Here is a 142,709-nt window from a genome sequence, read left to right as displayed (position 1 = left end):
ACGGATAGAAAACCAACAGATTACTTAAGAAAATAGAATTATGGAATCTGAGCCAAGTTTTTTTTCCCAAAAACTATTAAAAATGTCAGGAACAGTCTAGTTATATAAAGTATTCCATACTGCCCTTGTCATCTGTAGTCATACTTTTCATAGATGATATTTCTAATAATTAAACGTCATTTGTGAGGTCTGTTGAAAATAATTTATTATTAATACTACTAAACCATGGAAATGACTTACCTTGGCACTTAGAAGAGACTCAAGGTGGTGGTCTCTTCCTTTCTCCTTCCATTGCATGCTGCTACTCTTCTCTGCATGGGAGAAAGTGATAGAGTTACCAAGTCTGTAGGTCTAGAGAGAACTTGTTACACATACAGATGTCATGTGTATAATGCACATTATTCATGAACACATCATGTGCATGACAGACACAAGCTCAGAAACACAAATATTGAAGATTTACCGTAACATCAATGGAACTAAATTAATCTAAAAATTCATTGTGGTAAAGTTGATTCTGTAGTTTAATACCCTTATCTCCTGTCTTAGGATATATAGATTCCCATAATATATATAATGAGGAGATGCCCCATTATAGAAAACAACAAATTAAAGCCAATCAATAACAAGGGTAGAAAAGGTCCAGTGACCTTCCTAAATCCCTCCCTCTTACTCTGCAAAGTTGACATAATTCTATTTAGAAAGATTCTATAAGGATGACTAAGGGTTAAAGACAAACCTGGCTCATAAATAGGAAATTTCAGAATTACTTTTTGCTCAGATTTGAAAACCATTTTTCCCAAATAGCATATATATTAATAAAAATGAATATATTACTGCTTCACTTTAAAGATACCACTGGATATTGAATTGATGAGTGATATAACATTTGAGGAAAAACAAAGCATTGCATCTGGAATCTCCCTCACAGGCTATGTCTCTGGCTGGGTGGCACTATCTTGGGAAATTTTAAAAGGCAGAAAACTAGTGTTGGAGTAAACAGGCCATTGTAGAGCATCCTTTTGAAGGTGACACAGGACTCTTAGCCCCTTCCTTGCTCTCCACTTCCTGTCTGCCATGAGATGAACCTCATGCTTCTACTGCCCTGATATCCTCCCTCACCAAGGGCACAGAATCAGGGAACTAAAATCTCTGAAACCATGAGCTTAAAATAAACATTTCCTCCTTATGTTGCTTCTCCCAGGTATTTTGGTCACAACTACAAGAAGGCCAATGACACGTCATCATCAAATGAGTAAGTTGACATGCTACAATATATTCCTTAAGTGTTTGCTGTCTGTGTTATGTTGCTAGCATGTAAGCTCACAAGAATAAGGACTCTGTGTTCTGCTCACCACCTTGTGCTGAGGGCGTGGAACAGGGATTTCATGAACAGTTGCTGAATAAGTGAAAACACAATGGATGATTATAACTAGGATAATAAAAATGTCCTTAGAGGGATGTGTTTTAAATCTGCCCATAGACTAGATCAAATGGAGGAGTTGCAATGGTAATTAAACATTTATTATATGTCAGACATTATTACATGGTGGAAATTTAGTCAAATACTTTATGCACATTTTTTTCTCTATAAATTTATAACACCTCAGTATTGGCATTGGGGCCTATACTGAGTAACCTAGAGAACACTAGACTTCTAGTTGGCTGGTGGGTGGGTCCTTTGACTTCAACATAGACTCCTATGCTATGCCTGCTCAGAGTTTAAAACAACCAGACTGGCCAAACTCCCTGGCTAATGGTGAGGTTGGTATTGTAATGATTCCATTGTGATTATGGCTTCATATTTAAGTTTTTGGTACATTTAATTTGATAACTAATTAGCTTTCTGAATTTCTAAAGAGTTTAGGTACAACATGGTAAAAATCTCAATTTAAGTAATGCTTCTGGTTAAACAAGATTGTGAGTTACCAGTCACCAGCCACCTTCTGGCTCACATGTGGCCTTGCAAGAGCCCCTTCCAAAAGCTTCAGTGAGTACACACCACTTTGAATGTATGACTGTTAAAGAAGGTTGGTTTGTCTTACTTGTGAATCATGTACTCTATTGTGCAATGGCATTTTTAAGGTTAAACATTCTTGCTAGGAAGGTGGAATAATATTAATTAGTACTCCGAATTTATAAGTAAATCATATGCTCTATAATCAGATGTAATCAAGCCAGAATTTTTAAAAATCATATAGTTGAAGCCAAAGAGTACCTTCAGAATCTCATACAGAAAAGGAGCAAATCATCTTACCTCTTTTGTGAAAATGAGAACCTCTGAAAGGGCCTGATAAGCCTGGGTCTAGAAGCCAGCTTGTTTATTTTCATCAAGAATAGGAAGAAGGAGAGAATTGGGGAAGGTAGGGAAAGGAAAAAGAAAAAGAGCCCTGTATACTTTCCTGGTATGTACTATAGACGATTTGTTTAGAGAGAAGGAAGGAAACAACTTTTGGTCCTGCAATGATTGGTATTGAAAGGAGCTGTTAGAGCAGTTGTCTTCAAATGTCTTTGCATACAGGTAGAAGGTTACGCCTTGGAAGGGCTAAGTGGGGTTATGCCTATTTGCTCAGGCTGAGGGTGTGTGTAAACTTAAGGAGATACTTCCAAATTTATTCATTATAAATTAATAAATACATATATTGCATATGTATAATAGTGAAACTACTTATTTTATTCACATAAAGGTATAATGGCACATCAATTATTTGTCAGACACTGGGAATGCAGAGATATGAGATGAATTGTATATTTTTGCAGCTCAAAATTTATTGCTGCAATTAGATAGATAAAATAGAATGCATCTTTGTTATAAAAATATTCTTTTCCTTCACAATTTGTAGAATCCTCCTCAGAAAGCCATTGTATAATTCATACAAAGAACCATAAGAGAAGTCATGTTTTGGGAGCCAAATTCTATTCCTAAGATTTTTTTCATTAAGCAAACAACTAATAAAAGAAAAACTTTGATTTATGCTTAGTTATAAGAGCAAAAACCTAGTTGACTAAGTTATGACAATTCAGTAATATACAACTAAGTTACCAGAAATGACTTAGCAAATGTGTAAAATATTACGAGAACAACTTTAACCAAATGGCAATGTACAGTTATACAAAACTTGACTATAAATCTGTGTAAAGAAAAGCGTGTTAGGAAAAAAGCTGGAAAGAAATGTGGAAAAATAAAAACAGTGGTGTGCACGTGGTAGGGTTTTATCCCTGATAATTTTTCAAGTTTTCTTTGAATGCTATTATGTATCTCCAGAAAATACACATTAATGTGTATTTTAAATTTGTATCTGAGAATACAGAAGACACATGATAAACTCAGTGGCATATTACTCATTGGACCCCACCTCTTATCTGTTAGCATGGTCTAGAAATCCAATCCTTATTCCATATGATAGAATAAAAGAGGAATCAAAACTTGTCCTCCCAGAATCCTTGACTGTTCAGAGAGAGAGACTCGGGTATAACCTTGAATTAGCCTACAGCACAGCAATTACTGGAACACTGGTTGCATTTCAAGCTCTAAATAAGTGAACAAGAGGAAAGTCCTTCTCTGCCTGAGAAACTGAGGGAGAAGACAAGAGAGGGATGAAGAAAGGAGGGGTGAGGGGTGTGCTGTCCATAGCAGCCAGGCTTTGAGTGTCAGTTGCCAGCAGGGGTGGAGTTCACTTGTAAAACAGGGAGGTGAGATGGAGGGATATGACAGGCAGTGTGTGTGTGTGTGTGTGTGTGTGTGTGTGTGTGTGTGTGTGTGTGTGTGTGTGTGTGTGTGTGTGTGTGTGTGTGTGTGTGTGTGTGTGTGAGAGAGAGAGAGAGAGAGAGAGAGAGAGAGAGAGAGAGAGAGAGAGAGAGAGAGAGAGAGAGAGAGCAAGAGAGCAAGAGAGCAAGAGAGAGAGAAATTCCTAGTTTGTGGGGATTATGGGCTTAGCAGATGTCAAAAAAATTCTGTTCCCAATAAACTATGTTCATGGCTCATTGGAGCAGCACAGGAAATGGAGTAGAAAAGGAAGGTAGAGACTTGTCTTTCAGAGGGCCCTTCTCACCCACAGTTCTGGTGGCCAACCCAGGAAGACAGAGATCAGGAGCCATTTGCTGGGTGAGCTCAGGCCAAAGATGAAAAGTCAGGAGAACAAGTTCTAGGCCAAGCTTCAGATCCAATGAGGCTCCAGGACCCAGAGCTGGAATATGGTCAGCCATACAATGAAGGAAAGAGGTGGGCAGAATGGCAGGGGCAGGTCTAGAACAGCCCCAGTAACAGCAAGGGCTTCTGAGGGCTTGCAGGGCTTATTTAACGAACCCAGAGGGGGTGGGCTGGACAACGTCATGGGAGCTTTGTGTGCTGGGCCACAGCATCCGACACTAGTGATCTGTGATGGGAAACCACTGGAGCGTTTCTTTTCCAACAATGGCATGGCTGAGTCTGTATTTACAGGAAGGCTGCTCTGGATGGAATGTGCCAAATAGATGAGAAGGTAGCAGGATGAAGGGGTGGGCTGGTAGGAGGCTTGGTCAGTGGGCTAGCAGTGATGTTATCTTACATCATGGATTGTGAGAGACAAGCATGTCAGTGAAAAAGTATTTTGTCTGATAAAATCCCTGCCTGTAATACAGCAATCAACAAGGTAAGCTGTTGAGGTTGGGTATTAACTGTGCTGCTAGCTGCCTGTTGAGAATCCCATTAGAGCACATTCCACTTGGCCAATCATTTTAGTGAGTCAATTCACTAAATTATAGACCGATTTCAGTGGATGCGTCAGCCGTTTCTGGAAGTTGATAATTTGCCCTTTAGCTTTGTTCAAAAGTCTCAATTTTCCCCTCTAGAGTTTTGTCTATAACATAAGATCATTTTAGCTGCTGCGAAGGCTCTAACATGCCTTTAGAGCTATTTCCTGGATGTCTGTGTCCCTCTCAAATTCCAGTGCTAAGATTCCTGACCCTCATAATGTGCGGTATAAAAGGTATGAGACTGTTTCTCCTCTTCCACCACGTGAGGGTACACCAAAAAGGTGCCATCTATGAATCAGAGACTAGTTCTTGATCTTGAATCAGAGTCTACTTCCCAGACTCTAGAATTGTGAGAAGTGAAAATTTTCTGCTTTTAGAAGCCCAGTTTACAGCCAGACCAGATCAGAACCAACCTGGAAGATCTTGCCTCAGGTAGTAAGAAAGTACTCAGACAGCGATGAGGCATGGAGGATACCTACTTGTCAGAGCTCCCTGTGGTCTAATATTACTCAGTTTCAGTCTAGTGAACAATAGGAACTCATGAGTCTGATGTTATAAACAAAGAATGGGCAAAGGAGAAAGTTCTTTCTATCACTAGAAAGCCAGCAAATAAATACATGTGGAAAAAGCCAAACATCACATGTGTTTGTTCTTGTGTGTAATCCATTATTGTAAATAAGTATAATTATGTTATCAAATAATAAATTATCATCCTTTCATTCACTGATGAAACTAGTTGATAAAGGGTATGATCTCTTAAATGTGTTGTTGAATTCAGTTTGCAATTGTTTTATGGAAAAACTTTGCATCTATGTTCATCATAGAAATCAGTGTATAATTTTCTTCTTTTTAAAATTTTTGTCCTGTTTTTATCACGTTTCATTATCAAGGTAATACTGGCTTCATAGAATGAGCTTGATTGTATTTCTTCCATATTTTACTGTTTAGTTGTAGAGCTTTAGTGTTCTTTAAAGTTTAGAAGAATTTGGTTGTGAATCTGTCTTGGGCTTTTCAATGTTGTTTCTGTGGTGTTTGATTCCCTTAATGCTCATTTGTTTATTTGCTCTTTTAGTGAGATCTTTTGCTGTTTCCTTTCTTTCTTTTCCTTTTTTAATGGATGTGTTATCTTTCTCTCTTCTCTGTGTAGGACGCCTTTATGTATCTTCTGCAATTCTGAGTGGTCAGGAGCTCCCCTAGTTTTAATTATGAGAGGCTTTTTCTTTTACTTTCAATTATGAAGGAGCTTTTCTGTATACAGTAATCTAGGTTGGCAATTCTTTAGGGCCTCCAGTACATCATTCCATGGTTTCCTTTTTCTTTCAGAGTTTCTGTGAGAAATCTACTGTTATTCTGAGGAGTTTGTTTTTATATGTGACTTGGCACTTATTTCTTACAGATTTGAGTATTCTTTTTTTTTTCCTATAAACTTAATGTTGAACTGTGATATATCACAGAGAGACTTATTTCTGATTCTGTTTGTGTCATAAAAGTCTCCTCTATCTGGATGGTCATGTCTTTCTAAAGTTTTGAACTCTGGGCCTAGGCACTATTCCTCAGCTCTTCAGCTCAAAGCTAGCACTCTATCACTTGAGCCTCAGCGCCACTTCCGGTTTTTCGAGTGGTTTATTGGAGATAAAAGTCTCACGGACTTTCCTGCCTGGCCTAACCTTGAACTGTGACCCTCAGATCTCAGCCTCCTGAATAGCTAGGATTATAAGCGTGAGCCACTGGCGCCTGGGTTGAGTTTGGACATTTTTATACTGTCATTTTATTGACTATATTTCCTATTCCTTTAGTTCACATCTTTTCTTCTTCTATACAATAATTCATAGCTTTGCCCTGCTGGCAACTGACACTAGATTGGAATGTAGTTGTGGCTTTATTACCTAGTGGACCAGTCTGCCCTGGGAGGTAGAGGACCATCCTCTCCAGGCAAACCAGCTGTAAGAGTCTTGGCAACCGAGAACTGTCTAATGCTGTGTTCCTAGCAGCTGGGACGATTTCTGCTGTCTGAGTAGGCAGTATCCAGACACTGAGCCACAGTGTCTGCCCCATCCACAGATACTATGACCTAGGTGTTAGGCTCCACTAGTGCCAAAGAGTTAGGGTGAAAGTGTATTTTTCAAGGTGCAGGCAGGTTCCAGAAGACAGAAAAAGGGACTGTGTAGCAGGCTTGTGGGCCAGAGTCATGCATCATGCCTTCTTATGACCTTGAGGGAAGAATGGTGACAATAGTCCTTCAGTTTGGAGGAGTCTCCAACTCCTATATCCAGCCTGAGGAGTGGGAACATTTGTTCTTCCTTTGCTAAAATAAACCCTTGCTAACACTTTCAAAACAGAAATATGTTTCAGTATGAAGTCTAGAGAAGGTAGAGGACTTGCAGCTGTCAGTCATCTAGGGTGAGAGAGCAGCAAGGGCGGTGGGAGAAAGCAGGGTCAGAGGATGAGAGCACGAGGTCAAAGGGTACAGTTTCTATGGGGAAAGGCAGGGCAGAAATCTATGAAATTCACACTGTGAACAGAAAATACATTTGCTAGTCATGCCGAAAACAGTTTGATTCTAGCCTTCTGACTTAATCACTCTGTAATGCCTACAATTATATTTCATGTTTCTGCTCAAAGTTTTTTAAAAAAAGGTTTTAAAACTGAATCTGAAAAGGTGATCATTTAAAAATTTTCTGACATTGAATGTTTAATTACTTGGAAACTCTGTGTCTATAAAGAGAATGTATTTTAATTGGTGAGTGGTTGGTTGGAGACAGAGGGGATTACATTTAGAATGATTAGGAAGGAGAAAATCATGAAACAGAAAAACAGAGTACTCATAACCACTTATTGGTGGTGTATATTTGTTTAGCAGATCTAAGCCTATTCAGAGATTGAAAGCTAAAGGAGAGGTATCAAGAAGCTCTGTAGATAAATTATATATTATGAGTGTAATAATCACCCTGTTTGATATTAGATTATAACTTTTATGCTTATCATATGTCTTGCCATATAATAATAACCCCAATAATCTATCTCTGACTTTCTATGATTTCAAGCATGGGATTAAGTGCTTTTGCCACCACCTCATTTAATCCATACAAATAAGCAGAGTAAGTTTTAATATCCTCATTTGATAAACAAACTAACCTTTAGAAAGGTTAAATAACTTACTCAAGACCATACAGCTGCCAGGCATCGGTGGCTCACGCCTGTAATCCTAGCTCCTCGGAAGGCTGAGATTTGAGGATCACGGTTCAAAGCCAGCCCAGGCAGGAAAGTCCGTGAGACTATCTCCAACCAGTAGAAAACTGAAAGAGGTGCTGTGGCTCAAGTGGTAGAATGCTTGCCTTGAGCTGAAGAGTGCAGGGACAGCCCCATGACCGACAAAAAAAAAAGACCATACAGCTACAGTGCCTGTTTCTCTTATATATATGTTATATTGTTATTATTATTACTATTATATCATCCAAGAGATAATTGTGTACTTAACTGAAATTTCCCACTGCTCTGCACAAATATATTTTCCTGACAGAAGGTGTCCTGGAGAGGCTTGCCAGGACTACTGTCTTGTCACAAAAACATCACCTGTATCTCAAATGTACCAATAATTCCTGCTATCAGTGGACTCTTACACTTGTTTAGATTCTGGTCAGTTATACATGAATCATCCCTAGTAAATTGTTTCCTTCCAATTTGTCTCAAATTATTAGGGAAAAAAAGGTTTCATAAAATAAAACTGAAAATTTTATTTAGTCATTATTTATGTTTTACGACTATAGCACCAATCTTCCTGTGGGTAAGAGGGCATACTTTTGTATGCCTACCAAGCTTATGACCCTAACTAAAATTTGCAGTAGAAATCCCATTTCACTCACTTTTGGTTCTCTATACCCAGCTGTTCTAATACAAACCACAGAGAGCAGATTAGCAAATATTTTTCCATCTCACAAATTATCACTGCAGGAGAAGCATTGACCTAGAAGTACAGCCAGGTCCTGATGTTCAAAAGTATTTACTTATTTTCCTCTTTTAGAACCCAGGATCTGTGTTTTTTTAAATTAAAAATGCTAATTTGCAGCTTGCAGCTGTTTCGGTGAAAAAAAATACAAGCAACAGCAGCAAAAAAGATGAAGCAGGCACTTTTGAGTAGTATAATTACACGTATGGTTTGCTTTTTATTATAGTCTTTCAGGTTTAATCATGTTCCTGATTTTATGAAGTGTCATGGAACCATAGGGCTGAGAAGGTCTCAGAAGGTCTTAGTCTCTCAGGAGACAGGAGTGTAAATTTTTGCAAATATTTGCTTACCCATTGGTTTTCTTTCAAAATACCCAAGCAAGGAAGGACACGATAATTGTAAATCAAATAATATTTTATTTAAGTCTATTTCTTAATGACGTAACTTCCTGATATGTTTATTTTCTTCTTGCCACTTTTGGAGGTTTTCCCTCTGTCCTCTCTCTTTCTTTTCTTAAAAAAAACTTTAAATTTCTCACATGTCTACTCCACAGAGTAATTCAGTACTCCATTCTTGTTTCTTGAACAGGTACCTGCAAGATGTGGGTGATTCTCCAACTTGACCCTTCTAGACTTTTATTCCAGGATTGACTCAATGCTTTCCCTGACAGAGATTTTGGTGAACGAGATTGTTCTTCATCTTCTTGCCTTTTCCTATACTCATATAAATGATCCCATTCCTTTTCTATCTTCTTTCACCATATTGCTTACCTTCCAGAAACATAATGCAAGCCTTGTTTTCTCTACTTTTGGTCTTCTCTTCAGGTCAACACCTATCATCTAGGTTTAGAGCCAGAGCTGATTACAGGGTTCTAAAAAAAGCCAGACCACTCCAGATTGTAGCATTTGCAGATTGTTGGAAACCCCGGTGACTCAGTTCCTGGAGTTTGCCAAATATCCTTTGCTGTGCAAGTTACATTGTATGATTGTTCTGGTCATTGTCACTGATATGGTTTTTAAAGCTTTGTCTTCCTTTCAACAACTTTCCAGTTTTTTCATTGTCCTTGCTCTGTTTCACTTGTCCTATGATTACTTCTCTAGTAATCTGCAAGGCAAAAGGATTGCACAGGTTAAAATATTTTATATGATATTCTTATCACTGATTCTCTTTGCCCAAATTGAGGTAGGGATTTTGCCAAGTCTGATTTATTTGGTATGAGTTTCCTGACAAGCTGCTTTGAGCAAGACTTTGATAAGTTTGGTAATGAAGAATCATGCAGGGTGCTCAGCCAGGAGTGTGGAATGTAATCTTTAAAGAACATGCAATAAGGAAGGATTCCCAAAGGAGGGAAGCCCCATAAGGCATCCTAAAGCCAGAGTAAGAGAAGGCCAGGAAGTGCAGAGAGAGGGGGTCCAGGGAAAATAGGAGAGCACTGAAGGTAGGGAAGAACATGACCATGTTCAGGCAAACTTGAGGCTTGTTATGACTCACAAGGCTGGTTGAAGTGAAGGAGGAAGATGATGCAGGGTAAAAACTCATCATGTGGGGCCAACATTTCCTTATGAAAGGGAATGACATTATTAGTAATATTTTAGGAGGCTAACTGTGGCCTGAGAAACTAGAGGCAGTAGGACTCTGGAGGCTGGGGAAAAAGAATCCAACAAAGGAAATGGTGGTCAGGACTAAAGAAGAGAAAAGTTATATGTGTGCTGAGATGGAGCAACTTGCCTTGTCTGTGGTCACACCATTGTGATGCTCTATCTTAGTAGCAGTCAGCTTTATCTGTCTCTCAGATCTTTACCTTTCTCCAGTCAGGACACTTTACATTGGATGTAGAGTTCACATGGATAATATAGAATACCTATTCATGGAAAGATTCTAACTTTAAATGTACACACACACTCTCTCTCTCTCCTAAGTAAGGTAACAGACACAGGTTTCAGGGATTAACATGTAAATCTACCTTTGGAAGACCAGTTGTCAGCACACCATAAAATTTGGAGAAATAAGGATGGTGGCATCCAGCAGTAGCTCCTTATATTATTATGCATCCTACATCATCGAATTATACATCCTAGTTGTCTCCTTTCTTTTTTCTTCTACCTCCTGCTACTTCATGAGTTTATTCAGATACTCCGGGATACTGAATTAGACATGAAATCAGGATATATCCTGATATAGGAGAACGCTGTGATATGAGGCCGGGTAGGGAGGAAAAGTGGTGGGGGACTGGAGTATATTAAAGACTGTATCTGATCTCAGCAGCAGTCACTAGATGATGTACAAAATGGGTAAACTGAGGCATAAATACATCATCACATTATTTAGAGAAGTAAGACTGGATTCTAGAATACCTAAACATGTGGCCATACTTAGCTGACAGATGTAGTAGAAGCATTATTTTAAATACTTTAATATTAGTGGATTTAATTTCTAAGGAAAAGTATGGATTTTTTTATAATACACATACTGTTCACTTAAAAAAACAATGGTACATACTTGGTCAGTAGGATGACAGGAAAATGATTTATCTGCCCAACTGGAAAAGCCCACTCCAGCTTCAGTTTTTTTTTTTCCTCTTTCCCTTTCCTCCCTAAAATCCAAGAGTTTCTTTTGCCCCAGGGAAATGGACATATCAGTTGAAAGACAGAGACTGCAATCATTTATTCTTGGTGTTGGGCTTCACAGGTTTCAGGTGTTAGCAATCTGAGAACTATTCAAAAGCATATTTCAATTGAACTTGATTTTGACCCCCTAATCTTAAATCATTTTATAAGCCACTGGAACAAAAGATAACCAGTCTCCACACACATAAAACATCCACTTCTTTTAGATTGTTGAAACTTACCTAGGTCTCTTTTTTGGCAAACCACAGAATTTAATAGCTGTGGGAGCATTATTATTTTTCTTCTGAGAGGCCATTCTCTGCCTGTTGCAAAGGCCTGTGTATATATAAGTGGAGAATAAACCCTAGCAATGATTTTGCTGACAGACACTGTGTATAACGAAGGGGTGCAGAGAGGCCTAACCTTCCATTAACAAAGGATCAAGGCAAATAAACATGCAGACAGGCTTTCTTCAGGTTTTTGGACTGCATCTTTACCATATTATATTGGCAGCATTTGAATACTCACTTAAAGGTATATTTTAAAATGGAAACATGGTTATTACACCAAACTTTCTGTCTCTCTCATCTCTAGGTCTTCTGGTCAAAGTTAAATTTTAGGCACTTAACCTCTATTGAATTGTAATTCCCAATTCTTTAAAAAAATTATTTTTCTGTAAGTAGAGTCCTTCACAACATATTTTAGTTGTCTTATTTTACTCTTATTTTTTATTTTTACTTATATTTTTCTTTCCAAGGTAAGTACTTAAAATCTTAGAAATCATTATCTTGGGCTGAGGATATAGGAATTCCACCTGACTGATATAATTTTTTTTTTTTTTTGGTCCGGTCGTGGGGCCTGAACTCTGGGCCTGGGCGCTGTCCCTCAGCTCTTCAGCTCAAGGCTAGCGCTCTACCACTTGAGCCACAGCACCACTTCCGGCTTTTTTTTTTCTTTTTGCTTATGTGGTGCTGAGGAATTGAACCCAGGGCCTCAGGCATGCAAGGCTCTACCACTGAGCCAACTTCCCAGCCCCAGTGACTGATATAATTTTCTATTCTTTGTGCTTTTCTGTATTTTATGGTTAGGAAGAAAGTTATCTAAAAACATAGTTACTTACTTTCAGTTACCTGGAAATATGAGCAGTGGGGAAAGTTGCATAGGGTCAGGATCACTATACAAGTTCCCTGAATCTGGTTCCATTGTAGGCATACAGATAACCTTCGCCTCCCAAGCCAGGGATGGTCACAAACAACACATGGGAACTGTTGCCCAGTAGCAAAGTTCTTTGGAGGCTCAAGGCCAGTTTGGCGTCAGGCCCTATATCCCTTCCCTGCCTGGCACATGCCCAAGTCCCAGGATCCTAGGAGGAAAGCGAGAGTCCCACATAAACCACGTTGTCTATAGGAACTGCTTAGGCACAGTCATTCTTATCAGTTGCTTGATGGCAGAATCATTCTGAAATCCAGGTTACCAGATATCAACCAAAGGCTTACTCTGTCATTAGGACATGGTCTAAGGACAATGTTAGGCCTGCTGTGTTAACTCATTTTGGCATGGGGCTCTTTAGGCATTTGTTGGAAAGGGATTTAGTCTTGCAGGCAGATGAATGGCCTCTGAGACTTGTTTTATGTTTTCTGGGCAATTCTAGCAACTCTACAACCCCCTCCTTCCTATTAACACCAGGAATAATTATACAGGGAGAATCAACACAAGGATTGTTTTTTTTTTTTTTTTTTTTTTTTTTTGTCAGTCGTGGGGCTTGAACTCTAGGCCTGGGCGCTGTCCCTCAGCTCTTCAGCTCAAGGCTAGCGCTCTACCACTTGAGCTACAGCGCCACTTCCGGTTTTCTGGTGGTTTATTGGAGATAGGAGTCTCACGGTCTCTCCTGCCCGGGCTGGCTTTGAACCGCGATCCTCAGATCTCAGCCTCCTGAGTAGCTAGGATTACAGGCGTGAGCCACCAGCGCCCGGCTCACAAGGATTGTTTTTATCCTTCCAATAGGGTCAAGTAAGGGGAGGCTTTTCCACATGGCCACCACAAACTTGACCCAAAGTAAATAGGCATAAAGGAGGGCCCTCACCACAACCCAGCCTCTGCCTTAAGTATGTGTTGGGGCAGGAAAATATACACGTGCAGGAGCCCCAGTAAGCACTTAGCGGCATCCCACTGCTTTCCGACAGGGGCTAAATGCTGACTTCAGGTTTAATACACAGTCATCACATTAAACAATGTTTACTTGCCAGGATCCAATTGTATCTGTCTGTTACAGCCCCTTGATGTTTTCCCCTCCTCATCTGAATGCCAGATTTAGCCTCTCAGCCCTTTGAGATGCTGTTTTGATGGTACTGGGTCCTCCTCTGTGACTCTGAAGGTTCTGTCACTCAAGTATCAAGAGAGGTGCCACAGCTTCCTTGCTCTAGTAGGAAGAGTGTTCTGGGTAAGATGTGACTCCACTGGGGACCCAGTAAAGAAATGGAATGGAGGAAGAAAGGTGGGGACTTTTCTGCCCCGGCTGGCTTTGAACTGCAGTCCTTAGATCTTAGCCTTCTGAGTAGCTAGGATTACAGGCATGAGCCACTGGCTCCTGGATATGCTTTTTTTTTTGAAGAAAAGTTAGGTGATAGAATCTTACTCTTCAGTAACTCTCTACTCCATGTGGACACTGTGTAGTGGACACTACACCCAGTGTTCTGGGCTTTCTTTGCCTTCTCATTCCTTCATTCAGAACTCAAGGAATAAAAACAGAGGAAATGATTAATGGTACCCCTTCTTGGGAATAATCAGCTGGAGCTGTGTGACAAACAGGCAGTTCTCATTCTCCTGACCTGCTCAATAGTCCTGTCAGGAGTCCTGAGAAAGACGCTGTCTGTCCTGACTGTTGTTTCAAACAATTTCCCTTTCCTAGTAGTTTGTCACATTGATTTGAGGTTCTGTATTGGTGAATCTTCACAGTTAAGATGGGTGTTGGTATTTTCTGGGAAAGATATTTCATAACTGGCCTTCATCATTCATTCTGACATTCTAAGCCTTCACACCAGCCAAGGGAGTTGCCCCTTTTCTTCAGGGACTGTAAAAGCTCCAGTAGTTTCTAAAGTGTGGTCCCCAGACCAGAAGCATAAGCACAGCCTGGTGTCCTTGGATTTCCATCGCTGAGACAGATACCTTAGAAAATCAATTTAGGAAGAGGGAAGATTGATTTTGGTTTATGGTTTCAGAATTTCAGTCTGTGGTGGTCTGGATCCATTGCTTCTGGATTCATGGAAAAGCAATAGATCGAGGGAGGATCTTGTGGCAGAGAATCAAGTATTCAAATCAACCCTAGATTATGTGCATAGTCTAGTTCTGTGCAAATAACATGCCAATATTTTCAGTCATTCTTATTTCTGCGAAATGATGTCATCTCAGGTCAAGTGAGTGAAGAGCTGAGCTATAGGTGGCCTCTTGGATGACCAAAGTCTGAAGGAATGTCTTCATGGATAGACCATAGGTGTGATGGGCCCATCGTTGCCTAGGTTTTGAGCAGTTGGTATTGTTAGAGTTGCCTAATGGAGAGTGTGAGGTGTTCCTTCTTTTATATTTACACACATTGAGAAAACAAACCACAGTAATCATGAAATCAGAGTTTTTGGTAAAGTGTGTTGCAGAAGAACCAGGAAGCACATTGCAATGGAGCTTACTGGCTGCAACTGTAAGTTTGATGGTGAACAGGAGATGAAGAAAATGTGTGGAAGAAGTTCTTGCTTTTCTGATTGTATTGGTGAGTGCCAGGTGGAACCCCGTGTTCATGATTCAGTTGTCAATAGGAGCCAGGATTTGTATGCTAACATTTACCATGTGGTTTGGGGTGGAAGTAATCTCTTATGACAATGAGTAAAATAATAGAACATAACTACAGCATGCTGTAAGTATTCACTAATAAGTGGTCACATATTATTGATCATTGTAGAATTGGCTTAGAAGGGTCTGTGGAAAGCAGGAAGTTTGCCTAATTTGAATGAAAGACTAAAGTAGAAAAAACATTTTTTAAAGAAACATATCCTTTAATGTGAAGTTGTTTAGATTGGTTCATTTTTTTATTTCCTAAATCAAGTTCCCCTATTCAGAATAAGAAAACGTGTCATAGATGTTTGTGATGTTCATGGAAGTAGCATGCAAGGCCAAAACTCTGCTGTAGGAGGCATGGCAGACTTCTGCTTGTAGTTTGCTGTAGGAGGCATGGCAGATGTCTGTGTCGTAGTAAGTCAGTTTCTTCTCACTATGGCAGGACCGAAGCCGCCTCATTTTCTAAATTCTATATTATTGAAACAAACGTATGGTATGGCTTTAAATATAAAACTACAAAGTGAAATCACAGCTGGCACTGTTGACATGAATCATTTTCTGTTCTTTTGAGTGTGCTAATGTGTTTAAAGCTGGGATGTTAAGACTAGTTTCCCATCCCCTGTGACTTGCCAAGATATGCTCACGCTCTGGTTGCAGCATCCATCAGAAGTTTGCAGAATTCTAGTAAGTCATGCAGGGTACAGTAGGGAGCCCAGTGACCCACAGCATGAAGAATGGACGTCCCATAGAAAGAACAATACCACGCCCACAAGATGAATTGTAGAAACAACGCTGTACAACGTTCAATCTATTAATTAACGATCGGGGCTTAGTTTTCAATTTCTGCATGTTTCTCTCTGGGTCACCACATGGGCAGTCTGTTTCAGTCCCATGTTGCTATACAATGACCACTCTCTAGTTTATTTTTCTAACCTCAGGCTTTTCTTAGTAGAGAAAACATTTATTTATGTCCCTATGGGGCATTTCGATTTCCTATTTTGAATTTTCTCCTCCTAATCTTTATTACCCTAGTGAATGGACACTCCATTCTTTCATTTGTTCAGGAAAAATTAGCTAAGTTACAACTAATTTCTCTCTACCACAACACACGGCTGATCCATTCAACAATCTATAAAGAAGGAATGGTTAAATGTTTGAGAACAATGTTGAGAGGGCAGGAGTAACATTTCTTTCCCCAAGTGTTAAATACCCTGCATGTATGCAGGTTCTTGCCCTTCTTTGTGGGAAATAACTTACTTGATCGGTGAATTCACAGCATGTATAGGGATGAGAAATGCATTTTATTGGGTCTCTCAAACCTCAAAGAGACAGACAAAATGGAATGCTAATGATTTGTTTAATAAATATCTTAATATTTAGTTTTAAGACACATCCTATTTTCTTAGATCCACAAAGCATAAAGTGGGCTTAAAACATAGTCAGACTTTTTTCTTTGTTGGGCATGGGGCTTGAACTCAGGACCTGGAAGATGTCCCTGAGCTCTTTCATTCAAGGCACTCTACCACTTTGAGTCCCAGCTTCACTTCCAATATTCTGGTGATTCTTATAGACTTTCCTGACTGGGATGGCTTTGAACCATGATCCTCAGATCTCAGTCTCCTGAGTTGGTAGGGTTACAGGTGTGAGCCACCAGCGTCTGGACCAGAAATTTTGTTTACACTTAATAACTTCTGGTTAAAAGAACCAGGTAGCTCAAAATGGTTGTCAAATTTTTACCAATAGATGTTTAGAAGTAGGACTAACAGCTCCATATTAAACAGTGATTCTATTTTCCTTGGAGGCAGAGTTCAGATTAAAAGAATTCTTGAGGTTTATTTTAGCTATATGAATTTATTGAGAGCTATAAATTTGTTTCAACAGATGAACAATACTGAAAATAAGAAAGCTTAATTTTTTATGACATAATATCCTTATGCCTCCGGAATGTGCTTTTTCCTCGATTCCAAAGTCAAATGATGAATTTAATGGTTCTTTGCACTTGAACCAGGAATTGGTTCTCATCACTCGGGTGATGTTTCTTGACTTTATGTCATATTCAAATTGCTTTGATCCCCGAAAGAAATAGAAGAATTCTGGAGATGGAGAAGCATGATTAATCATCTTCTATGACTGTGTAATGGGGCCATATATTTTTATGAAAAGAGAATAAAAATGACACTATGAAGGGCAAAGACACTTGTAGAATTACATAGACACATTGTATACTTGGTAACTGTATGATCTAGTTATCTTAGAAAATATAGTAGTTAGACTGTGTGTGATAAATTGCCTGAGGTTCTCCTGGGTTCCATCTACAATCCTATTTCCTTGATACTTGAAATTTGTAGTTTTCACATGTGAACACCAAGCTACGTACATTAAAGTTTGGTAACTCTTTATATATATATATATATATATATATATATATATATATATATATATATATAATATATCTACAATTGATAAATATACATACATATATAGATAAATTTGAGCATCATTGCTATTGCTGTATTAATCTACTAAGATTACACTGAAATAAAGATGTTGAAGATTGTGTGCCACCTTCTTGTACAGTCAGTACAATCTCCCAAGCACCCTCAAAGTGCAGACACCAGCGCTTACCTTTATGCTGGAAAGCAGCATCCACGCGGAGACTGATTCCTGGAAAGTGTCTCACCACTCTCTGTGGGTACCCCCTGTCCATTCTTTGGGTCATCTCATCATATCTGCATGCATGAATGTGAAAGGTTTCCAGTGAATTTCTGTTCTGAGGAGCTTCATTCTTTTACTTCCCAACTTAGAATCAAGTAGGGACATGGGGAGGAGGATAACACTGGCAAAGGGAATTGATTAGGATCAGTAACAAAACTATGAGGAAGATTATGTTCAGTTGAGTCACTTAGAGTATGTTAACAACAACAACGACAAGTAGTCAGGGGAAAAGACCCTGTTGTTTGTCAGGCTGGAACTATTCTGACAAATTGTTAAACGAGCTGTGGAACTAGCTTTCCTAGATTCTCATCGTTGTCAGTTTGTCTGGCACTAGATTTATTATTTTTATTTATTATTTCATCTCATATCTTTATCTTTTATTCCAAAGAAAGATGATTGGGCTGACTGAAACATCTTTCAGTTTAGTAAATGTCACTCTCCAGAGATTGCCTTCAACACAGTTCACCTTGAAGAAAACCACAGGGTTGTTTTACTTTGTTCTGTGTGGCAGAGGTACTCTTGTGGATACTTCACCACGATTAAATAAAGGGGTCAGTTGTCTGCTAACGTACCTCCAGCACCAGATGCCCACAAAGAAGTAGGTTTTCTTTGTGTTCTGGTCACAGACAGCTGCATCGATTTTCTTCACGTGTCTTGGAAAACCAAGGCTGTAGATAGATTTGGGATAATCTGGCAGGACAGCATACTCACTGATCATCCAGAAGTTTTCATCTGGAAAGAAGCAAAAGTGATTATCTTCTGATCAATATGTCCTAGGGAGAGGAAAACCAACCCTGCAAGGAGTTTAAAGATAGCTAGATGCCTAGTTCCTCTCAGCCTCGGTGTTTAGTCATTCTGGGCCTCCATTTGTCCTTCCCCTTTTCTCCAGCTGCCTCTATGAGCACTGTTACACAAAGAAACATAACAGTAGTGACTCATAAGCATACTCTCTTCAACCAGCTTCACTTTCGTGATCACTTTTAATTGGCTGTCAAAATAATTAAGTATGTTTGGACACTTTCTAAATTTCAGGCTCGTATATTCTCAAAGGCTCATAATCTAATGAAATCCAAATAAAAGTAAGGCTGCTGAAATAAAGGAAGCAGTTATATTTGAATTTCATGCAAACAATGAAATAACTTGTTATAAGCCTATCTAAAACATTATAAAGGGCACACATAAAAATTATTTGTTGTTTGAAATTCATAACAGCTCTTATTTTTATTTTTAAACGTTATATAACCCCCCTTTTTTGTTAGTCATGGGATAGGTAACAAGAAAATTCTGTTCAAAGTTCTGGACCAAGTCAATTTGTCAGATTTTACCATGTCTATTAAACACTATACTAACAGTTCTAATGAAAATATTTATCAATAAAATGGCTTTCAAAGTATATTAAAACAATTAAATTTAGTTGTATTTAAAAAATTATATAACCCTATAAAAGAGAGGGAGATTATCATTACTGGGTAAAAAAGAGGAGTTTTTGAAGTTTTTATTATACAGGTTTCTCTTATGATCACAGCCACAGAGAACCCCATGATAGTTGCTTTTTTTGTTGTTGTTCTTTTTTGTTCCAATCCTAGGCTTGATCTTGGCCCAGGTGCTGTCTCTGGCTCTTTTGCTCAAAGCTAAAGCTCTACCACTTGAGCTACATCACCACTTTTGACTTTTTCCTGAGTCAGTTATTGGAGGTAAAAGACTCACAGACTTTCCTGCCCAGGCTGACTTTGAACTGCTGTCTTCAGATCTTAGCCTCCTCAGTAGCTAGGATTATAGGCTTGGGCCAACACCGGCATCTGGATTAGTAGTTATCTGGATTAATAGTTCTTTTTGACAAAAATCTAAGATGTGGGCAGAAGCCCTGTCCATTTGGCTCATACATGAAAATTATATTCCTTACCCCAAAAGACCAGGCCTCTATGTACAGGGGGAGAGTCCTGATAGGCAAATTTACCTTTAAAAACCAGAATCTTATCATTGGGGTTCTCATATGCTGCTTGCAGATCAGCTGGCAGAAATGGCCAAAATGATGCAATTGGTTCAAATTCAACATCAGCAATATCATAATAGATCCTCCACAAGTGCCTGTGTTCAACAAACGAAACCTATGTTACGTATGTAGTCAGAACATCTACATCACAGACCTACGTTACATATGCAGTCTGTATGTCTGCATCACGGACCTACGTTATATACACATTCTGTACGTCTGCATCACAGACCTATGTTATATATGCAGTCTGTGTATCTACACAGAGAAGGTTACAACTGCAGGCTTGTTTTTCCTGCAGTCAGTTGGTAGTGTCTTCAAATACTTTAGAGATTCAGCTTTCTCCTCAGAGTTTAGATGGTTGCGAATTCAGTTTTATCCTTTGGACTACCAAGGTCAGGAGGACGTGTCTTTGTGTGCACCCTGTGGCATGCTTAGAGTGGCAAACTATCCATGGAAATCTTTTTTTTTTTTTGGGTCCGGTTGTGGGGCCTGAACTCTGGGCCTGGGCACTGTCCCTCAGCTCTTCAGCTCAAGGCTAGCGCTCTACCACTTGAGCCACAGCGCCACTTCTGGCTTCTTTCTTTTTGCTTATGTGTTGCTGAGGAATAGAACCCAGGGCCTCAGGCATGCAAGGCAAGCACTCTACCACTGAGCCACCTTCCCAGCCCCTATCCATGGAAATCTTATAAAAATAGGTCTTGAGTGCTCAATGATCTCATCTGTGTAGCGACATCCAACATGCTAAGCCAATACCAAGCAACCTAGGAGGAATGTTTGATGCTGATGTTTCCTGGAATGAAGAAATGTTGTCATTGGCATGCCAAAATAGTTGCTCAGAATTTCCTTCTGCCTATAAAACTGTGAATCTGTAAGTGATAGCTGAGAAGACTCTGTCTTCCATTTCCATTTCCAAGTAAGCCTGTGTGATAACCTGTACAGTGGTGGACAGTCCTGCTGAAAGGAGTCCCATTTCACATATTCTCCCTGCCTGCCCCCTCCCCCAGATCCTAGTCAAATGATGTATGTCCTGACATTTGTCTCTGAAAATGGTCATGGGACTCTGAAAACAGTTATGAACATAATTGATATACAATGTAGATGGCAATTAAACCCAATAAGTTATAAATAGTGAATGAAGTGAGCGAATATGGTAAACTTCCTGTTACAGTTACTATTTCACTGATGAAACATTAAGAAATGGCAGGTGGTGTGCTATGCTGGTCTAGATTTAGGCTCTGAGGAAAGAGGACTTGCTTTTAGTTATTTCTGATTTTCATGGAAAAACTACTGCAATGTCAAGATGTCATTATGATCTGAACTTGTTAACAAAATTCATGAAAAGAATCTCGATAAGCTTCTGATATCAAGCATAGGGTGGTTTAAGCAACACTACAGAGAACAGCACTTTATGTTGCCAAAAAGTCACTGAAAATATACTTCACATTCTTATGATCATTCAAAAAGTTACTCTAAAACATTTCAAAACAAAAATTTCAAACAGGGTCTAAGATATATGCAGGTGGCAAAACAACAGCATACGCAGTCGTAACATGTTAAGTAAGGGGCATGTGCATGGGCAGTTCCCAAATTCCTTGGATAGAAAACTCTCCATAGGTGGTTGAGTGTTAAGGGAATAGGTTTACCTGCCTTTAAAGAACATGACTTCTCTGCGCAAGGTAGTAATAGCATCAAAGGTCAGGTCAGGGTCGCAGGCATGGGGTATGGTGGGTGCCCTTGGCTTGGAGGTTGCCTGGGGTAGACCTCCTTTGATGTGAAAAGAAAATACCACAGCACATTAAGAAGGCATGAGGAAATATGTCTACATACAGATTTCACCTAAGCAAATAATTGCCTCATGATAATAATTTCACGGAGCAACTTTCTCAATATCCTTTCTCAAAAGCTTCCTATTTAGTTGTCATACCTTCAGGCTTATCACTTTCCTCACCGTAGATGGATTGGATTCCATTGATATCATCCTGAGAAAGTGGATATCTGTTAGGGTCCAGGGAGACATAGTTCGGGAACATCAAAGCTGTTTGATCATTGGAGTGAGAGAGTCCCAGTGAATGACCAAATTCATGAGCAGCCACAAGGAACAAGTTGAAACCTTAATTTTTTTAAAAAAAAGAAAACATGAGGAATGAGTTGATCAAAAGGAGAATGGCTGTTGGGAATGTTTCTCAATGGTAGAGTGCTTGCTATTTGTCTAGAATGGTCAAGGCCCTGGGCTTACTCATCATCAGAGAGGGAGGGAGAGAAAAGAGAGAGAGACAGAGAGACAGAAGACACACACATACACGCATGCGCACACACACACACACACACACACACACACACACACACACAGAGAGAGAGAGAGAGAGAGAGAGAGAGAGAGAGAGAGAGAGAGAGAGAGAGAGAGAGAGAGAATGTGACCATGCAAGAGAGAATGGTTTCCTGTAAGACAGAAAGTAGCTGAGGGAAATGAAAGTCTTTGTACAAAAGTTGATTGTAATAACATATATGTGCCATCATTTATCTGGGAAATATTTCAGGTCTAATAACTAATAATTAGTAATAGTCATATTATGGAGAAATTTAACCCACCATAGGTAAATGACTTGTAAGCACTGACTCAGAAATAAATAGTATTGTTAAAAAATTATGAAATCCCGTGCCAGTGGCTCACGCCTGTTATCCTAGCTACTCAGGAGGCTGAGGTCTGAGGATCCCAGTTCAAAGTCAGCCCAGGCAGGAACATCTGTGAGACTCTTATCTCCAGTTAACCGCCAGAAAACCAGAAGTGGCACTGTGGCTCAAGTGATAGAGTACTTGCCTTGAGCTGAAGAGCTCAGGGACAGTGCCCAGGCCCAGAGTTCAAGCCCCACAACTGACAAAAAAAAAAGCAATATGTGAATATTTTATACATGCTGATATTCTTCAGAGGTTCTCCATAGTCTGTAGATTCCCATAGCCACCAGGATCTGATCCTTGTCTTTCCCCAGCCTTATATTTTATTTTTCTATTGCTACAGAGTTTTATTGCATTACTACACTTCTTATGTTCTTTCTTCCATTCCTTCTGCCAGTGTATTCCTTCTCTGGCTTCCTTCTACTCAGAGGAAATGTAACAAAGTGGTCAAAAGGTGACTCAGAACTGCTGTTTGGGCTGCTACCCAGAACTTGGTTGAGGGTTGTATTTGTTCCCTGTCCTTCAGGCAAGCCCTGCCAACTTGGGTCCAGAAACGCTTATTAATAATTTATCTCATACATCCCCTTTGGCAGGACTTAGAGCAATATGGGTCATATTCATTTTATAAGATGGAAAGATAGTGCCATCTTTGATCTCTGCCTCTCTAATCCTGATTTTGGCAAGTTCTACACTATATCCTTGTAACTGTCTGAGCACAGCCATTAAGAAGTGCCTTATGTCTAAGCAGAAGATGCACAGCAGATGTGGTTTAATCTCCCTTTGTTGTCTTGTCTGCTTGTGATGCTAACTCATGAGGTGATGGCAGGGACCAATCCCATACTGCCTTGCTCCTCATAGCTTGGCTAGTCAGGATCTCTCTGTCAGCCTCACTATACATGGAAGAACAGATTTTTGTGTGCCATTAACTTGTGTTGTACAGTCATTTGGTCAAGACTGTTTAATGAAGCCTCCCTGCCCACCAGACACCTACAACTTGTACTTTCCTGGGATAAGGGAAGACAGGCCCTAGTGATAGGCACAAAGTGGGCCCTCAAGTATTGTGGACCTATGAGTAAGCACATGAATAGATGAAAAAAGCTGATGTCACACCAGGACTAGCAAATTTGTGAGGACATTGTACAGATATTGTGTGGACCATGCAGTTGTTCAAGTAGCTATTCGACACTTCTAGTAATGCCATCTTGGAATATAGAAAACTTGGAGAAATTAAGAAATTTGGAGGTAAAAGGCAATTAGCTACAAAGCTACCTGTGGCAGTTATTCTGTGGAATAATACAAATTTCTTATGAAGACTCTTAGACTCACCTGCCTCATCTGTGGTTGTCCACTTCTCATCCTCATCAAAGTGAGTGTCACCACCCAGCCCCAGACCAGGAGGAAAGGCGTGGCCAAGCACTCCCAGGGGGCCATCGAAGTACCGAGGGCACCAGCCATGGACTGAGACACAATTCACGAGGACAAAGATCAGCCTCCTCCAAAAACCTCCTGAGATGAAAATTAGCACATGTTTCTCTGTTGGAAGCCCTACCTCGGGTCCTAAAGGCAACCATGATGTCTGCAATGCCCCTGGAGACCTTGGTGAATGTCAGTGGAGTGACTTTGCTCCACACTGCTAAAGCTTTGTGGATGGCTTCATCCACGTCGGCACGTGCCATGTCTGGAGTGTAGTTCATTATTCTGAAAAAGAGAATGAGGAGGGGCTGGGAAGGTGACTCTGTGGTAGAGTGCTTGCCTAGCTTGCATGAAGCCCTGGGTTTGATTCCTCAGTACCTCATAAATAGAAAAGGCTGAAAGTGGCACTGTGGCTCAAGTGATAGAGTGCTAGTCTTGAGCAAAAGAAGCTCAGGGACAGTGCTCAGGCCCTAAGTTCAAGCCCCAGGAGAAAAAAAAAAGAAAATGAGAATGTAGATGGCAATGGCTGGTAATCTATATATGTGTGCACATACCTGCTAAAAGCAATAATTTGTACCTTACCAATCATGGACTCCAATAACATTTGGTATTGCATCATTATCTCACATTTGCAGATCACCTCACTGAAGCAATTTTCATATAACATGACATTGGCACAGCACTTCATTTGCTATCACTTTATTATGTGGTATGCAAGTCAAGTCTTTTGTCTTCCCGGTGAATCAGGCAGTGTTACTGCTCTTACAAAGCAGATTCAAAGCAGTTGAAGAATTTTCTTAAGAACACATCCTGACTGTATGTAAATATATTACATGTCTTTTTAAACAGCTGAGCTTTAGTTTCTCAAGTGGCTGTGTACTCAAAGGTGTGCATGTATCCTGAGTTGAGTCATAAGAGCTACAAAGAATTTACGGATTTTTTTTCTCTTGCTTGTGTTTCCTTCCTAGATAAGTCCCATCCATTTTGATCTCAAGTCCTAAGTCTCAGGGAAAAAAGTCTCCACAGTGGTGGTAAACATTCCTGCTTCTTGTTTTCCAGGCAGGTGTCATAGGTCATCTACGTTCTAGCAGAAACTTAACCTCCCCTTCCTCAAGACACCCAACCCCATCTTCCATACTTGGACCTACCAAAGATGGGACAGTTCTAACCTGAGCTGCCTGCATTCCAGTGCTTTCCTAGTCCCACTGCACATCTTCATCCTGCCTTCAGGCTTGTCCTGCTCGCTGGTGGTGCTCCTGAGCCTGAGCTTCCACAGGGAATAGCAGAGCCTAGTGACTGAAGTCAGTCTCCCATGTAACCGTGGCTATGGGAAATCACCTTTTGATTTTGTTTCTCTGCACATAAGGGGGGGAGTTCCATCAGAGCATGCTTCACAGGTGTGTAGTGAGGATAGAATGTAGGAAATCTATGAAATCACACACGCACAATTGCACATGCATACACGGGGACTGTCAGTGGCATAAACTCTCATGTCCTGGAGGTGATACTCTGTTCCTTTGGTAGAAGCGTTACCTGTATGTGAGGTGATGCTTTTGCCACCCAGGCAGAGTGTAGCCATACTGCCCCACGTCGGGCACCCCGCACCTGGGTGCCTTCATGATTTCAAGAGTGTTTGAGTCCAGTTTCCCCGTCACTGTCAATCCGAAAAATGCTTGCATTTCCTGAATTTTGCCATCTAGGAGGCTTCTATTCTTGCTTTGAATGAGATGACTCCCTTCTATTTCAAGAGAGTAGAACTGGTTGAGATATGCCTGACCAAAAAGACAAAAAGAAACACAGACTCTAGGAGAGCGAATCTCCATCTCAGGATAAAATAAGATAGCTTGATATATATGTAAATATAAGTCCATATTCATATATACACATATATACATATTTTGGCAATAGGGAGGGAAAGAAGGAAATGAATAGTGAGGGGAAAGAAGAAAGGAAAAACAGAAAGAGGAAAGAAAGGAGTCATCCTGATCTTACCGGTTCAAGAATCAGTTGATTTGTGAGTGACCAGAATTAGCCAAATCACACAGCCTTTAAAACTCCGAACTTCCACAGAACAGAATGAAACATCTACCTATTTAATGTCAACACATCTGACATACTTTTGCTATTTCTTACACTTAGAATTTTTAGGGCAAATTCTGGAAGAGATAGCTTATTATCTGTTTTTCATATTTATTTTATTTAACAAATACTACCAATTAACTGCACTGACTTTTAAGAGGAATTTCCAAAGCAGTGTGCAAACACACACACACACACACACACACACACACACACACACACACACACACACACACACACACACACAAACACGCTGTCCATATTGTACATTGGATCCTTCTGGATGTCTTCAATTATGATTACAGAGATCTCTACTCTTTGTAGGTCTGACCCTTCCTCCACTCACTAAATACTGTTACACTTGTGACCATTAAAAAAAAAGTTTTAGTAGATTCTGTTCCCTGTTTTTCTTGCATCCCCGCTTTCCCACAGTCTCTGATGTCTTTAGACAAACAGAAAGTGATTCCTTCTCACAAGAAAGTCTGGGACTCTTGCTGGAATTTGCCATCTTTCTAGGATCTGAGAAAGGTAATACAATGAAAATCATTATTTGCTAACAAGATTTATTAAGACAGTACCTGAGCCAGCTGCTTGTCTCCCTCATTCTCAACCTCCAAGTCTGCAGGAAACGCAGAAGAAAATGTTATAAGAACCAAAAACAAAGGCCAATGGCTCTTCATTCCTCTTTCAGTTGAAGCCTGTTTCTGTGTGTACAGAATTTAGAAAATAGTGAGACGTGGCATGAATCAGTTTGCATTAACATTTAATTAATAACAGAAAAGGAAACTCACCATGAAGTGTGTCACAAGTTGATTTTTTTCCTTAGATAGACTTGATTTCACAATCATAATCTGTCATTGTTGACTAACCACATTGTTTATTATTGAATTGAACATTCTAGGAAACGTGTCTCCAAGTTAGTTTTCTCTTGCAATGTTGTTAGATTTTCCTATTCATAAATTCTTGTAAGTGTATGAAATAATTTTCTTCTGAAGAAAACCATAAAGTTTTCAGACATTCATCAGTTGTGGTGAATGCAGTCTGGTTGGTGAATTCAGGCTTATACCAACACACTGCCAGGTGGTGTGTTGCTGTGGCAAAATACAAGAGAGCAACTTCAGGGAGGAAGGATTTCTTTGGGCTCATGGTTTTAAAGGGTAAGGTCCATCATGTTGGCTTCATTGCTTGAGGCCATGGTAAAAGAAAAGAGGTAGTAGAGAAAAGTTGCTCACCCTACAGCAGCTAGGAAGTAGGAAGAGAGGGGGAAGTGGCAGGCAGAGGCAGACAGAGAGGCTGCACAAGGGGACCTCCTCCCCACCCCACATTTGTTCTATCTGTATCCTCAGACTATTGAATGGGGCCATCTACCCATCTCTTTGAGCAGAAGGAAGCAGGAAACTGCAGAAATGAGCTGTAGGAAATCTGTTCTGATGAGGGCAAACGTAGCCATAGAGGATGGAACAGTGGGTTTCATGAGGAAGACAGTTGACTAGCAAGATGAAGAACTCATAAAGGACACAGATTACAAAGGCGGAGGGGGCCAGAATTAATATTAGAAATAAAGGTATGGTTAGAGACAGTCTTTTGGATTGATTTCAGTATTCTTTTCTTTATGTGGGCCACTTTCTGACCAAGCAACACAACTTGTGGTGTTCTCACCCTTTTCTCTACTGTGTGTTAAAATTTCCTTCTTTTTCTTCCCAAATATTAGCAACTCATGCATAAACCTTTCCAAATTTCTTCCTTGAACTGTATCCTGAATAAAACATCTGTACTATAGCTTAAGAATCTACTACAGACCCTAAGTAAACATATAATTCCTGGCCTTTAGGGCTTATTTTGAAGGAGGCAGGAGAGGAAATGGGATCTCTTCTTTTTGCTGCTGTCCTGGAAGATACCCAGGAATCCTTAGCAAGGCTTTATTTCAGCACTGATGGTTCCTCCTCTTAGTGTACAAAGTAGCACATTTGGTGGCATAAAACAATACACATTTATTCTCTCACAGTCATGAAGAACAGAAGACCAAACTCAGAAGTGCCTATGCCTATAGCCTGGAGGCTATAGGAAAAGTTCCTTCCTAGCCTTTTCCCAATCTTGGGGTGGTTGTTGGCAGTCCTGGGATTCCTTGGCTTGTAGATGCATCATTCCAATCTTAGGCTCTGTCTTCAGTCTTCTTCCTTGTGTGGTCGCCAAGTCATTCTCTCATGTTGTTTTTTTCCTGAGAAGTATTAGGGGTTGTACCCAGGACCTCATGCATACTAGGAAAATGTTCTGGCACTGAGATACATTCCGTAGCCTTTTCCTCTTCTTATAATAACAAAAACCATATAGATTAAGGGCCCACCTTGAAACCATGTTAACTCAATTGATTACAGCTGTGAACACTCTGGTTCTAAGTCAGTTCATAATCAACAGTACCATGGCTATGACCTCAATATTCTTTTTGAAAGGGACACAATTCAAACCACAACTTAAATTCTCTTTATTTCTTTCCAAGAGCAAAAAAATAACACCACAATTTCTGTAAGAGCCTCATGTATATTCTCTATGTAGTTTATAACCCTTACCTCTAACCCAAATTCATTGCTAAACTTTATGCAGCATATTTAATGTAAGAGATGTTTAGAGTCTTGAGAATATTCAAAGTGAGAGAAGAAAGCAATGAGATAGTGAGTTACAGAAGTCAGATCAACAAGTAATGAATTCATGAGCACTGTGGGGACAAGAGGGGCGCACTTCCGTCCCTGTGAGATGGCACCCCTACACTGAGATGGAATATCAAAGAACAAAATAAGCCTGGGCCAACAATGGAATCTTCTAAGTGTCTTCTTGCTGAGAACAGGCCCAGAGAATGTGGCGGTGGAGAGAACCTTATTTGTTATCCGGTAGTGAGAGAAGCATCCACAGGACAGTGTGTGCATATGTAAGGTCCATAATAAGGACATAGACAGAAGTATTTCCAATCTTGCTTCTTTATCTACAATTTAGCCATAAATTGCTTCTTGCAACTCTGGTAACTCTACGAGCAAGAAGATTAAATGCATAATATCTTGGCCCACTGAAGAAAAGGAAGAAATCTATTAAAAAAGAGAGATAATGTATTGAATTAGCATATAGAAGATCTCAAACATCTTCAACTATAAACATAGCCCCTGCCCAAATATAACATCCAAAGGAAAACATGTCATTTTCAAACTTTAAACAGATTTGATCATAGTTTTCTTCCTACTTACAATCCTGCAGGAAAACAGCATCAATTCTACTTTCTAATCCTGGAAAGACACGGGACACCTCTTGAGGATAACCTGGCTCCATGGATTGCCTTTGGTTATCATATCTGTTGAGGACAAACCATTACAGGATTTAAAATCAACACAAGTTTTATTTTTATTGCATGTCATAAAGTACACTCTCATCCACTCTTCCAGTGTCCTATTTGCTGAGATTAGGAATGGCTTGTTTCTAAGGCTACATATTTACTTATAAAATATATGAGTGCCATTAACTATAAGAACAAGTTCTGTTATTTCCCAAAGCAAGAGCTTGCATCTACTCCAGATTGTATTTTGTTGATACTTAGCACATTTGCATATATATGTATGTGTGTGTATAATTGTGAATGCTAAGTTTATCCTACACATTAATATGTGCAGGTGTTCTGGACGAAGTTTATTGGGCATATTGGAATTTAACTCCAAGTCATAGTCTGGTCTGCCCCTGTCTCTCTTTTGTCCTGCCCTGGTGCTGAGTGAGGATGTATATAGCTTTATGATATAGAATCCTCAATACTTTTATCCAGGCATTATGATTTTATAAAAATGGAAATTTCAGAAGCCATGTTCCACTCCAACCATTTTGTGTAAAAAGGATTATTATTCCCACTAAAGCTATCAAAGACCATCTAGATTTTTTTTAACCTTAAGATGCCTGATTGCTGCTGGCTTGTAAACAGGGCAGAGAAACACAGATTCCAACTTCCACTTGGAAAAAAAAACCCCAAAGCAGATTACCTTACCTCCAGAACTGGTCATTCACAAAGAAGTATGTCTTTCCTGCATAGGAAACAGCGGCATCGATCGCCTGGATGGTGTGTGGGAAGCCGTAGTTTGAGATGTCCCTGGGGTAACCTGGCTGGATGTCATAGCCACTCAAAGCCCAGTATTGCCTGCCTGCCAAAAGCTCAGGTTACACATGAAATGAGAGAAGTTCACAGGGGCTGTTCAGCCCCATCATTCATCCATGTTCACACTTCTTAACTGACATTCAGGGATCCACAGCTGATGTCTTATCACCTGTGGCTTTTCCACCAAAGCTAAGTTATCACCTTGAGGAATCTTAGAGAATTACACCTCATGTGAGGATGGAGAATACAGATGACCCAGTGCCATCTTCTCATTTCATGGATGAGGCCCTGAGTCCTGGAGAGCATGCAGCCTGCTCAAATTCACATGGTAGTTAGTGACCACAAAGGACCCAGCCTGCCTCTTCAGGGAGGACTAGAATAAGAAGAAAACCTCAGGAAGTTACCTTTAAACAGGAACACTAGGTCTCTATCAAGATCCTCGTAAGCAGCCTGAATGCCACTTGGGAGGGCTGGCCAGAACAGAGAAATGAAATTGAGCTCGACTTGCCGCAGCTGAGGGTGTCGTCTCCAGAAATACCTGATGATGGGACATAAGGAGGCACTCACACACTCGTGAATGTACTTGTGCACTCACAAGCACACCCACAAACTCACAAGCACATTTGCATGCCCAGGAACACACTCTGCAGTCACTTCCTGTGGCCCTGAGCAAGTGAAGGCTCTGTGGCAGCTCTGGGAGTAGGAGCAATACAGGACACACAGTAGCCAGCTCAGTGAACAGCACAGATTTGTGGGGACATTGGGGACATTCACTAGCTGAGCTAGTGAAGTGATGTGTCCACTAATTTGACTGATTTGAACAGACCAGGAGGATGTTTTAGGGTTAAACTTATTACTGATTTCTGAAGCAGTCAAGCTTCATCTGTGATGATGTCAACAGGTCTATTGACATCATCATAGATATCTTGTAAATATTTTAGTTTTTTTATTTCCTTCCCTGGGTGTTTTGAGTTATGCAGCGTATACTGATGCCCATGTGTTGGGCGGTAATAGTGACGTCTGTAGTATATGGTTTTAAGGCATGCCAGTGCAAGAAGTTGAGGGAAGGCACAGTCCAGTTCCATACTTGTCTATAAAGAAGAGTATTTCTCCACGGAGTGTGGTGGCAGCACTAAAGGTCAGCCGGGGGTCGCAGGCTCTGGGTGTGCTGGGTCCTGTAGGTTGGATGGGGTCGTGTGAAGGACCTAGGAGGGAGTGGAAACATGATCTAAGTCCACTTCAGACAGTCCTTTAGGACTCAAGGCCTTCATGTGGAGAGGAAGCAAGGCACTGATCACTGCTTAAACATTCAGTTTGTCTAATAAGAGTAGTGATAGTGTCTGAGGACATGGCTCAGATGGTACAGCACCCACCTACCATGTGCAAAGGACCTGAGTTCAGACCAGAAAAAAAAAAAGAGTAACAGTGGTTCTGTATGAGTTACATTGGAAAGTATAGAAATTTGAATTTCATGTTCTTTCCTTTTTAAACTCTAATATTCTCCCCTTTCTCAGTTCCTCTTTCTACTTTTGTGGCCATTGATTATCTATTTCCTCCTCCCCCTCAGTAGTCATGCACTAGCAAGTATCTGATATCACTTCTGTACACTTCAGTACAGAGCTATAGTTGTAGGTCAGCATCTTTTCTGTAAGAATTTGTATCACTGTGGAATGAAGGGCTATATTAATAGCTAAGAGAACTTAAAACACTGGTAAGCAAAGAAAGGATAGGTGTGTGTGTGTGTGTGTGTGTGTGTGTGTGTGTGTGTGTGTGTGTGTGTGTGTGTGTGTGTGTGTGTGTGTGTGTGTGTGTGTGTGTGTGTATGTGTGTGTGTGTGTGTGTGTGTGTGTGTGTGTGTATCGAGGAACAGAGAGTTAGTGTAGGGCTAATCACTCCTGGAAGTTCTGCTGTCACAAACAATAGTCCCAGGTCTCGGGACTGTTCTTTCTCATTCTCCCGAACACTAAGATTACAATAATACATCACCACACTTAGCCACCAACATTTTTTTTAAGGCAGTTAACATCAGAATGGAACCAAGATGCAACGTAAGCATATTCTGCACTGTTCTTCAGGCGGCCTTACCATAGATGGCCTGAATGCCGTTGATGTCATCTTGAGGGAGGGAGTAGGTGCTGGGCTCCCTGAAAGCGTAGTTGGGATACATCAAGGCACCAGGATCAGAGGAATGCGAGAGCCCCAAGGAGTGGCCGAATTCATGAGCAGCAACAAGAAATAAGTTGTAATCTAAAATGCAAGGACATGTGGGATCATCTAGGAAGAAGATGGACAGGCTGTCCACCATCTTTAGAGGGGGTGGCCCTTGTCATAGAAGGACAAATGTCAGATGTGTCTGAAGTAGGCTTGGAGGTAAAGAAGGATGTTTCAGGAAGAAGCAAGTGAGCAAGCGTAGAAGAGTTGGAAGGCAGCATGTCCCCTAAAAATAGTCAATTCACAGCATAGCTGGAGAATGTCAACCATTAAGGCAGGCAAGAAGGAAGAGAGTAGAAGAACCACTCAGGGCCTTCAATGAGAAGGCAAAGAATTGGACATAATTTGGTACAGATTCTGTAAACACTGATACTTTTAAACAGGCGGCAATACGACGCAGAAAGCCTTTCCAAAGACAACCCTTGCTTTGTCTTGGAAAAATAATTAGAGAGCAGAGACTAGACAGGGGAGAAAGCATATAAGTGTATCAGTAAGTAAGGCAAGAGGAAATGGCCACCCGAGCTAGTGCCTAGGGCTATGGGAACACAGAGTCGCGGGAAATTATTATTTATCTTTGGGCATATTGGGTATATCTCCTAGGTCAGGGACAGACACAACATTGATGATGAGAAAATGGTGTGAGAAAGTAGAAGGCTTCTTTCCTTTTATTATTAAAAAAATGGCTTTCTGGCATATTATCCTCACCATGTGGCCAGTCCTAGCTCTTGTTTCCTCCAGACAGCCCAGACATTCTTATCACCAGGCTTGTCCTGGAAGGAGCAGATTGCTATCTACCCCTGGAAAAGAGCTCCTGGGAAACAAAGTAACTGTAAAGTGAACGTGCAACTCTTTCCGAACTAGGACCCTTTGCCAGATAATCCTGATTATTTATGATCAATTGGCCTTTTCAAACCCCATTCAATTTCGGAATGTTTTTAAAGAGACCTGACTAAAAGCAGTGGCAAAGCACTTCACATTTTGTGAGCCCTATAACTTCCGTGCAGCTACTCAGCTCTGCCATGTGGAGTGGAAGGGCCCCGGATGCTGTATAAACACGATCCACAACCTGCACTTAAATAAGCAGAGCCTTGGCAGGTGTGGACCATGATTCACGGCTTTTGGATCCCTGCCTCTTATGGTTTGAACGTCTCTCTCAGAAATCCATGTGTTAGGGCTGGGAAGGTGGCTCAGTGGTAGAGTGTTTGCCTCACATGCATGAGACCCTGAGTTCAATTCCACAATACCACATAAGCAGAAAAAGTTGGAAGTGGTGCTGTGGCTCAAGTGGTAGAGTGTTAGCCTTGAGCTGAAGAGCTCAGGGACAGCACCCAGGCCCAGAGTTCAGGCCCCACGACTGACAAAAAAAAAAAAAGAAAAAAAAAGAAATCCATGTGTTAGAAAGTTAGTCTTTCCAGCAATAGCGTTCCTGTTTGGGAAGTGCTTAGAGTAGTGCTATTGTAAAAGGGCTCGAGGTTTCCAGTTTGTTCTCATTTGTCCTCTTTTATCTTCCAGTATATGAGAATAAAACACAAGGGACCTCACCAGAAGCCAGCACCTTGAACTTTGCAGGCTCTAAAACGATGGGGGAATTGTTTCTTGGTTAATGTCAGAGGTTTAGGTTTTTGGTCATAGCAGCAGGAATGGGCTGACTGCCTAAGGAACCAGACCATTAAAAAAACCCTACATTGATTTAAAACTGGCAAAAAGTTTAAATGATCTATTTAAGTATTTGCAGTATTGCAATATAGGGAGTGGGAATGTGTATGTGCGCACGAATGTGCGGTGGGGAAGGTTAATGCTGAAGCGGAATGTGGACATAACCTTGGACAGCTTACTGCTGGAGCTCTGTGTCCAGGTTTCATCTGCATCAAAATGAGCATCTCCTCCAATTCCTGGTCCAGGCTGAAAGGCATGAGCAAGGATCCCATTGGGCCCATCAAATGGAGAATTGTCACCATGATCTGAAACAAGACAACCTGTGGTGAGCTCCCAGGTTTCAGGTGAGCCAGGGAAAGCAGAACTGTGTGTCTGCAGTGGGCCTACCTCTGCGAGCAAACGCGATCATGATATCGGCTTCCCCCTGGAGGACCCTGGTGAATGTGAGGGGTGATGCCTTGCTCCACACTCGGAAGGCATCCTCAACAGCTCTTTCCACCTGCGCCTTTGACAGCTGTACGGTATTCAGAATCCTTCCAAACGAGAAGGGGCATGGAGGGTTACTCATTTGCAAAGACTCTCCCTCCTCACACTGGAGCAAGTAGAGAACAAGCCAGGAATGCATGGTCCAGCTTGAGACAGACAAGGGTATAGATAAGTTGCTACACGTCTTTCAACATCAGGTCCTCACTCAGGAACTGAGGGCAAGAGAAGAGCCCTCCTATCAAGTCATGTAAAGCATTTTGTTTGCTGCTGGGTGAGTGATGTTCTGCATAGAGTGCCCATTGTTATTATTAATAATAAAACCTAAAGAGAGGTGGGCGACAATCCTAGCATGGGTGGGGAGTGAGGGAGGTAGAGAAAAGAGAAGGGAGGGGAAGAGGGAGAAGAGAAGAGAAGACAGAAGAGAGGAGAAGACAGAAGAGAAGAGAAGAGAAGAAGAGAAGAGAAGAGAGGGAGAAAATATCTCCTATTGCCAAATCCTATTTAGTTTAGGAGACTTGGGGAAGAAGTTGAGGAAGAAAGAAATGGCAAATTTGAGTTAAGAGAACCTATGGAAATCTCTGTCCTTCGTTCACACACATGTTCATCTTTCATTGACCACTCATTCATTATTTATACTCTGCTGAGTAAGGGTTTTTATCTGTCTGTCCTGGGAGTATCCCCCGGCCTGGCGTATCGGTCACTCCTGGCCAGGTGTATGCGGTCTGGAACTCTGGGAATATCACCTGTATGTCAGATCTGTGCGCTTCCACTTGGGGTTTCCTGGGGTTAGCATAAAATTGCCACTATCTGGCACTCCACAGCGAGGCTTCTCCATCATCTCCAGAGTTTCCTTGTTTGGCTTCCCTGTCACATTCAACCCAAAAAACCTCTGCATTTCTTTAAGCTTTTCAGCAATCATACTGGTGCTGTTTTTCCTTGCAGACTGATATTGGAGACTTGGTAATTGGTAGAACTTTTCTAGATAATTCTGGAAAAAAGAAAGCACATGAGAATTCTTGCTGTGGAATGTTTTTCTATTTTTTGACATTTTTACAATTTTTCTTCCAAGTTATGCAAGAATTAACCAAGAGTTCATATCAGGACTAATAACAGACAGACAAAGAGTACAGTCCTTCTATTCAGAGCTCTAGCAATTTATTCACGAAGTAGATGCCTCAGAGAGGATGAAGATGGAGTCACACATACAAAATGTGTATGGAGACTTCCTCCTCCTTTTCTGCATCTTCTTTTTATTTTATTAAGGGGGATATTGAGCATTGAACTATTAGTTTTGCTTCTGAGAGCTTATAAAGTCAATCTGGTGATGGAAAATCAGGTAATACAATGTACTCATTTTTAGTTAACTATAATCCTCCATCCTCATGCTCTCTTCTACACTTTTGACTACAAAGCAATGTTAATACCAGAGCATAAGTAGTAACTTCTATTTAGTAATGTATCATAACTGCTATCTTACTTAAAAAATTGGTGCTGGGAATCAAACCCAAGGCCCGTGCATCTTTGGTAGCTGCTCTACCACTGAGCTACACTTCCCCCCATTAGTAACTGGATTGCAGGTATATTGGAGGGAAAGTTGTAGGAAAGAAAGAAACTCATTTAGTTTATAGAAATAAAACCATTCCTCCTTAGAGGATTCCTAGCTAGTTTGAATTGGGCAGCTGGTGTTCATGTCTAGATTTTTTTTTTTTTTTTGGGTCCGGTCGTGGGGCCTGAACTCTGGGCCTGGGCGCTGTCCCTCAGCTCTTCAGCTCAAGGCTAGTGCTCTACCACTGAGCCACAGCGCCACTTCTGGCTTTTTTCTTTTTGCTTATGTGGTGCTGAAGAATCGAACCCAGGGCCTCAGGCATGCAAGGCAAGCACTCTACCACTGAGCCACCTTCCCAGCCCCTCATGTCTAGATTTTTTAAGACTCCACCTTGTCAACTTTAATATTCTCCAAGTCTCTGAAAGAAGTTAACCTCATAAATTTCATCCAGATAATTTCTTCCACGCTGTTTAGACTAAATCAAAAATTCTGCCCTTACAATATTCTAATAATGAGCAAATCAATCACCCATCCAATTCAAAGTTTACCTGAACAGTTTTTGCATTTCTTTCCGTGAGGTGCTCAGAAGGTACTGGAAAGGCCTTGGAAAGTTGCATGTAGAGAAAGAACACGAGTATAAGTGTCTTCAGATTGAATATGGCCATCTCTTCAAATACAGGCTCTGCTGGCCTTCCTCCTTGCATCCTCTGGTAGAGCCCTTCTGCTGCTGGGACCTTGGAGTTCACACATCCTGGGCTGTGTAAACTGCTCTGTTTTGGTCCCTTATGAAGACACTGGAGAGTTGTGGGCAGTTGCGGCATCAGGCGTATGAGGCAACCCGGGCTAACCACCCTCCGGTGGTCTTGCAGTTTTCAAATGTGATTTAAGGAGAAAAAGTGTGATTTTCTATATTTTGCTTTTCATAGTTAGATCTGCTTTTACAAAATTGTCTGGTCAAGGAGAGGGAAAAAAGAGATGATCCCAAAGTACTAGGTTTACATTTTTTGGTGATATTTTAGTTTATGCAGGGAAATGTTATTAGATGACTGGTAGGGGTCTGGGGATGGAGGGGTCCAACTGCAAAATCTGTCCAGGAGGAGAGAATGTGTATGCCATCACTAAGCAGGCTGTGCGTGTGAATATGTAAGTGTGAGAGTGGGAGTGCATGTGCGTGTGAGTGTGTGTGTGTGTGTGTGTCCAGGAGGAGAGAATGTGTATGCCATCACTAAGCAGGCTGTGCGTGTGAATATGTAAGTGTGAGAGTGGGAGTGCATGTGCGTGTGAGTGTGTGTGTGTGTGTGTGTGTGTGTGTGTGTGTGTGTGTCCATGTCTTGAGCGAGTGGAGGGATGTTTCCAGAGGATGTGGCTTTGCATTGTATTAAAAAACATCCCCAGGGGCTGGAGGCATGGCTCGGATGGGCCAACAGTCTTTAGCATTATTTGAACTTGAATGATTTTCTTATTGTCTTTTTTTCTTAATTTCAACTTCTCATCCCTGTTGGCCAGTGGCTGCTGAGGAGCTCAGTTTTCTCAGGTGTAAGGTGATAGTGATATAGACACTATGTCACCGGTGTGTTGTGACCGTGAAGTGAGAATATGCACAGGGTGCCCAGCACACACCCAGGCACTAAGCACAAAATACCAGGTGAAAAGTACAGAGGTCTGGCAACAGGACAAACAAACACATGCTAGGATCCCACCGGCTGTGATGAGGGAAGGAGTAAAAACAAGTATGTTAACTATGAGGTGTCAACCAAATTCCTTTCATTTCTTTGATGCTAAGTTTTTTCTTTATTCGATTTTCCCCCTTGAGACCAAGTTTCACTGTAGTACAGGCTGGCCTCAACTTGTGATCTTTCTGCCTCTGTCTCCTGAGTGCTGCGATTATAGGTCTGCATCACTCTCTTAGCATTCTTTCAAAGTCCTTTACTCCAAGGAATCCTTTAATACAACGTAAATATGCTAATTTATCAAAAATTAAAATTTCAAATAGAAATATGAAGAGTAAACATGAAATTTCCTAATCCTTCTTCCCACCAATTTGCTTGCCTCCTCTAAAATGTCCAGTGTGAACATTTTAATGCCTCTGTTAAGAAACAATCTGTGTCCTGAGCCCAGAATCTAAAGATTGTCAGGATTACAGTGTGTGCCTAGAGTAATATTTTGGATGATCCAGAGTGGGCTGGCATGGAGGAGAGGCAAATCCTAGGGTGGAGTCATGTCCATGTCATGTCCAGGGAATACCAGTAGAGGGCACCCCCAGTGCATCCAGGTATTGTCAGTGAGTTTTATAGGTTTCCTGCATGTTCTCTGCTGCTTGTTTTTTTGTTTTTTTGTTTTTTGATGTCCCTCATTTTATGAAGCTCTTTAATTTTGACTTACTCAAGTCTACTGGCTTCCTCTAGGATCATATATTTTTAGTGTTATTTCACGTCTACTCAGCTGTCATTAAGATCCTCCCCACCTCTTCCCTCCCCTTTCCTTCCCATCCCTTCCCACCAGTACTAACTAGGATTTGAACTCAGGGCCTTATGCTTGCTTGACTGGTGCTTTATCATTTGAGCCATAATTCCAACATAGCCTTTTGCTGATTACTTTTTGAGAGGGAGTCTTTTGGACTTTTCTGCTTAGCCTGGTTTCAAAGTACAATCCTCTGGATCTTAGCTTCTTAAGTAGTTAAGTTATAGGCCTGAACCCCCAGTGTCAATTATTACTAAGGTTTTTTATTATATAATTGTATATTTTTATCTGATAATTTTTCTCTTGGAAGAGAAAATTGCCTACCCTTTCCTTGACTGTACTAAACATCTCCCCATTTCTCAAACATAACATGTAGTATTTAGTACCTCTGAGTCATAGCTCATGTAATCACTTAGAATTTTCTTGCTTTCCAGTCTATGACCAGACAACTCCTACTCAGCCTTTATTCTGTCAAATATTACATCTTCCCTAGACTTATTTTTCTGTTCATTCAGCAATCATTTGTTGAGCATCTACTTTATGCTGAGTATTTTGTCATTAAGAGTAGCCAATAACTCAAGGAAGTTGTAGTTTAGAGAGAGGTACATTTAGAAGCAATAGTTATGATAAAATATGATATGCATCCTGGGAAAAAGTGTTTGAGCAGGATATTGAACAGAGTGAGGACAAGGCAGCTCTGAGAAGTTAGCCTTTGAGCAGAGTCCTGAAGTCTAGGAAGAAGTCAGTAAGCCAGAGAGGCACTAGAGTTCACTGTAATAACCTCTGTGTTAACTACATATGATGAAGACCCCACTGAAAGCAAGGGGCAGGCCAAAACTGAAGATTTTAAGTATAAATATTTTATTAACTTATAAATAATAAAACACCCATGGATAGAACACCCGCTCACTCACTGCACATAAGAAGTTCCTCATTTTGTGTGATGTAATGCAAGAACAAGTAGAGCTGGTCAGACAAGACTCCATGACACGTAAAGATGTCTGCCAGCTGCTCTGGCCACAGTATATGCAGGAATAATCAACCATCTTGACTCACAATAAATTAGATTTGTTGAAAATATCCATGTTTGTCTTCTCCTTATCTCAACAGAGTAACCAGCTGTTACTCTTCAGTATATGTGTCACCCTCCCGGCATTAGTGTCAAACTCAAACTGTGATGATCCATTGAAGAAATAGAAAAACCCTGTAAACAGAAATGAAAAAAAAAAAGTCATCCTCCAAATAAATCAGTCGTGTGAATTATATAGCTTAGAATAGGAACAAACAAATCATGGACTGCGTGATAATATTAAGTATTCTCTGAGATAGGCACTGTGTTCAAAGTGTTACATTGATGCATAAAAAGGTGTGAGATATTATTAATGAGGACAAGCTGAAAATTAGGAAGGTTTTATGGTTTTCCAAGATAACATTTCTAAAGAAAAATGGATAGAATATTCCATTTCATCTGTTTCACTCCAAAGCCAATGCTCCAAAGCAGTAGACATTTCCTGTAAGTAGATGGAGTTGAGTGGTATATTAATATCTTAGTTATCCCTCAGCCCATGTTCTTTCCAACCTCTCCTCCTCCAGCTACATCCTAAAGCACTTCTTGGGAGGTAATTCCATCCAGGGACATGGGAAGAAGTTCCTTCCCTGCTTTGTGTACTTGATGATCAAATTGTTTTATTACCAAGGTCATTGGCCTTATTAGCATTATAATTGTGAAGCCCTCCAGAATCCCCTCAGAGTAAGCAAAGAATAAGTTTTGTTTTCCCAGATACCCAATACCAGGAATCAGATTTGGCTATTTTGAGCTTGTGAGAAGGCTGCTATTTATCTACAACTGACTATTGTAAACAACTGTGGGCTAAAGAAACCCACACAAGGTTTCTCGGGAGGGATAGGAGGAAAGGGAAAACTGGATGGGCTTGAGAATAAAATCCAGCCACCAGTAAACCTGACACACACTTGATTGTACTTTTATACAGACATCTGACCTGAAAGGTACTGGCTTCTATGTGAGGATGGACCTTTGATTTTGTGTGCAGGTTTGAAACAAACTTGAACAATAGTCAAATAAAGTCTAAACCCAGTGTTCATATATTAGAAAGTTAAATTTTTCAGGGACATAAGACTGAATGATTTGAAAACTTTTGATTCTTCATTTTTCTGACATTTAAGTGACTTTGTGGAGGTACATTTGCATAGCATAAACGCTGCCAATTTTAAGTGTATGGCTTGATCATTTTTACTAAATATCATCCAAAGATTTGTATACAGATATTTATAGCAGCATTTTCAACAGTAGGCAAGAAGCTGAAGCAGTCCAAAAGAGACCATACTTCATTTTGATAGCATGAAATACTTGAAGTGCATGTGCTGTCAATTAATGACATGCTCACCCTCTTACCAAATGCCTGTAATACAGCATTGACCTTGGGCCCAACTCCCGGAAAGCCATCAGCTATTCGTCTGGGGAAGCCTCGCTCCATGGATTGACTCTTTTCATCAAATCTGCACAGTGAAAGAGATGTAGTTCAACACTTCTGGCAGTGGGATGAGCAGTAGATGCCCTGAGAACAGCAGTTGGCCTCTTGATCTCTCTTGGTCTCTGATTCACATAACCCACTGGTCCACATTCTAAAACCCTTTACATTTGAAAAGCTGAATAACTAAGTTATCTTCCTCATAATTAGAAGGTTCAAAGTCAAAGAAACTTAGAGGGGGTGGACAAAGCCATTCCTCTTGTATCTCACCTCCAGTATTCATCTTTTACAAAGAAGTATGTTTTTTCCTTTTCTTTATCAGAAACCGCTGCATCAATTTTCTTTATGGTTGGAGGAAATCCCAGGGTGTGGATGTCTTTTGGGTAACCTGCTTGTATATCAGTTCCTCTCACTGCCCAGAACTTATTTCCTATTAAAAACAAGAAAATATGACTGAAAGCACAATGGTAACTTATACATGGTAATTGTGCATTGTTGAATTAAAAAGAAGATCTTGGTTTTAGTTCCAATCCCAATATTTAGTTTTTGGCTGGTATTTAATAAATATTTCCTGAGTACATGAATGAAAGAATATTCATTCATTCAAATACAAAATTATTATGTAACTATGGTTCATTGCCTTCCTGTATATTATTTATAAATGACAGTGACTGGTTCTTGATTTAAATTTCTAACCTTGACTTCCCTTCTGAGCTGATCTACATGAGTGAATTAATCACTTTATGGACATTTCATCTGAGATACCTCACAACCACCATGTGCAATCTATGCTTCTGAACACTACAGCATCCACTTAAGTTCAAATGAATCTGTTGGTCTCTCTGCCTTTGATATGCTCACCAATCTGAATTATTCCCCTGCTATCTATCTGTCTTGCTTCATCTGATCTGAATGCCTTCTGCCTCTTCCAGCAGCTCTATGTGTCCCGCTTTTGCAAAACCCTTCTGTGTTTAAGACTTCTAAATTTACAGCTCATCTAAACACAAAGGTTCACACAGCAAAGCTCCCTCCTTCAAGTCTTAACACCATGTCTTCCAAGGCTCTTGTCAGAGAGTTAGTTCTGTAATTCATGTGGGAGGGCAAAGACCAAGAAATAGCCAGAGTATTCCTGAAAAATAGAATGATGAGAAGATCACCTCTGTGTTAGGAAGCTTTACTATGTGAGATAGTGCAGTACCAGTGCAAGGGCAGACAAATTGACGAATGGAACTATCCAGGCCCAGTAGCTCCTCAGATTTCTAAATTACTCTTTCAGTTTGTCTATTGATAAAATGTTATTTGAATTTCTATTGTTTCTTGAGTCACTTTGATTCACCCAGTTTTTGCAGGAATTTGATGATTTTGTCTAAAATCAATTGGTACCAAGCTTTCAGATCCTTATTTTGTCTAGTTATTGATATCTCATTTTCTTTGCTAATATTGAATCATTTCACCTTTCTTTTTCTTCATCAGCTTTATAAAATATTCAATAATTTTTCTAGTCTTCTCAGAGAGCTGACTTTTGGCCTTGTTGATCATCTCTACTTTGTTTATTGAGTACTGGGATAAAAACCAGGATTTTATTCCATAAAAAAATATTTTGTCCTTTGAGCAATGTCACATCCATAGATAAATTGACATTTTTAACTGTAAAATTTTTATCCATGAAAATAGGATTTCATCTATTTTTTCAGGGCACTCATTGAATGTTTAAAAATATAAGTATAATGTTCTTTATATATGTTATTAAAGTATTAACATCAAGTCTTGCAGTAAAAAATGATCTAAAATTTAATATAATAGGGAAAAATTCATGCTTATGAAATTTTTACAATAAGATTTTGCAGTAAGATTTTTGGCATATATGAATTGTGCAAAGGGAGTTTCATTGTAGGTTTTACTTTAATAAGTAAAAATTCTCATATAGTACTTACCTTTATTTATTTTTTGTCAGTTGTGGGGCTTGAACTCAAGGCATGGGCTCTGTTCCTGAGTTCTTTTATGCTCAAGGCTAGCATACTACCACTTTGAGCCAAACTGCCACTTCCAACTACTTACCTTTAAAAATAAAAACAGTATCCTTGCTGATAACTTCATAGGCTGCATCCAACTCTGATGGAAGAGAGGGCCAAAATGCAGAAATCAAGTGAAGCTGAGGTTGGAGACTCCAGCGGGATCTGCGCCAAAAGTATCTGTAACACATAGAAATCATTTGCCAATGTCTTTCCTCTTTAATTATATGTAGACATAGTTATATGAGAAAAGGAGCGTAGCCTCCTTTTAGCCAATGTCAGTGCACCCTGGCAGGTCTGCCTCACATGTCATTCTGTGGCAGAATTATTGACTACTTTCAGTATCATAATTACATTAAAATATTATGTACTTCTTGTGTTGGTGTGTGACTAACACTTCTGGGCAGAGACAAAGGAAATGGGTAGTAGCAGTGACATGGCAAAGGGAAAGGGAATTGATAGATCAGATACAGGATTTTTCTTTCAGCTCTATATCTCTTTGTACTATTGGAATATTGTACATAAGCACATATGTCACTTTTTCTAAAAATAAATTATTTAGTGAAAATAAAGATCCTACTCTGCTTCTATAGGTTTGTAAGTATTCATTTTGAGAGTCAGCAAAGATTCATTTGACAAAGCAGGGCTGAGTGGGAGACATGGAAAGGAAATGGAAGGAAATGGAAAGGAGCAGCTCCTGCAGGACAGGTAGAACAAGGCAGCAAGAGGCTTAGAGGGACAGAAGGTGTGTTGGATGGGCCTGTGCCTTCGGAGCTGTGGGATTCCAGCCTAAACCCTTACAGAACCCTGTGACCATGTCACCTAGCAACCCTGAATCCAACTTTTAGGTTTTCTAGTCCTACCTGTCTTTAAAGAACAGGAGTTCTCCTCTTAGGGTGCTGACAGCATCGAAGGACAGAGCAGGATCGCACTTGGCTGGTGTTCTGTGTCCTGGAGGCATGTATTCTGTAGGTACCACAGGGGCTGTTGGGGAGGGAGGAGGAGGAGGCCCTGGAGGGTTCAGATGGGGAGAGGCACAAATCAGGAGGAATGTCAATTTCCACACTTTCCAAACATTCTCAAGGTTTTGGGGGTGAGGAGCATCATACAGCATTGAAAAAGAAAGAACACGGGAAAAGAATAGGCTTTGGTTTTGTCCTCACTCACCATAGAGAGACTGGATGCCAGCAATATCATCTTGAGAAAGGTGGAACTGGGCCAGGTCCTTGAAGGACTGGTAGATAGGGAACATCAAAGCTTCACGGTTTGCTGAGTGGAAGAGGCCCAGGGAATGGCCAAGTTCATGAGCAGCAACCAGGAATAAGTTCGTCCCTATTTGGAAACCATAAATGCTCAGAGTCTAATAGCTGTTTGTGCTGTAAAATGCATACAGAACACATGCCAGCTCTACAGGATAGCCTCAGTGTCTTTCTCTTATCTGTGAGTTCATAGATTATCATGTACAAGAACTCATGTGCTTAGCCGGGCGCCAGTGGCTCATGCCTGTCATCCTAGCTACTCAGGAGGCTGAGATCTGAGGATCGCAATTCAAAGCCAGCTCTGGCAGGAAACTCCGTGAAACTCTTATCTCCAATAAACCACCAGAAAACCGGAAGTGGCACTGTAGATCAAGGGCTAGAGCACTAGCCTTGAGCTGAAGAGCTGAGGGACAGTGCCCAGGCCCAGAGTTCAAGGCCCACGACCGACAAAAAAAAAAAAAAAGAAAAAGAAAAAAGAATTCATGTGCTTTCCAAGGTTGACTTGTACTCAATTCATCAGACACTTTTCCACTTTATACTTCCCTAGTTGTCTCCTTGACCAAGAAAACTGGGTTATTTGTTCCTATGTGGACAATGATAAGCTTTGCTTCTTGAAGGTATTTCTTTGGCAGGACCAAGAATAATACTCTGTCAGTAAATAGTACTCTTTACGGTCCCAAAATGAAAAGAAAGTCATTGTTCAAGTTTAGTAATATATACCAGTTTCAATTTCAGCATTAATGAATCACAGAGTATGTATGCATTCTTTAAACTCTTAAGCAACAAAATGAAGGTTATTTCCCACAGGGAGATTTTTCTTCCTCTTTGTCATTTGTAACTTACATTGTCAAAACTTCCCAGTAATAAATGTCATTTGGTTTGTACAATCTTCAGTTGAAAGCAATTTAATAACAGTCTTCTACAGCACAAACACAGCTGGAAATCAGCTGTTCTCTATATTATAAGATCCTTATTAGCAGTAGAAATTATTGAACCAAGAAATTATGAGAAAAGAATAGCTGTTGAAACAAAACTAGATCATTTCATGCACCAAAAACTCGCGGTCAGTACATTCAGTAAAGGTGCTCACCCCATTTGTACTATGGATCCCAATCAACCTCAGAAACCACAATTGCCAAATAGTCTATTTCCATACTTCAGAAGCCAGTTGATAGCTTGCAGTTAACATCAGCCATTGTGTTTAGACTCAGCAGTCTTTTGGAACCAATTTAGAAAACATAACAACTGAGGCTGGGAATGTGGCTCAGTGGTAGAGCGCTTGCCTTGCATGCCTGAGGCCCTGGGTTCGATTCCTCAGCACCACATAAGCAAAAAGAAAAAAAGCCAGAAGTGTCGCTGTGGCTCAAGTGGTAGAGCGCTAGCCTTGAGCTGAAGAGCTGAGGGACAAAGCCCAGGCCCAGAGTTCAGGCCCCACGACTGGACCAAACACAGACACAGACAGACAGACAGACAGACAGACAGACAGACAGACAGACACACACACACACACACACACACACACACACACACACACACACACACACACACACACACACACACACACACACACACACACACAAACAACAACTAAGCTCCCTGGCTAGCCACAGTGCTATGCTTATTTAAGCAGATGTCTTAGAATTTTTTTACGTTCTTGATGTTTTCTCTTGATCTTTACTTTTAAGAACAAAGGAGGCAAATGAGAAGGAAGTGAAAATACCAAGGGCATAGTTTGGGGTCTAAAGTTATCCTGTGGAATTCATTTTATACCCATCACTTATTATTTAAGTGATGAAAAGGATTATTCATTACAGAAGGTCTAAAACCTCCACAAGATCCTAAGTTGTGGAAATAAGATTGCATACTCCTTACTGCATTATATTTGGTAAGGAGAGGAGGAAGAAGAAAATAGACTTGTGAAAAAGTTCTTCAGTAATGATTAGTACTTCTGGTTACCACATAATTAATCAGAAATTTCAGTTGTTAGGATATGCCATTTATGGCCCATTCTGGATAACCAAATAATTCTTGGAGCATTAGACATGATTTCTAAACTTGTTGTCAAGGTCTGTGACTCACCTGATGCATTCTCTGTCCATTTTTCATCATCGTCAAAGTGAATGTCTCCATAAAACCCAGGCCCAGGTGGATAGGCATGAGCCAAACTATTTCCTGGTCCATCAAAAGGGTAAAAATCTCCATGCTCTAGTAGAAGAATGAAATAAGGGATATCTTCTTAGTTATTTCAGTTGGAGAGTAGCAAATACACTAATCTGAAAGTTGGTGGCTCTTCCAGTTCCACATGTTGAAGCTTAACCTCTAATGCAATGGAATTAAAAGATGGAGTCTTTAGGAGTAGCCCAAATACAAATAGTATCCATGAGGGCTTCGTGATGGCATTAGTGAGTCATGAGAGAGTCTGGAGAAAGCCACCTTGCTGTTTGTGCCATTGAAGCCACAGCAAATGCCACCTGTGAAGAAGACTCATTCACCAGACACCAGATCTGCTGCAGCTTGATTTTGGATTTCTCAGCCAAAGGAATTCTGAGCAATGCATTTCTGTTCTTCTGAATTCCTCAATCTAAGGAATTTTGCTTAGGAGCTCAAACTGTCCAAACCACCAGATAAATGGTTACCTCTAACGGCGAAGGATATCATGATGTCAGCCTCTCCCTCATACGTCCTGGAGAATGTGAGTGGAGTCACCTCCGCCCAGACTCTCAGAGCTTTCTCAATGGCAGAATCCACCACTTGTCTTGGCAAATCTGGCGTGTAATTCACAATCCTGGATGAGAAAAATCGAGAAAGGTGGCATTGGTTCCTGTGACACAGATGATGAAGTTAGTCTTCTGTGAAAACCTTGGACCCATTACCTGTAGGTGAGGTGATTTTTCTGCCACTTTGGTGTGCCAGGAAAGGTGGTGAAGTGACCAACGTCAGGAACGCCACACCTGGGCCTGCCCATCATCCTCATCGTGTCGGAGTCCAGCTTCCCTGTCACCTCCAGCCCCAGGAACTTCTGCATTTCTTGGATTTTTTTAACAACAGGACTACTGTCCTTTCTTCTAAGAATTTGTTTTTCTTCTTTTCCAAGATTGTAGTAGCTTTCTAGATAGTGCTAATGGAATAATAATTAAAAGTTATTATTATCCATTTCCCCAAATTTCCAAAACTATTTTAATTATTACACAGTTTATTGAAATGAAAGTAGATATAACAATCTGATCTGTCACTAAGATGTTTTATTTTACAATTTCATTGCAATTAACTTATTAGTTAATTAAATAAATTGATAATATGTAAATTCTTTTTTGGATAAATATAATCTAACTTTTTCCATTACTAATATAGATCTGCTTCAAGACTGCAGTGAGATTAATTTGTTTGTCCCCACATAGCAAATAATAATATAAATAGCATTTACTGATTTTTTTTTGAGGATCAAAACTAGTATATTTTTTTGTCATCAATTTAGAGCTATCAAAGTAGATCTGACATGGGAGGCTTCATCTGTTTTGTTTTTGTTCTTTTCACTTATCCTCAAGGCCGCCGTCATTGTTTTATTCTAACCCTGAGAGATGGCCTCCACTTCCTATGCCTTTCTTTCTCTGTTAAATGAAGGGCATTTCCACCTCTAGCACTTTAGCAATCTCTACTGCTAAATGAACAATTCCAACACAATAACTCCCAACCAAGTGATTCTGTTTTGTGTTGGAGAACCAAGTATACACACTTAGTCCTTCTCATGGACCATCCATATGGCTACAGTGGATGCTACCATTAAATACCTGAACAAGATCCATGGTCTTCTGCTCCTCTTCTTTCACTGCCCCATGCAGGGGGTGTGCTGTGCAGAGGGGGAGACCCAGCAGCATGAGGATGGCTAGGTACTTCATTCTGAAGCACTCTGCATTCTTCATTCTGACTGCTTTTGCCTTAAGAAAATCCTTTTTCTATCTACTGGCTTCTTTCTCTACCTTCTAGTGGCCACCCTTTTATAGAGAAACAATGTTTAGATCACCAACAGCATGATTCACAGATATGTTGTTTTATTTTAAATCAGAATGACGACAAGCATATTCACAAAAATTCAATATGAAGATGATATAGCCTGCATCAGTAATTCCCCTCAACCTACTAAACTTGACTCAACAACTAATCTCCAGGAAGTGGTTTCTGTGTTTGCAAAGAGGAAAAAGAACTGGTTGGATGCTTCATATTTGTTTATTTACTAGGAGATCATCAAAATGCCTGGAGAAACACCAAATGTCTAAACATTTTTAAAGCAGTGCAGTTTTCTTTAAAAACACTGCATTGTGAATCAAATATGAAAAGGTCAGGAGTTAATAGATGAACGGATACAATTTCCAAATATAACCATGGTCTAATGTGGGGGTTGCTATCAAGGAAGTGTCTGTCTCCTTGCTCAGACTTCATTTTGTGGGTCTTCATTTACAACATGTATTTCTGATTTTCAGCCCTGGAGCAGGAATATTTTGAGAGGGAGAAGGCATGAACAGCACCAGGAAGATTCAAGGAAAGATTCAAAAGAGAGAACTGTGGTGTTTACACATCCTGTACTTTAGAATGGCTGACATGGTCATAGTGCTCCCTTAAAACTTAAGTTAAAATAAATGACATCTGAACTAAGATGGCCCTTCTATCTTCATATTCTTCTCTGTTTTTCAAAGCTAGTTTCATCCTTTCTTTTTCCTCACATAGTACAAAGGAAGAGTTAAACTGTGATACATAGTGAGGAATGACTTCCATTTCTTCTTTTCCTTCCTTCACCCTTTCCTTTCTTCAGCCAAAAACAGGGCTGAAGGGTAGAGTTCACACTGTAACACATCAAGTGTGATAACTGTTCTGTCAGATTAGACTATTGACATAAATGACCCTGAAATTCTGGCAGAAGAGACATACACTTTTCTTCCAATAAAGATGAATAAGTTGTTTTTCAAATCATATATAAAGCATTGCCAAGTATGGGAAATTAATGAATGCTTAGATGATCCTTCTAGTGCCATCCATCACTTGAGTAGAGGTAGAATGGACAGGTAGGATGTCCAGAAACCAGGAGGCTCTGAAACTTACAAGCCAGAGTTGGGGTTCTTCCTGGGCCAGCAAGTCAACTGTAGTTTAATGTACTGAGGAGTTTTCTCCATGGCATGGTAGAATGGCCTGGCTGTCTGCTTGAAAATCAGAGGGGAGGGGCCTTGGAGCATAGGAAGTGTGTGTGTGTGTGTGTGTGTGTGTGTGTGTGTGTGTGTGTGTGTGTGTGTGTATGTGTGTGTGTATACGTACGTGTATTTTTCCATCCTTGAGAATTTGATAAGCATTGTTGTAAATGCTTATGCTGGGAAGCCTCTTGCCTTTCATTAGGCTCCAAATTCTTTATCAGCAAGATGAATAAGTCCATAATAGTGCCCTTAGGCATTGACTAGACACGTTCTGAGATGTTTCGTATTCATCTGAATCATACCTTTATTGGTGTTGGCACATCCTGTTAATGGAATGTATTCTGTAGTAATGAGAGCTATGTTTATTACTGCAATTGGCTAAACATCAAACCACACGCCTCACAGGAGTGATACACTGTGTGAGCTTGTCCTCATGAAACCATTAGACCTGGGAGAAATTAATCACTGGGGTCTTGGTTGTGTTTAAATAAATGCTTATTAAATTTACTATAGTAAATTGGGCAAGCTGACCTGTATAATTCAATTTTAAGGAAAGGAGAGGCCCATATGTAAAGATCTGCTGTTGTATGCCATAGATCTCTTGTATGGCATGTTCTAAATGTATGCTATTTCTAATATATAAGACAACTCAAAGAGGTTGAGATTAGACACAGAAAAACCCCAAGGTTTGCTCATTAACCAGTGGTAGAAGATCGCTCAGAAGTGCTAGCGAAATCTCCTGGCTTTGACCATGGCTCTTGCCCAACATTTTTCTTTTACGTTCTAACATTATTTGTATTTCTCTCATTTTTACACACTGAACTTACCTTTAATAAATTGTTGCTTTTTTGTTGCTGTTCTGTCCTTCTATCTGATCCTCTTGCTAATCTATCTGATTCTTTTGGGTTCTGTCTAGCCATGTTGGCACCTGCCACTCTTCTTGTCTTGTGCTGCACAGATGAGGTCCAAACAGGAATTCGCAGTCTGTTTACAGTGTGGTCCATACAATCTGTATCTAGACTTAGGGCTATGTAGCAGGCTGAACCAGTTCTTGGATACTCATCTTTAACACCCTGTGGCCTCTGACTTAAAGTCAGTCCATATGCACACAAGGACCCATGTCAACATGACATGGACAAGTATTTTGCAACTTCTCCTTTCACTGGAAATGCTGATTTTATTCCAGATCAGGGTTATTTTTCTATACCACAAACTCAGATTAAAGTGAGAAGTTTACCCCTTACATACTTTTTTTTCATTTCCTGGAGTTTGTTTCAATAAATAATATTTTTAATGTTCTTCCCCTAAGGTTATCTTCCTTTAGTCTGACTGTGTGTGAATGCCTAGAGCCCTGTATATTTATCACATTCAAATATATATATATATATATTTAGAGAGAGAGAGAGAGAGAGAGAGAGAGAGAGAGAGAGAGAGAGAGAGAGAGAGAGAGAGAGAGAAAGAGAGCCTCCACATATGAGAGAAGACATATTTTTAATACTAATTTACTAATTCATGCTATGGAAAAACTATCAGCTGAAGTGCACTTGTGGACTCAGATAATAAAGGAAATCTCTAAATACTCTTCTAATATCACTCTGTATGAAGTTCCTTAAGAAAAGCATATCTGTTATAGTAGTTTCCCATTTAGTTAAGTTTTTTTTTTTTTTGGGTCCGGTCATGGGGCCTGAACTCTGGGCCTGGGCGCTGTCCCTCAGCTCTTCAGCTCAAGGCTAGCACTCTACCACTTGAGCCACAGCGCCACTTCTGGCTTTTTTTCTTTTTGCTTATGTGGTGCTGAGGAATCAAACCCAGGGCCTCAGGTGTCCAAGGCAAGCGCTCTACCACTGAGCCACCTTCCCAGCCCATTTAGCTAAGTTTACAGAGGTCTATAATCTGTTTTGTATTTATTTATTTATTTATTTATTTATTTATTTTGGGTCCGGTCATGGGGCCTGAACTCTGGGCCTGGGCACTGTCCCTCAGCTCTTCAGCTCAAGGCTAGCGCTCTACCACTTGAGCCACAGTGCCACTTCCGGCTTTTTTTCTTTTTGCTTATGTGGTGCTGGGGAATCGAACCCAGGGCCTCATGCATGCAAGGCAAGCGCTCTACCACTGAGCCACCTTCCCAGCCCCCTGTTTTGTATTTATAACTGTTTCAAGGATTAATTGAAAAGATTATCATAGGATTTCCCCCTCCCTTTTGCTTTGAAGTCTTCAGTAGCACAGCCATCTGTGCAGTCCTCTCAGGATACAGGGGCTTTGCTGCTTCTATCTAAAATACGGGAAAAGAACCTTCAAGGGCTTTTCCTTGGTCCTCCCTGTATGAAATAGGGAACAAATGGGATTTGTTTAAATCTGATCAAGGGAATAAGCACAGGATGTCACTGTTAGAGGATTGTGAGTCAGAGCCCTATTTATCACCTATCTTTTTAAGCTTCTCAGAGTGTAAAATCATAATGTCATTCAAGATCACTCATATCAGTGACAATTTAGATCTAGTAAAAGGCGAAAGATTTAAATGATCTGAAGAGAAACCAGAGTATACAGCTTAGATCTAGTAGCCATTTTGTCCTTGCAAAATATGAGTACTCCTCTTTTCTCAGTTCCATAACACACAAACACACCTCCCCAATCCCTTCCCTTCCCTTCTTTCTCCTCCTGCCAGAAGAAGTTAGATGCCCACTGTCTGCCAGTCTCCTCTTTCTGTACTGTGGAAGCACTGGACTTTAGGGAAATGTTCCCACCTGCTCAGCAGAGAACATGAATCCATATAGGAAGCTCTATCGTATTGTTCCTAAAAACAAGTTTGGACTCTTTTTGAAACAAGAATAATAGATTTCTCTCTTCCTTTTTTTTTTGGTCAGTTGTGGGACTTGAACTCTGGGCCTGGGTACTGTCTCTGAGTTCTTCAGTTCAAGGCGAGCCCTCAACCACTTAAGCCACAGCACCACTTCTGGTTTTCTGGTGGTTAATTGGAGACAGAGTCTCATGGACTTTCCCACCTGGGCTGGTTTTGAACCGCAATCCTCAGATCTCAGCCTCCTGAGTATCCTCCTTCTTTATAACACATGATCCATGGAAATTGAAAAATTTTGTATATACTAATTTCCAATATAAACATTTTTCGTATTGTTCCAAACTTGAGAATTAATCTGTTAAGTTTCACTTTATCATCAGACCACCACAATATGATAAATGTAACAGCAATAATGCAGCAAAGACAAGGATGGATTTATTCCAAATATCAAATGCTTTATTTTGAATAAGAAGAATCATCCCTTGGATAGTTGTTTGTGTGTTCTGGAGATATTTCCCCTTTGGTGTAGGTTTATGTCTCTTGACTCTCTTTTGAGATATTCATCAATGAAGCTCAACTCCAGGATCAGACTCATCCTGTGGATGATCCTCTTTACCACACTGGCTCGGGTGGGCCTGTCAACCAGGAATCTGACCTTTATTTGGCCATTGATTGTGAAACTAAATTATATCATAATATAAAACACTGTACTGTAAATTATAAAAATGCAGAATAAAGTATAAATAGCAGGGCAAAGCATAAATAGTTCTGTGCATCTGTGCTTCTAGAAGTTAAATAAAATACTGAAAACAAATATATGGCTCTTGAGAAATACATCTTCCTTGGGCTCACAAAGCATCTTTCCCATGAACTCTGATGCAGCTTTTCATTTTTTTCTGCAGTTGAACCAGCTATTAGCTTTCTGGAGAGACAGAATTCGCTTTGTTTTAGCATCAAATTTGTATTGCCTTGTTCCATGAAAGAAATAAAAAAAACCTATAAGAAAAAAAAGAAATTTGCTATATTATACAAGTAGTTTCTAGGATTAACTTGAACTTGTGAGCACCACATGTCGCTACCACATATTTTAGACATCTGTTCTTCCAAATAGCAATACTAATGCAGTTACTATGACAACAAAGTGGAGGAAATCATTTGTATTCACTTACCATCTTTCTTGAAAACAGCATCAACTTTGTGGCCAATTCCAGGAAAGTCATGTGCTATCATTTTGGGATAACCTGCATCCATGGACCGTTTATATTCATCATACCTGGTCAAAAAGGAATTTGGAACATCAGAACTGTGCTAAATACACACAGTCTAAAAATCATTTCAGGAAAAGTACCACAGCATGAATTTAATGAGAGATTTTCATCCTAGAGATTGGAGGAGGAGAACTAAAACATTTAGAATACCCCTCTAAAATCCAACATCTAATTTTAATCATCCAGTATGTTCTATACTATGTAAGGTTCAGTGCTGGGAAAGCCAAGTTCCTTTTGGCCAGTGTAACTCCATAAAAACAAATGCCTCCATTTTGATACTTTTTTAAAGACTCAATACTACACACTTCCCTGTAGTCCTTGCTCAGACCTGTATGATCACTAGTTTCTAGGCCATGGACTAAATGGGTATAAATGGGTGCAGTCACTCACAGAAAAGGCAACTGGCCAAGGCAATCTTAAACTCATCTCAGATTCTAAATAGAAAGACTTGGCATCCCAATTGTGTGTGTGTGTGTTTGTGTGTGTGTGTGTGTGTGTGTGTGTGTGTGTGTGTGTGTGTGTGTGTGTGCGTGCGTGCGTGTGCGTGTGTGTGTGTGTGTGTGTGTGTGTGTGTGTGAGTGTGACTTAGTCTTTACCTCCAGTACTTGTTAGCAACGAAGAAGTATGTTTTCCCAGTGTCTTCCTCCGAAACGGCAGCATCGATATGTTTCACAGTCCTGGGGAAGCTGAAAGAGCTGTAGATGTCCTTGGGGTATCCCCGGAGCACGTCCTGTCCCTGCACAGCCCAGTACTTACTCCCTGCCAATCAAACAAGAGATAGCCATGACAGCCTCCGGCTCCTACAGACAGTGAGCCACATCCCCAGCCGTTCTGAAGTCCCTCAGTACTGGGCAAGTATGCTAGCTGCAGATTGCAAACTCTCTAGGAAGAGAGTTTTTTCTTTAAATACTGATGCTAGGATCTTACCCGTCTCAAACCAATTTGTATTTTTTAACATGTTGTAGGTGAGGCAAATCTACAACAAACTTTGGAGGGGACAGAACATCTGGTGGCTAGAGTTCACTGTGGTGCCTCAATGATAGCGTGTTTCAAGTGGAATCTTGAAGGGGCAGAGCAGTGGAGGGACTCATGGTGTAGAATAACTTGTGGTCCTGAATTCACATCCTGCCATCAGGTACAGTTTCAGATATGTGAATATATGCTGTCTACAGTCTATACATTTACAGCCATTAAAGCCCCACCTTTTATAAACCAATGCTTAGGTCCTGAAGCCACAACTATTCAGGTACATCAAAATGCTTGCTCAGTAGCATGGGCTACTGCAGAAAAGAGCATACTAATAGTAAGTACAAACACGCTCATCATCAAAGAGATTTGAATAATGGAAAGAGTCCTGGATTGTAGTCCAGTAACAGCTCTGCTACCTGTGGACTCTGTATCCTCGAAGGAGAAAAGGAAACCATGTAAAGAAAATCTTTCATCCTCTATAAAATTAGACCATCTTTCAGTTTTATTTCTGAGTACCCCCTAGCATATGGAAGGATTTTATACCTAATTTATACATAAAACCCACTTGAAAGTCCAAATTCATAAACAGACCCTGAGCAGTTCTATCTATCTACAGTCTTTTACTTTTTACTCATTCTCAATTCATGAGGTAATTAGCACCTCTGATAAGGCTGTTAGGTTTTTCAAAGCCCCATGGAGCCAATGTAGCTGATATGCTCATTATCCCACCTCAACTCAAAAAACGAATTCATAGACATGGTGACAATCTTCTTAAGCATTACCTTTGAAAAACCGGATTTCATCCCTCTCAGCAAGTTCATAAGCAGCTTCAATTCCACTTGGCAGACTTGGCCAGAAAACAGAAATGAAGTTGAGTTCGACTTCTGGGTAAACAGAATTGGCACGCATGTAGAACCTGATTTGAGAAGAGGAGAAAATGAGTTTTTTTTTTGTCTTATCCTTAGAAATCTCTGATTGACATCCAGCTCCTTCTTGGCAATGGCAGCCATGGTATACTTGGAAATAGTTAATATCTGCTTCTTCAAAGAAGGTGATAGAACATAGAAAGATCTGGCTATTTTCCTATGGAGAAACTCCTACCATGGCCAATTCCAAAAGTCACACTAGGGCACAATCATTTGATTTTACAACAGTTTGAATGCATTAAGCATAAATAACCTCAAAAACACAAATCACACAATAAGTATAAGGTAATATTCTTTTTATTTTTATTCAACTATAACTTAATTCCTTCATATAATGTACTTTTAATAATGTCTCTAGTTCACAAACTACTTGGAAAGTTCATCACAAGTTAGGTTGGCTTTGGTTAGCTACTGGGAGAAAGGCACGGTACATTACCATGGGAATGTATCATATCTGGTGGGTGATAATCTCAAGACTGCTTGTTGATACCAAAACTTGTGGGCACTCAAGTTTTAAATCTAAAACCCATTTTAAATCTAAAATGGTATATAATTTCATCACATAATCCATACATATCTTTGCCTTCTTTAAATCATTTTGTGATACCTTAATACCTAATACAGTGTAAATGCCAGAAGCAACTATTATATTTCATTAATGTTCTCATGACAAGAAAATAGTCTGTACATGTTTTATACAGCTCCAATTTTAAAAGCTTGTTCATTGAATGCACAGAGGTACAGCTCCCTGGTGCAGAAGGCTGGCTGACTTACTGCTCAGCCTTTCCCTCCATCCATCATGCCTCATTACGAAAGTCCACATGAGGACTTGCTCTATGTCAACGTTTGAGAGGAGGGTATCTGTGGCCACACGGTTAGTTACTGGCAAAGGTTAGTTTTATTCTTGGCTTATGCATCCACTCCCTTCTAGTCCTTGGATTAGAACACAATGCTGATTCCGCAATTCATCAGGGGCTATGAACTTGGCCAGGCAGAAGACACTGTCATTGGGCTGAGAGGAAAGATTTCTGGACTCCAGACCACATAGGAGAGTGGCCTGGGTATCAGAACCTGACTTCTAGGGCCAGTCTTGCCTCTCTCTGGCTTGAGACTTGGGTAGCTCAGTTACTATCTCTGGCCTTCTGGGTTTTCCTGATATAGAGATGTGTAAGTGATCTCAGAGTCCCTTAATTGATCTTGTTGCCTGGAGTCATCTCTCAAATAACTGTCTGGCTAGGTTTATCTTGGTAAGACTGTTCTCTTAATACTAAGCCACATCAAATCCTATGGTTACAACCAGTCTTATGTCACCTGTGACCTCTGTGACCACCAGAGTCTCTTTTCCCTTCTCTCTGCCTTACTTTACCCATCAATTAAATCAGATTATATTCACTGATTTTTTTTGGGGGGGGGGGTCTGGTCATAGGCCTGAACTCTGGGCCTGGGCGCTGTTCCTCAGCTCTTCAGCTCAAGGCTAGTGCTCTACCACTTGAGCCACAGTGCCACTTCCAGCTTTTTTTTTCTGCTTATGTGGTACTGAAGAATCGAACCCAGGGCCTCAGGCATCCAAGGCAAGTACTCTACCACTGAGCTACCTTCCCAGCCCCATTTACTGATTTTTTTTTATAACAATATGTTCTGAGAATCAAATGACCTGACTGATGAGGGAATAACAATATGTGAATATATTCATATGCAAATATATTTTGAATGCAGGCAGTTGCTACTGCATAATTATAGATGTGAGCAAATGCATAATTAGCCCTTGTATTAGTGGCTCATAGAAGTAAGTGCAGAACATTACAAGAAGTGAGAGCTGACCTGTCTTTGAAGAACATCAGTTCTCCCCTGATTGTAGTTATGGCATCAAAGGTTAGCTTGCTGTCACAGACTTCCGGGGTCTGTGAGCCTGTTGGCTGGGTGGGATTTTTCGAAGGTCCTAAAAAAGAGAGCCAGAGTTAGTTCTGACTAGTGTTGGAGAGCTACACAAGTTAAGGGGTACTTTGTCTGAAGTGGGTATGAAGACAGGTAGAGCGTTGTTCATGATGTTTTTCCTCTTACCCACCATATATGGTTTGGATTCCGTTAATGTCATCCTGAGCTAGCTGAACATCTCCACTGAAGATGTAGTTGGGGTACATCAATGCCCCAATATCCGTGGAGTGAGAGAGTCCAAGGGAGTGGCCCAGTTCATGAGCAGCAACACGATACAAATTGTAATCTAAAATGTTCAATAAACCCATTTGCAATTATTTAAAATGTGTCAGTTTTGAGATGTTGCAGGAATAATCTACAACTCTATAGAGTCTAAGGAACATGTTTTCTTTTTTTTTGAGATACGCACACATATAACATTGTTTTTCTGAAGGTGGGAGGCATTAATATATTACTATATTAATAATATATTAATAATGAAGAGACATAGTCAAGCCTGAAGTCTAGGACTACACTGAGGGGATCAGGACAGCTTTATTGCCTGAGAGTGTAATATAGATGAGTCAGTCTTGTTAATGATTAGCTGGTGCATTTTATTTCACAGAGAAGCAATGAAGTTATATTAACATTTAACATTTTCCCTTATTTACAAAACCATAAATATGTAACTCCTTTCCTCCTTTAAACTGTAAATTCCATTTAGGTGTCCACAAGTTAAAAAAAATGAAAAAATTTAACAATTTCTTAATAGGAATTTTAGAGCATTCTATTTGTTGCTAAATTAATAGATAGAAACTAGCAGAAAAGATCCTCTTATTCTTTTCTAAATGTACCATTAACTTTCTAAGCAGTAACAGAAAAGTGCCTCCTTCTACTCATGAATCTGTCAAATCAACCAGTATTACAGTAAAGCATGAAGGGTGAATTGAAACAAGCAAAACCAGCTGACTTACCTCTGTAATTGTTGGTCCACCTTTCATCTTCATCGAAATGAGCATCCCCTCCAATACCTGGGCCTGGTTGAAAAGCGTGAGCAAGGTTTCCTCCAGATCCATCAAAAGGAGAATTGTCATGATGATCTGCCAAAAAACAAAACAAAACAAAAACCAAAGTCATCCACAGCTCCTTTGGCTCTCCTCTGAGGCTAACTTGGGAGGACAACCATTAGCTTTGTTAAGAAGCCAACAGACTTCCATGCAGTGCGCACGACCTTCTCTCCTTAGCTCAATAAAATCTAGTGCTTGTCAACAAGAAAATCTAGCTGCAAGCTGAAGAGATTTAAAGGCAGGGTGAAGAAGAGCTTACCTCCTCTGACAAAGGATATCATTATATCTGCTTGGCCGGCAGGGAGCTTGGTAAATGTCAGGGGTGTCACATTACTCCAGAGTTGAAAGGCTTTCTCTATGGCGTGGTCCACCTCTGCTTTGGACAAATCTGGCGTATAGTTTTCGATCCTTAAAACAAAGTGAAATACAGAATAGGAAATAAAGTGAAATGGAAATCATTAGACCCAATTTCTTACCTACTTCTCTAATGGCAAATCATGCTCTCCGTCTGATTACCTGTAAGTCAGATCTGTTTTCTCCCAGCGAGGGTTCCCCTGGGTGAGAACAAACCGAGCCACGTCAGGCACCCCACATCTGGGCTGCTTCATCACCTTCATGGTCTCAGCATCTGGCTTCCCAGTCACTCGCAGCCCAAAGAATTCCTGCATTTGCTTCAGCTTTTCAACCACGGAACCACTGTTTCTGCGCCTTTCAATGTGTGTCCCCACATCCTTCAAATCATAGTATTTTTCCAGGTATTTCTGATAAAAGATAAAATAATTGAAGCACTAAATGGAAAACATTTCTCAGCTTTCGTTTAGATCTTTGTTGTTCTTATTCTTGTGGGAAAATGTACTTTCAGTGCAGAAATCTCTCCACCCTTAATGACGAAGAAGCTTGAGCTTCATAGTGCAGCAGACTTTGTAGAGCAGGACTGTTGCACATCTACGATTTGTAAGGTGAGTGCTGCACCCTGCCTCTTCAGTTGCCTCTAGCCTCTGCCTGGAAAAGAGGGAGCCTGTACTTGGGTGAATGCATTTTGAGGAGCATTCTGTTGCTGACAAAAAGCATTTGTCTTTAAAGGAAATCAGTCTTTAGCTACTACTATACTATGGTAGAAAAATGCAGACTGAAGACTTTGTTCCTAGTGTGTGCAGGGCAGCATTTACCTGGACTGTCTCCACATCTTGCTGTTGGGTTTCTGGAGCCACAGGGAAGCTGTGAGATCCCACACCGCAGAGCAGAAGCAGCAGCAGAAAAAAGTGGGGCATGCTGACCTCAATCTTCGTTTGGGAAAACCAGCCAATGCTTCCCTATTGCCTTCTATTCTAGTCTGAGCTGGGAAGTTCTGCCTTTATATCCTAGAACTTCCAGAGAGCTGGAGGCTGTCTGACTCACGTTTTATAACATCCTCTTGATTAGCAACAAATTGCCTGAGCAATCATCACTTAAAAAAACATTAAAAAAAACCCCAGTGACTCCAAGCAGATTATTTGAGTTAGCTGGGTGTGGCAATCAATCCAATGATTAATATCAAACAGGACGTGTGAAACAGACCTTCTTTTTTTTGGGGGGGGGAGGGGCGTCTGGTCATGGGGCCTGAACTCTGGGCCTGGTCGCTGTCCCTCAGCTCTTCAGCTCAAGGCTAGCGCTCTACCACTTGAGTCACAGCGTCACTTCCGGCTTTTTTCTTTTTGCTTTTGTGGTGCTGAGGAATCGAACCCAGGGCCTCATGCATGCAAGGCAAGCGCTCTACCACTGAGCCACCTTCCCAGCCCCAAAACAGACCTTCTTTACCATGTAAACAGTTGTTTTCTCCTGGTCATATCATCCTATCAGACAAAGACCCCTGTTCCATACATAGGTACACAGTATTCAATGGCCTTTTGAAAAAACAGATTTTCTTACTTAATTGCAGGTCATAAAGTGCTTCTGATGCCTGCACACACCTTGCTCCCAGGGCAGAGGGGGGAATGTATAACACTAGTTGTGTGCAGTTGTGCAGCACTATAAGTACTCACTGGCTCTCCCAGGCTACCGGTGACCCCCCCCCTTTTGCCTTTGCTGTGCTACCTGAAATGCTAGTGCTAAAGCACTTCATCTTCATCCAAGACTAGGATGTGAGAACCTTGCCCAAGATGACTTCTTTCACAGATGGACAATGAGCCAACTCCCTGCCCTGTGCAGAGCCTGCCCATCGACAGGACCCTGTCAGAACATACAAGATGAGGTGGGGGCTGGCAAGAGACCAAGGCTGACTGTGGGGACTTATTTTTAATCACCCTTTCTCCTCTCAATGGGAGCACATCTTTGCTCAGTGGGGGTAGGTGCCACAAGTTTATTCTTTATGTATGCACCCACCCATGTACTTATACATTCAGTTTTGAAAGATAGTAATTTAACCTTTCTTCCACAGTAAAAGAGATGTATGGCTATGAGGTGAAAGATGCAGTCATGTTCCACATCAAACTGTCTTGGGTACCATTTGTGTTATCCCTACCACTCTTGGTCTATCTCCATAACTTCTCAGCTCCTTCCCCAACCTCCCTCCTTGACAATAGTTACATGAGATGTAGAGTTTGGAAGCACTGGCCTTCCTCCACCCCACTTCCTTTTCACTGTTCACCACTGATCCTCTTTGCTTTCTCAGGACTTTTCTCACCTGTGGATTTCTGTTTTCCTCACCATGCTGAGAAGAATCTCTTATTCATAAAAGTGCTTCAATGTATATCTTGGATTGATTTGAAAGTACCTGCTTCCTCTCTATAATTACCACAACTTCCTCATCAGTGTGGAGTAATATGGAATTCTAGAGAACAAGAGGAATTGGAAGAGACTCTCAGGAAAATGAATCTTCTTCTCATGGGCATCAGATGGGGGAATGGGATGGGAAGTGAACACAGCTCTGAGTGACCCCACACAGGGGCATGAAAAGAGAGGGTCTCCGTTGACTGGGAGTCAGACACTTAATGACCAGGGACTCTGGTAGTAGTAGAAGAGGCAGCCCCTTCCCCTTCCAGCTCCTCTGGGGCTTGGGAAACAAGGGTCACTAAGCAAAGTCACAAGAAAGGCATGTGACCACTAAGGATTGGGCAAGAACTCATAAATTATCATGGAGAAGTGGCTCATAAATGTCCACACATTCAGCATTTTCAAACTTTTGTAAACTACTGTAGTTTACAAAAAAAAAAACAAACGAAACCAGCAGTTTGCATGCTAGCTGAGTAGAGTTTTCCGGGGCAAGCTGGGGCCTAGACCCCTCCCACATCGCACCCACCCTGGTCTTGGGGTCAGTCTTGCAGCCATCGCCCTGAACACCAGAATGTTTCCTTACGCTGCAGGGCTGCTGACGTGGATTGGAAACTTGTTGCTTAAAATAGCTTCTTATTAAATTTCTTCCTGAAATAACTAAGGATTTTAAAATTAAGTTTTGAGAACATAAACAGCCTCAGGTTCGAGTGGTTCTGAATCCTGAAATTTTTATTTAAGTATTCATAGCAGAATTTCTGAATATGTATGTAATCTCTGGGCTAGGGCTTGTATGTGGTTATCTGACAGTAAAAAAACTAAGAGGAAAAAGGACCATAAAAATCTAGAGCAGAAAGCTAGGGATCCAGACCAATCAAACCTTGGCCATGCTTAGATTTGTATTTTTTATCTTAATCTTGTATTTTTTATTTTAATCTTGTTTCTTAAGTTCTATGCTTGGGAATGCGGCCTCTTCAGTTTTATTAATCCATTTGAGTTTCATATTTTTTTTTCTCACCTATTTTGGTCCTATAAGTCTTGAAGTAGTCTTTATTCTGAAATCTTAAATACACAATGCTGTTTTGTTTTTGGAGTGACACATGGGGAAAAATAAATTATTCTCTACTCTCTATTCTTCCCATCTGTGGCCATGAGGTAGCTTTATGGCTAAACAAGGTGTGTTAGACATTTAATGGTTGTCAGACATTGACATTCAGGGTTATCCTCCAGCGGGGAATAACCCATCAGCTATGAGTTCCCCTATCCCAGAATGTAAGGCATAGAGCCGATTCATGAATAGAGCTGTCTCTGACCTCTATGCAGACATGCACAATCTTGGGTATAGAAAACTTGGTTCCTGATAGAGAGAAAATGACTCAGGCACTAGACACTGGGATCAGGTTATTTATTTAAAACATTGTAGGTAGAATGTGGATACAATCACTGAGTGGATGTTATCTGGAACCTTGAATGTTATCTGCAAAAAGGAAACATACTGCCTAGCCCTGTTATTCATGATGTCATTCAGCTGACTTTGTAAAACGAATAAGGACTTTGTAAGCTGAATCACTAGGTATTGTAATTATTGTCTTCTAATCTTTGCTTCTCCACCATTAGCATAAGCCTTACTTTCTCCTCTAGCTCATTCATTCATTCATTCATTTAACAAAAGTCCATTGTTCCTTGAACAGCCCAGGCACTGTGTACCTTTGAGTTATTACTCTAGATGTTTTCTCTGCCTGAAAGACTGTTCCCATAGTATGGTTGGCAAGCTCTCACCTTCTCTAGTCCTTGTTCAGACATTTTCTTCTTAGTGAAACTCACTTCCATAACACTATTGAATATTGCACCCCCATGTTCACCTGTAGTTGTAATCCTCTTATCTCATTCTACTTTTCCTCTTTTCCATAATGCTTATCTCCTCCATCAAATGTATGATACAGTGTATTTATTGTCTATTCTCTGCCCTTTATGTTTATCTCCATACAGCAACATCATTCCAAAATTGGGAGCTTCAAAAGGGTAGAAAGAAGCCAGGTACAGGTGCCTGACACCTGTAACTCTAGCTACTCAGGAGGCTAAGATCTGAGGATTGTGGTTTGAAGCCAGCCTGGGTAAGAAAGTTTGTGAGATTCTTATCTCCAATTATGCTAGAATTGAGGCTGTGCCTCAAGTGGTAGCATGCCAGCTTTGGGTGGAAAAAAACCCCACAAAACAAAATGAAACCAAACTTTAGGTACAGCACACAATCCTTAGTTCAACCTTGACAACTGGCACACAAGAAAAGGTATCAGTGTCTTTGTCCTTCCTCAGCTGAGCATAATTTTGACCTAAGTTTCTGAGGACTGTGGTCTTGTGGTTATGACTCTCATCCACAAGGATATAATTTGAATATGAGCAGTTACAGGACCATTTTATCCTCTCTTAAGTCAAAAGATAACATGATATGATTGCGAGAAACAGGAGGAGGGCTGGGAAGATGGCTCAGTGGTATGAGCATGAGGCCCTGGGTTCAATTCCTCAGCACCACATAAACAAAAAGAAATAAGCCGGAAATGGCACTGTGGCTCAAGTGGTAGAGCACTAGCCTTGAACTGAAGAGCTGAGGGACAGCACCCAGGCCAAGAGTTCAGCCCCACGACCGGACCCCAAAAAAAAGAAAAAAAAGAAAGAAAAAAAGAAACAGGAGGAACAGTTGGATGGTATATAATCTATTCTAAATCACTCTCAACCTACTCTTTTTGTCAGCTTGCTGCAAAGAGCTAACCTCCTCTTCTGTCTCTTTTCCAGTTCAGTTAGTCTTAGCACAAGCAATCTCTCCTTTCTCTACCCTTTCGTTGTTAATCACATTTCTAGGTTGATTCATGTCAACTCAAAAGTAGAGAGGCTGCTGAGTGGATGAAAGATACGCCTGGGGTTAAGTCAGATGAATTAGATCTCTGGCTCTGTCTCTCCAGATGTACATGGTGACATTGTATGATCTCACTGAACACTAGCAATTTTTATAGAATGAGGTTAGTAATATCCACTTAATAGGCTAGAATTAAATAAGAAGGTACATAAAAAGTATTTATCTACTGTGTTAAGATAGGATTAATAAAACATGTCAGCCTTTCAGTTGGATTTGTTAATGGACAAGGAATTTGCTTTTTGATTACTTATTGAGCTTTAGTTGTATTATAATTTCCTTAAACATACACTTTAAATTTAAGATCATTTTTTGTTTCAGTACTAGTTTGAACTCAGTACTAGGTAAGCACTCTACCTCTTGAGCCACACTTTACTCTTCAAGTTTGACTTTCTAATTTTGTTTTTCTGTGTAGTGCTTGAAAAAAAAAGCAAGAGTATCTCTTTTGCTACCTCTTCAATAATTAATTGATCAATATAGTTAAAATGTGAAGTCTTTTCTCAGTGCTATTTCATTCACAACAACATTTTCATGAGTACTTCAAACTATGTTTATATTAACATAACTCTTCAGGTAATTCAAATTTACTATACAGACATAAATCTAACAAATGGAACATATATAAGTTCTTAAGTAACTCCCATTAATCTAATAACCAAAGAACTGAATAAGTCAAGATCGCATATGCTTTTCAAACATCTTAGAAACAGACAAAATAAATATACAGTGGTCACTACAACAGACTGATCGTAAAACAGCATATTATATAAAAAACCCTTCATCTCTTATTTTCTCATCTATGTTCCATCCACTAACCAGCCCACAAAAGGATTCCTGGCTTCTGCTTTCCTTCCCTTCCCAGCTTCATGCGCTGGATTTCTTCCTGTAACTGCAAGCACATCATGTACCTAGGGCCAGACCTGCCCAAGGCAAGAGGAGCTGATTACCTATTAAACATTATTCAGGGAGTCAGCATCACGTCACCACCAGGCTGGTTCTGGCTTGACATGTCCTCAAGCCTGGGCTCAGGTAGGTGGCTTCTGTTGGTGTCAGTCAAACCCTGACCAATGGCTGGGCAACACACACACACACACACACACACACACACACACACACACACACACACATTCACATGCATATACTTTGATACACATGTGTGCATGCACATAGACGCACACCCACACTCACACATGTGTGAATACATCTCTTCCACACAGACATTCCCCCCCTGCATCACCCTTGGTTTCATATATACACTCACACAGACATACATGTTCACAGCACATGAACACAGGCACCCTCTGTCTCTCACACACAGACATGACTTCTGGAACAAGAAAGCTTAGGGGAGATTTACAGACAGAAATAGTAGCAGGTTTAAGATTCCCCACTATTTATTACATTCATTATGAAAACCTACCTGGATCCTGTATTTTTAAGTAATGCTAACCAATAATCTCCTTCTACATAAACCAGTGATTTAGAACACTGGCCCTTGGGCTGTAGGAATTTTAAGCTACAGGACTGAGGAAGATCCAGCATAGAGACCATGTAGGATGTAGCAGGGCCTGTACTACAGAATGGAGTAAAAACAAACCAGATAAGACCACCCAGGCTGACTTACTGTGTGTTCCTCTAGACATAAGAACAAGAGCGTTGAGGCCAGGATGATATAAAATTAGAACCTGGCTATTTTCTGTGTCACCACAGCAAAGCTACTGATCCCTCCAAACGCCTACTTGTACAACACTGAGGCAAATCACAATCCCAGCTCCTATTATGTGGGTAAATGAACAGTCTGTATCAGACTGTAGTCCAGTTTCTAATACAAAACAGTTGTTCACTAAATAAAAATGGTTTAGTTCCTTTTGTCCAATCAAGCAAAACCAAGTATAAGAACTATGAATCAGGTCTTTCAGCACAAAGAAAATGATTGTGCTTCCTCCTCAGTCCAACTTTCCCACTACTGCTTTCTCACTCCACCCCCAATTTCTCTTCGTGGTGGCTAGACAGATTGCTTGCTGCAGTATCTTGTCTTCTATTCCACTCCCTAGCAGGTGAAATCCTCTGCAGCCTGGTGGTGGGACTCAGTGATGGCATGCTTAGTTAGAGAAGGTACAGACAAGAGCCTCAGAGCTGTCTTCTCATGGGTGGCTGGGGTTGCCTGGTTGGTTGATGCCTGGAACTACTTAGGGATTTTGCTGCTATGAGGAAAGCCTGATGGGAGATGATTGTACAGAGAACAAAATCAAGGCAGTAGCAGAGTGAAGGAACCAGAATCCTTTTCACACTGAACCTAAAACCTGCCTTGGTCCTGTACTTTTAAGTAATTCAAAACTGCCATTTCCTTTGCATGCACAGTTTGAATTTTCTTCTACCTAACCAAGGCATTTTAACTACACTCTTCCACTCACACTCAAAATTGAGCTCTGTGACACCCCCTAGTGCTGGAGGTAGATACGCAACCTACAATCCCCAGTGAAGTGCTCCTGTATAATCCCACTACTTAGCAAGTGGTCAGGCAGAGCCAAGAAATTATTTCCACACCAAGACACATTTTTGAGGGAGAAAGAGTCGCATCTATACTGTCTGGCTTGTTATAGGTATAGTTGTTATAATTCGTGTGGACACAGAAGACCCTCATGTGTGAGTTCTTACCCTGGTAACTGTCCTCTGCAAGGTGATGGGATCTGACCATTCAGAAGTGGTGTCTGTGGGGTATGACGAATAAATTATTCTCAAGTGAAGGGATAAATTTATAAAGTAAATGAGCTCTTACCGGGTACTAGGCATTGTGCTAGAGACACCACTTAGGGATGGTAACCCTGTTTTAAAATTGCCATTTTCCAATGGACATTTCTCTCCAGATACAGACAGATTCAAAAGGAGCACAGCGGGAAGTTGTCATAGAGGGTAGACGTGAGGAGATCTCACATATGAATAGAGTAGATGTGAGGAGAGCTGCTTGCTCAGGCAGAGAAGAGTTCCACCGGGGGAATACGTAAGTCCAAGGAAAGAAGAAGGATTAGTATGATTTTTCACACGTCACCTCCAGTGGCCATGCATCTCAGGCTGTCTACGGCTCTGACTATCATGTAGCCAACAGGTAGAGCTACCTCTTGCCAGTAACTTGGTCTTGAAACATATAAGCCAACAAAACACTAAAATGAAATAAGCAATAAATCCTCTTTATTAAATAACAAGTCTGTATCCATACAATCATGCATCTGTTGCTCCCCACAAGCCCTTCACATAGGAGGCTCTGTATGATGGAGTGCAGGCTAAGCAGCAGTGCTCTGGAATGCTTTGTAATATTGTGATGTGACAGACAAGACCCACGAAGATCTGCTGCAGCTGGCACCAGAGAATACAAACCACTTCACGAAGAAGCATTTTCTTCATTTAACATGCTCGAATTTTACCTTCTACACATCTCTCCTAACAATGGAACCAGCTGTTACTCTTCAAAATATGAGTCACCTTCTTTGCATTTGGGTCAAACTCCAACTGTGAAGATCCACTGAAGAAATAGTAAAATCCTGCAAATACAGGGACAAGAAACAGAACTTTTTCTAAAAGAAGAAATTTGGCAGCTTACAAACTCAGAATAAGAGATCACTGAAAGTAGGAAGTGTTTATAGAGTTTTGCTCAGTGCCAACACGATGTTCAGCATTTTACAAGATTTAAAAAAATGTATTGATGAGTTACCATCAATACTATCCAACTCCATTTCATCAATGAACAAGGGACTCAGATGTTTGTGGGTTTACTCAACAAGGAAGTGGGGAGGGGGAGGAGGAAGGAAGGACAGGCAGAAGGAAGGAAGGGAGGGAGGGAAGGAGGGAGGAAGGAAGCACTGAAGCACTGTCCAGCTTTGTCTAACACAAAGTTAAGTTCTTCCTGCCGATCTTCTGTGTAATCGCCTATGGGGTATTTCTGGCCCCACAGAAGGAACCAGGCTCTTAAGAACACCCGAGGGTCCTCTCCTGTCTTGCCAGGTACCGTTCAACAAAGAGCATCAGCTCCCACTCACTTTTGTTTCTTTTTTTTCTGGCAAAAAAGTAATTTTTATTGATTAAAACAATCATACTGCATAGCTCTAGTCCCCTCCCCCCCCATTCTTTTTTTTTTTTTTTTGGTCAGTCATGGGGCTTGAACTCTGGGTCTGGGCATTAGCCCTCAGCTCTTCAGCTCAAGGTGAGCACTCTACCACTTGAGCCACAGCACCACTTCCAGTTTTCTGAGTGGTTTATTGGAGATAAGAGTCTCTCGACTTTCCTGCCTGGGCTGGCTGGCTTTGAACCTCCATCCTCAGATCTCAGCCCCCTGAGTAGCTTGGATTACAGGTATGAGCTACTAACACCCGGCCTCCCCCTTATTCTTAACAAGCTTCATGTTACAGATTGACATTTTCTCCTTTTAAAGAAGAAAGTAAGAGAATGGAATGATTGGTAATCCAGATACGGAGCAATGGAGCTTTCATAGACATTAAGTTCATGGCAATTGATTAATTCTAAGTTAGGGATTAAAAAAAAATCTCATCATAAGTTCCAACAAACTCTTACCAAGCCAATAAAATGGGGGACCTGGACAAGATGAGGAATGGTTGGTAATAAATGAGAATCAGTAGAAAAGCTGTCAAATTAGTATAGCATCTTTGCATTTTAATATCTTGCATAATAGATGAGCATGAGCTACTCAGGAAGCTAGCACTTATTTTTCATTAAAAGAAAAACCTCTTCCTCTTATTTTTCTCTTAACTTTGGCTGCAAGAATAGTCAGTTGTTTGCCATGAACTGATATGGTCAGTCACAAATTTGGGGATTCAGAATGGGATGGAATGGAAGAGAGGATCAGAGAGTGAGGAATAGGCCCAGCTACTTCCCCTGATTGGATTTCCATACTAAATTAAGAAAGGTGGTTGCTCAAGGTATGAGAGAGTGGCAGCTGAACATTTTGGCTTTATATGCGTGCATAAAAGAGAGATTTGTGCTATTTATCCTTGTGTTCCATGACAACTCATTTGAAGTAGTTGTATAACTGATTCAAAAGTAATGAATTGAAATTTTGATTTTATAATTAAAAACCCTGTTATTAACAGTTACTCAATTCTCTTCCTTCTCATACCATGGAGTATGTTAAGTGAACAAGTGCCAACAGACCAAATATCCCTTACCAAATTGTTCAAAGACAGCATCCACCTTAGAGTCGACCCCTGGGAAGTGCTCAGCTATCTTCTTGGGAAAGCCTGGCTCCATGGACTGTCTCTTCTCATCAAAGCTGCACAGAGTAAAAGAAGTAACCTATGGATGAACTTAAATGAAGTCATGTGCCGTGAGAAAATAGCACAACTTGTAGACACTAGGACGAAAATGAGCGCCTGGATCCTCCAAGTTATTTTCCGTGCAGGGTAAGAAAAGGCAGTTAGGTTTGGAGTTCAGAAAGGAAGACCCCATGGAGGTGGTGAGACTGAAGCCAGGTGTGGGGAACAGGCAGGATTTGAGGGGGTGGAAGAGAGAAAAAGGGGCTTCAGTAAGTCGGAGAGCAGAGCACAGGAAATGCTCATCTGTTGACATATTCTCTCAGGTGCACTTAAGAAATGCCTGTTACTACATGGACACAAGCACTCCCCAAAGCTGTCTAGAGCCCAGCCCTCCCTTCTACTGAGAGGGACGCTGGGAGAAAGAGAGAGTGGAGAATGCTCCTAGAGAAAGGAGCTGATTTGCATCATTAGATATATTGCCACTTACCGCCAGTATTTGTCCTCCACAAAGAAGTATGTTTTCTTCTTCTCCTTGTCAGAAATGGCCGCGTCAATTTTCTCCACAGTCGCTGGGAACCCCAGCGTGTGGATGTTTCTTGGGTAGCCAGCCTGTGCCTCGTGCCCTCGGATGGCCCAGAACTGATGGCCTGTTTCAAAACAAAGTCATTTTGAAATTACCACACCTAGGCAGCTTAGTTTTAGATGTACATTTTAGAACCTTCGATTTTCCTGGAGCTTCAGATTTAGACACCAGTTCCTTAGTGGATATTGAACAGATTGAAAGTTCAAATGAGGGAATTTACAACTCTGCCATCTTATTCTGTTTGTTTTTCAATTTGTAAAATATAAGTGAAGCAGTACCTATTTCCTTCCTCATTATCTTGGACTGAGGATCTTAGTAGTCAAAATTGGATATAGCTGAGAAATTAAAGTCTTACTTTCTTTTCTTTGTGAAGGGTTTTTTTTGGTAGGACAATTTACCTTTAAAAATGAAGACAGTGTCCCTGCTAGCAACTTCATAGGCAGCATCTATGTTTGAAGGAAGGGATGGCCAAAATGAAGAGATCAAGTAAAATCCAGGCTCAATGGTTCTGAGAGACTGGCGCCAAAAATGCCTAAAATATATGTCAAAAGAAATGCAGATTGAAAGACCTGCTTCATCCGTGCTCTCCTCACCTCTTATTTTCTTGACATTGTGACAGACAGAAAGCAGGTATGCTGTCATAAGGATATCACCTTTCCATTTATTTTCAGAAGGCTGAAGCAGGCTTCAATCCTGTTTCCAGAGTAACACCAGTGTAAGCTTTAACTACCCACACACATACAGAACAGCATATGACTGAATTATTATTCCAACCTTTTGTAAAGGTGGACGGTGTGTGTGTGTGTGCATGTGTATGTATGCACACACACATGCACACACATACAATCTGTATACATACACTTTGTATACAAATCCTAGAAGGATACAGATATGTCTTCTCCATGTGTAAATATGGAAATTTGGTGGGGAACCAAAGCTTAACTCCTCTATGTAGTTTGAGGGTTTTTTTTTTTTTTAATCACATGTATGTTTATGCAGTGCAAGTAAGTCAAATGATTAAATGCTGTATAGATTCTGGTCTCATTTTGAAAGGAAGTAAAGTTCTGATTCTAAAGTTCTACTTGTATCTTTTTGACAAGTAACTGTGACTAAGGACATTTGGGATAAACAATTCAAAGACAAGAGTCAAATAATCCTGAGGCTTCTAAAATGAATTTGACAGGCAGGGCATGGTGGCTGGTGGCTCCTGACTATAACCCCAGCTATTTAGGAGGTGTAAATAGGAGGATGGTGGTTCAAATTAGCCTAGGCCAGGTAACAATGCACAACCTTATCTGAAAAGTGGTTCAAGTGGCAAATCACCAGCCTGCCTCACAAGACCCCAATTTCAAACCTCAGGTTTGACCCCCTCCCATAAAGGTCATGATAGTTTCATGAAAATATGGAAAGGGTAGCACCAGATCTAAATGAGTTGCTGTTTAATGTCCTTTCTAACGTTTTACACTAAAAGAATGGAAAGAGAAATAAGATTTTTTTTTTGTCTTTTCTTTTTTGGTACTGGGGATCGAACCCAGGACGTTGCACTTGCTAGGCAAGCGCTTTGCCACTGAGCTACATCCCAGCCCAGAAATAAGATTTTCTAGTCTGACCTGTCTTTAAAAAACAAGATTTCTCCCCTCAGGGTGCAGACCGCATCAAAGGACAAAGCAGGATCGCACTTGGCTGGTGTGGCAGGTTCCGGAGGGCTGGGTACCCGGGGGGCCTCTGGAGAGGAAAGGGAAGGCCCTAAAGGGAGCAGGTAGAGGAGGCATGCATTAGGAGAATGTCAGACATTCTCAAGGTGTCATGAGCTCAGTCACTAAGACTTTATGCAGCATCTTTGAAAGCTCTGATGCCTATTTTTTCCCCAGCATCACCTACCATAGAGAGACTGGATGCCATTCACGTCATCCTGAGAAAGGCGGAAAGTGGCCAGGTCAGTAAAGGACTTGTAGACAGGAAACATCAGAGCTTCACTGTTTGCCGAGTGAAAGAGGCCCAGAGAGTGGCCAAGTTCATGAGCAGCAACTAGGAATAAATTGGTCCCTACTGAAAAAAATCATAATAGTTTCTTTAAATAAATGTACATTGCACAGGTCAGTTCTACATTGTATTTATGCACTTCCTGGAACCGCATAGGACCTTTTCCCCCCACTGTGTTTGTTTTTTCCTTGAGCAATTTGGCTGATTGCATAACGGAAAGCCAAGTGTATTTTAAGACTCATACTTGCAATCCATCTTTGAAAGTACCCAGTCATATTCAACTGGCCCTCTCTTTCCCCAAGTGCCTCCTAACTGCAGGAAAACCAGAAGGCTGAAGCAGGCTTCAATCATGTTTCCAGAGTAACACCAGTGTAAGCTTTAACTACCCACACACATACAGAGCAGCATATGACTGAACTCTTATTCCAACCTTTTGTAAAGGTGGACAGTGCAGGAAAACCAGGTATACTTTTTGAACTTACTTAGGTAGAATATCAAAAATATTTCTCTTCTATTGTCAGTGAAAAGATAAACAATATTCTAGTATATTATTATTCTTAGTGGCAATCTCAAACAAATCACTAGGTATTTATCTTCTGAAATCCTTAAACTACAGAATCCTGCTGATTTCTGTTGGAATGTTTGCAATCTGAAACCTTTAAGCAGCCAAGATCCTGCTACTTTCTCTGGAATAGAGCCTGCATGATTTCAGCCTCCTCATCATTAATGCATACACTGAGTCAAAAAAGATGAACAGCGATAGATGTCATGGGACTTGCAAGATTGCTTTAGAACCCAACATGCCCAATCCTGACTACCTTTGTCATAAAAGAGGCTTTGACATACCAGCACAGCAGTATTCAGATACTTTTCTAAAATTGGAAGGAATTAGGTAATTACGGCTGACAAAGCAAGTATTACTTGTGTATCTTGTGACCCTAAGAGTCTTTATGGGAAAGTTCCTTTGCAGAAAGATGTAAACCCAAACCACAAACTTCATCCAGCATGAAACTCCCATTTGTTTTCTACATATTCTGTGTATCTTTTCATTGCAAATCCCAATCAAATCTCATAAGAAGTACTGTTCATTTCAGCCAACTTCTTGAAAACTTTGGCAACTATTCCTAAAGTTATGAACTGAAAAAAAGAAACAATCTTCTATCTAACAGTTAGTTCATTGTACTCAGAGGTTAGTTTCTTTCCTTCAGAAATCCCTAAAAATTCTTCATAACCTTGAAGTCACAAAAATGTTAGCTTAGCCAGAATAAAAGAAAAAAACCAAAAGAGCCCTAGTTTTTGGAATTTAATTCTGATTTCTGTTTTAAAGTATAAGTAGCAATTATATAAACAATACCTGCGATGTATTTTAGTAAAAATGTATTGCAATACCATCATCCTTTGGATATCTGCAATTTGTGATAATGAGACCTTGGTTTTTTTTTTAATCTAATAGTGGCCCTTAGATCACACAAGGTCCAAAATTGTTGAAGAAATAATTTAATGATATTTCTAATATTGGGTATTAGCAGAACAGGGAATAAACTATTTTAAGCATTAGAAAGAGCATCCATCCCCCATGGTATAACCCTGCTTTCACTGTATTTGATGTTGGTATAATTTGGGGAGCGGAAGGGAAAAAACAAATTGTTTAAATAGGGATACAGGTGGGCCCATTACAACAATGAGATGTACAAGATGCTATCTTAAAAAACGAACTTTACAATTTAGGCCAGGAGGGGGGGTGAGGGGTTGGGGGTGAAATGTAGTTGTGGAGATGGGAGGGATGGGATGGGAGGGGAAAAACAAAGGAGGAGGCAACAATGCTTGTTAAGAAATATACTCATTACCTTGCTCATGTGATTGTAACCCCTCTGTACAGTATTTTCACAATAAAAAAAAACTTATTAAAAAGTGCATCCAGTAATGTTTAACATAAAAACCTTGTCTATAGATTCCTGATCCGTTAGAAAATAGAAAGCATATAATTTCTTCAGTGTGCTGAGTTAGTAGGAGTTTTCTAAATGTAAAAGGAAATTGACACTACATCGTTCTCTGAGCTGTACCACACCAACCTCTTGTATCATCTGTCCATCTCTCATCATCATCAAAGTGAGCATCTCCATTAATCCCTGGCCCAGGGGCATAGGCATGAGCCAAAACCATTCCAGGTCCATCAAAAGGGCTGAAGTCCCCATGTTCTAATAAGAAGAAAAATCACCAGAAAGATAGGGAATTAGGATCTCTTTTGACCCATTTTTATATAAATGTGGAATTTCCTTTAGGAGAGTTTGTTTTTTGCTTTGCTTCTTTACCTCTTACGGCGAAGGATATCATGATGTCAGCCTCTCCCTCATACGTCCTGGAGAATGTGAGTGGAGTCACCTCCGCCCAGACTCTCAGAGCTTTCTCAATGGCAGAATCCACCACTTGTCTTGGCAAATCTGGCGTGTAATTCACAATCCTGGATGAGAAAAATCGAGAAAGGTGGCATTGGTTCCTGTGACACAGATGATGAAGTTAGTCTTCTGTGAAAACCTTGGACCCATTACCTGTAGGTGAGGTGATTTTTCTGCCACTTTGGTGTGCCAGGAAAGGTGGTAAAGTGACCAACGTCAGGAACGCCACACCTGGGCCTGCCCATCATCCTCATCGTGTCGGAGTCCAGCTTCCCTGTCACCTCCAGCCCCAGGAACTTCTGCATTTCTTGGATTTTTTTAACAACAGGACTACTGTCCTTTCTTTTAATAAATTGTTTGGCATCTTTTTCAAGGTTGTAGTAGTTTTCTAGGTAATGCTAATGAAAAAAAAGTATAGTTTTTAGTCCATTTAAAAAATAATCTTTGGCCATAACTACTTATAGAAATTTTTTACATTTGCTCACTTTTCAAAGTATTTCTCTAGTTTTCTGAAATAATAAATGCCATTTCATTTAATTTCTCAGTGACAGATTTTCTTGCCTTTGCTTTATCTTTATAACTAAAGGCCCCTGTACTTAGTTTGAATTTGCTACTAAAGCAATGAAAGAAGTGGGAAATTGAGACAAATATCCAGTGTCTTTATGAGTGGAAAACAAAATAAACCAATAAACCTCTATGAGCATATTATTGTACATCGTAGACAAATTTCTTCAATTTTCCACTTTCTACTTCTCACAAGGATCTGGCTTACAAAAAAGAAGTTGGATAAATTCCTTTTTATAAGCATAACATCAGAACTATAAATGCCACATTGGGGTAAAGTAACCAAAGAAGTTCCAAAGAAAGACATCCATAAACTCTTCATTTGTTATTCTTGTGCTTTGCCCAATGCTGCTATTCCTGTGATGCTGAGTGATTTTGGGAGAAAAACCTACTCACATATTTATGACCTTTGTTTCTCCCTACATAAAATGAGGAGCTTGGGGAATAGGCTATTAAAACCATTTCCATACCTGATATTTTATAACTCACTACTCTGAAGCCATTCCCATATTATAATTCAGTATGATTTATGGTAGGCAGAGATGTTTCCCAGTGGGCCCTGCCCAGGAGTGATGGCTTCATCCCTTCATTACCTGAACAAGGTCCATGCTTCCTTCCTCACCCCTTGCAGGTCCATCCAATGGGTACCCAGAGCAAACTCCCACACACAGCAACAGCAGGACTGGAAGAGTCTTCATTTCCACTGGCTTGCCTCAGGTCTCTGTTGCCTTAATGCCTGTTCTCTGCCTACCTCCTTCAAGGTCTACATTCTGGAGTCCAACTTTTATAGAGAGATAATGTTTGTTTGGATCACTGACAAGCTGACTCATCATTGCCCTCATCCAAATGGTGGAGAACCCTTTCCAGAAATTCCAAATTCAAAGATGATATAATCTACTAACTCCTCTCAACCTTCCCAATTTTGCAAGACAAAATAGTGATTAATCTCCAGGAAATGTTTCCTGTCTTGGCAAAAGAGAGAAAACAGGAGCATATTTTTTTGATGCTGGAAAAATTGAGTGGAATTCACTGGGAAATTCATGTATGTGTATTTGGGAAAAGAAATGGACTGATTTGGTGGAACAGCAGAATTATGCAGAAATTTTAAAGACTTAAAGAGAAACTTCTCTGAAGAGGAAAGAAGGATGGCCAATAGACACATGAAGAAATGCTCAACCACCCTAGCCATAAAAGAAATGCAAATCAGTGGCTATAATCAAGAATTCTAATAGCAACAGATGCTGGAGGGGATGTGGACAGAAGGGAATTTTACTGCATTGTTGGTGGGAGTGTAAACTTGTTCAGCCACTTTGGAAAGTAATATGGAGGTTCCTCAAAAGACTCCACTTAGAGCTCCCCTATGACCCAGCAATCCCACTTTTGGGCATTTACCCAAATCATCACAAACAAGCTACCAGCACGAAAGCTACCAGCACAACTATATTTATTGCAGCATTATTTACCATAGCTAAGATATGGAACCAATCCAGATGCCCCTCAGTAGATGAATGGATCAAGAAAATGTGGTATATATACACAATGGAATTCTATGCCTCCATCAGAAAGAATGACATTGCCCTATTTTTAGGAAATAGAAAGACTCGGAAAAAATTCTATTAAGTGAAGTAAGCCAGGCCCAAAGAAACATAGGTCCCATGGTTTCCCTTATTTGCAATTACTAGTATATGTCTGAGACAAGCAGAAACAGTCAGATAAGTTGATGTTAGGTGAAATGAACCCTAAGATAAAGACTCAAATGTTTTTTCTTTCTTGTGATTGTTTCTAACATATTTATAAGATAATTTTTTTGTTGCTTTGTATGTCCTTCCCCCACGGTATAACCCCTGTTTTCACTGTATTTGATGTTGGTATAATTTGTGGAGGGGAAGGGAAAAAAACAAATCGTTTAAATAGGGATACAGGTGGACCCATTGCAACAATGAGATGTACAAGATGTTATGTTGAAAACGAACTTTACAACTTTGGCGGGGGGGGGCAGTAATGGGGGGATGGGGGGTGCAGATGGGAAGGGATGAGAAGGAGAAACAAAGGAGGAGGTAACAATGCTTGATAAGAAATGTACTCATTTTCTTACCCATGTAATTGTAACCCCTCTGTATGGTATTTTCACAATTTTAAAAAAAAAACAAGTTTTTGTGAAGAATCTATATTAAAATTGAATATAACAAGATGGAAGTGAAAAGTTGTTCATGCATAATTATAGTCTATAGTGTATGCTATTAAACTCTGTAATACAGGACATATTACCTAATGGAATAGTGGAAGGAAATTTTTAGTTTTTGCATTTTTTATTTGAAATGTCCACAATACCTGATTTGTACTTGACCTAGCTAGCCCTTCTGGATGGCAAAAAAATAAAAAGATCTCTGAAGAGAGGGATATGTAGCTCTGGGGGGGTCAGTTTTAATTTTATAATCAACAGCTATTTTAGAAATATTGGTAGAATTCAAATGAATGACATTGCTCATTGGACTGAAATTCTGTTTTTATCTTATAGAGTTTTCTTTTTTACTTTTCTTCAACTTCTTTACCATACTCTAAAATTCAGATTGGTACATGATTTGAAGTAGGGGAAAAAAGCCATCTTAAGATCTTTATTTATGCCCTTTTGCTTTCTTCTTTTCTTTTTTTTCTTTTCCCTGCCCTTTTATCTCTTCCCCTCCCCTTTCCTCTCTTCTCATTTCCCTGGCTCACAAGTATGATGTTAATCACATTACTGGTGCATAATAAATGATTGTAAGGAAGATCTTTTACTGTGTACCAGTAACATGAGCAACATTTCGTTGAACTTTTTATACCTGCTCCTGCTCACTTCCTTATTCTTCCCTGATTGCCAGGTGGTAATGTTTTGCTTTTTAAAATTTGTTTGCATCTTTGAGCATTTGTTTACCAAAGGACAGAGCATGCTGGGAATGACAATTAAGCAAAATGATAAGCTGAAGACTAGAGATATTATTCGTAATTATTCAGGGCTTTTCAATACTTTTCAAATGGATTGTTGGCAAATTAGCCAATGTATTTATATACATATTTGGGTGTCATATAAATCTGATTTCTATGCTTATGAGTCTCACAGAGAAGGTGGATGAGCTCTTACTGTTTCTGAAACAACCAAGGTAAAGATTGAGATGAGGTAGCAGCCTAGCTTTACTCTTTTGGATTTAGGCTATAACCTGGGGATTTGGACCAATGTAATACTGTTTGGTTGGGGTGTGGAAACAGCATAAGGTACATGAAGGGTGGTATTCAGCCTAGAGTGCATGTGAATGATGCTTATAACAGGTATTGCATTGACGTTCATAAAAGAGGGGAGAAGACAAGCTAGAGAATAAAACCCTGAATTACATGTTCAAAACAATGGAAAATGAAAAGTTTATTTTTCTTGTTTTAAAAAAGCATAATGGGGCTGGGAAGGTGGCTCAGTGGTAGAGCGCTTGCCTTGCATGCATGAGGCCCTGGGTTCCATTCCTCAGCACCACATAAGCAGAAAAAGCAGGAAGTATTGCTGTGGCTCAAGTGGTAGGGCGCTAGCCTTGAGCTGAAGAGCTGAGGGACGGTGCCCAGGCCCAGAGTTCAGGCCCCGTGACCAACAACAACAAAAAAAGCATAATGACTAAGATCACTTGTCACGAGTGGTAAAAAGGCTAAAAATTTATTATTAAAATTCCTTGGCATTGATAGTAGCTTTTATGTGGCTCCAGGCAACTCAGATATTATGAAGGGATGAACATTTTGTAATACTTTTGGCATAAATATTCTAATTGTGCAAAACAGAGAAACATAAATTATTGTTGTAGTGGTACTTAAAAGGCAATATATCTCAAGTGATTGTGAAATAAAAAAGAATGATATTTAAGGAACAGTTTTTCAAAGAAACCGATTAAAGTGGGGAAAAAACCTGGTGAGGATAAAAATGGGAAATAGAGGCGATGAATTTGATTAAGTGAATTATGTGCATGTATGGAGAGATCACAACGAAATTCCTTTGTGGAATTGATATATGCTAATAGAAACACTTTTCCTCATCTGAAGATTAGAGTGGAAGCAGAAGGGAGAAGTTATGAGACATATTATTATGATTTTGAATCTCAGAGTTTGAATTTGTCAGAGTAGAGACAATGCTTAGCCTTATTTTTTATACATTCTAGGATTGTCCATATTGAGTTAGAAATTTTGTCCTTCTGCGGCTTTCCCCCCAAGGATGGCTCAAGTCTGCTGGTTCCAGCAGCATATTTGAGAAGGACTTTTGCTGACATTTACTAAGTGAGATGTCACATGTGAGTATGAAATTCTGGGGCCACAATCTGTTTTGGCTCTCCCATAACCAATACTAATCTAGTAGAAAATTAGCCATAGTGTTTTCTAGTCAGTGGAAAAGCTATGTGTCCAATATGTGACAGTTATTGTTGACCTTTCTGGAATTCCACCACACCTGATAATCTGACTTCCTGAAAATCTGACATTGCAGCAGTTAGAATTCTTAGGGACTGATCTCTGGGAAGTTTGCTACAGGTTGTAGGTCAAAGTTCTATACCTTTTTAGATATGATCTGGCAATTGTCAGTAAATTTATAGATTGAGTATCTCCCTCGGAAAAGTCTGTTAACTCCATGGCTCTTGCACCTCTGTAATAGATGACAGTCTGGGTTGTTCCCTTAGCTGAATGACTACAAATTTTTATTTAAACTCTGTAATTCTTATGTGCATTATTATGGTGATTATACTTCTTCCTATTTCTGTCCAGTACTTGTAATCAGTAATGTATGTTCATTACCCTGACAAATCTGTGACAATGGTCTCAGGTATGGCTTTATCTTCTAAAAAGATTTTGTCCTCTTTTGAGTCATGACTTTGCTAACGTTGGCATATCCTTTGGGTAGATTACACTGTGTAAAAATGATAGAATGAAAGCTTGTGTTGAAATAATAGCCCTAAATTAGGGCTATATATCTACCAAGGCAGAACTAACGCACAACCTTCCAACTGAGTTGGCATCAGTGTGCCAGACTACTTTCTATTAAGCCATATGGTGAAAGAAAGGGAGCCAGGACGCTGAACTCCCAGGATTTCCTATAGTTCTAGATAATGAATGACTTTGAATGTTCCCCCAGGGTGTAGTGTGGTCATACCAACACCTACATCCATAGAAATCCTATAAGAAACAAGACCAAAACAGATGGATTATTTACTATGCTCCCAACACCTTGCACAGGCCATCTACCTTTATGTCTATATTTCAAAGTAAATATTCACATGCCCATTCCACAGATGAGGAGATTGAAGCTCAGAAAGATTTAAAACGTTTGTTCAAGTCCAAACAGAAAGTTAGGAATAAAGGAGGTATAGTACTGTTCAATCAAAACCAGAATAAACCAAAATAAAATTAGTCTGTAGACTAATTCCAACCTTTTCATGACATTCTTACTGCCTAAATGTAGCCTTTCTTACATAGCTTATGTCTTAAATGCTCACATTCTTAAAAAACTGAACCCTGAATATACCACATAACTGTGCTTGTCTGGTAAGTATCACGTTGGTGGCCCCCTTAGGACCTCCTGCCTTCTGCCTTCCTTCTGTCCGTCATCACCCTCGTGCTGCCCAGATGTGACCCAGTTAGGACAAAAGGCTATAAACAGTCATTACATGTCACTAAGATTGAAAAAATGTACCGAGCCTCCTTAGTCGCAGAAATTGGTCAGTGCTCCAAATCATGGGGGGAAATAGCAGCAAAAAAAAATCTCCTTGACCACAAAGTCTTTAGTGTTCCTCATCAAAATTCAACATTAAGAATGGGAGGAAACACACACAATCCAGAACCTTAGCAATCAGACACACGTTTCTCAATCCTTCTTATTTTTGAAAGTCATAGTTTATTTAATTAAAAGATGGGAACATATTGTTCAAAGTCACAAACTTAGAACGTAAGTGGAAAAACTTCTCCTCCAGCCTCATTAACATACAATGTTGTTATGGTAACTTGACTGCTCCATTAGTACAGAGGAGGAACTGAACTTCTACTTGTGATTATTTATGGAACACTTTTTTGTGCCAGCACTAGACTTAAACTGAGGACCTTAAATGCTGCCTCCGCTCTATTGGTAGAATTGGCACTCTACCACCTGAACCATGTTTCACAGTCTAATATTTTTCTGGTTAACTGCCAGGGATGGCTTCAAACTATAAACAACAGTGCCAGTTAACCAATCTATTTTGTACCTAGATATTGGACCAAACAGTACCAAACTGCACTTCTCATTGGTTAAAACATTTTCAGCTGAAAGTACCACAGTAGAATGGACATGAGTTTGGGGGTTAAACAGCCTTCCATTAGGATCTCAGTTTCTGGACTTCTTAGCTCTGTGATACCAAATAAATCACTTTTTTTTTTTTTTTGGTCAGTCGTGGGCCTTGAACTCTGGGCCCGAGTGCTGTCCCTCAGCTCTTCAGCTCAAGGCTAGTGCTCTACCACTTGAGCTACAACACCACTTCTGGTTTTTGGTGGTTTATTGGAGATAAGAGTTTCACAGACTTTCCTGCCCAGGCTGGCTTTGAACCGTGATCCTCATATCTCAGCCTTCTAAGTATCTAGGACTACAGGCATGAGCTACCTGCGTCCAGCTTAAATCACTTTTTTTCTTTGAAAACAACTGGGAAATAAAAATTCTTATGAGTGTGACATGTATGACAGAAATATGGAAACTTTGACAAATATTAAACAATGTTTATAACAGGTATCAGCAATAACAGCCAGAATTAGGTGACAGTATTTCTAACTTTGGATGGCTTATAGTAGTATACATTGAAGAAAAGATGGAACAACTGGCCAGAGAACCCTGTGGGCTCTCTAACTTGCCCACACGTCAAAGTCGTTTCTGAAGTATGGACACATTTGCTGAGGAGGAGTACAGAACATCTGGGGGATTACAGGCCAAGGGGAAGTTAGGCTGGGGAGAAATAGGCTTCAGGGAAAAGCCTAGAGCATGTCATTGGCTCCATATGTTAATCTCAGAACAGACCTAAGAGAGAGAATTACTTTCCTTCACCTTCAAGGAGATCAGCTGACTTGTTCAAGATCACATACTGATCTTGAAAAGGAGCAGAGTTTATCAATTTCATAGACTTTGTATCACCAGCCACTGCCTAGAATATCTGCCATAGCAAGAGCTAAGTCACACTTTCCCTTCCTGCAGTTTAACAGATGATATCTCCAGGAGGCCCCTTTTATGATGGAATGACAATAAAGTCTAGTACTTTTCAATGCATTGCCTGACTTGAAGAATATAATGGGAATCTTTTGGGCTTTCCTAGTTCATCTATGCCAACACACCACACCACACACCCCCACACAAAGAATGAATTGAAGCCCGCCTGAGAACAAAGAAGAGGAGGGGCCCAAGGGCCAGGCTTGCATTGGGAGGACATTGGGAGAGGTATCACTTCAGTAGTCTGCAAGATATAGAAACTGCATCCAAACTTTTCATCACAAATTTTAAAAAGAGACCACATTTTCATTTGAGCACAAGAAAAATATACATATTTAACTTTAATTTAGCCAGAGAAGTAATTATTCTATCTAGTCAATCAAGGTTGGTAGGAACTAAGGTTTAGAGTGACCTCTTTTATAGAAAGTTATCCTTTAAAGAGAAGTTTTCAAACTTAATAACAGAACCAAACAAAAATGGAAAATACTGGTTTGTATTTTATGTAATTATTCAACTATGCAATCAATTTAAGCTATTACGTTGTTTTATGATATACATAATAATGCAATAGGTACCCTGAGCACATTGTAAATATGCAATAAATACTTGTTAAACTGAAGTTAAGTTGACAAATATCATTAATTACATCATTCCTAACATCCAAACCAGCTATTGCTTTTCAGCCTTTTGGTGATTCGATGCAGTTGGACATCATATTCAAATTGATTAGGTCCTTGGAAGAAATAGTAGTGTCCTAAAAGGAAAAAAAATTAATTTTCCCTTGGTATTTCTTCTTTTTTTTCTTTAAATCTGTTGTTGTGGATTACTAGACTACATACACTGTGATTTGAGAACACAGATGTTAGGCACCTGTAGCCATGTGTGTATCCTGCCCTCGCATCTATACACAACCAATCGCACTATGGACGGTGGACTCAGAGAGGGTAAGGGGCCCAGGGAAGGGTAAACAGGGCCCTAAAGACAGGAACTGAGACAGGGAAGGCCTTGAGAATCTTGGTCTGTTGAACACTTGTGCTTAGGCCAAGCTTGAAGGTATTTCTAGCATATTATCAAGCTTCTCTTATCTCATCCTCAGTCCCAATTTGGATGCAGTTTCTATATCTTGCAGTGAGCTTCTGTGAGGGTAGAAGGGGCTGAAGGAAGGCACAGAATGCTAGGTGCAAGAAGTACTTGAGTCCAGGCTTGCCTGAGTCTTAGGTGCCATTGGCTTACTGGACACATGACTCCAAGAGGTCACAGAAAACTCCAGAGGTTCGGTCAGAGGAGGTAGCAACAATTCTATTCCCCCTCCTTCTAGACCACCATAGGAAAGGCACCATGGGTAGCACCACCCACCTTGCTCAGTCTTCTTTATTGTCTATCCTGAGCCCTGCACACTGAGTTTTCCCTCTATGGACCTGTGAGAATTGAGCTCCCCCCACCATCTCTTTCCAGTGGGGAAATCCATTCTCTGTTCCTGGTAGTGTTTTAAAATGGGTATCTATACTTTCTGAATCCACTTACTTTTGAAATAGAAGACTGCATCAATCTCATTTTTGATCCCGGGGAAGTGCGTGCTAATTAACTTGGGATAAGTGGGGTCCATGAACTGTCTACGCACATCATACCTGTGCAAGAAAACCAGGAAATGGATTTTATGACGTTATCCATAAATGCATATCCTCTCCTAAAAGGCCTTTAACTGTGCCAACGAGGAAAATCAAACACTAAAACACAGATTACAACCCCACAGGACTCAGCATGTTGGCTCCCTAACTTAGTGCGGTCTTTCCCCACCCGCACTGTCCCCGCAGAGCCTCTCCCAGCACTTGCTCCAGAAGGTGACTTGCTACAGTACTGACCCCTCCCCATGCTCCAACGATTTAATTGCCTGTCATTGCCTTCCTTTCAGAGCTTTCTGCTAAGACAACAATGATTTTGTCCAGAGGATAACAGAATGGAATAGTTTTAGAGCCATGGAACTAAAATATTTTAAAGACAGATATTAGAGAGACATTGAAAGTTAATCCTGTCATAGCTGGCCCATATAATCAGGTGATTTTTCCAAATTCTATTTCACCAGTGAGTAAATAGTGTCATCTCACTCTAGACTTGGATGTGGCAATCAAAAGTACCTGTTATCTTAGTTTTATACAATTTAATTCTCTAAGAATTTATTGCTTGCTCATGATTTCCTGATACTGGAAATAGTAGGAAAAGGAGGAAATTTCACTGTTTTAAGGAGAAGAATAGAAAAACCTTGAGTCGCTAAGCAGCATCAAAGTAAATAGAGCCACTGGTCAGAGTTGAACTGTTAATGTTAACAATCGCAAGCTATGACAAATGACACCAATTCGTGGGCTCTTTAAAAAGTTCTCTTTGCTAAAATAAATAGTTCTCCTTCTCAAATAAGACTGAACTTGGTTGACAAGCTTGTAGTATTCAACTGAAAGTAGATGTTGAATTTAAAATGTTCAAGAGTAAATGGGGTGACAATGTAATCTTCAAACATTTTGTTAGGCTGTATGTCCACCATGCAAGCAATCTGGGAACTAACTAAAGAGACGGTCCTAGCCCACTTTGGAATTAGATACTTGAGGTTAAACCATTCAGAGGAGCTACCGGAATGGCCTGACTATCTGATCTCTTGTCACTTAGAGCATAGGTCACTCATTTTATCTTTGGGCTCCAGTGATCATGGGAAGAACTCTACAAATCTATACATCCTCTAAGATGGCCATAAACTAAATACCAGGCCTTATAGATCTAGAACATGTTCTCAATATGTCTACTGCTTTGTAATATGGCATTTAAAGAGCTTTCTTCCTAAATGAGATTATATACTATTTCTTACAACAGAAACCAGAGGCATAGAGAAAAGATGTAGGTTGACAACAGTTTCTGCTCTTCATTCCCTTGATCTCTCTTTCAGGAACCTGAGAACTTACAAAGAAAAACTATCTTGTGGAGCACTTTGTTCTATGGCTGTTTTACCAACAAATCCTAGGGAACAACCCTGGATCATTAAATCTCACCTCCAATACTGGTTACCCACAAAGAAGTAGACTTTATAGTAAAGTGGGTTGAAGAGAGCTGCATCAATTTTTTTCACAGAATTGGGGAAGCCCAGAGAATATATACTCTTGGGATAGTTTAGCTGTGGTCTTAAATTGTTTATTAACCAGAACTTGTCATCTACAAGGCAAAGAAGAAAAAGGATATATTTGAATTTCATAGAAACAGGAACAAAAATACAGATTTAATGCATTTATTTCCAAGCTCTAAAATATTAATTGTTCTGTTTTTTTTTTCTCCCAATTCTGGGACTCAAATACAGAGCCTGGTGTATAGTAGGCATATACTTTACCACTGACCCGCACTCCCTCCCTATAGTTCTTCAGTGTGGTTTATTTTATGTTCTATGATTCCATGTTTTTTCTTCATACATATATTTTAGAAACATATTTTATATTTTAGAAACATTTGTAGCTCCCTAACAGCTGCAGATATTTCCAGGGTAACTAGTTAAAGCAATATTAGCTTATAGGAAAATTTGGAATACTCTGGTCTACTTCATAAAAGTAATAATACTTTCTTATTGTTTCCTTCTCTTTAAAGTATGCTTGATGTCAGAAGTAAACATTGAAGTTACCTTTAAAAAGAAAAATCTGGTTTTGGGCTTTAATTTCATAAGCAGCTTGAATGCCGGCTGGCAAGGACGGCCACATGGAATGAATTGAACTAACACCAGTGGCTGATCGCTCAGGACGCTTCCACCAGAAAAACCTGATGTGAAAGACATTTAAAGTTAAAACTTGTTATTGATACTTGTAGGGCACCAGAGCCTCTGACCTGTAATCCTAGATACCTGGGAAGTTGAGATCGGAAAGATCCTGGTTGAGTATTTTCTGACATTAAAAAAAAGAATTCTAAGGACAAAACCACTAATATTGTTAGAAATGAGAATGCTCATACCAGTCTTTAAAGAAAAGGATTTTATCTCCCATTGTAGTGACAGCATCAAAACTCAAGTTGGGGTCACAGGCGTCTGGTACTTGACTTTCAGGGCTTGGCTTGGGTTGGTACATCAGTGGAACTCCTGAAAATATATTTCAAGAAGCATTTGGGAAACGTTAGCACTTTTGGTCACAAGAGGAAGAACCATTCTTTTAAAAGTATTCTATTTTCTTGACGGAAAATACATCAAAGCCAATTTAAGTTGATACATTTCATAAAAATCTTGAATCCATTCAGGATTTTCCCACATGGTTGCAACCTCATGGGGGGAAGTATTTCTGATTACTTTGATTTTCCTTTTCCCATTAGATTATTCTCTATGTGTCATCTTCAGTAGGGTTATCGAGGGTAGAAAAAGCTCCAATCTAAAGGCTTGTGCGAGATCTCCAATTTGTAAAATGAACATAATATCTGCACACCTACCTTTCAAGGTTGTTATGGAGCTCAAAAGAAAAGACAGAGCTCAATCCAAATGTAGATAGATGTATTAGACCATTGTTAAGAGGAACTTTAAGACAGAAAAATGACGATGTTCAACTTACCATAGAGGGACTGTATGCCACGTTTATCATCAGCAGAGAGGCGAAATGTCTTAGGGTCACGGTAACTGTAGGTGGGAAACATTATTGCCTCTGGGTCATTGGAATGGTCGAGTCCCAGGGAATGACCAAGCTCATGAACAGCAACAAGGAACAAGTTTGTGCCTAAGAGGAAACCCACCAAAGAGGGGTGATGTACATGGCCATCATTTTCTGACATATCAAGTTGTATAGACCAAGTGATTTTAGATACATGTGTGCATCTGGCAATGTTCAAACCAGGGCAAATATATTTATCTATTCAAATATTTGTTATCTCATTGTGATGAAAATATGCAGAATCCTTTTTCTAGCTTTCTGAAGTATATGGGACATGATTGTTGACTATAGTCACTCTACTGTGCAGGAGAACACCAGAACTTCTTGTTCCTAAATAGCTGTTGATCAGCCTCCAGAACCCCTCCACTGTCTCCACTCTCATAATTATTATATCTCCACCTTTTGAGATTAACTTTCATATGTGTATATATATATATATATATATATATATATATATACATATATATTCTTGTGTTTTTCCATAGGCATCTAAATTTGCTATAACTTTAACTGTGAACCTAAGAAATTGCCAGCATATAAAATGAGATCAACAATGGTCTCTTTATTCTTCTTTATTCACCTTTTTCTATCTGTTTTAAAGCACAGAATTAGTGTTTGTGTTTGCTTTTGAGTTTATTGATTTTACCATCACATCTAACTAATGGATTTTATCTTTCCATGGATTAATACTAAGGAACTTGCTCCTAGAATCTTTTTATATTCTTGTAGCCGATTCTTAAGATAGTCTAATCCAATGGCCTCAGTTTTGGGGAAATGAAATATGGACTCATGTAAAGTATCCAATTTGATTTTGAAAAGGTTTAATCAGAACAGGCCATATTATGATTTCTTGTCAGAGTCTTTGAAAATCAGGAAAAATATTTGTTACATTTAGTCTTTGTTTGCTTAGTGTCTTTCCCCTTACCTTTGAAGTTGTTACTCCATATTTCTGCCTCATCAAAATGTGCATCTCCTCCAATACCAGAGCCTGGTCCGTAAGCGTGGGCCAAGATCCCACCTCTCCCATCAAAAGAACTGAAGTCACCATGTTCTGTTCAAAAAAGGAAAGAAAATCAGTCCTATATGTATCCCACAGAATCACACATGATACAGAGGGAGTCCAAGTTCTTTACCCCTGTGTGCAAAAAGTATCACAATGTCAGCGTCGCCTGCATATGTCTTTTTGAATTTCAAGGGTGTCACATCACTCCACACTTGAAAAGCTTTCTCAATGGCATAATCAACATCCTCATTCTTCAGGTCAGGGGTGTAGTTATGTATTCTTTATCAGAAAGAGAGGAAAACATACAGAAACCACATGTCAGTTTTATCATACCAAAATCTTTCCATGTTTGCTACCATTACTAGAAGGTGATTCAAAAACCATTCTAATCTAGATTACAGATTAGGACTTGCTTCTTTATATGCAAACATTTTTGCTTGGATAACTGTCTTCTTAACAAAAATCAAATTAAATTATAAAGGATTTACTTGGATAGATACCACACCTTTTGCTCCTGCTCACAGACATCTATGTTGATCCAACCCCACTATTCGGTCTCTCTCTCTCTCTCTCTCTCTCTCTCTCTCTCTCTCTCTCTCTCTCTCTCTCTCTCTCTCTCTCTCTCTCTCTCTCTCTCTCTCTCTCTCTTTCTCTCCTTCATGCCTAGATTATCTGTAACTTTTCTGCTCTGTTCTGCACTGATTTGTAAACCAGAGGGTTGAAACTCTTCCTTAAGTAACCTTCTTCCCTGCTCAAGGTAATGGATTGTAACACAGAGTAGTGTTAAAAGTGAAATGAAGCCCCTGGTCTAGTACTTCTAGATTTGGGTTGTAGCATGTCTACAAGGCTCAGGTTTCTGGGAGCCAGACCCATGGGGAGGTAGGAAGCACAAGCCTCCCTCCACCTGCGTTACCTGTAGGTGAGATGGTGTTTGTTCCATACTGGCCGGCGTGGCAGCGTTCTGAAATCGTGAACGTCAGGCACTCCACATCGAGGTGTATGCATCATTTCCAGAGTAGCTGAGTCCAGTTGCCCTGTCACTTTCAGCCCAAAGAACTTCTGCATTTCCTGGATTTTTTCCTCTAGGAAGTTTCTACTGATTTCCATTTTTGTTGTTGGAATGTCCTCTATCTTGTAGCTATAAAAGTCTATCAAATATTTCTGAAAAAAATACATTCAATTGTGCAGAATTTTATCAGAGAAGTTGCTGTTGGCAATTCTGTATATGTGAATCAACTTTACACAGAGGTTTTTGAACCAGGTATTTGAATTGAAGATTAGATTATTATTATATTCAGGCAATTAATTGTAACTAGGAAACATTCTTAACTTTCTATGCTCTCAGAAATATGTCATAATTTATTACCTAAGTTTGTTCCTTAGAAGCACAGAGGAAAAAAACTGTTGCGTTTCTATTTCTTCAAGCTTGTTTCTACTTTCAAAGAGCTGTTTTAGCACCTGGCATACTGTAACTATCAGAAAGTGGCAAACTCATGTGAAGTACGTAAGTTGTTCATTTAAGTTGGGGTAAAAACATTACTTGACTACGGTTGTAGTTGAGCGATAGAGCACTTGCCTGTTGTGCTAGCAGCACTGGGATCAATCCCAACCATGGACAAAAAGATGCAAACTAATTTTAGAAAACAAGTGCATCCTCAGGAGGCTGAGAGGGAAAGATCACTTGAGCTCACAAGTTCAGGACATCCTGAGCAAAGATAGCCAAAACAGCAATGATTTTTCTAAATCCAACTAGATCCAACTCTTTTAATGAAAGATAAACTACAAATGGAAAAATTGATTTTAAAAATGCTTATGAAGAAATATTTGTGATAAATGATAGATTAGGTTGAAAGCATCACAGTAGCCTGAAGAGGGTAAATAGGTCAGGCCATTTTTGAAATCTCAGATTATTAACTGGCATTCAATAACTAACATAAAATACTGTAACTAAAGTGAATTCTAATTATATCATGCTAAAATTCCTTAGCCAGAGCTTTTTAGTGGAAAGAGCAACTATCACCTATTTCATAACACTCTTTTCAAACCAATACTTTCTTTTTAAATTCTTCTATGGCAAAGAAAAAATGGATGTGGAAAGCAAACCCCAAGCAGCCAGTCTTCAAGTAGTACTTTTCACAAATAAAACTAGCAAATACAACAGATCTTAGAGACAAACTAGGCTTGATCTGTCAGTATCTGTCAGTACTTACTTTAGCAAATGCCACCACCTGCTCCTCCACACTGGCAAGAGGAGCAGCTCCAGAGGCAGCAACCTGCAGGAACAAAATCAGTAGAAGAAGCTTCATTGTGAATGTCTCCCTCCAGACACTCAGTTCTGTTAACTCTGCTCCTGCTCAGCACAAGTTCCTCAAATGTCCCTCTTTATATAACCCTGGGTCCAGGATCTGTGAACATGAAATTCTTTGGGTGACTCACTGTTGGTATCATCCTTTGATTTATCTCAGAAACCATGTGAATAAAATCATGACCTTACTCAACTCACAAGTTAGCCTCTAACCTATCACTGACCTACACATCTTGGAGTATATTTCTTCAAAATGATACGTTTCTACTTCTACCTGCTCTACAAAATAAGCCCTTGTAAAGCAAAACAAACAAAACACAAAGCATCTAAAATATAAAGACAACTAAAAGCGTATTTTTAAACAGTTTAGTATTTTCAAATACTTTTCTCATCTCCATTGTAAGTCAAATCTATTTTTCAGAACTTTTTTATAGAACATTTTTGTTATCTTTAAGGAGTTAGTGGTACAAAAGGGTTCCAATCTAACATGTCAGTTTATGAGTACAATGCATCTTGATCACCGTCACATTTCATGATTCTTCCCCATCTCTTCCGGCCCCTCCCTTCCCCTCAATTTTCCTCATTCCATTTTCACATATGTACCTTGAATATTATGACTGCACTCTCCTACCTTTTCTCTCCTCGTTGTCTACTCTCCTCCCTTTGTCCCTCCCCAAGGACAAAATGTGTTCCAGCTTCCTGGTATTCATTTTGTTAACCTGTGAGTCTATTGAGTCCTCTCCTGTGTTCCATACTTTAGTCAAATGTGTATGACCCTGTATCTGTATTCATATATGTTTATAGCTGCTAAGCTTGTTTTTAAAGTAAAATGTAAAAGATTGTGTAAGTTATTTTTGCTAGAATAGATGAGTCTTCTCTAAATTGAATCTAGCTCAAAATAGAATTGTGATCTAGGGTTGTCACATTAAACAAGTTTAAGTTTGTTGCATGAAGTGTACATATTCCAAGCCTAATGGTAGCCTAATTTGAGATCTATAGTTATCAGAGCAGAAATCCCATCCTACCTGATTACCTATAGAAAAAAAAAAAGTTCCCCACCTCCCAAATTGCCTGGAGTTGGCCACATGAGGGTAAATGCTTTACAGCTGGGTGAGAGAAATTCTCCATCATCTTCTCCCCCTGCGACCTCTGAACTCAGCCTTCTTCCCCCTCGACCTACCTGTCCTATTTGCATAGAATATACCTCTTGGTCAATATTATTTGAAATCCAATATTATTTGAAATCCAAGCTGTGGGGCAGTTGAGCAGGGAAAAGTTCAACTCTGCATCCTTTGGATTACACACCCTTTGATTTGTATGAACAACAGGTGGATGGTAGTGGTAATAATGTAATCATGGCTCTGACCCACATCCCTGGCCTGGGAAATACTGGTTACTTCCTGGCATTTTCCTGAGGCCAGGACTCCAGGGGACAAATTCCCTTCTCAAGTAGGGCAAAAGGAGATTCTCCACACTGTCTCTGGAATTTCACTTCCAAACTCTGACTTGTTACAAGGTCTATAGTTAGAGCTCCAGGACTCCCAGGTGCCTAATTGAAAGGAGGATGTCAACCTTTGCCTCCTTAGGCTTTGCTGATGATCAGATGAGGCAGAGTTACAAATTCTAGCAATATAATAGTTGCTCACTCACTCATTCCTTTACTCCCTTACTTTTGACCTTGGGGGAAAGAATATGTATTGAATTTGCTATAAGATGTGGCTCTAGGATTTGCAAAAAGGAAGAATATGGGGGAAAAGATAGTAACCCTTTCATTTGTTGAATTTAGCTCAAGTATCTTAAAAGGAACACTACAGATGTGGATTAGAAAGCAGAAAAAATGAGAAATACTGCAGAGATGGAGAGGATGATGGGAGACGTGACATTGATCCAGGTGCATTGTACTCATAAACAGACATATTGAAATGAAGGCCCTCTGCACAACTTCCTAAGGATAACAAAACAAGGTTGAAAAAGAAGGTGGCTCTCCACTGCATTCCTCATGCTGAAAAAAACTACTGTGAAGTTAGTAGCTACTCAAAAAGCACATGTGAATGAATGTAGGAGTAACTTCCCTACTGAGAATTGTTCGTATCTAGGGCAGGAAGGAATTGGTTTTTGGAAGGAAAACAGGAAGTATCCTGTGAGCATGGGGTACAAGAAATAAGGGGACATTGCTAAAGATACAAAGTGATAGAATGTCCTCAGAAACACCCAAATTTTATTTCCATCTGGGTCTTGACTCATCTTGTGTCCCAAATGGGAGAACTGAGGAGATAGAGGCCACTTAGGCACCCACAGGACATAGCTGTGAATGGTTATAAACTCAGTCCTGAAATCAAGATTTTTGACCTGCTTCAAAATCTTAACCCCATTATTTTATCACCTTGAGCAGTTTTACTTCTGTAAAAGGTATTGTTTTCAAACAGAACATTTGTATGAAGTGTTACAAAGATTGTATTAAATAATTTGCAAAAGTATCTAGCAAATGTCTGACACTTTATAAATAGTTTCAGTGATGGCTGTCTTCCTCAATCTGGAGATGAGAAAGCTAGCTTTCAGACCTCTACATGTCATGCAGAGTTTGTACTATATGTTACTGAGTCAGTAAATGACCATGTCACCAGTTCCACTTAGCATTTCGCCATAGAGTAGATAAAACTTCTCAAGAAGACATCCATGCTGCCAAAAGATCTAGGTTGGTGTCATTAAAAAAATAGTGACAAAGCAGGGCGCCGGTGGCTCACGCCTGTAATTCTAACTACTCAGGAGGCTGAGATCTGAGGATCACAGTTCAAAGCCAGCCTGGGCAGGAAAGTCCGTGACACTCTTATCTCAAATAAAATTACTAAAAAACCGGAAGTGGTGCTATGGCTCAAGTGGTAGAGTGCTCGCCTTGAGCTGAAGAGCTAAGGGACAGGGCCCAAGCCCAGAGTTCAAGCCCCACGACTGACAAAAAAAAAAAAAAAGTAGTGACAGCCACATGCTGGAGGCTCATGCCATAATCTTAGCTACTCAGAAGGCTGAGATCTGAGGATTATGCCAACTGGGGCAGGAAAGTCTGTGAGACTCCTATCTCCAATAAACTACAAAATACAAACAAACAAAAACGCAGAAGTGGTACTGTGGCTCAAGTGGTAGAATGCTAGCCTTGAGTACAAAGAGGCTCAGGGACAGTGCCTAGCTCCTGATTTTCTGCATCTGGACTGGCAAAAAAATAGGGACATTCTCAAAAGAAACTGATCACCCATACTTGTTGACCAGATAGAATCAAAATGAAGACAATTCCATGACTAGAGCAAGAATAATAAATCAGAATCTGCATGGTACTTACTCTCCATGGTGAGATAAATTGTTTTATTTTTACTGACCTATAATTTTTATTAGTATCAATTAGTTGTACAGGGGATTTCATTGTGTCATGCTTATTTTTGTATACAATGCATCTCAATCAATAAGGATGGTAGGTGATTTTTTTTCCCCTAAACCCATAATGCAAGTATGGGAGAGTCCAGGGATTCTGGATCCCAGGAAGAACTGAGCCCCATTGCACAGAAGAACTCCAAGGGTATGGAGGACCACAGGAGACTTCAGGGAAGTGAGATCCTAGGCCGGGGGCAGGTGACATCCCCAAAGCAAGTCTGGCACAGAAGCAGCAGTAAGTAGAACTGAAAGATAGGTAGCCTGGGAAGATCAGTAAGGAGAAGGTGGAACTACAGAACCACTGGGGCTGAATTTCCTGCTGGCGCAGTGGTGTGGTGGAATAGAGCTGAAATTAAATTTTCCTGGAAAAGAATTCAATATATGTGACACATCTGGATAGTGATTCTATGTGGCCCTTACCCAGAATACTCAATATGGGACTTCCTATTTGGTGTGTGTGCTGTTCTATCATTATCACCTTTATTATTACTCATATACTTTAAATATAGTTTTCTAAATGCATTGCTCTATTTGTCAAGAAAGTGTATACTTCATGAGCTTATGTGATCATGATTTATATAACTGTGGACCTCTTATTTTAAGCTCTAGTAGTATCACTAGGTAGTTTAATAAATAGCTGCTTAACTGTGAGTTGAAATGTAATCTTGGAGGTGAGATCATTGAACCAGCACAGGAACGACTCACATATCTGGAACAGACAGCTAGTCCATCTTCCATGTATGTAGTCAAATTAGTGTGATCTGAGGTAGAAATTCTGAAATATTTACTGTTTTCTTGCCTTGATCCTTGAGCCATTCTGACTCAAACACATTGGGACTCTCAGAAACTTCCTTCTCCCAGCTACCTTTAATAAATCCTCCTTTAATGTATTGTCCAATGGCTTCTTAAAGAGCTACCTGTGCAACGGGCATGCTACTGATAGGAGAACCTTGAAAGGCAGAACTTCAATGTATTGCAGCAAGACCTACTGAACATTCGAAACACACATAGTGTCTGCCAAAAAATGCAGGGACATTCTGAATAGTTTGTGAAGGAAACAGTGTTTGAAGGAATGGTTTTCTATTATTTATCTACATCTGTCTGTCTGTCCATGAAGTCCTCTTATTAGCCTAGCTTATCTGACTTTGACAGTGTCTTGAACAAAAATACTGTTCCTGCTGCTGGAACAATAGCATTTATAGGCACAACTTGGAACAATGGAATGTACTTGTTTCTCCAGAGATTATAAAAAGCACCCAGCTCAGGGCAAAAAGTTGGCAACATCGAATTTTAAAATTCCTCGTAACTGTGTATATATTGCAGTTTATTTCTGCTTCCTTCCCGTCTTTGAGGTAAACTTGCTCCTTTGTGAGACAATGTATCCTCCAAGTTGGTGGTTGGGCTTCTGCTGTCCTGGATAGCATCAGTTGGTCAGTCACCTTTTTGGAATAATGAAGATGTATTTGAATTAGAGATTCAGTTTACAAAAGTTGGTCTTTGTTAAACCTAAGAGATACTTTCAAAGACCCTAACTGTTGACCCTTTTTTCTATGTTGTGTCATAGTTTAAACTAGTGTCTTTCTTTTATACCAGTAACACTACTAAAGAGATGTTACTCAGTTCTAAAATGGATGAATTACTATTACTTTATGTGGAGATACTCTCTTCTGTTGGGTTTTTTGGCTGTGCCATAAACCTCTAGTGTAATAAGACATCTTGACATGTCTCAGAAGAGGTGCTTCTTTGTGATGATTTTAAAATTTTTTGTTTGTCTATATAGTTGGTTGTTACTGGTGCTTTTGGCATAATGAATGGTATCATTCAAGATTCCTATACTATGGTTGCTGATACCTTGTACTGGCACTGCTTCTGAAAGTAATAAAACATTTCAGGTGAATTTCAGAAGTTTACAGAATACTTGCTCATTGCCTTAGTAAGTCAGATTTATCTATTTAATGTTTAAAGTTCACTTATTTTATCACTGAAAGCTCACTTTCATGCAAAGACTTCCATTTTAAACATTATTTTGACTAAAATCATGGTCTTAACACTTTCTAAAAGACATATTTTTACACTCTGTTTCACAACAAAATGTCCAAATGTGTAGAGAACTTTAAAAATTGGACACAGATTGGCAGTTGTTGTGTAAAGAATGTGTCAGTTGTAATCAATGTCTTCTAACGTTTAATAAAAATTTATTTTAGCCTAAAAAAATCCCCACACCCAGTTGGAGAAACAGAATGAAGCCGCTTTAGCAGAGTTGCACTAAGCAGGAAGTGGAATTCTCTCTGTCTAGGATAGCTTCCTACCTTACCTTGGATAAACCCAGGTGAGGCACGGAGGCCCTTCCTCAGCACCCAGCCATTTCATGAGCTCAAGTTTCACATCTTAGTTTCATTATGAATTAACAAATCTCTTGGGATTTTCCATCAGCTCTGAGAAGATCTACTTTTTGGAGAGAACAAGGAACTTCCTTTGAATATCAAGTCCATGAGATGATTAACAGGCTCTTCAAAGAAGAATGAATCATATTTCAAACCCACTTATAAGTGAAAACTATCTCACAGTGAGTGGCAACCATGTATAAACAGCTGTGTGCTAGACATAACTCAAGGAAGTTTGAGGGAGGCCTCCATGTCTCTAGACACGTTCTTGTGTGCCTCAGGAAAGACTTTGCTCCTGGTTTTCCTGAGACAAAGCCTGTGGCCACAGGGTCCAGTTGGGCTCAGCTAACTCCATGAGACCTATCTCACATCCCACTTAGCTTTGGTCACTTTGTGCAGAAGATTTATGTTCTGACTTCTTTTCCAGAGCTGCTGGGATGTTTTTCTTTCTGCTTCCAAGTCCACATTCATATGTATGTGCCCTTGCTGCATCAGTACAACTGGAGTGAGGGGCTTAGGAACCAAGACTTCCATACTTTCCATGCCTCCTTCTTGAGGAGAGCTAGTTTAAGGGCTACTAGACATGTGCATGGAGAATGCAGAATGTCAGCTGAATACAAATAAGAATCTTTTTATCTCTATGAGAATTTAAAAAGTCATCTCTGATGATACAAATGATGAATGCCAGCCAAAATACATTTGAAGTACAAAGAAGAAAAAAGAGTAAAGAATCAACTTACAAAGCATAAGGACTAAATAAAATGTCAATTGATACTGTACTCATGAGATCACCATGATTCTCTCATCCCTCTCTTTATGCATTTATGCACATATGGAGAAATTTAAGCAAATAAGTTTGTATCATACATGCAATGCTTATGGCAGACTTTTACTTTCATTAGAGTGGGTCTTTTTGTTGTTTGGTTGGTTTATAACTGTCCCTTTTCTCCTTTTGTCCCATCATTAATAACTCATTTTCTCCCTCTCTCTGGCTCTTCTTCATTAGTCTTCTGATGCATAGTCTTCTGGAAGTTTGCCATGGTTTGCTCAGTAAATATAGAATTGCACTACAGACATTTCCCTGATTCTTGCTTTTTTTCAATGATTGCATCATGGGAAGTGCTCCTAATCAATTAATGCAGAATGAATTTGTTCATTCTAATAAACACTCCAGGCCCTGGTAGGATGCTGAGACATAGAGGAAGGAAAGTTAGAGTTCATGACTATACAAATATTTTTGCTTTATGAACGTTGGCCAGGTCACTGTGGGCACCAAACCTGAAGGATGGAAAAACTCAAAGGAAACCAGTTTAATAAGAACAAGTTGGTGACGCATGCTGCTCACAGCAGAACATCTCAATTTCCCCAACTCCTGGCTTGGAAGACGATATATATGAAAGTGTCCATTGATTGGCTTTTCGTGAGTCAGTCAAGCATTCTTGTAAGGCTGGTCCCAAAGTGAACTTAGATACCCTGCTATGACCATTCCTGGGGAACCCCACTGTTTTGATATTTCCTATTTTGGTGGTTTACCCTTGTATTTTTGGTGGGAAGAATCTTGCACAGTGAGCAAATACTGTGATTTCAGCTGTGAGTCTGAAATGCTCACTGGCACCTCAGCTGCAATGTTTGGCTTGGTTGTAGTTATTATGACAAGGAGCCTTCACATGTTCATATTCCCTGTTACCCAAGAGTACCAGGGTTTGGGCTGGCTTTAGCTCCTAAATCTCATCAGCTCTTTGGTCTTTGGCATGTCTAGTCCAGTGGATTGTCTCTGGCTTAATTTTTCTTTTGAGATCTCAAATGTATATACGTTGTGAAGGGATGTTCAAAAGATAAGGATCCAGCATGAATGAGAGCATAATGCTTGGCAGGTAGGCATTAGGCTGGATGTTTTCTGAACGTTATTTCATGTAAACTCACGACCCTATGCTGCTGCTACAATTTCCATTCTGCAATGAGGAAGCTGAACCTCACGGTCTCAATAATTTGCTGTAGCTAAGGAACTGCAATACTTTTAGGCAATTGTTATGGATATATGATATGCCTGTGGGGAAAGTGTACAAATCCTAAGCGTTTGTCTTAATGACTTTTTTTTTCAGTGCATACTGTATAACCATGCAGCCGTAACCGCAACCATTTTATTTATTGAGTGATTCCTTTCAGGAGTCTCTTAAATTTTTTGTGGTTTTCCAAATGATTGGCTACTAGTGGAATTTTTAAATTTTTATTAGGGGATGTCTCTTAGGACAGGAATGAATTCCCAGTTTTCATCAAGTAGGAATTCCACCCATGTCCACATCTAGCACCACAACTGAACACCAGCCATTGCATAATTAGGATTTTTTTTGGGGGGGGTTGCACCTCTCTTTGGAGCAAATATCTTTTTTCCTCACTGGCTCAAAAGACTCCTGCCTTCACTGTTATCATTATACACAAATGTTCAAGAAGTTAATGGAAACCCTCAATTACATAACATTGTGAGTGGGTGAGTGATAAGCTGAATCTATTTGATCAAAATGCTCAACTAAAAATGGCCAGTCTAATATCTGAGTTAGATTAATAACTAGATCATACAAGTCTATAACTTACCTGGGTAAATTTCCCTAGACTATTGTACAAGGAGTTTACTTGTTGTCTACATGTACATAGAGTTTATTTTTTCTACTGTCTTAATTTTATTGTGACTATTACTGACCATTGTAAAGGAAGTGAAACCATTCCTCAGACAAGTGAAGTACTTCTGAAACCACAGTAAATTTACAGCAAAATAAGCTGCCCACGTCTTCCTGAAAAACGCTAAAAACTCTAAGTCATTCATTAAAGTAGGTAGAGTTCTTATTTTTTCTTCCTCTTTTATATTAGAATCAGGCCTGAAATGAAGTGATAATTGAATTGAGATTTGAATGTTGCAGAGGAAGTTAGCTGGGATAGGAAGAGCAGCATATTCAAAGGTCAGAAAGGGCAGTGTTGGATCTCTTCTAGGCACTGAAAGGGAGATGATGGACACTGAGTGGATTGATGGGACATGGCTGGAGGCCACATCCAGAGACTGGGCTGGGTGGGAAATGAGTGCCCAGACTCAGCTGGGTTGATGTTGTAAATCTACCCTTGGGAGTCTGAATCATAATCTACAGGTGAACCAAAACTTGTGGCAAGTTTTAAGCAAGGGAATGACAAATTGTTAAAGAAGGAGGAAGTCACCAGATCCCCTCTCTCTCCTTCCTGAACAAATGCCTACCACTGATAGATGACTTTGGCCTTTTGGTACATTTTTTATTCTAGTTTAGAATTTTGAAATGAATTATTAATTAAAGAGAGTGGGATGGGATACAGGCCTATTTTTCTGGAGGTAGAGAGCAGGAGGTTCATAGTTCAATGTCAGCCTAATTAAGTTAGCAAAATTCTATCTCAAAAACAAGCCAGGCATGTTGATGAGTGCCTCTAATCCCAGCTAAAGATAGGAAGATCACTGTCTGAAGTCAGTCAGTCCAGGACAAAGCATATGAAACTTATCTGACAAACCTAAAGCAAAAGGACTGCAGGCATAGCTCAAGTCAGAGTGTTTGTCCAGCAAGCAGGAGACCCTGAGATCTAGCTCCACTATCAATAATAATGCTAGCAATTAATCATAATGCTAATTAAGGGATTTGTCTTAAGTATAAAAAGGAGCAATCATTTTTATCTTTTGGATAACATTCTAAGTAAAATAAGCTGGCTAAAATACTTTTGAAAAACAAAACTTTTTAAAACAACACATTCTGGGTGTTTTGAGTCATTTGCTTACACATCTACTGGAAAGCCTATGTCCTTATGTATTTCTTGTCTGGTGAATTCTTATTGCCTAGAAAGTGAGTCTTTCCCACTCAAAACCAGCCCTGACATTTTCAAGGACTAGGTTCTGTTTACTTTGAATCAACATTGTCACACGTGAGGTCTACTTCCAGAAGTGTTGGAGAAAGCAAAAGTATATTTCTTGACCTCAAATGTTTATGATCTTATCAGAGGGCAGAGGAGATAAAATGAGAGCTAAGCAGAGGAGGACAACCCGGCACCACTGAAGCAGCAGTGCCGTCACGCCTCTAGAAAACTCAAGGGGGAATTTGTCCTTCACGGTGGCTGCCATTATCTACTGAATCAGAACCGCCAGCTATGACCTAGAAACTGAACTTTTAAAGGATTCTTTTTAATAAACACATTAACATTTTGAAAGCTGATCCAATAATGAAGAAAAATCATCCCAATACTTGGGAAGCTGAGCAAGGCGGAACTATCTACATTCAGAAATTCAAGGCTAGCATGCAAGGCTGTATTAGTGGGATCCTGTCTCCAAAAAAAAAATGCGAGGGGAGAGAGAGCGAGAGAGGAGAGAGGGGGGAAGAGAGAGGTGAGAGAAAGAGAGAATGACAAATAAAGAACGACTGTTTCATTTCCTATCATTCCAGAAGAGCCGGAAGGCCTTCCATCAGGGGCTGGTGGGATGAATCACAGTGCGGAGGAAGTCACTAATTTCCATGCAACCAACTCCCTTCCCGAGTGCCATCTTCTCTACATGTGGGTAGCCCTGGCACAAAGAATGTCCTAGCCCAGGCTTCCTTTCTGGGACTTAGAGTCCAACTAATAAGACTTTTTGTTGAGGTCAGTGCATGGCCACCTGTGTCCCCCAAAGCATCTGCACCCCTTTATTTATTTCAGATCAGTTTTGTCCATGTAGTCCTCTTGCCTTTGATGAAGGCAGCATTCTAGGAGCAGGATGACTCAGTTGAGGAAACCAGTCCCTACAGAGGCTGTGGACAGCAGCAACTGGAAAAGTCTAGCAGTTTACTTCTCCAGGGGGAAGTCACAGTCTAAGAATATGAGAAATGAAAAGGCAACATGAGCTGTAATCATTTCCTGCTCAAATGATAGGGCTTAGGATGGTAGTGAACTTTACCCACTTTAACCTTCCAAGGCAGAAGAGGTTCCAGAGAGTCTTAGCCTTCCGGTGAACAATAACTCAATAACTTTGGTTTTTTTGTTTGTTTGTTTGTTTTGGGGCATGGGGTGGGGATCCAGTCGTGGGGCCTGAACTCTGGGCCTGGGCGCTGTCCCTTAGCTCTTCAGCTCAAGGCTAGCGCTCTACCACTTGAGACAGAGCAGCACCACTTCTGGCTTTTTCTGCTTATGTGGTGCTGAGGAATGGAACCCAGGGCCTCATGCATGCAAGGCAAGTGCTCTACCACTGAGCCACCTTCCCATCCCCAATTAATAACTTTATTTAAAACTTGTTGGCCTTATTTACTTTTCAGTGTGCTCTATGTGCTGTGGTTAAAACAACTATATTCTGCCTGCCTGCCTGCCTGCCTGCCTGCCTGCCTGCCTGCCTGCCTCTCTGCCTGCCTGCCTCTTTTCATATCATGGATTGAATCCAGGGGCTTGGGCATGCTAGACAAGTGTTCTGACAGTGAAGTACACAGGCATCTCTTATCACACCCTTTCTTCACACAGAAGTGTTCACGCTACAAAAGACTCACACCTTAGGTTAACCCTGTCACTTAGGGTTCTCCACACCGAGGGCCTGGATTTCCATCTCAGGCTTTCTTTCTTCACCCTTTCTCTGGTGTTTCTTGGTAGCATTTCCCCAGGTCTTCTACAGCTCTAAGTTATAGCTGTGTTCAGGACTACATGAAATATTAAAAGAATTTTCTATATATTGAAAAATTTTAATTGACCCTTAGTTATATGCAATTATGAGATATAGTGTAACCTTTCAGTTCATGTAAGCCTTATGCAATGAGTAGATTGGTAAAATTGGTGTATCTGTCACCAAAATATTTATCATTATGCTGTGTAGGAAGCCTTAAAACTTATATTAGCTATTTTGAGACATACTGTCAACTCCAGCTCTAAAGAACATGAGAAGGTTGTGACTAATTTGGAATTTAATAGGTCCAATTGTATTCCCGAGCCTTCTAGCCTTATTGTCTGCTTTCCACCACGATCCAGCCCCTTCCCAGGCTCTGGTAAGCCTATGGGCTGCTGCATTTCAGCTGCATGGAGAAGGGTAGATGGCCTTTATGAAGCTCCTTGCTCAGTCATTAAAACCAGTAGAGCACAGCTTTATAACTGCTGAAAGATTACAAGAGTACTCATATATCTCTCTCATTCAACTAAGTTTAAGGACAAATCAGAGAATATTCAATAAGTCATTTGTCCACTCAAGTAGGAACAGCATCTTGGAGGGACAGTGGAATTGGGGTACATAAATTTAAGTCTATATCATATCATATTTCCTGGAAGCAGAGGTTCATGGTGAATCTTCCAGGGTAGTGGATAAACCACATATTTTACCACATGACAAAAAGGTCTGTGAGTTGGGCAATACCGTCTGGGTTATTAATTAAGCTTGCATCTGTTCTAAGGCTCTTTTCTGTAATATGCTTATACTATAATTGGTTTTCCATTTTCTACAAATTAGTCATTTTTAATACCACAATGAAACACAAGCTCCCGCTGGTTCCCAGACCATTATTTTTCTGTCAAGTTTTCACTGGCTCAACCAGCCCATGTAATGGCAGAGCACTTGTCTTGAGTTTACTGGGCAACTACTTAGGCCATCTCAGATCAAAAGTCAATAGATTTGAACAAGAAATAGGGTTTAAAAACTTCCAAACACTCCAGGAAATGACATGCTTCTTGGTTTGTAAAATCCAAACGCTACTTTCCTCCATAATAAATCAACTGCAAATGTAATATGTGGAGTTTACTCTGCTTCTCTCTTTCCTAATAGTCTTTGCTAGTTGGGAGTTCCTTGGGTTTCAATATGCAGAGATACAAGCTAAATTATTCAGAATGAGATGACTTAAAACAATAATTCCAATGATGGGAGCCCAACTCCCCATTGCCCAGGGCTTAGCTCTTAGAGATGTTTCTAGGATAGAAGGAAAGAAGGGTGAGGGAAGGGAGCTGGAAACTCTAATAGTGGTCATCTTAAAACATCACTTGCTCGTTTACATACGCCAAAGAAACAGTTTTGTGTGATCTTTGTAACAACCCCAGAAGGTAGGCATGGCAAGTACTGTCCTCCTCATGTTGTGCAGAGGATTGTGAGGTACAGAGCTGTGAGACAGCTTGTTACTTCCAAACTACTCATGCTCCAGTCCACACTCTGAGCTGCATGATCATGTTCATTTGCCATGCTACTGTGGACACAACACCAGAACAAATTCTGGGTATCTCCAAAGTGGGAATTTCAATTTGTATTTTGTCCTTCTTGGGTTGTGGACCTTCCAGGCATTCATTCTGCTCCAAGACCACACATACTTGCACGCGTGTGCATGCACACATGCACTCACACAAGCACACAAGCACACACACACACACACACACACACACACACACGCACACACACAAGCAGACAGCATATTCCACTCTGTACTGTGGACATGTATGCTTCCCAATTGCTAGGACACACTACTTGCCTGCAGCAGGGTAAATACTGTGGAGAACATAGTCTTTTCCTTCCTTTACTTGGATCTACATCTCCTTCTTCCATTCAATTCCCCTTCCTATTCTTCTTTCCCCTTTCAGTTCCCAGCTCCTGCTTATCAACCCTTTTCCAGGCGAGTAAGTTTCACTTCATGCACAAGAGTGATTCTGAGTCTGCGGAAGTCTACAGACCCAGGGAGCTCTGAGACAATAGGACTAACTCTGAAGCAGAATGGCTACCAGGGTCATTCCAGGTTATACAGCTGGCCCTGGCTTGAGTGATGAGTGATCACCTGGCCACTTCTCCACCACAGCCCAGACTACAGGACCACCACCCAGGGACCCACGTTGAAGTCATGATCCTTTGTTGCATTCTTCCAGAAACACTGAAAGTCTTCATTGCCATAAGACAAAGTGAACACCTGTCTACTTTTCTTAGTTCAGTGATTGTAGATTCCAGAGGAGTTCTGCTATCTCAGAGAGACTGCACAGGGAGTCACAAGGATGTTAGCAAGCACTTAGCTGGGAGCCAGATGGAGGCTTGAGGAATTTGGGGAGCTGCTATTCCTAAACAGCTCTCCACTGGGCGACCAGTCCTACTTCCAGGGACGAGGGATTATGCCTGTTGATCTGTTCTGCCACCAGAATGTTGATCCACTGGAAGTGGATATACAATCCCATTTATCGCAGCACTTTTTACTTGAACTTCCCACTTGGGTGGTTTGACCCAGTTTTACATCTAAACCTAATTATGGTTCCACCCTGAAGACTGCACCGACAATTTCGAGAAGCTGAATTATTCTGTTTTATACAGTATTCCTCTGCTTAGCGAATGAAGAAGCAATGAGTGAAAACCCAAACAGAGGGAAATTTGATTTAAGACATCTGGGTAACAGTTTTATCCATAGTAGCTTGCTCACCAGAATCCCGAGAACATCAACTCTGAGAATTAGCCAGGGCATAAACCCAGAGCCCCTCAAGCGTGACTCAACCTGATTCTCATGATTTCATGTTCAGTAACAGGCCCTCAGCTGCTATAAAACTGCTTCTACAGGGTGTGTTTTTACCCTCGGGGTCCAAACTCTTAATTATTCTTCACTAAGTAATCATCATCAATGATTATACCTCCCGAGGGAATACCTTAAATTATCTTCTTTCTTTTGAAAGGCAGAGAGATTGGGACTGGGGAATTTGTAGAATAAACTGTCACTGAGGTTAGAAATGGGGAAGAGAAGCTAGTGTCTCCTTTAGGTAACAGGAGACACACCTGTAATTCTGTCACCTAAGGGTCAGACCCTGCTTGGCCCGAGGAATGACTGCGTTCACCCAGTATGGTTTTGAAACAATGGATGAAGGCTCCGAGGATCTGGTGTGTTTCAGTACTACATGACACCTCATACTGATGTAGAAATGAAATCAGTCATATGATTGGAAAAAAAATGACTACTTTGTGTTTCCGCTGACTGTATCCTAAGGCCTGGCCCATTGTGCAAGCACAGGAAAAGCAGGTTTAGGAAAGGGATGGGCCTGCTCACCTGAGCATCCAGCAGGATTTCTACATTTCCACCCTCTCACCCCCCAGGACAGTGCCTTTGTTAGTGCACTTGGTTCATGCCTTTCCTTGAGACAGATTCCTGAAGACTAGCTAGTCTTCCTTACCACAAGAGACTATGGGCTTTTCTCCTTGGCTATTTATTTTCTCAAGAAGTATATAGTTTTATGTTGTCCCAAATAAGATATCGGCTGAAGATAAACTGTTTCCTCAAACAGACCTTCAGCTATATCCCACGACCATGTGAAATCTATAATCATCATAATGCTCTGTTAAGCACTTGCTCCCATGTTGTAAGGTTCCAGCTCCCCTTGCCTGGATTTGTTCTGGTAAGGATGGCTCAGGGGGTGGCCAGGCGGGCCTCACAAAAGGCAGACATGTGCAACACTCAGCTCTGGCACGTAGGAAAGTAGAAATGTTTGTCATTATTATTCTCCAGTTGCTCTTTGAGTTTACAACTCAGAAAGATGACATGATTTTTCTAAGCATTTAATCACAGATTGGTTTTCACAATGGTTTGTAGATGGTTCCTTGTCTGTGTTATGGTAGAGACACTGATTTCTTCACTGTAGTCTCATTTCTTCCTAGGTAGCCGTGCTCTATCACTTTAATCTTCCCAGAGCTAGAAAGTTAGCTTCATGTTAGAGCACACGCTCAGCACACACTAAGCCCTGGGTTTATTACCTAGCACCACCACCATCACCACCACCAAGCATCGTTTCATATTTAGGTGTTTTCTTTTGCACTTTTCTCTGGAACAACTACCTTTTTTTCTTCACTGCCCCCAAAGACTCCTCTCTGTGTTCACTATTGGTGACAGACCTCAATCTTCTTTACTCTTATCCTTATGCCCTAGTGTTCAGGAAATTAATGGAAGCAAATGATTCACCCTGTGTGTGTGTACGTGCGCACATGCATGTGTGTGCCAGTCCTGGGCTTGAACTCACAACATGAACACTGTCCTTGAGCTTTTCTTCTCAAGGCTAGTATTCTACTACTTGAGCCACAGTGCCACTTCCAGCTTTTTGATGGTTAATAGGAGATAAGAGTCTCAAAGACTTTCCTGCGTGGGCTGGGTTCAAACTAGGATCCTTAGATCTCAGCCTCCTGAGTATCTAGGGTTACAGGCATGAGTTACAGGGCCCAGTTTTATGATGAATTTTGAATATGAATATGTATAATTGAAATAGCATTTGTGTAGTAGAGTTTGACTTATTCACATTCAGTCATGAGAAGAAAAATTTCACACACTTCAGGATATCACACAGTTGTGAAGTCCTGCAAACTAGAAAATCTAAGCCATGTGAGAAAGAAACGTCAGAAACTGTAACCATCCTCTTCCTGGAAACTCCACATTGTTTCCAGTTAATGGACAACGATTCATTTTCTTTTTAAACTGGGAAACAAGATATATCATGCCTGGTAATTGGAATTGTCTTCCTTCCTCTTGTGGCTGGAAAAGTCCTAGTTTGGTTTGGTTTTAGGGACACTGGTTCTGTGTGTGTATGTGTGTGCTTTGTGCGGTTTGTGATTCACTTTGAACCCTGTCACTCCAAGGGCTGTGATGACTCAAAACCTCACCTCAGGGTGCAGCACAGATCTCCGTAGCTTCTCATGACATTCCATCCTGATTCTGGCATAAGTGACAGAACACATGTGTGATTAGCAAAACTGGAACAAACTGTTCTTCAATTCATGACACCTGTTAACCTTATTGAAAGCCAAGGACAGAAAGTCAGGAATCACAGCCAGCATTTGGCCAAGTTCCTCTTTCTTACATTAAGAAACAAAGCACCCGTTCTGTGAACTATTCAAATTAATTGAGCAGTTTGATATTCATAAAGAGTATTTCTGCTGCCACCTAGTGGAACTTCCAACCCTACAACATTGTCATGAATCCTGAAAAAGAAGAATGTTTTCTGTGCCCAAGGTTTAAGTGGTGGAGGCTGTCGTTCTATAAGATCTGTTCCTTATGCTTTGTTGTTTTTATTCTGCCTGCATTAAGAGATCAGCATAATATTTTTAATGGAACACAAATGTTCTCTCAGATCATTACAATGGCAAAATTTGCTATAGCATATAAGATCTTGTCAGTTTCTCCTGTTTCAAATTCAATCTGACTATTGGTAAACTTTGATGAGTTTTATAACTTTTAAACCTCACTGTCTATGAAGAGACCATTACTAGCTGCAGTTGGCTCAAATTCAGTGCCTTTGCCCATGATATTAGCTCTTACTTCTCATAAAATACTTATTTGGCTTCCAAACTCCATTCAGGAATACTTGTGGGAATAGGTTATCTGTATTTTATCTGTAATTCATTTCATAGAAGATTCTATTAGGATCATCTGCTCAACTCATGCGAAGCTCCCTTTAAATCCTCTCATCTTCCACTATGAACTTCCAAGTAGACATCTTGGCATAATTTCCAAATGATGTTTTGGCCACAGTTGTAGGGCACGAGTCCAGGCAACGTCAGTTCAATTGGGAATGTGTAACTGAGAGTGCAGCAGAGCCAGGGGTCAGAATGAATCCCGACTGTGTGTATTTATATATTATATCTGTATCTATATAGGTGTGCGTCTGGTGCAGAGTGCAAGGAAGAGTAAGATCTGGAATTCATTCTTCCTGAGAATCAGGTCTTTTGCTCATTCCCCTTATGAACAAATAGTACTTCATGCAGGAAGGATTCCGAGGAGACAGTGGCCTCCATATATGGAGCTGCCCCAGAAAGAAGGTCTTTTCAGTACTAGGCTGGACATTTTGTTGATATCTCCTGGTACATTTAATTCTAAGTTTAGAGGAGAGGGAAAAAGAAAGGGAGGAAGAGAAAGGAGAAGGGAAAAAGAAGAAAGGCAGGAAAGAAGGAAAATACAAAGGAAGGAGGGAGGGGCAGAGGGAGGGAAAAAGAAAAGAAAGGAAAGAAAATAAAGGAAAGAAGGAAAGAAAGGATGGAATGAAAGAAGGGGAAAATGAATGTGTATGAAGAGAGTTTGAAATTATGCATAAAGATAAAATGTACCATGTAACAATGTCTGTTGAAAAATATCTTTTATTAGAAGTAACAGAAATACTTTCAGATAAACACTTAGTTTTCTTTGCCTGAGTTTTTATGGCTAAGATCTCTCAGCACAAGAGCTCTTCCTTTGGTTTCCATTCACAGATCCAGTAAATGCCAAGTGTCCATCCAAGGCATTGCCCAACTTCTCAGGAGGATTACAACCTGGTAGACTATTTAATTCATTTTGGATGTCCGTTTTGACATATATACTTCCAATTTATAAAATAACTTTTATTTCCTACTACAACAAATCTTTGGAAAAATAGCTTATCTATTACAATGATTAGGTCCATAAAATAACATTGAAACATTACTGTGAACAAATCAATGGTTTAGGGAAAAAAAGTGATGCAATTTGCTAGATTTTTACAACATTTTTCTACTGTATGACTTTTCAGAGACATGAGATATTTTAATAAAAAGAGATCTCTTCCTTATCTTCTGTCAATAAGCAAAACAAATATTTGTTTTACTTGAAGGCGGTCTTTGAAAGTGATAACCAGGCTCCAAACCCACATCTCCTTTCTCTCATCAGTTTATTTCCTTTCTTTAGTGACTTGATATTTTCTTAGTATTGGGGCATATACACATGCTATGTTCTCAGTACAAGAGTCTCAGTACAAATTGCTTCTTAGGGAAGTTGTCTGCAATCCATTTGTCAGGTAGTTCCCTTTACTTTAAAGTCACATATCACTACCCTATGCTCCCATGTTTATGTGAGTTCATACTTGTTTTTAGCAGACAATTCAGAATTATATAAATGGGATGTACATAACGCCTTCCTAAGTTTCCTTATACATATATTTTATAAGTGTGCATCATCAACAAATTATGTATGCCATTTTCACTGTGGGCAATATCATCAGTGATGGGTAGGCTGTCACACACGTCAGCCAGTGATCCTTGGATGGACTGTCTCATTACTGTAAAACTACTCACTGTGGTTCCAGCCACAGCCCTCACAGTTGCTCAAAGATAACTTACTGCAGCTTGCTCACAGAGCTAAGCCTTCCCCCAGTACATCTCCTCTCCCACCTCACCCCACCCCACCCCACCCCACCCAAATGTTCTTCAGAGTTTAAATAATTTTTAAAAGGCACTTAACACCACAGTAGGGAATTTGTTGGCATGACACGGACCACACGGTTACTCCAGATGCTGTATTCAAACTGTATGGGTCCATTGAAAAAATAGATATAACCTAGAGGATAAAAGACATGGGGAGCATGTCAGAGCTAGAAAATACTGAGGTTTTCCTACAACAAATACTAAGCATCCCATCTGTAGGAGTTCATTTAGCTTTAACATTCCAACCATTGTCCTACTAAAGCTTAAATGTACTATTTGGAGTTTGAAAGAAGAGACAAAGAGGGATAAAGATTCTGAGAAGTCTTAAGTTGCTTAGAATTGTCTTTTCATACATTCCAGTTTTGAAGAAAAAAATTGATATTAATTATTTGTTGTAAATTATGGGTGGTGTGTTTTTATTTAGCTATGGTGCTTACTTATATATAAATCATGCTGCACCTGACTTCAGTTTGAATTCTGGAAATATCTTTTGCAACCTGACATTTTTATGAGTAATTTTGCCTACCATGTAACACCTAGTATCCCTTATTCACAGAAGTGTTAACTAAGTAAAATTCTCATTTATTCTAAGCAGGTTATTTTTTGCATGCTGTCTGTATATTGGATATTATCCTATAACATTTGATGATTAGTCCCTTAGCTGCCCAATAGTTATTAGTACATTCTAGATCCATCATTAAAATAGGGGAAAGGTTTTTGAGACCAAAGAACATCTTTTTGAGAATCAATGCAATGTAAATAGTTACCGTTTTTCTCATAAACAGCGTCTACTTTATCACCAATTCCTGGGAACTCTTCTTCTATCAATCTGGGATAGTCTTTATCCATAATATGATTAATGTCATCATAACTGTTAAATAAGGAAAAGAAATGAGTAAGCACAATAGTGTTTACCTTGTAATCCCAGCTACTGGGGAGGCTGAAGTGGAAGAATTACTTGGGCTTAGGAGACTGAGACCAGTTTGGGGAATGTAGTAAGTAATGTGTGTAATAGAAGAGGTGAGTTTGAAAAAAAAAACAGCATATACGTGTATGGAAATACCAAAGGAAACACCTTTGTACAACTAGTACATACTAATGAAAAACAATGCAATTGATGTTGTGGCACCTTTCAAAATTGGTGAGAGTTTTACCATTTTGTAGCCCTTTAACAAGAGGAATTACAACACTGATGCTTGGTTAGTCTTTGTTGACTCATTTAAAGGTCACATGCATGAAGATAGTCATAAGCTCATTTCCAGTTCACCAATTATTTATCTGTTACTAAAACATTCCATTAGGAAGGTGTTTTATGGTGTAATAAATATACTTATGTATTCTGTGCTTATCCTTTGATCTCCAACTTGCTAAATACAATAATGGATACAGAAATATTCAAGGTTTAATTTCTGTAGCAAAAGTCAAAAGAGTATGTAATTATATCTTTCTATAACAGATTATCTCATATTTCTTCTTCCCTGCTCATGTCATACCTGGTCAACAAAATACATCCTGAAATTAACCAAGGAGAAGAAGCTCTCTTCTTTAAGCTTCTACAGTCACTGATGAAAAGATTCCTGAATCCTTTAGTTGTATTTCAATAAGTAAGAGGGTAATATCTTGGACATGTATATACATAACTGCAACTTTAGGCCTTAGAAGCTAAGTATCACAAGAGAGTAGACAGAAAATGTCATGGGAGTACAGAACACAGGGCAATGACTTCTGAATGGGGTGATTAGGAAAGACTATGTTTTTGAAATGGTAACTTCAGTAGGTAGACTTTTGAGAGAGATGCATGGAAAGCCAACAAAGAAAATGTCCTCAGAAGTTGAAGGGATGTAGAAGCATTGTGTGTTTGAGCTATGGTGAGCGATCTACCCTGAGCGACTCATGTACTGCTCATGGAGTACAGGGCACAAAATGTAGTACCAGACACAGTTGTCAGTCCTCTTTAGACAGAGTCATGTCATTGTCATAAATGAAAAATCAAAAGGCAAGGATGATATATACAGGGATGTGTGTATATGTGTGCATGCATGTTTTCAAGAGGGTTTGAGATTTCTTTAAAATAATACATGCCTGAGAGGTTGCCAAAGGAGTTGATAGGGACCATAAATAACCTGTGATACAATAATTTAGAGTAGATATTAATTTAGAGTAGTACTGCCATACCTCCAGACCTGGTTTCCAGAGAAAAAGAGAGTTTTGCCTGTATCCTCAAAATGAACTGCAGCACTTATCTTCTTAACCTCTTTTGGAAATCCAAGTTCTGATATTTTTTGGGGATAGCCTTCCAGAATGTCATAACCATTAAGAGCCCAAAATTTTCTACCTAGGATAAGTGAAAGAACAGGTTTATGATCCTAGAGGCTTAGAGTTCATGGATGTAGGTATTACCTTAAACAAAAGGAGACTATTTCTAAGAAATGGACTATTTAGTGTCTACTTAAAATTTCCATGTTTAGGCCAGGTGCCGGTGGCTCACGCCTGTAATCCTAGCTATTAAGGAGGCTGAGATCTGAGGATCACAGTTCAAAGCCAGCCCAGGCAGAAAACTCCGTGAGACTCTTATCTCCAATTAACCACTCAGAAAACCAGAAGTGGTGCTGTGGCTCAAGTGATAGAGCACTAGCCTTGAGCTTGAGAGCTGAGGGACAGTGCCCAGGCCCAGAGTTCAAGCCCCATGACTGACCAAAAAAGAAAATAAATCATGTTTATGAAACATAGAAATTTGAACATTCTTCAAGCACAAAAAAGAATAAGATACAAACTTTCTAATTATGAATATATACAAACAAATATGACAATTTGGCAACTTATTGCCTCTAAATACTGTTTGTAGCTGGATTGAAAATACATGAAGAAACAGCACTGTGGGAAGAATAAATTAGATTAAAACTCAAACTTTATACCAATCAGAATGTTATTTCCTCCATTCAAAGGTAACTTTGTCGTAACATTAAATAATAGTCAATAGAAATAGCATCAGTAGAATGTTACGTAAAACTAGCATCAAATTATAGCCATGGGTATAGAGCAACAATTTGGAAATGTTCCATAATTTTATGTAAAAATACGGTGAAGAACTAGAAGAAAAAAGTTAGAAATGAAATAAATTTATGTACAGAGAGGGAGTTAGGATTAATATTTCCCCCTTCCCTGACAAAGCACATTGTTAAATTTTCTCAACAATTTTTTTAGAAGATCTAGGAGAAAAGAACTTAAATGTTGGCTGTGAGTAAAGAATGAATATGATGGATAATAACCTGTGGGTCTTAACATCACAAATTTAGGAACCTTTGTAGAATGGTTTCAGATGCTTTCTGCTCTTCATTGGTTACACTTGCTTCTTCATGTAGGTAATTTTTTAGTGTCAACCATTTTGCTAAGTCACTGGTAACCCAAGTTCATCGCTGCCTCCCCTGGCCTGTGTGAAGTCTTACCCGGGAAGGCTTACCTCTAAAGATGAAGATAAGGTCACGTGAGGGATGCTCATATGCAGCATCGACACGGTTAGGGAGTTCTGGCCAAAATGATTTTGTCAAAAACAGCTCTGCGTCAACCTGCTGAGGGTGTAGACGCCAGAAGAATCTAGGGCAAGAGTAAAAATGTACAGTTTGCATAATACAGTTAGTGTAATACTCCCACCCTGCCAGAGGGGGAGCTCAGCCCACATCAGATAGCTATGGGGGAATTCTCAAGTGTCAGTTTTGAGTCAGAGCTCTAACTCTCTCACCTAACGCATTCACATTTGAAATATCATAGGCCTGAGGGAGGGCTATCGATGGGTAGAGAGCAGGCTTTATTCAATTTTGCTATCTTGCACATGGCAAGCAAATGTGGCAGGCTTTAGCATTGGACTCTAGAAAGAAAAGATGAATTTCATAAACAGTGTCATCCAGGATCCCATGGCCTGGGGCACCGAGAGTAAAATGTACTGTTGAATAATCAAAATGGTGGCAGTGCTGATGGGTCTCAAATGAGGGAAAAACAAATGAATGAATGTGCAGATGAACAGATAAAGAAAAAGCATGCTAAGTGAAAATTACGACTTAACTTTTATCTTCAAATTTAGGTTGAAAGTACTCTTTTTTCCCCCTCAAATTCCAACATATACATCCAGAATCAGTTTTTCCAAACCAAAAGAACTCACGAAATTAGTCATTTCGTGATTTCTTTCATATTTGCTTTTCAGAGAAATAGAATTTCTAATTTTAATTTGCCAATTTTATTTTTTACAAGAAACAACCTATAAGCTGCACAATGTTAAGAACAGCCACTGTGTACATGTCAACCCATCAGGATGTTGGTCTGCAATATGCAAATAAACTCTCCAAGAAGTCTCTTAAAGCTAATGCTTGTCATGTGCAAAGCTGGTGACGGCGTCTCAGTACCTGTCTTTGAAGATCATTGTCTCTCCTCGGAGACTGGTGATGGCATCAAGGGACAAGGCAGGGTCACACTTGTCAGGTGTTTTGGGGTGTTTAGGGTTGGGGTCTTCATCACCTGGGCCTGCAGTGATGAAAGAATTGGGAAGTTACTGAGGGTGGTCTTCCTGGTGACTGGGTCAGGGAAAGGTGGTCTCCAGGGAGGACATGGAGCCCTGAGGCTGCACATAGATACCTGCTAGCCCTAATTCCTTCCTCCAGCTACCTGTGCCCCACAGGGGACTACACTCTGCTCTTGTCCTTTAGGACCCTTTAGATTCTTCTGGACTATAAATTTAGATTTCTTTAGGTGGATGATAGAGACAGAAAGGTAAAGCAAAAGACTGAGAACGTTTCCCCCTTGAGTCGCATGGCTACCTTGGAGGTTCATGCTCCCTTTTAAGCCATGGCTGATGGCACCCGGGCCCTGTGGTAGCCCTGTCTTCACTCCTTTTCTAGACTGACAGCCATCAACATCAGATGATGTTGTGTCACCAGGTTGCCATTCGGCAGCTGCGTCTCCGTGTCAAGCCTGCCCCCCAGCACCTCTGAGTGACTGGTCACGTGTCTGCAGCTTTTCCACAGGCAGGCGGGGTGTGTGGGCAGTAGTGGCCCAGCACGGCTTTGTTACCTCTGTCTGTCTTCAGCCCCTCGGTCTCAGCAGAGCAGAAGTAAGAATCTTAAAATCAACTCAATCATTCCCTGGGTTGCCTCTCCGTTCCTGCCCTTACTTATACTAGTTATGATGGCAGATTTAAGTACAGAGGGAGAAGCGCTGGGTTGAGGTGATGGGGGCAGGCCGGCCGCCTTCCTCCAGACATGGTCACGCTGCTGACTGGGCCACTCACTTCTATTTGTGGCAAGTGGGCCGTAAGTAATGTCTGCTTTGAGGTTTAATTATTTTGAGATGTTATTTAAAATGTGCAAGAAAAAAAGAACCGTTTCTTACACGGTCACTGTAGATATTATTTAACAATTGCAAAGGCCACCTGAGTAATTTCTAGGGCAAATTGGAGTGGTGAAAGAATACCCAGAATTTAGAAAGCTGCTCAAAATCCTGCTTTTTCCATAAACTGTGTTGCCTGAGTTTATGCAGTATTAGAGTTCACTACTACATAGTATACTCGTGGCCAGTTGCCATTGGCTCCCTCCTCTATTCCTAGCCACTCAGGAAGCTGAGGTTTGAGGATTGCAGTTTGAAGCCAGTGCAGGCAGCTGTGTCTGTGAGACTCTGACCTCCAATAAACCACTCAGAAAAAGCCAGAAGCGGTGTTGTGGTTCAAGTGGCTCAAGTGCTAGCCTTGAGCACAAAGAGGCTCAGGGACAGCACCCAGACCCTGAGTTCAAGCCCCAGGCAAATAAATAAATAAATAAATAAATAAATAGATTGCTGTACTCTAGCTAAATAGGGCTTATTTGGTTAATTGGTTAAAGGAGGAATAAAGTAGCTTCCTTTCTTATGAGTGTATATTGCAATGAATAAAATACAAATAGGAAGAGTCACATCTTAACCAGGTGGGCTATACTCTACTTGAATAAGTAGTTTGATTTGGAAAGAAAGTATTGTCAATGACAGCATTGTTGGGAATGGTAAGTTCAGTAGTAATTTAGATAGTCAATGTAAGTATCTACTCTGCTTATCCTACTGTTTTTATTCTTATCTTCCAGTGGTTGCACAGAGGAGTTGTCATTCACAAAGCAGCCTTGAACAATGTCACCCCTTTCAGCGTTCTCACCTATCCCTCCCTTTCCTCGCTCTTCTTAATTTTGTAGGCTAAACATTGGATTCTTGACTGCATTTCCCTTCTTCTCTTCATTCATCTACCCCACTCCTCTCAAGCCTGCCCCGCCCCTTTCAAGTATCCATTTTCTGGTGTCCATTTTGTTTATAAAATGATCAATTAAGAGTTACCGTAGAGAGACTGGATGCCTTGCACATCGTCCTCGGGGAGCATGAAGTGGTTCTTGCCGGTGTAGGTGTAGATGGGGAACATAAGTGCCCCGGGGTCCTTGGAGTGGTCCAGCCCTAAGGAGTGGCCAAACTCATGGGCAGCAACCAGGAACAGGTTGTAGCCTGCAAGAGAACCAGGCGAGAGTGAGCAAACTGTACCAAGGACAGGCAATGGAAGAATGATTATTTTCTGCAACTCACTTTTCTCTTTCTCATTCTCTTACTCAGCTTTTAAAATTAATAATCAGTTGCTAAGTAAGAGTCAAATGACTGCTTCAATCCTTGTCAATATTTTATCACTTTCTGGTTATAATTGCCTATACCATTAGTCACTTGCCCTCAGTAATGTCAATAGATCGCTCTCCTCTAATTAGTAGTCAAGGATTTATTGTGAAGAGAATAGGAGTCCTGCTTTTTCTCTTTCTATTCCCAGGCAGGTGACAGAAATGACCTTCAGTGAAATCACATGGGTCGTATATAGCTGGTTTGTGGCTTAGATGATTATGTTACCTTTGGAACTACTTGTCCAGGTTTCGTCATCATCAAAATGGGCATCTCCTCCATAATTTGGTCCAGGAGGAAAAGCGTGAGCCAGCAGACCAGAGGGCCCATCAAATGGGTAGAAGTCGCCATGTTCTACACATAAAAGCAAAGAATAGATTCGGATATCTTCAGTAAGTGGTATCTGTCTCAAGGGGTTGGCAACGTTTTGCTGAATGCTATAAAAGTGAAGAATGACAAAAGAAATAGAAATGGAACCAACAAAAATGCTTCCCAAATGATTCTTCATCATTACCTTTAGTTCCAAAAGAGATCATGATATCAGCTGTGCCGTCATGGATTCTGGTGAAATTCAAAGGGGTGACATCGGACCACACTTTGAAGGCTTTTTTGAAGGACTTTTCCACTTCTGAATGAGTCATATCTGGAGTATAATTCACAATTCTGTTCAGCAGAGAAAGTCTCAATTAAACTTGGGAAGATGAAAGCTATTTTAGAACATGCTTTCCTGGAATATTACTTTCTAAGTGAAGGTAAAGCTTCTTTATAAGGTAGGTTTAATTAATTATGCTGTCATACTAGGAGAAAAAGCCTAAAATTCAATAAAATGTTTAAGCATCTCCAAATACCTGTCCACATGGCAGCTTAAATGTGAACTATTCAGATGCATGCTAAAAATTTGGGATTATATTGATACAGCCAAATTAAGTGAAAGAGCCCTGTGGATATTCTAGAAAAAGTGCTCCCTCTCAGCATTTATATGATAAATATGACTGATGTTGTTTCAGAGTTTCTTGAATCTACTTTTACTCCTATTTACTTTCTATTTCTAAAGGGAGTATTTGATTTGTCCACTGAAAGATACTGCTGGGTTGGTATTACAGTAATAGATGTTATAAGGCCACCACAACAACAGTGTTGAAGCTATTTCTAATTGCTATCAGACACTTAGGATTAGAAGAACAAAACTAACGAATACTAAGAAAATACAGTCTATGATTTACCTGTAGGTTAGATTCATGTTGGACCACTTGAGAGTTCGAGGGAAAACATTGTATTCACCCACATCAGGGACCCCGCATCTTGGTTTTTTCATGACATCTAAGGTATTATCATCAAGCTGGCCTGTCACCTCCAACCCAAAGAATGACTGCATTTCTCGAAGCCTCTCCACCATGGAACCGGCAGCCGACTTCTTCAGGATTCCCGCAAGATTCCGAGGATGGTAGTATGATTTCAGGTAGTGCTAGAAAAGAGACCCAGGTCACCTACTTTTAAGAGAAAAGGGAATCTAAGAGATGCTCTCCGTTTCCAGGGTGGCAGGGTGCTTTACCTCTGCGAACTGGAGGTCTTCCTCAGACACGTCACTGTCATCATCCCCACTGGGAAGGGGCAGGGACCGACAGTGAGCCCAGCTCAGGAAGAAGAAGGAAGCCAGGACACCTGGACGCATCTTGTATGGCTGTGCTGCCCAAGACTTGCCTTTCCATAGCAAATCCCTTCACTTTTATAGGCCTGTAGTGGTGAGTCATCCTGTATGGATGTGTTTCTGCTTCTAGGCAGTTCAAGGTAAATATGCTTGCATGGCCACTTTTTTTTTTCTTCTTTCCTCCCAAGTGTGGTTTTGTGGCAGAATTTTAGGGAAATGCAGAATGAGGGCATCTCTGGTTTCAACGGGGTCTTGAAACCCATCTGGCAAAATAAACAGTGTCAGCATATTTATGGGTTCCGTGGGAAGGCAGAGAGCAGTAGCTTTTTCATTTCACTGGGCAAAAAAAAAATGTCGCCTTCCTTTTGTAAGAAAGCAGCTACTTGGAGTTTTTCATAATAAGAATATCTAGGTAGACTATTTACATGATACCTCCATAACATAAAAAGGCAACGGGTCCTGCTTCCATAATGCTGATAGCCCACCAAGGTCTCAACTCTATCCTCTCCAGAGTGGTTCCAGAGGGAAATGCTGATTTTGTGGAGGGCTGTGGAACAGCACAGATCCAAGCTTAAAGCCTTGGATGTGTTGTGGGGAGTGGGATCCTAGGACAGAACTTTTGGCAGCCTCCTGGAAGTGCTTCCCACTGTGGATCTCAAGTTCCTGTGATGGAAAAGCTGAGGCTCCCACATCCCTCATCCAGTGCAGAGGTGCTGTTTTAGAGCTCTTCACTGCAGCACATTATTCACTTTGGAATTTGATGCACTCAATATCATAAAATCCCGTTTGTTATCTTTGGCCCCTCTGGTGATGTCACTAGGTAGAGCAATATTTTCCATGCCTTTCAAATTTAATGGGCTGGTTTAAATAAGTGGTTGGAAATGCAAACTCGGTTAAGTGAAAATTAATCCTGAGCAAGAACATACTTAAGACAAAGAAAAAGATCATGATTACAGATTTTGAGTAGAAAAAGAACATCACAAAATTGGATCAAATAATGTAATCTAGATCTTAGGGAAAACCAAAAAAGCCTATGAAACAAAGGGAATAACTTAAAGGAAATTTATTATTCTTTTATCCAAAATGCAGCCAACATATTCTTTTTTACTTTTTTATTGTTATTTAGAGGAGGTATGCCAAGCAATATATTCTTATAACTGTTTAGAGTGAGTTTAAGGTTAGATTTGGTCTCAATGAGCAATACAAAACAGCAACTTATTTTAAGCCTCTTCTATGTGAAACAATATTTAATTTTGATATTAAATAAAAATTATCCAAATTTTTTTCATCTATTAAGCTTACAGAATGTAGTTTACTGGAAAGTATTTGTTTCTGCCAATAAGTTTTTATACTCCACTGAAGTCTCCTTAAATAATAAACAAAAAGTCCTTGAAGTTTAAAGGCAAGGCTTATTGAATAACAATTGATTCAATGTTTGAAAGTGGGGAAAATAATCAAATATGTCTAAGAGATGAGTATGGTGGAAGTAGATTGTATCTTTGGAAACAGAACAGTAAAACCTCTTGAAATTGTTTTGAGAAGAGAGGAAGAGAAGAAAGGAGAATGATAGAGGGGTTGAGATTGTTTGAGATGTATTGTAAATGTGTAGAGTGTTAACAGTTTGCTCCCCCTCCCACGCCATGACTAACAAAAAATCAGACAGGCTAACTGTTCTAAAAGATTTTCATATATTTGAAAAATGTATTATATTTTTGTACTTATACTTTATGTAAATAGTTTGTCTCAGTTATATGTGAGTATTACAATAAATCCTACCATTTAGGAAACAAAGAAAAAGATTTTCATATATTTGAAAACAGTGTTACCCTTTTAACATTTAGAGTGGCATAATGACATCTGTTTATAATCTCAGCACACCTGGGGGCTGAAGCAGGAAGACCATGAGTTCAAAGCCAACCCAAGCTATCTAGAAAATAGTTTTTAGTTCCCAAATCAATGAAAATTACCTGCACATCAGCTATGCAGGATAGCAAGGCAGTCATTATGGAAATAAACTACAGGGTAAGACTCTTTTTCATGGAATTGTTATATACAATATAACCTTTCCCTAAGAGAAATACTTTAATGAGAAACAAAAACAAATGCCACTCTTTCTCAACTTAAAAATAATGCTTATTATCAAAACAGCTTTACTGTTTCTTCGGTTTCTTGTTCCATATGGAAGCATAAACAGCCTAGAAGAAAGAAAACGCAGAAAAGCTCGTGAAAACATGATATTACATGTTATGTTATTTTCTTCAGTTGAGCACAAGAAAAATTCCTTCCAAGATTAAAATAGACACTGATCCCTAAGAGAATAACTGAAGTGTGTGTAGAGTGTTGTTCATGGAGGTGATTTCAGACAGCTGCCCTACACGTCACTGCACAGTGATGAATTGGCAAACTGCTTGTCAACACAAGCCTTATCTCAGGTTGTGCACGGTTCACATGAAAGCCAGACCTTCTGGTTATCACTACGGAAATGATTTGTGGTCTCTTCCCACCTCCTTTAAAACAATGAGCTTGAGCTAGTACTAAAAATATTTTTAACAAGTCTAAAAATCACTGGGAAACTTAAAAACCAGTAGACTGAACAACAAAACAGGGTGTAGACTAAACAGGAGTATGTCTGATTCAGACGTGGGAGATAGGGGACTTTCTTGGGCCTATGTCATCATTGGTTTCTAAGTTCCAAATATCATCCAAGAGAAAAACACAAATGACTAAGAGTAAAGCCCCATTTAGTAAAGCCCCAGGTGAGGGGTGCCTCAGGAGAGGGGTCACACCCACAGTTGGTCGGGTGGATTAAGACAAGGAAAATTCTATAAGTCACGGACGCTTACAAATTGAGATTTTTTTGACTTCTTCTTAGAATATTGTCAGTGTGCATTATAAATGTTGACAACATAGGAGTATCATTTGTCAAAAGTTTTGACTTTAAAACAGCATGATTTAAAAAAACTATATTCTTGAGATTGCTTTATTCTAGCTTCTGATTTTTTTTTTGTTCATAAGCCCTTAGTATGGGCTTAAGTGCTCTTAAAATAGAGACGCAAATTTGAATTTGAATACTGAACCATGTTTGCATCGTAGGATAAGGTATGCTGTCCTACCCTGCTTATCCAAAACCATGGTGTTATCTGCCAGTCTGCAGCTAGAAATGAGGGGCTTCTTTCAGCTAGGAAGCAGGTCAGCAATTGAGAAGGCCATTTACCTGCTCACATGCACTTTAGAGATGCGATATTCACTCTGTGTTGATCCGCGGCAGTAGTTAACAGAGTCCTTAAGAAATCAAGGAAATGCTCTTTTAGTTTCTGCTGGAATTATAATATCTGAAAGTCAAGACTTTATTTCCTGGGCTGTTCTTAATGAATTTTAGTTTATATTGTATTACATTAGAAAGAATATTGTCTACTTGCCCTCCTCCATCCAATACTATATGAGAAAACAACTAGAAATAGAGCACACATTCCAGCCAACCCTGACCACGTTTCTTTGGAAAGAATCAAATCTGAATTTCCTGGTAATGAATAATAGAAATGTAAATAATTCTAGGATTCCAACAGCACCATGGAACAGCTGTGGACAAATGCATGGTTTCTGTGTCAGATGGGTTAAATTTCAGGCTGTATCATTTAACAAGCTGAGTGACTTTTCATTCATTCACTCATTCATTCAAATATCCGTGCAGTGGATATTTATCAAGAGTCAGTCATGCCTGGAATTGTTGTAGGCACTGGGGACTCACAACTGTAAACACATTAAGATCCAGACCTCATGATGTTTAATACTCTAGCAGAGAGAAAGATAAATAATTCTAGGGAAAATACGAAGAGTTGTAGAGGAAAAGGAAGAGCAGGAGAGTCAAGGGAGGAGGATGGTCTGGACGTTATTAATTTGGCACCATGAAAACATTACTGAGCCACAAGCAACAATAGACATGGGGTAGAAGAGTTGAAACTCAAATCTTAAGTGGTAAGTTGTAGCAAAGTACTTAGCATCTTGGCATAGAGATAGTAAACATAGCAACCACAATCATCCTTAGCAATTCAGCAAAGTCTGAAAGAAGATACTTGACAAATCTGAGCATGAGTAGACACTTGATATATGTACACACATCTCCTAATTCCACATTTTCCCAAGTTAGGCAAGTTTTTTTTACAGTTAGCTTCTTCAATGATCCTTAGTTTTCTACAAAAGTAATGTATTTTCTAGACATCTCCTGGTCAAGCTAGTAGATTCTTGTTCTAATACAAAACTAGAGAAAGACTGTAGATAGACATCAAGGACTATCTTCCTAACTCTTAGAATATTTGGTCATAGTGGGAGAACAAAGGAAGGGGTAACAATTATCGACAAGTAATGGACTCATTGCCTTACTCATGTGACTGCCACCCCTCTGTACAGCATAAATAACAAAAAATTAAAATTAAAAAATAAAGAATACTTGGTAAAAATATTGGTAAAGTGAAGTATAAGATTATATAATAAAGGAGAAAAACATGGACTAAATCACTTTATATCGCAACATATGACTATATGTCCTGTTTATGAGTCACTGGAACTATGTTCTCCATAGTGTGGTTTCAATGAGCAGTTGGTAAACTGTTACCATTTCTACAACCACTGGGTGTGTGTGAGGGAACTGGGTCAGGTCAGAGTTTATTTGCAGTCTAACCACACTAGCCATGTGGTATTAGCTTAACCCTCTGAGACCCCAAGAAGAATTTTGGATGGTTTTGTTTTGTTGCTTTAATTACTGTTTGAAGATAGTAAGTGGGTAACCCAATGTTTTGGCCTTTTTTTTTTTTTTGGTCTGTTGTGGGGCTTGAACTCTGGGCCTGGGCGCTGTCCTTTAGTTCTTTAGCTCAAGGCTAGTGCTACCACTTGAGCCACAGTGCCACTTTTGGTTTTCTGGTGGTTAAATGGAGATAAGAGTCTCACAGCCTTTCCTGCACAGGCTGGCTTTGAACCACAGTCCTCAGATCTCAGCCTCCTGAGCAGCTAGGATTTTAGGCCATTTATATATATAAAATGAACAAAACAATCTTCTCCAAGTGGGAGGTTTCTATATAACTCTGACCACTTGTCCAGGTCAATGATTACACAAATCTTAAAGGGAAAACATTTCTCTTTTCCTTAGGAATTATTTGTTCAGAGTATTCATCATCCAAGTGATCCTTGCATTCTAGAACCTCTCTAGGAGGAAAGCTAGGGACCAGCTGCCTAAAGGATGATTTAGGTGGGGGAAATGTTCATGTTCTCACTGGGAAACAACTCAGAAAATGATTGGGAGAATTGTCCAGACCATGACAGAGCCTTTCACTTCGGTGGATGCTGTCTAAAACTCTACTTCTAAAGCTCACCGTATGAAACTAGGGAATCATGTCCCATCAGCCCAGACATTGATGTTGATTGGACAGTGTGGTACACAGTACAGATCTGGTGTGCAATTCCCTGTGTGAGTACACACACACACACACACACACACACACACACACACACACACACACACACACACACACACACACACACACACACACACACACACACACACACACACACACACACACACACACACACACACACACAGAACATTTAAAATAGTATCCAATGCTTTAAAAAAAACACATCCTCTTTATTCCTTAGGGAAACAAATACAAGGTACATCTCTTGGTATACTAAGGTTTCTTTTGAGAGTGTATTTATGTGGGTTTCTATGTTTTCTTGATTTTAAAAGTATCTAAACTGCACTGGTGTGAAAGATAATCAGTAAATTAACATTCAGTCTATGCTATATTTCAACCAGTAATATACTGAAAGTTTGAATTGGTGGTCCCAGAGTTCTAAAATATGGTATTAAGGAAGTTTTTAAAAAATGTAAAGGAATCTTTAAGTTCATAAACTCTTGGGAAGAATTAGCTGTTGCTACTTTTAATTTGTCTTTCAAAGGAAACTAAACATGAACACAGAGAAGTATTAAAATATTTCTTTAACGCTTTGCTATATGAGTTTTATAAACACTCTATAAAATAGCTATTTAAATAGCTTTTAAATTAATGAAGTTTTACTTTAAAAAAGTCATTCCTTGGTAGGAAAATAGCTTTCCAGTGTATTTGAGGTTGAGTACAAAGTGTTTTTTGTTTTTTTATTTTTTTATTGTGCGAATGCCATAAAGAGGGATTACAATTACATGGGCAAGGTAATGACTACATTTCTTATCAAGCATTGTTGCCTCCTCCTTTGTTTCCCTCCCCATCCCTTCCTGTCTCCCCCCCCCAGCCAAAGTTGTAAAGTTTTTTGACATAACGTCTTGTACATCTCAAATTGTTGCAATGGGTCCACCTGTATCCCTATTTAAAAAATTTGTTTTTTCCCTTCCCCTCCACAAATTATACCAACATCACATACAGTGAAAACAAGGGTTATACTGTGGGGGAGGGACATACAAAGCAACAAAAAACTATCTTATAAATATATTAGAAACAATCACAAGAAAGAAAAAAAGCATTTGAGTCCTTATCTTGGAGTTCATTTCACCTAACATTAACTTATCTGACCGTTTCTGCTTGTCTCAGACATATACTAGTAATTGCAAAGGGAAACCATGGGACCTATGTTTCTTTGGGCCTGGCTTACTTCACTTAATAGAATTTTTTCCAAGTCTTTCCATTTCCTAACAAGTGGGGCGGTGTCATTCTTTCTGATGGAGGCATAGAATTCCATTGTGTATATATACCACATTTTCTTGATCCATTCATCTACTGAGGGGCATCTGGGTTGGTAATAAACATAATTGTGCTGGTAGCTTTAGTATGGTCTTGTTTGTGATGATTTGGGTAAATGCCCAAAAGTGGGATTGCTGGGTAATAGGGGAGCTCTATGTAGAGTCTTTTGAGGAACCTCCATACTACTTTCCAAAGTGGATGAACAAGTTTATACTCCCACCAACAATGCAGTAAGGTTCCCTTCTATCCACATCCCCTCCAGCATCTGTTGTTATTAGAGTTGATTATAGCCATTCTAACTGCGGTGAGGTGGTATCTCGATGTTGTTTTGATTTGCATTTCTTTAATGGCTAGGGAGGTTGAGCATTTCTTCATGTGTCTATTGGCCATCCTTTTTTTTTTTTTTTTTTTTTTTTGATTCTGTTCGTGGGGCCTGAACTCTGGGCCTGGGCGCTGTCCCTCAGCTCTTCAGCTCAAGGCTAGCGCTCTACCACTTGAGCCACAGTGCCACTTCCGGCTTTTTTCTTTTTTGCTTATGTGGTGCTGAGGAATTGAACCCAGGGCCTCAGGCATGCAAGGCAAGCGCTTTACCACTGAGCCACCTTCCCAGCCCTTTAGCCCACTTATTTATTGGGCAGTTGTTTCTTTGAGAATTTGTTGTTGGGGGATTTAATTTTTTGAGTTCCAGTTATATTTTAGATATGAGACCCTTGTCCGTTGTATGGCTAGTGAAGATCTTCTCCTAATCTGTGGGCTTTCTATTGATCTTGCTAGCTATGTCCTTTGCCATGCAGAAGCTCTGCAATTTCATGCAATCCCATTTGTCCAACCTTTCTTTGAGTTGTTGTATTTCTGGGTCTCTATTAAGAAAATTTTGGCCTGTGCCAAGGAGACCTTTAGTTTTAAGTATATATTTTTTATTGTAAAGATACTATACAGAGGGGTTACAATTACATGAGCAAGGTAATGAATCTATTTCTTATCAAGCATTATTACCCACTCCCCTCCTTTGTTTTTCCATTTTTCCCCTACCATCCCTTTCCTCCCCACCTCCCCAGTTACCCCCCCCCCCACACACACACACAAAGTTGTGAAGTTCGTTTTCAACATTGTTGGTCTTAGGGCTTACACTCAGGGCCTGGGTGTTGTCTCTGAGCCTCTTTGTGCTCAAGGCTAGTGTTCTACCACTTTGAATTACAGCACCACTTCTGGTTTTCTGAAGGTTAATTGGAGATAAGAGACTCATGGGTTTTCCTGCCCAGGCTCTTTTGAACTGCAATCCTCAGATCTCAGTCTCCTAAGTAGCTAGGATTATAGGTGTGAGCAACCAGCACCTAGCTCCAAAAAGTTTTTTATTCATTCATATATCTATAGAGATTAGACCTATGTCTACCACATATTAGGCACTATATTAAATTGCTGAATGGGTAAACAAATAAACGAATGGATAAAATATAGGACCGACTCCAGGTGATTATCCAAAAACTTACTTTAATATTTGTTGATACCGAACTCAATTTTCAGGCAAGTGATTTGCATTACAAGCTATTGTAGTTAAGAGAAAATAACCAATTTTCTAAACTGTTCCTTAAAATTCCACTTTCAGCTGGGCACTGGTGGCTCTTGCCTATAATCTTACCTTACTGAGAGACTGGGATGAGAAGGATTGAGGTTTGAGGCCAGCTCAGGCAGAAAAGTTCTCAAGATCGCTTTTCAACCCATAGCTAGACACAGCGGTATCACCTATCATTCTAAACTATGTGGCAAACTAAGATTAGTGGAATCATAGCTTCAAACCAGGCTAGGTAGAAGAGTCTGAGTTATCCCATTTCCACAGAAGGAAGACTCAGCGCTGAGCACCTCTGATCTCAGCAGTGACAGGAACCCTTAAGTAGGCAGATTGCAGTCCAGGCTCATCCTAAAGATAACTAGCAAAAAACAGGGCTGGAGGAGTACATCAGCAGTAGACTGTCAGCCTCGCAAGTAGGAGGCCTTGGGTTTGAATGTCCCTATTGCCAAAAATACAGTTATCATGGGCAATTATTACACAAGGAAAAATGAAATTGTTGGTTGTCTAACATAATTTTAAAGCTTTTATTTTATTATTATTATTTTTTCATCGGTCATGGGGCCTGAACTCTTGGCCTGGGTGCTGTCCCTCAGCTCTTCAGCTCAAGGTGAGCGCTCTACCACTTGAGCCACACTGCCACTTCCTAAAGTTTTTATTTTTTGACTGTATCAAATCATTTAGAAAAGATTTACTCACTCATGGTTAAACAATGTGACTTGGGGATAAATTAGACATATAGATTCCCAGTGGTCTTCTAGAAAGTATCAAGAAACTTCTTCTTTAATGATAAAGGGCCAGATTCTGTCCTGGTGTTTTCTATCTCATTGGTTGGAGAGTGGCCATGAACCAATTGAATCTATCATGGCATGTACTTAAATGAAGATATGTATGAACTACACAAGGAATTTCCCCCAACAGATCATAACCCAAGAACCCTCACTCTTAATTTGTATCAGTGTGAATCTATTTTCTGCTATTCTCTGAGACTTTATTCTCAGGACCATTTTAAGTGGGATAGTAATAAAATCCACATGTAGGAAATGAGCCATCTGCTTGGTGAAGCACCACTGAGGATATGTGCTAATTTTTTCCAAAACCAAAGTTCTTTCCCAACTTTCCAAATATTGGCAAACATAGATGATTGGGCAGATTGGACCTTTTCTTGTACAAGTATGCAGACTGAAGGAACTGACAGAGCCAGGGGCTAAGTCTGCCCATTCTTCCTCCTATGGTGAACACTTTACACATTTGGGAAAGTCCTATACCTGCCAGTCCCTGGCTTACCCCCAGCATTCTCAGTACACTGCATAACCAGTAGAAGCTGAGACATCCGTCCTCATCTTTCTTCTGCCCCAGTATATTTGGCCTTAGGCAAATTAAACTTGGAACATCGAACCAGTTTGTTTCAGCATCAATCATTTCCTTATTGTAGAAACTAGTCCATTGATGATGTGAAGGTGTATAACTGTGCCAAAAGCTAAACCCTCAGCAATAAGTCAAGAAATGCTTTCCAGAAACCAGAGGTTACCAGAGACAGTTTTCTGATGAGCCCTAGGGAAGGTTGTCCATCCTCATCCACTTTTCTGCTATCTCAGGTGGTGACTTACCTTCATGGCCACTACTCGGCCATCAGCCATGCTCCACTGCTTTCTCCATTGGAAAACTTGTCACAGAAAAGCATGACAGTGCTAAGTTACTGTCATAACCAATAACTTAGGCTCTGAAAGAACACATTCAAAATGTAAGCCATCAAAAATTAGCTCTTTATTTCTATTTCTTATGTATGACATTGCACAATGGAAATAAATTACATAATTATAACCCCAGAGAAGAGGATGCCTCCCCAAGATTAGAATATGAACATGACTGTATTGGAAATAAAACTGGAAATCTTCATCTAGCCACGGACTAAAGATTACAAGTATGAACACAGATAGAATCTACCATGAGAAGATGACAACCAAGTTGGAGTAATTTAATTGAAAAGATAGCCTCTGAGTTATGAAATAAGTGCCAGAGATATTTTAATATATAAGAGTGAAAGGGAAACATTTGAAGTTAGCTTCAGCTATCTGCTCAATTGATCTCAAACAGGAGCTCTTTAGGCAGAGGAAAAAATATCACTTTTCATGAGTCAAAAATGATTCCCTGATGGCTGGGAAGGTGGCTCAGTGGTAGAGTGCTTGCCTTGCATGCATGAGGCCATGGGTTCGATTCCTTAGCACCACATAAGCAGAAAAGGCTGGAAGTGGCGCTGTGGCTCAAGTGGTAGAACATTAGCCTTGAGCTGAAGAGCTGAGGGACGGTGCCCAGGCCCAGAGTTCAGGCCCCATGACCAGCAAAAAAAAAAAAAAAGATTCCCTGAAGCAATTTGCTTAAGTGAAGCTTTTTTTTTTTTTTTTTTTTGTCAGTCATGGGACTTGAACTCTGGGCCTGGGCACTGTCCCTCAGCTCTTCAGCTCAAGGCGAGGGCTCTACCACTTGAGCCACAGCATCACTTTCAGTTTTCTAGTGGAGATAAGAGTCTCACAGACTTTCCTGCCCAGGCTGGCTTTGAACCGTGATCCTCAGATCTCAGCCTCCTGAGTAGCTAGGATTACAGGTATGAGCAACTGGCGCCCAGCTTGTGGCTTATATTGGATACAAATATAAATGTTAGGAAAAGTCTGTGAAGCCTGTCCTCGGGGAGGGAGGTGGGCGTCGCATACCTTTAGGAAAAGCTTTGAAATTGAGTTTTAAGTTATGAATCACTCCTGGGATTTCCAAAACCATGCACAAACATACCTTATAGGTAGCAACAAAAAAAGTAATGACTGCTTATTTCTTTGGAAATCATTTAAGACGGAAGAAATTTGATTCAGACATGCTAATGAATTCCAAACGTGATACTTGAGATGTGGATATAAACCGTTTGCTGGTTTTCATGGTATGACCTAAAATTAACAGCGTGACTGAGCAACTTTGCTGAGTGACCAGCACCTCACCTGTTAACAGGAAACAGAATTTGTTCACTCTTGGTGTCAAGATGAGAAAAGGAGAATTAGTGAAATGACAGCACCTTAGCAGACACTAATCACTAATGTCAGTTTCCACTGTCACTACTTTGTTATTGTTGAGGGTTGGTGAGGATTTACTGAGCATCAGTTAGTCCAGTACAAGAGTGAAGTTTTAGGAGGCATACAAGAAGCAGAAGAACCAATTGACAGAGCCCTTTGACAAAGCAGCCATGTCTCTTACCCCATTTTAATCTAGGGCAGCAGAAATAATCGAGGGTGAATTTTGATTGGTTCCCGCCTTATAAATAAGGAAAAACAGCACAAAGTACTCAGACCTTGAGTAGAACAAATTCCAAGCCTAAGTAGAGACTGTTACTGAGATCTCATTTTCCATAAAATATATTTCAGTAAGTCATGTAGGGAAACCAGAAAACCCCAGAGATTAACAACAATCAAAAATAATGAAAGGTTCATGAAGATCCCATTGTAAGACCTGCAGAAAATCAGTACTGAGCCAAATGTTTCACTGTTTGTGCTTTAAGAAATTGGCGTCACATTAGGGAAGCAGTGTAAAATAATATTTTTCTTTAGGTTCCTGGAGCCCACGGTGGAGCTCCCAAGTGAAACTGGCACGAGTGCATTGTGGAGTGAAATGCCGCTTGTAGGCCTCTCCTCTGTCGCCTCTGCCACACAGTGTGGTTTTATCATGCAGAAATTGAGCAGTGCCTGTGTCTGCATTGTTTGTTAGGAAGCCTGGCAGAATTCCTCTGCGGGATTCAATTCCAGAAGAACTCATGCGTTTCACCAAAGTAGGAATACCAACTACTCTTGAGTTCATCTCAACAACTCTTCCCCCATCCCAACCCGTGAAGCCACATGTCTGCCCATTTACTTCTTTCTTTCTTTCTTTCTTTCTTTCTTTCTTTCTTTCTTTCTTTCTTTCTTTCTTTCTTTCTTTCTTTCTTTCTTTCTTTCTTTCTCTTTCTTTCTTTCTTTCTTTCTTTCTTTCTTTCTTTCTTTCTTTCTTTCTCTTTCTTTCTTTCTTTCTTTCTTTCTTTCTCTTTCTTTCTTTCTTTCTTTCTCTTTCTTTCTTTCTTTCTTTCTCTCTCTCTCTCTTTCTTTCTCTCTCTCTCTCTTTCTTTCTTTCTCTCTCTTTCTTTCTTTCCTTTCTTTCTTTCCTTTCTTTCCTTTCTTTCTTTCTTTCTTTCTTTCTTTCTTTCTTTCTTTCTTTCTTTCTTTCTTTCTTTCTTTCTTTCTTTCTTTCCTTTCTTTCCTTTCTTTCTTTCTCTTTCTTTCTTTCTTTCTTTCTTTCTTTCTTTCTTTCTTTCTTTCTTTCTTTCTTTCTTTCTTTCTTTCTTTCTTTCTCTCTCTCTCTCTCTTTCTTTTTTTCTTTCTTTCTTTCTTTTGCCAAAGGTGAGACTCCACTACACTGAGCTGGCCTCATCCTGGCCCTGCTCTATTGCCATAGATAAATGATTCCTGACCCGAGTCCTCACTATTTTGACCCAGTTCCTATTATGGTCAAGATGTCTCCTCACTGGACAAAGCAGGGACCCATCTAGCCACCAGGTAGGAAAATCACTTATTTGAAAAGCAAGCTCTGAACCATTAATCAAAGACAAAACTGGGGGAGGGAGTGGAAAATGATTCCCTGGAGACTTAATGGAGTGGGGGGGGGAGGAGCCTGATAAAGCATTGCTCATCAAAAGTCTGAAAAACAGGTAAACAACTGCAATCCTGCACGACGCTAGGTTAGCCCATTCCGTTATGACAGGGGGAGAAAAGCTAATGAAGAGAATAATCTGACTCACATCCTGGAATTGGCATGCATCACCAGTAGACAGTACCTCAGAGTTCCGTAGTAAAAAGAAAAAAAAATCAAAGTATCAAGGTGTACTTTGTTGTCATTATTGTTATTTTGAGCCAGGATTCCATCATACAGCCCAGGCTGCTTTGAATTCTTTATGTAGCCCGGGCTGTCCTCGAACTCATGATCCTCCTTTCTCAACCTCTTGAATTCTGGGATTACAGGTGTGTCAGCCACCATACCACCAAAGGTAGATTTCTACTAGGCCTTGGAAAGTTGGGCATTTTCTATTTTTTCAGCTCTGAGATTACTTTTTTTTTTTTTTTTTTTTTTTGAAGAGTTGAAACTTATGCAATGCGGAGTTGATACTAGTACCTGGGCTTTGTGCTGTGGTCAAGTCCCATGCTGTACCCGTCCCTTATGCACTGGGGACAGGCACACAGATTGTGCTGCTATTTCCTCTCCTTTTCCACTGTCTGGCCTGCATGTCCTCTGCCCCTCCCACCATCCTTTACAGTATGTGCTACTTTGTGCTGTGAGCATAACATATCCTTTCTTTAACTCAGAAAAGTGATGCACAGCTACCCACAATTCTTTATATGCAGATGAGGTCAAACAGATGAAACTGCCATTTTTGTGTGTCAAACAGTACCGATGATTTCAAACAGGCAGCCTGCTATTGGTGTGTATGTATAAGTATTGCTTTGTGAGTGTGGGTGGCAGGCAGGAGCACTTTGTGTATTTCATTTCCATTCATGTTTGCTGTATCCTAAACAGGAGGCCAGTGTCTTCAACTTACATATGTAAAAAACAGAGAGGAGAAAATGTCATAACTTGTCTATCTCCGGTGTTCTGGGATTTAAATTTACTTTTCTGTCTTGATGCAACATCTCCTATCCAGTGTACGCATGAGAGCTATGGGGTTGGTGGGGTCATCTTGACTTTCAAGGCCTTGGAAAGAGTTCAGCTAAATGCTCTCTGGCTTGCTGACATAACTTCTGTCCTCTGGTCCCGGGGTGGCAGGACATGGCACCAGGGAACATGTCAGCTCAGAATACCATGTCTGCTTATCCCACTTACAAGTACTGGGAGAATTAACTTGGTATGTGTTAGTCATTGCCATATTTCTTTCCACAATAAGCTTTAAATGATTTATTATTAATTATTGTTATTGTTACTGTTTGTTTCATGTTTGAGGAAAAATCTTTAATTTCGTTTTAGAGGAACACCAGTTTTCCCAGAATTTTTTTTAACGTGCTTCTAATATAATTGAGCAAAGGTGTCCAAATACTGTGAAATCAACTCATCGTCTCTTCCAAATTATAGACCGTGAGAAGTGGTTTGCTGGCTTTCCGGTTCCTCCTGTGGACCTTTTGGGAAGCAAACCCACAATGGTCTACACTTACATTGCTGGCATTTTTTCTTTTCAGTCAAGATTTATGCACATCCATCCTTTCCTGTCTCTCTTAATTAGTTTGTTTTCAGCTCATGTTCTTAGCTAAACTGAAGTTATTTTATTTTTAAAAGCTTTTGTACTAGGTCATGAGAACATTGAATTACCTTTCTTCACAGCTTGTGTTTTCAGTGCGAGGGGTGGCAAGGAAGCTGGCTTTGGATAAGCAATCACAGCATCTTGCAGATTCTCTGAGATTCTAGATTCTCTGTTGAAGTCAGCCATAACACAGAAAAGCAAACCAGAGTGAAAACAGCTATCACAACGATCTAGTTCATTAACTAGGAAGTAAGGAGTAGAGAGAGGGGTTCTGGGGGATACCCACCGGCTGCAAGGATGTGCTTGGTCATTTGGTCATGTGGTCTTAGAAGTCTTCAGGGTCTCCTTGGGAAGTTGTCTATTTCATATTCTCATTTTAATGATCATCTAAATGCAGCCCACATAAGTATATTCTGGATTATTAGGGTGGCCAAGTTGCCAACAGGAAGTGCAGCATGATCTCAGAGCCCGTGTTTGCTGTTTGAAAGTTATTTTGAGTGACTTTAAAAAGAAGTACAAAGAAGTGAATACACAGAACTAAATAATGTCTTGGGCATTGTGTCGGGGAGTTAAAGGGCGGGGGAATTGCAGGAGACCCATGCAGGGAGGGGGTGTTTAGGAGACCCACGCAGGGAGGGGTGTTTAGGAGACCCACGCAGGGAGGGGTGTTTAGGAGACCCACGCAGGGAGGGGTGTTTAGGAGACCCACGCAGGGAGGGGTGTTTAGGAGACCCACACAGGGAGGGGTGTTTAGGAGACCCACATGGGGAGGGGTGTTTAGGAGCTGCCTCGGGATCACCCCAGGATCACACTGCTTGTCACATTAACTTGCTGTAGCTCATTTCAAATTTGGATTTGAAGTTCTGGATGTAGATGTTTTGCAAATGTGTTTTGTTTTAGACAATTGAAGAAACAAAGGGTTTTTTAAAATTTTTTAAACCAGAGCATAAGGTTTCAATAAATAAGTAAAAAATACAGAAAGAAAGTTGTTTTCTTTTCTTTCTTTCTTTTTTTTTTTTTGAGTCCAGTCGTGGGGCCTGAACTCTGGGCCTGGGCACTGTCCCTCAGCTCTTCAGCTCAAGACTAGCGCTCTACCACTTGAGCCACAGCGCCACTTCCAGCTTTTTTTCTTTTTGCTTATGTGGTGCTGAGGAATCGAACCCAGGGCCTCATGCATGCAAGGCAAGCACTCTACCACTGAGCCACCTTCCCAGCCCAGTTGTTTTCTTTAGACAAAAGCAATGTGGCTAAATTGCAAATCACCAGCAATCCACAGAGTAAGGCTTGGGTGTGCCCTCGGCTGGAATATGTGCAGCTTACCAGCATGGGGTAAATGTTTTTCAACAGAAAATCAGATCATCTTACTTTCTAGGTAAAATCCTCTGACTAAGGCCACTATGGCAATCAGCCCTTGTAACCCTAGCAACTCGAGAATTGAGGCAGTAGAGTCACCAGTTTAAGACCAGCCTGAGATACATAGAGACTCTGCTTCAAAATGCAGGAATTAAAAACAAGCTGGATAACATCCTTCAGCTCTCTCATAAAACCCAGTTCCTCATTCCTGGTGCACAAAGCCCAGTTTTGTCTGCTCCCGGCTCTGCCCTCCTTCTGCTCTGCCCAGGCTCTGCCCTCCTTCTGCTCTGCCCAGCAGGGTGCGCTGGCTGAGGACCTTTGCTGCTGTTAAGCCTCTGCCACACTTCTCTTCTCAATTTCACTTCCTCCATTTCCTCTCCACTCACCACTGAGATCCCACTCTTGTCTTTCCCACTTGGCCAAAACTGTACTCTGAAAGTGACTCATATACACGGTGTTGGAATAAATATCCATATGCACAGATCTTTCTGGGATCTCCTCAAAAACAGATGCTGGCAAGTGTGGAAGGGAAAGTTTGAACATGTTTAAACCAGGTCTAGAAGTGTTTCTGCTTGCTGTCTATCGCTGGTCCTTTTCTTTTTCCTTCCCTGTGTTCAATCATTCTCCCAGGTTCAGACTGTCTTCTGGCCTGTGAGGAAGAGTAATTGCAAAACAGACATTGCAGGAGAGCCAGCTGGCCTTTGTTCCCCTCACCCATGTTCTGTATCCTGTAACTCGGAGTAAGCCAGCAGAGGGGCAGTAGGGGTCTTACAAGGTAGACAGGAATAGTTGCTTCAGGCCTTCCTCTCCTCTCTCTGCTCTAAGTGGAATGAGAATAAAACCAAGGCCAAATGAGGCCAAATGACCTCATCATCTAAACAACAAACTCCTTAAACTTTTTGGGTGATCAAGAATGCAATTCTGCTTTAACATGGCCCAGGCTGGGTGATATTCAAAGCTGGAGTACTCTCAGTTACCGAGATGAATCCCAGACAGGGGTGGGGGCAGGGATATGTGCTGTCCAGCTTACCTGGTAACTAAAATAATAGTCATCAAGATTCAGACATGGCCAATTTAAACATAGATTTGTTCAGACTGTCCTGCTTCCTATACTGGCAGGAGATGGAAATTTTAATAAATCAAGTAAAATCAGAGAGGATTCATTGAAATAAGGTTGTATTCTACTCCTACTGGCCTTCCAAGGATTCACCTTCTAGTCAGGGAGATCAACATGTATATAGACAATCTCCATGCAAGTAAACAAGGCACCTTGTGTTGTAATCAGAGACATGTCAGAAAGTGAACATGACTATGCTGGATGGAACCTGGAGGCAAGGGCGCAAGTTAGAAACTGACAACAGTCCTGGCAAAGGATCTAGAGGATCACACAGGCCAGGCAAAGGATCTAGAGGATCACACAGTCCAGGCAAATGGTCCAGAGGATCAAACAGTCCCAGCAAAAGATCTAGAGGATCACACAGTCCAGGCAAAGGATCTAGAGGATCACACAGTCCAGGCAAATGATCTAGAGGATCAAACAGTCCTGGCAAAGGATCTAGAGGATCACACAGTCCAGGCAAAGGATCTAGAGGATCACACAGTCCAGGCAAAGGATCTAGAGGATCACACAGTCCAGGCAAAGGATCTAGAGGATCACACAGTCCAGGCAAAGGATCTAGAGGATCACACAGTCCAGGCAAATGGTCCAGAGGATCAAACAGTCCTGGCAAAGGATCTAGAGGATCATGTAGTCTGGGCAAATGGTCCAGAGGATCACACAGTCCAGGCAAAGGATCCAGAGGATCACACAGTCCAGGCAGGATCACAGACTGTCCAGCAGGGTCTGAACCCAGTGCACAAGTGGAGGCATTCATTTTGGAAAAGGTAACTTCTCTTGTGGAACATGAGCGAGTCAAGCAAAAGTAAAGATAGATCACATCATCTTTCAGATTACATGTTTTAGAACAACATTTTCACATTTTAATTCCCCAAATTCTTTTCCCTTACTGCTGAAGAGCAATCAATTCAGTTTCCAAACAAATGGGAGAGTTTTTTTTCTTTTTTAATTTACTTAGCTCCAGTTTGCCCAGCTACAAAAAAAATAGTCACCAAGGGTTGACCAGGGTGTCTGTTTGTGCACTAGAAAACTATAGGCTAGATTCCCAGAGGTTCTGATTTTGCCAGGAATCAGAACCACAGTCATTTTGAAATTGTGAAACTAAGCAGACAGGAAAACAAGAGGGAGAGGTCTTTCAGAGGAGTGGGAGGGTGAAGACAGGGCTGGAGGGGGTTAGAGGGACAGGAGCGTTGACTTGAGTGACAGAAGTCTCTCTTGGTAGGTAGCCAAGGAGCACTCTCCCAATGGCTCAAAAAACCCATGTCTACATTCTTTTTCCTTAACCCATTCATTCTCTCACTCCTTCCTTAACTATTTATGGAAGTGAGCTCATTGTTTTTGTTGGTAATAAGAATAAAATAAAAAACATAATACATAAAAAATTCTCATCCTCAAGGAGGTAACATTTTGGTGTAGCTTTAAAAGATAACTGCTAGGTGGTGATGAAGGCTATGGAGAAAACATGGATAGATGGAAGCAACAGTTGCTGCTGGGGGGCCTGTGTGAGAGAAGGCCTCATGGAGAGCCTGGCAGAAGGCTGGGTATGGTAGAACACTCTTTCTACCTGAGAGACAGAAATGGGAGGATAGCGGTTAGAGGGCAGTTCAGGGCAAAAAGTTAGCAAGATGCTATCTGAAAAACAAATTCAAAAGGACCAGGGTATGGTTCAAGTGGTAGAGCTCCTTCCCAGCAAGCACAAGGCCCTGAGTTTAAAAATTACCTGAAGGAAATGAGAGAATGTACAAGAACATTTTCTCCATCTGACATAGTAACAGGAATGGTGCATGCATGTTCCAAACTATTCAGCATCTGCATTCTGAGTGTGAGAATCTGGGAGCTCTGGAATTCCTGGGTATCTGGTCTCACAAGCCATAATGACCTGTCCTTCATCAGCCTCTGCATTCATCATCTTACTAATACCTGTCCATCTTCTCTCCTCAGCACTTCTCTGCTTTGTCCCTAGTCCACGTCCATTGCAATCTATCCAAAGGCACTAGCCCCCAGGCCTCCCCACCTGGCCTCAAACCTATTTCTCCACATCATAGACCCTGACTGAACCTTAGCTTCCTAAATTATGAATCTGTGCACACTGTTCTCTGGTTTTGCCTGCTTTGCTGTCTCTCCATTATCTCCAGGACATTTCCCCAGCAAACCAGGCCCTGGGAGACCTGGTGCTTTCCAGGTTCTCCAGTCAGTGAGCTGTTCCTTCCCTGCACATGCACCCATGCTACCTCACTCCTCCTCGCCTCTCCTACTGCCATTCTCTGACTTCTTCTCCTGTCACATTTGGATAGCTTCTAGATAACTTTCAAGCTCAACTAGGTTACTTGAAGAAGTCTGACCTCTCAAGTTAGTTCACATGTACCTCCTTCTGCATCTCCTATTGCTGAGCACAGACCTGATTGTCTGTTGATAGGAGCATCTCCCCCATAGGATAAGCAGTTTGCGAGCAGAATGGAAGCTTACTCATCTGCACAGCCTCTAACACATTCCCTGTTGGAGTTTTCAAATAAACAAATTGAAAGATAAGGGTTTCCAAGCACAGCAAATCAGTACAATTTAGACTAAAACCTGATGTATCTTTCCACTTGTAACTCTATCTCTAAAGCAGTAACCGCAAGGTTATGCAGTGGTTTGTTCTTCCTGACATAGGAAGAGGGAGAAAATGCTCTTCACCAACATTCCTCTTGGGGGTTGAAGCATGGGCCACTTTGTGGCCCAAGTGTGGGGAACACTGCTATGCACAGCAGAAAGAGAAAATTTCTTGTTGATCCCCGAATTGAGATTATAGTAGATAAGCATTAAGGGTTGAAAGAAAGAGAAAAGGGAAATCTTAAGTTGGCATTTCTATGAAACTCTTAGTAACTCTAGCTCAACTATTCAAATCTTAAGCTCATAAACTACTTGGTCCGTATACACATGGATTACATGTGTGTACAAGCACAGGTGGGATGTGATTTGGGAAAAGGACCAGGGTTTTGTTCAGGGGTAAGCAATAGCAAGTAATGCTGGAGGATAGGAGGCAGAGGGGACACACGCCATGAAGCTGCAGAGCTTGTTTTATCTGGAACAGTGTTAGTCAGATGGTTTGGGCAATGCATTCTAACCTTGGAGTCCAAATAGGAGAAGTTTCAGTCCTGGGTCTGGCTTCCATCATTTAGGTCACCTTGGGATCATCGTGTATCGTTTTTCCATCTGAACCATATATAAAGTAATGAACTGCCGTGGAGATTAAGTAGGTACTAACTGCATCACAATATTACTGCTAGTGCTGTGTTTTAGGAAAATGTATCTGAACTGAGCAGAGGAGATGACAGTGTCTCTGGACAGGAGGAGATGAAAACCTGAATGCAGGAAACATTAGTGAACAGAGGATGTGGGAAGGATGAAGGAAGAGGACAGGGCATGGTAGCTGATTGGATAAGCATATAAAGAAGTATAAGAATATAGGAGGAAGTCAAAGCTTTTCATGGGGAAATGAATGGGGAAAAAATGAATGGTGATGTCATGCTTTGGGTCATGCTACCAGAAAATTCTACCAGAAATTGCTACCAGGAAAGTCTACCCAGTCTGAGGTCTCGCTGAAGTAGGAGCTTTCCTCCTCTATAACGCACACAGCCCAGAGCTTGACTCAGGTTCCTATCAGCAGAGGTCTTCCCTGATCAGTCACTTCTAGGCTTTGCTCTCCTTTTTCCATGCAGCTGTCGTACTCCGAGTCATGTAAAGGCTAGGTACTTTTCCACTTTACTGCTGGGCTTAGATCTGTCTGTCTCTACATTCCTTGTTCTCTGAAAGCATTCTCTTACCATCCTCTCCGCCAGGTAGCTCCCACAGACTCACTGTATCCATGGCCATCCCTGATGTGGACGGCTTCCTTTGTCCTTGTAACAATAGGAATAAGGCTGAAAATTGCCCTTTGTGAGAACCTGAGAAGGAAGAGTGGAAGTTTACAGTAGTTAGGAGATCTAGGGGACCATCAACCTAGAAATTCCAATAAGCCATGGCTACATTTAAAATGTGGGACTAGGGGAAGGAGATCAGGCAGCATAGCTCAGCATGTGGCAGGAAGGATACTGGACCCAGGAACTCTAATCCTGAGTGATGGTAGATTTCTGGGCCTGTTTTATTTGTCTGGAAAAGGAAGGGACCACACTAGATGATCTCTCAGCTGTATTCTAGAACCAAGTTCTGTGCCACACACTTCATCTATTTCCTGATATGACAAGAAGGCTAATGAAATCACTTTTAATACAGAGGCATACATTCTAAGGAGATTATTAGAGGAAGAGTAGCCTTGGGCAGGTCACATGGAGTTTCCAGGAGTGTTTTGAAATTTAAAAAGGAAATAACATGAAGAGACAGGAGGAAACAATCCAGGCTAGGCTATAGTTGGTAAAATGACTAAACAGAAGAGGAGGTGAGTCACGTGTGCTGGATTACTAGCACATTCTAGAAGCAGTGGGAAGTACCTTCCCAGAAGAGAGTGAGTACAGTCAGTCAAGAAAGGATCAGGTGGTGAGCAATCTTAAAAGCAATGCATGAACATCCAAAAATTGGTAATGGGGCACAAATTCAATCTACAATAAATTTTCTTAATTTGTGCAGACAAAAATGCTTGGATGAAGTAATTAGCTAATTAATTAATTTCATTCACTAATTTAGTATCCTAGTAGATAGAAATATAGCTATCTCACAAGAAATTTTGAAAAAGAAAACTCTAGAAGTTTTTTTTTTTTTGGTGTGACATTCTAAAAACCACGAGCCAAATAAAATGTTTTTGGGACATAAGAATTATACTTCCTTGGTGCCTACATGTGAGTGTATACATTGAGGAATACAGAGATCTAAATGTGGTATTAGCCTAAATGTAAAAGGGAATTGTTCAGGTTTGTGTGTTTCATGGCTGGCTTTTTAAAAGTGATGGCTGGGATATTTTCTTAATTTATTCCCAGTATATAAAATGACCTAACCTAATTTTCCAAATGTACCGCAAGTCCCTTAAACTTTATTTCACCTTTACAAAATCTTAGTATTCAGGAAAGAGATCTTTATGTTAGAGGAATATGTTCAATGAAACCCTATGAATTTTTTAAGACAATTCTATTCCTGAGTCTCTAAGGAAGAAGTCTGGCTATTTCCTACTTAGAACTGTTAGTCAAATTATGTATTTTCACAAAAAACTAGACAAGAGAATTCTTATCAAATGTTTTCCTAGGAAAATAAAATGATTTCATGTTCTCCTGTTTCTGAAATGCATTTTCTATAATTATAAAAGTGACAAAAGTTAGATTTAAGATTTCCACTTTCCAAAATGTTTATAGAAAGTATTCCTCAGCAGAGCTGGAAGTCTATATTGGGAAGGGGGAGAGAAAGGGTCAGTGTGTACTAATTTTGTGGCAGGTACTATGCACATTGCCTCCAAACATGAACACAAAGAGCCTTTGAGTTTGCCTGAGTGACATTAGTCACTATAAGTGAAAGCAGAAGGCGAACTCAGGTCAACAGAATGCCAAAGCCATGTCCAGTCTGTCAGGATGAGAGTAATATTACTGATTGTCCTTATCTTGCTAATCAGATATGGAGAAAGGGGCTCCTATTTGTTGTTAAAATAATTCTTTGGTATCATTAGAAATGTTTTTAAAATAAGGAGGGATAATGTGCTTGACTGTTCAGAATCAATTCCATTGTGCTTTCTAATTTGCTTATTATTGAAGGGTGGAGAATTGGGGCAATTGCATATCTTAGAATACATATCTAACATCAGATTGTTTCTCGATGCCATCACTACTACCCTGGTCCATGTCTAGATTATAAATTAAAGAAACTTCCAATGGTTTACCAAATTTAGCTCTTGTCTTCTTTCCAAATTATTTACTCAATACAGAAGCACATAGGAATCATTAAACATTTATGACATGGTCAGGTGTGATGGTGCACACCTGTAGTTCCAGAACTGGGGAGGTGGAAGCAAAGCGATCACGAACACCAGGATAGAGACCCTGTCCCGGATAAACATCTTTGTGCGATAAGTAGGAATGGAAAACAGAGAGGAGAATGCTAAGGAACAGTCCATTAATGACCCCTGAGAACCAGCTTGGTTTATATATTGTGAAGGATCTAGGAGGCAAGCCACTGTGTACTTCCCAGACATCCCCACGCATGCTTCAAGAACAGGTCACTGTATTTTATATGCAGAAGCTAATGACCACATAAAACATTTCTCCTAAAACCTCCAAGGTTGGGAAAATTGAGAAAATTCCCAATATAAAATGTTTTCAGAAGCTTTCCTCAGCCTCCCTTTCTGCTTAGTCAGAAGAATATCTGCAGTTAGTTGTTTTCTCAAGTGATGTCAGAACTCTGCCATGACACATGCAGCCGTGCAGCTGGATGCTGTCTTCCTGTTTACATGGAACCGTCGGACCTGAAGTAGTCTAGCTTGCTAGCTGTCCTTAGAAGCTTCTTGGAGCATTAGGGGGGAAAAAAACTACATCATCACCCATTCTCTCTTGGTCTTTGTGTAAACTGATCTTTATTCAAGGAAATCTTGAGCTATATCTGCAAATCTCCCCCAAACTGGATTCTGTATTCATTCACCATCCAATGAGTTCTATGTGGGCCAAACACTGTGCTGGTTCCTGAAAAGATGAGTTATTTCCTAGCCTCAAAGCTCTAGCCATTCTTGGGAAGCTGTGCTCACCCCTACCCAGTGGGGAAAGGTACAGAAGCAATGGGTAGATGCACAGATACGTACAGTCCCAGCTCAGCTCAGCACAGAGGACTGAGGAGGGCTCAGAGGATGCTCACACCAGGAGGGAAGCTGCGCAGAATTACTCTTTCCCAGATTAGCTGGTCCTTAGAGTCATGAAGTGGAATATGGACCAAGGTAGAGGTCAAGGTTCCATGACGCAGTGATTCCTGCACCCGAATGGAGGTGTGGCTTATCTACACTTCATTATCCTGGGGTTTTTCACTTTGGAGTGCATTCAGTGAACATTTTCTCTTGTAATTGAGAAACCAAGTATGGCTTGAAAGCTAAATAAGCGAATATGAAGATTTTGTAAAGGGAATGAAGTGGTTTGACTGTCACTATCTAAAGAAGCAAATGCATTTCTGCTTTTAAGTGGAAGAATCTGGCTCAGCCTTCCCATTACAGCAATGACTTTGTGTTCCTTATCTTCCGAAGGGACATCTCAGACAAAACATGTGTCTGAAATTTTCAACAGCAAATCTGAAAGGTTTCCAGGAAATTAGTTAAGAATTTAAATATTTTGTACATTAAAAAATCATTTTGTGTGTATGTGTATGAATGTATGTATGTATACATGTTTATGTGGTGCTAGGGAACAAACATATGCTATGTGTATTCCACCAGAGGGCTACATTCCAACCCTCCCAATGTAATATTAGAGCTAATATTACATGAATGTTAGAGCTAATCATTTTTTAGGTGCTTATATCATTTTTCTAACCATAACCCTTCCTACACCCAATACAAATCAGTCATTGGGAATTTGAATATTGATAGTGAGCATGATGATGGCATAGAAAATTTCCAAACGTATGGGTTATTTCTGATACTGGTAAAATTTTTAAGGGTTCAAATTGCTAGTGTTTTTCCTCTAATTTTTTTCTTTTCTTTTTTATTACCTTTCCTTTTCATTTTTTCTTTTGCTTTTTCTTCTTAGGATATCAGGCAAAGGTCTTACAGTGTAGGCAGAGTAAGAAATTATGGCCCATCTCCTTAGAAAAATGCATGAGAATTCTATGTACACTAGGAATTCCCCTAAAATGAAATGCTGAGCTCACCTGGCTATTTTACTTACATCCTGTCAGCTTGAAGGGATCAAACTATTCTCTATTTGCCTCATGTTTGTTTGTAGAGACAGACATTAGATCAGACTTTATACCAGATGCTAATGATTCAACATCCACTTGAGAACTTGAAATTTACTTACCAGTGTAATAAGATTCTGAGCTTCTCGAAATAAGAAAGAATTTTAAGTACTCTGTGAATTCAGCTGTCTCTCCTGAGTAAGCACAGGGTGTCAGTGTGCAGAGAACTTTTTAGAGCCAGGGGCGGTAGGAGAGGAGGGGGTCGGGGGTCGGGGGTCAGAGGAGTGCAGTGCTGTACACTGCCTAGGGCAGTGATCTGGTAAGAGTCACATATATAATTCTAAGTTTACTACTGGTCACAGTGTGGTATTTACATTCTTTTTCTTTTATTGTCTTACTTTTACACCTGCAGAAGATGTTGATTTAGTCTAGATGTATTTCAAGTGTTAAAGAGTCACACGTGACACAAGCCTGGGGTCTACCTTGGCAGGTTATAGACAGGTGACATGACCAGCTGGTTGATAAATTAAGAGAAACAGTAGAAGAAGGAGATTGCATGACCTGAATCTC

The 142,709-nt window shown here is 40.2% G+C and overlaps 7 protein-coding genes across 7 annotated transcripts; all 7 read right to left on the bottom strand.

Moving 5' to 3' along the window:
- Window positions 1-16,962: 16,962 nt before the first annotated feature.
- LOC138824429 (matrix metalloproteinase-27-like) lies at window positions 16,963-26,667 on the bottom strand. The gene is made up of 10 exons (XM_070018276.1): window positions 26,566-26,667; window positions 25,442-25,680; window positions 24,045-24,193; window positions 23,822-23,953; window positions 21,771-21,932; window positions 21,466-21,586; window positions 19,784-19,914; window positions 18,399-18,558; window positions 17,737-17,840; window positions 16,963-17,204 (listed from the first exon to the last, which is right to left on the bottom strand). Exons 1-10 carry the CDS (start codon window positions 26,665-26,667, stop codon window positions 16,963-16,965), a joined length of 1,542 nt encoding a protein of 513 aa, XP_069874377.1.
- A 1,793-nt stretch (window positions 26,668-28,460) lies between these two features.
- Window positions 28,461-36,662, bottom strand: LOC138824416 (neutrophil collagenase-like). The gene is made up of 10 exons (XM_070018264.1): window positions 36,558-36,662; window positions 35,207-35,451; window positions 34,365-34,510; window positions 34,157-34,282; window positions 32,196-32,357; window positions 31,198-31,315; window positions 30,515-30,648; window positions 30,003-30,156; window positions 29,221-29,324; window positions 28,461-29,064 (listed from the first exon to the last, which is right to left on the bottom strand). The coding sequence occupies exons 1-10, from the start codon at window positions 36,624-36,626 to the stop codon at window positions 28,961-28,963; spliced, it is 1,362 nt and encodes a 453-aa protein (XP_069874365.1). The 5' UTR covers window positions 36,627-36,662; the 3' UTR covers window positions 28,461-28,960.
- A 2,904-nt stretch (window positions 36,663-39,566) lies between these two features.
- Window positions 39,567-48,237, bottom strand: LOC138824457 (stromelysin-2-like). The gene is made up of 10 exons (XM_070018335.1): window positions 48,018-48,237; window positions 47,103-47,347; window positions 46,866-47,014; window positions 46,309-46,434; window positions 44,138-44,302; window positions 43,834-43,981; window positions 43,017-43,150; window positions 41,229-41,388; window positions 40,883-40,986; window positions 39,567-39,673 (listed from the first exon to the last, which is right to left on the bottom strand). Exons 1-10 carry the CDS (start codon window positions 48,147-48,149, stop codon window positions 39,573-39,575), a joined length of 1,464 nt encoding a protein of 487 aa, XP_069874436.1. The 5' UTR covers window positions 48,150-48,237; the 3' UTR covers window positions 39,567-39,572.
- Window positions 48,238-52,653: 4,416 nt separating this feature from the next.
- LOC138824458 (interstitial collagenase) lies at window positions 52,654-59,741 on the bottom strand. Its single transcript, XM_070018336.1, has 10 exons — window positions 59,520-59,741; window positions 58,867-59,111; window positions 58,610-58,758; window positions 58,258-58,383; window positions 57,435-57,590; window positions 57,191-57,308; window positions 55,226-55,359; window positions 54,071-54,233; window positions 53,376-53,479; window positions 52,654-53,202 (listed from the first exon to the last, which is right to left on the bottom strand). The coding sequence occupies exons 1-10, from the start codon at window positions 59,619-59,621 to the stop codon at window positions 53,093-53,095; spliced, it is 1,407 nt and encodes a 468-aa protein (XP_069874437.1). The 5' UTR covers window positions 59,622-59,741; the 3' UTR covers window positions 52,654-53,092.
- Window positions 59,742-67,187: 7,446 nt separating this feature from the next.
- On the bottom strand, window positions 67,188-75,538 carry LOC138824415 (stromelysin-1-like). Its single transcript, XM_070018263.1, has 10 exons — window positions 75,390-75,538; window positions 74,386-74,630; window positions 74,149-74,297; window positions 73,909-74,034; window positions 71,735-71,902; window positions 71,464-71,599; window positions 70,252-70,385; window positions 69,758-69,917; window positions 69,184-69,287; window positions 67,188-67,545 (listed from the first exon to the last, which is right to left on the bottom strand). Exons 1-10 carry the CDS (start codon window positions 75,492-75,494, stop codon window positions 67,445-67,447), a joined length of 1,428 nt encoding a protein of 475 aa, XP_069874364.1. The 5' UTR covers window positions 75,495-75,538; the 3' UTR covers window positions 67,188-67,444.
- Window positions 75,539-82,495: 6,957 nt separating this feature from the next.
- Window positions 82,496-90,022, bottom strand: LOC138824456 (macrophage metalloelastase-like). The gene is made up of 10 exons (XM_070018333.1): window positions 89,887-90,022; window positions 88,590-88,837; window positions 87,807-87,955; window positions 87,599-87,724; window positions 86,578-86,739; window positions 85,994-86,117; window positions 85,671-85,804; window positions 85,054-85,213; window positions 83,543-83,646; window positions 82,496-82,772 (listed from the first exon to the last, which is right to left on the bottom strand). The coding sequence occupies exons 1-10, from the start codon at window positions 89,980-89,982 to the stop codon at window positions 82,672-82,674; spliced, it is 1,404 nt and encodes a 467-aa protein (XP_069874434.1). The 5' UTR covers window positions 89,983-90,022; the 3' UTR covers window positions 82,496-82,671.
- Window positions 90,023-108,940: 18,918 nt separating this feature from the next.
- Window positions 108,941-117,267, bottom strand: LOC138824414 (collagenase 3). The gene is made up of 10 exons (XM_070018262.1): window positions 117,148-117,267; window positions 116,819-117,060; window positions 116,110-116,258; window positions 115,824-115,949; window positions 115,275-115,436; window positions 113,330-113,447; window positions 112,393-112,526; window positions 111,108-111,267; window positions 109,700-109,803; window positions 108,941-109,065 (listed from the first exon to the last, which is right to left on the bottom strand). Exons 1-10 carry the CDS (start codon window positions 117,265-117,267, stop codon window positions 108,965-108,967), a joined length of 1,416 nt encoding a protein of 471 aa, XP_069874363.1. The 3' UTR covers window positions 108,941-108,964.
- Between the last annotated feature and the right edge of the window lie 25,442 nt (window positions 117,268-142,709).

The sequence above is a fragment of the Dipodomys merriami genome, unplaced genomic scaffold (assembly GCF_024711535.1).
Source record: "Dipodomys merriami isolate MVZ:Mamm:240054 unplaced genomic scaffold, mDipMer1.0.p SCAF_129, whole genome shotgun sequence".
Lineage (NCBI taxonomy): Eukaryota > Metazoa > Chordata > Mammalia > Rodentia > Heteromyidae > Dipodomys > Dipodomys merriami.
The sequence above is the reverse complement of the archived record's forward strand: the minus strand, read 5'-3'. Positions and strand labels throughout refer to the sequence as shown.

Excerpts from the sequence above, each read along its gene's own strand:
- LOC138824429 (XM_070018276.1), bottom strand. The coding sequence starts at position 26,667 with ATGAAGAGCCATTGGCCTTTGTTTTTGGTTCTTATAACATTTTCTTCT. Across the intron at positions 21,587-21,770 it reads TGGAATCCAATCCATCTACG|GAGGTCTACCCCAGGCAACC; the intron begins GTGAGGAAAGTG and ends TTCACATCAAAG. Across the intron at positions 17,205-17,736 it reads TGCTGCTTTCCAGCATAAAG|AATTCTTCTATTTCTTTCGG; the intron begins GTAAGCGCTGGT and ends CTCCATCTCCAG.
- LOC138824416 (XM_070018264.1), bottom strand. The coding sequence starts at position 36,626 with ATGCAACTTTCCAAGGCCTTTCCAGTACCTTCTGAGCACCTCACGGAA. Across the intron at positions 35,452-36,557 it reads GAAATGCAAAAACTGTTCAG|AATTATCTAGAAAAGTTCTA; the intron begins GTAAACTTTGAA and ends TCTTTTTTCCAG. Across the intron at positions 30,649-31,197 it reads ATACTCTTCTTTATAGACAA|GTATTTCTGGAGACGACACC; the intron begins GTATGGAACTGG and ends TCCCATCATCAG.
- LOC138824457 (XM_070018335.1), bottom strand. The coding sequence starts at position 48,149 with ATGAAGAATGCAGAGTGCTTCAGAATGAAGTACCTAGCCATCCTCATG. Across the intron at positions 47,015-47,102 it reads AAAAATCACCTCACCTACAG|GATTGTGAATTACACGCCAG; the intron begins GTAATGGGTCCA and ends TTTCTCATCCAG. Across the intron at positions 44,303-46,308 it reads ATGGACAGAGAATGCATCAG|GGACGAACTTATTCCTGGTT; the intron begins GTGAGTCACAGA and ends GTTTCCAAATAG.
- LOC138824458 (XM_070018336.1), bottom strand. The coding sequence starts at position 59,621 with ATGCCCCACTTTTTTCTGCTGCTGCTTCTGCTCTGCGGTGTGGGATCT. Across the intron at positions 55,360-57,190 it reads CTGATGTTCTTCAAAGACAG|GTTCTACATGCGTGCCAATT; the intron begins GTCAGCTCTCAC and ends TTCTCAAATCAG. Across the intron at positions 53,480-54,070 it reads GTTGCTAACAAGTACTGGAG|GTATGATGAATATAAACGGT; the intron begins GTAAAGACTAAG and ends CTTTTTGACCAG.
- LOC138824415 (XM_070018263.1), bottom strand. The coding sequence starts at position 75,494 with ATGAAGACTCTTCCAGTCCTGCTGTTGCTGTGTGTGGGAGTTTGCTCT. Across the intron at positions 74,035-74,148 it reads GATATCCTTCGCCGTAAGAG|AACATGGGGACTTCAGCCCT; the intron begins GTAAAGAAGCAA and ends TCTTCTTATTAG. Across the intron at positions 71,903-73,908 it reads ATGGACAGATGATACAAGAG|TAGGGACCAATTTATTCCTA; the intron begins GTTGGTGTGGTA and ends GATTTTTTTCAG.
- LOC138824456 (XM_070018333.1), bottom strand. The coding sequence starts at position 89,982 with ATGAAGCTTCTTCTACTGATTTTGTTCCTGCAGGTTGCTGCCTCTGGA. Across the intron at positions 88,838-89,886 it reads AGGTGGTGGCATTTGCTAAA|AAATATTTGATAGACTTTTA; the intron begins GTAAGTACTGAC and ends TATTTTTTTCAG. Across the intron at positions 82,773-83,542 it reads TGCAGTCTTCTATTTCAAAA|GACACTACTATTTCTTCCAA; the intron begins GTAAGTGGATTC and ends TTTTCCTTTTAG.
- LOC138824414 (XM_070018262.1), bottom strand. The coding sequence starts at position 117,267 with ATGCGTCCAGGTGTCCTGGCTTCCTTCTTCTTCCTGAGCTGGGCTCAC. Across the intron at positions 115,950-116,109 it reads GATCTCTTTTGGAACTAAAG|AACATGGCGACTTCTACCCA; the intron begins GTAATGATGAAG and ends TTTTATGTGTAG. Across the intron at positions 111,268-112,392 it reads CCTTATCTTCATCTTTAGAG|GTAGAAAATTTTGGGCTCTT; the intron begins GTAAGCCTTCCC and ends CACTTATCCTAG.